At 38.0% G+C, this 144,179-nt stretch overlaps 3 protein-coding genes across 5 annotated transcripts in view; 2 read left to right on the top strand and 1 right to left on the bottom strand.

The window, feature by feature from the left end:
• Nucleotides 1–17,579, top strand: part of xpo7 (exportin 7) — a 289,702-nt gene extending 272,123 nt beyond the window's left edge. For both annotated transcript variants that reach the window (XM_039769573.1, XM_039769572.1), the window contains exons 25-28: nucleotides 9,708–9,868; nucleotides 10,125–10,223; nucleotides 10,375–10,502; nucleotides 16,436–17,579. In XM_039769573.1, coding sequence (XP_039625507.1) covers nucleotides 9,708–9,868; nucleotides 10,125–10,223; nucleotides 10,375–10,502; nucleotides 16,436–16,529 — 482 coding nt within the window. In that variant the 3' untranslated portion in view covers nucleotides 16,530–17,579. The remainder of the gene's footprint in view (nucleotides 1–9,707; nucleotides 9,869–10,124; nucleotides 10,224–10,374; nucleotides 10,503–16,435) is intronic.
• A 16,007-nt stretch (nucleotides 17,580–33,586) lies between these two features.
• pbdc1 (polysaccharide biosynthesis domain containing 1) lies at nucleotides 33,587–57,043 on the bottom strand. Its single transcript, XM_039769571.1, has 6 exons — nucleotides 56,942–57,043; nucleotides 52,099–52,164; nucleotides 51,861–51,920; nucleotides 47,014–47,154; nucleotides 44,539–44,650; nucleotides 33,587–34,801 (listed from the first exon to the last, which is right to left on the bottom strand). Exons 1-6 carry the CDS (start codon nucleotides 56,969–56,971, stop codon nucleotides 34,683–34,685), a joined length of 528 nt encoding a protein of 175 aa, XP_039625505.1. The 5' UTR covers nucleotides 56,972–57,043; the 3' UTR covers nucleotides 33,587–34,682.
• An 11,698-nt stretch (nucleotides 57,044–68,741) lies between these two features.
• On the top strand, nucleotides 68,742–101,108 carry npm2b (nucleophosmin/nucleoplasmin, 2b). Of its 2 annotated transcripts, XM_039770186.1 has the most exons (9): nucleotides 68,742–68,833; nucleotides 68,920–68,988; nucleotides 70,150–70,232; nucleotides 70,390–70,509; nucleotides 72,555–72,648; nucleotides 92,792–92,922; nucleotides 100,172–100,209; nucleotides 100,294–100,324; nucleotides 100,563–100,987. In XM_039770186.1, the coding sequence occupies exons 2-9, from the start codon at nucleotides 68,937–68,939 to the stop codon at nucleotides 100,599–100,601; spliced, it is 588 nt and encodes a 195-aa protein (XP_039626120.1). In that variant the 5' UTR covers nucleotides 68,742–68,833; nucleotides 68,920–68,936; the 3' UTR covers nucleotides 100,602–100,987. The 2 variants fall into 2 exon arrangements, with proteins under 2 accessions (XP_039626120.1, XP_039626121.1); XM_039770187.1 differs by lacking the exon at nucleotides 100,172–100,209 and having other exon boundaries at nucleotides 100,563–101,108.
• The last annotated feature ends 43,071 nt before the right edge of the window (nucleotides 101,109–144,179 follow it).

Genomic DNA, 144,179 nt, shown 5'->3' with positions numbered 1-144,179 from the left:
ATATTTTATAATGTATTGCTAAACTCATGCAACAGTATTTTCTTTGTGACTACCATGATATCTAAGAAACACTAAAGGAATACAAACATAAAAAAAGCTTATCATTGACTAAGGAGAATAATAATATACACAGAGATTCAAACAGTATAGACAGTAGAGGTGTTTGTTACTAGGAAGTTGTGTTAGACTTTATGACCTTTTAATTGCTCCATATTTACTATATAGAGAGAATCATTTTTAAAATAAACATCGCTTTGGATTTTCAAAGAGTAAACATCTTTTGAACTCTTCAGAACATGTTTTAATAATTTTTGGAAACTTGTATGTTTTATTTTCCATAATAGTGTGTCTTTTTTTTTTTTTGACAGTCAAGTACAAATAGACAGATTCTTATAAAATTTGCTAGTCTTTAAAGCAGGTTAGGTTTTGTGTAAATTCTAGCCGTTTGGCTTAGAGCTTTTAAGGGTCAAGTCTTTCAAATGCAGTAGTCACAACAATTAACCTTAAATTACAAAAAGCTTTTTGAGCTTGGGAAAGGTGCAACAGAGGTTTTTTTATTACATTTTATGGATCTATTATCGTACAGGTTTGCCCTTTAAAGTAGATTAAAATGTGAAAAATAGAGTTCAGTGTTGTTGCATTTTGCATAGATTGAGTAAATACAGTATATATACACTGTACTATATACTTTATTCATGTTGTATGCATGGAGAAAGTCATGTTGGCCACAACAGATTTTACTTCTTTTAAAAACTTGAATTTTGTATTTCTTTATAACAGTGTGATTAAGTTTTGCTTATAGTTAAGATGTTACTAATGAAATATGATAGATTAATAATAATATTACATTACACTTCACAGAGTCTTAGGAAAAAAAGAGGTTCAATATACAAAAATGTCTAAGACAAACATTTAAATTTTTGGTTGCAGAAAGAGTTAAGAATTCCATAATTTTGGTAATCACATGGATAATTCCTGAAGCATAAAGTGTTTTTGTTAAACTAGAATATTTTAGAGTCTCATACATGTTTGAGGGACTTGCCTTTTTCGGCTTGAATGATCATTGTCAAACTTATGCTAGGAAATCTGTAAAGAAATAGCCTCAGCAGAGTTTATTTCATTACAGTGACACACAGTGTCCACATTAGTTATGTCAGATTCTGCCTTCACAAAATTCTAATTTGATAAACAGAAATAAAAAAAAAAATTTATGGACAAGGTGAATTTTAAATGAAACATCTCAGTATGCATTAAGCAATCAATTATTCAAAGTAAGATATTTTAAGTTAACTTTCTCGATCAAATTTATCGTTTAAAGTTGTCCAAAATGTATCCAGGGCAAGATTCACCCTGTGAACATTGCAAAGTAGCTCCAGCCTCACTGGGCCACATGTTTTGGGCATGCACCAAATTAACATCATTTTGGGGAAAAATCTTTGAATGCCACTCAGACAACCTTAGTGTCACAATCACTCCTAGCACTTTAACAGCTGTGTTTGGTGTACGCCCAGATGGGCTCATAGTGGAGAAGGACAAACAAACTGTAATTCCCGTTACCTCACTACTTCCACGTAGACTTATCTTGCTCAGCTGGAAGAATCCCATTCCACTTCTTTTTAGTCAGTGGGTAACTGATTATCTATACTATTTGAAATTGGAAAAAAACAAATTCTCACTTACATAATCTTTTGAAAACTTTTTTTTGAATATGGCAGGAATTATAATCAATAACATTTTAGAATAAGCATCTATATCAGGGAAAATGATGCTTTTTGCTGCTTTTAAAGACTTAAAGGCTTTGGCTGTTGGCTTTCCTCTCTTTCTCTTGGGCGTGGGTTGAATTTTGGTTTGTTAAGTTTGACTTGAGTATATGGAATGTGATTTGCTTCAAATAAAATCAATTAAAAAAAGAAAAAAGAAACATCATACTTATTCAAATAAAAAAAAGTGTTATGTTGGGTCTTGTTCATATTTCAATGTTTTTTCTGATATTCAATGTATTCTGAAATTTACTTATATATATAAAACTCCAAGTTGTAGGTATGTTGTTTTATTTATTACCTTTAAATGTTTAATACATTTTTAAGTTACTTTAATTTCTGGGAAAGTCTGTTTTTTGCTATTTGCTATCTACTTTTCATAATGACATATTTGCCACTTGATTTCTAAACGTATCTGAGGATGTAGCAGAAAGCTTAACTTCACATTATAATTTTTATGGAATATTATAATTTCTTGTTTGTAATTTTCATATTGTTACCCAGTTTCTTAATTATTTTGAGTACATTTTTATTTTGTGAGTTTAATTAAAATATATTTTCATGTTTTTTTCTTACTAGATTCTTTCTAGGACTGCAGTTTAATATGTGAAGGTTGCTTTTTAAATTTTAAATGGCTAGGTATAACCAGTTCTGTGGTATTACTTTTAATGTATTGAACAATTTGAAAGTCATAGCCTAAATCAAGTTAACTTTTTCAAGGAAAAATAAACATCATTTAGAATGCGTAATCTACTTTAATAGGGTTTTTGAAGTATACAGTAGCATGAGTCATATTATTAAAACATGGAATACTTATTACAAACTCACTTTACTCATTGTATTAAATGAAATCCATACTCTATGGGCATTTGTTATTTGTCAGAAATACTACAATCATATACTAAAATGCTTCAAACCATTTTGGTAGTATTTATTTTACCATGAAAAAGGGCAAAAGATTAGAAAATTACAAACAAATAAAAAATTAATTTAAAGACAATACGGCTCAAAAGAATAAGGTTTAAAAATAATTTTTGTTATTAATTTGCAACAGTACTTATTGTTATTTTGAATTAAACAGTGCCTTCAGAAAACATTCAGACCCCTTCAATTTTACACATTTTACTATGTGTTCAGCCTTATGAAAATCTTTTAAATTGATTTTTTCTCTCATCAGGTGACATTCAGTACCATAGAATGACTAAGCAAAAGCAGGGTTTTAGAATTTTTTCAGATGTGTTAAAAATATAAAACTGAAATGTCTCATTAACTCAAGTATTCAGACCTTTTACTAAGTATTTAGTTGAAGCACCTTTGATTGCAATTATGGCCTGGAGTCCTCAGTGGAGTCAAACTTCATGAGTATGATATGACAAGCTTTGTACACTTAGATCTAGGAATTTTCTTCTATTCTTCTCTGCAAAGGTCATTAATTAATAATTAATTTGTTATGCTGTAATTAGTGCTGCAACAGAGGAGAAACACACACAGACCACCACAGCAACTTGGCTCCATGTTTAAGAAGTGCTTCTGTCTACTACAATATCTATCTGTCATTTTGACTATTGCATCATTAAATGGCACATCAGCAAATAGAGTTGAAATAAACATTGTGGTCTATGGATATACTTTTATGTTAAAATGCTGTGATTATATTCTGAGATGCACCTAAATCAGATTTCAAATGCCACAGTAAATGTTTTTTTTACTTTATAGAAAATTTTCAAAAAATTCTAGGTCCTATGTTCTCTTTATCATTCTGGAATATTCAGTAAGGGAAAAGTATAAATTTGAATGACTTTAGCATAAGGCTAACATAAAGCAAATTGTAAAGAAAGTGAAGGGGTCTCAATGATTTCTGTAGACACAGTAATATCACTTCATTCTCAGATGCGCTTAATCCAGTTCAGAGTTGTGGGGTTGTTGGAGACTATACAAGCAGGACTACATATAAAAGGTTAATCCATAAATCCAGCTTCAAGGCACAGGAATTGCTGGCTGGACAAGGTTTAAGTGAGCTATGATTTTGGCACCACCCCAACAAAGTGCCAATTCTTACACACACTCTTCTTAATTTGGAGCAGCTTAACACACAGTGCATCCAGAAAGTATTCACAGCGCATCACTTTTTCCACATTTTGTTATGTTACAGCCTTATTCCAAAATGGATTAAATTTATTTTTTTCCTCAGAATTGTACACACAACACCCCATAATGACAACGTGAAAAAGGTTTACTTGAGGTTTTTGCAAATTTATTAAAAATAAAAAAAACTCAGAAATCACATGTATATAAGTATTCACAGCCTTTGCTCAATACCTTGTCAATCCACCTTTGGCAGCAATTATAGCCTCAAGTCTTTTTGAATATGATGCCACAAGCTTGGCACACCTGTCCTTGGCCAGTTTCGCCCATTCCTCTTTGCAGCACCTCCCAAGCTCCATCAGGTTGAATGGGAAGCGCCGGTGCACAGCCATTTTAAGTTCTCTACAGAGATGTTCAATCGGATTCAAGTCAGGGCTCTGGCTGGGCCACTCAGGGACATTCACAGAGTTGTCCTGAAGCCACTCCTTTGATATCTTGGCTGTGTGCTTAGGGCCGTTGACCTGCTGTAGGATGAACCGTCGCCCCAGTCTGAGGTCAATAGCGCTCTGGAGCAGGTTTTCTTCCAGGATGTTTCTGTACATTGCTCGAGTCATCTTTCCCTTTATCCTGTCTAGTCTCCCAGTTCCTGCCACTGAAAAACATACCCACAGAATGATGCTGCCACCACCATGCTTCACTGTGTGAATGGTATTGGCCTGGTGATGAGCGGTGCCTGGATTCCTCCAAGCGTGATGCCTGGCATTCACACCAAAGAGTTTAGTCTTTGTCTAATCAGACCAGAGAATTTTGCTTCTCATGGTCTGAGAGTCCTTCAGGTGCCTATTGGCAAACTCCAGGCAGGCTGCCATGTGCCTTTTACTAAGGAGTGGCTTCCGTCTGGCCATTCTACCATACAGCCCTGATTGGTGGATATGGTTGTCCTTCTGGAAAGTTCTCCTCTCTCCACAGAGGACCTCTGGAGCACTGACAGAGTGACCATCGGGTTCTTGGTGACCTCCCTGACTAAGGCCCTTCTCCCCTGATCGCTCAGTTTAGATGGCCGACCAGCTCTAGGAAGAGCTTCTTCCACTTACGAATGATGGAGGCCACTGTGCTCATTGGGACCTTCAAAGCAGCAGAAATTTTTCTGTAACCTTCCCCAAATTTGTGCCTCGAGACAATCCTGTCTCGGAGGTCTACAGACAATTCCTTTGACTTCATGCTTGGTTTGTGCTCTGACATGAACTGTCAACTGTGGGACCTTATATAGACAGGTGTGTGCCTTTCCAAATCATGTCCAGTGAACTGAATTTACCACAGTTGGACTCCAATTGAGCTGCAGAAACATCTCAAGGATGATTAGGGGAAAGAGGATGCACCTGAGCTCTATTTTGAGCTTCATGGCAAAGGCTGTGAATACTTATGTACATGTGCTTTCTCAATTTTTTTATTTCTAATAAATTTGCAAAAACCTCAAGTAAACTTTTTCTATGTTGTCATTATGGGGTGTTGTGTGTAGAATTCTGAGGAAAAAAGTGAATTTAATCCATTTTGGAATAAGGCTGTAACATAACAAAATGTGGAAAAAGTGATGTGCTGTGAATACTTTCCGGATGCATTGTAAAGGCTAAGGTATACATTTAATATATAGCTATACCTCTGAGATCACATTAGGACATGGGCTCCCAACCATTTTCACCCTGTTTACCCATAATTTGAGTTTATGCTTAGCAATTGACAAAGTTAAAAAAATATTAATACTGTTGGTTGGGAACCCTTGCATTGGGATGATGTTTATTACATTATGACAGCACAAGTGTAGGAATTACAGTGTTTTCATTTTTTCCTTTTTGGATAACAATGTTTTATCAGAGTGCTTCTGCCATTTTTACAACTTGACTGTAGTTATCATCTTATGCCTCATAGTGAGGTGCATAGTGTAATGGGCTAGAATTCATTGTTTTAAAGAAAATTACATTTCTGTGTGTTGGTTAGTGTAATGGGCTGTAAACTAGTGTTTAGAAGAAAAGGCAAAATTCCTGGAAAATTCTGCTATGGGTTATTGTTGATGATTATCTACAAGACATAAATGTTTACCTGTCTTGCAAAGAGTCACCTGCTTTGAATAATCAGACTGCTTTGATTAGTATCTTATCCACACACAATGTGGTGATACAGAACTGCCTGCTTCCTTTGAAAATTATTGAGTTCTGGGGACATTGATTTCTAATCAGGTACTTCTTGATAGCTGACAACAATACTATTGTTGAACCAAAATAAATGTGTTTATACTATTGTTCTGCAGAGGAAATTGTCATGTACCATTGTTTAACTGATCGTCATGTTGATCTATGCAGAGATTGAGACTTATCTTTACAGTGTTTCTGGGTAAATGAGAATAAAGTGGAACAGAGAAGTATGGTCTGAGACTTGTGACTGCTGCCTGCTTCTTTTATGCTGTTTCACCATTTCGCTGTGGCTACACCCTGTAGCAACAGTTACTTGTACCTAGCCCAGGTTCCCTGAGGCCAGTAACAATAGCATTATTTTTTGAAATCATTTAAATATATATGATGAACATTATTGCTGAGAGCCATTACATGAAATGTATTTGAACAAATGTATTGGTTTAATTTGGCTGAATAACTCTTCTTATGTACAGTGAGACTGTTTTTTGCTAGGTAAAATCTGTCTGAGGCCATCAACATTACATCACCTTCATGTTTTTAAGTGTTTGGCTGTTTGCTATTTTTATGCTAGATATTTTAAATATATATCTGAAATGAAGCTTCATATTCAGATGTCTATCACATATATTTGTATAAAAGCAAGGGCTACTGGCATGGTAATATAAAAATGCAGTCCTAGGACCTGTGTAACAATGGAATGTGTATAAAAAAAAATATGATTTTATAAATTCTTGTAATTCATTTCAGTCATTAACTTATTAAAAGCAATTTTACACATTTATTATGTGTCACTCACATTAACAGCAATAGTTTTATTACGCAGGTAATATGGTCTTTGAGGAATTGCAGTTGTCACTTTGTTACTGAATTCCCTGAACAGAGCAGACAGTTACAGAGAAAATGGAAACAGAAATTTTAGCTTTAACATTAAAGAATGTGAGCAGTCATCCTCTGCCTTGAGAGGAATGGCAGAGAGATTTTAGCAGAACTAAAATCAGAATGAATTCAGACATTTGCATTTAGCTCTGTAATTAGAGCAAACACTTCTTGTCTGAGTTTGGACAACAAGCTTGTATTTACTACAGCAATTCACATTTTCAATTAGAAAAACAAAAAATAATTTTTCTTGTTAACTTGCCCTCTTTGTTAACTTAAAAGCTAAATATTTCTATTTTACATGTAGATTAACTTCTGAAGCATGCTAGCCTTGTATCTTTTTGGTAAACATAAACATTTTGTTAGAATTGTGGCTTGTAATAATGACAAAAATTTGTACTTTCTTTTATGTCGTGTTTTATAGATAGATATATTTGTATATATTTTATTAGTTTAAAAAAGTATGTTTTATGGGATTTTAATTTTTTTTATTGTCACTAGTCACATAAGTCTACAGAATTTCATGTTGTTTAAAAAATGAACAAGTGTCCAGTTTCATTGTAAAAATACCACTTTAAGATGGAACACAAGGCTTCTACATGGGTAATTTATGCAGGAGCTTAGGCAAAAATAAAATTAAAATAAAACAAATCAGCATTAGTATTGCAATAGGTTAATTCTGGTAAAACAAAATCAGCGATTGGTGTTGGCTGTAATAAATCCTGATCTCTATTTATTTCCACCACAAACATACCCTCCACCTATAATTGCAGTGAAATATTGGAATCTTCTTCTTCACTCTAGAAGTATTATTCTGATGAACCCAGGCTCTACATATAGCAATGGGCATGGTGTGCTATGGAAAAAAACAGTTTTGAAAAAATGGAGGAATAGACAGTAGGAAAGAGTAAAAAAGAGAAGGAATGGCAGGCAGGAGAACAAAGTTAATTTAGTGTACCTAATTCACAGTTCATGCACAATTATCATTCTCAAGCATGGTAGCTGTTTGATCTCTAACAAGACATAAATGGATTTATAGACAAAAAAATCCTAAAGTGTCACATACAATTGCATAGCACATTTTAGCATAAACACTGACTCAGTTTCATAACAAGGATCACATCAATTATTAAATGTTAAAAACAGGTAAATATACAGACAAATAGAGGAAATCTAAAGTGCCCTATTAGGATAACTGCATTAGATAAAATAGCGAATAATAAAAGAAAATAACAAAATTGCTGATGCAGTCAATTGCACAATCTGTGTTTGATGCCAAATGTCAGACAACAGTGTCTTTCTTTTTTGACAGAGTTAGGATATAAGGTTGGAGGAGAGCTTTAAAATATAGTCATCAGTAGAAGAGCCATAGGTAGTATACTTTTAGTTGTCCTTCAGCCAGTGATAAAGCAACCCCAGGTAAGAAGTTAGGAAAAGTGTAGTTACTATGTTGGTGTGCACAAGGTATGCTATGTCGGTTATGGAACCTTTTTTAAATGAATTAGTTGATATTTTAAAAATGACATTTTTATGAGCAATATATGATGGCTGAGGCTATTTTTTCAATAAATTAACACATAAAAATATACTTTCAGCTGTTGCTCAATATCAAATAAATCTTCACATTTGTTCAATCCAATGTATTGTTGACAGAAAAAAAAAAGATTTATGTTTATTTAAAAAAATTCTTTTAAATTTTAAAAAGTGTGAATGGCTCATTAATACTTATTGTAAGTAAGTTAAAATATTGGAATGGAAATATTTTTATGTAATACTAGGGGGCTTTGCCCGCCCACCCCCTGGTTTGTTTAAACGGATATACAGTTTAAAGAGATTGTTATTTTCATTTCATTCATTTTCATTTATTTTTTATTTCTTGATATTTGCCAGTAATAAAACTGTAGTGAATGAGTTATTCCCCCAAAGCCTGGGGCATGTTACGTGCCAGCCACTTTACATCTCTGCCTCTCACGTTGTGAAGAGGGTGGCTGAACGCACGCTAAGGAGATGCGGTCACTCCATCCAAAACCCCCTCTTTAAACGGTGATACAATTGGAAAATAATAAAAAAAAAAAAATTTTTTTTACCTTCTCTGTGCTCGATCAGCTGGCTTGCTCCTGCTTGTGCCGTGCTGCGTGAGATGCATGTCGCACAGCGCATTGAACATTTAAAAGCCTGTACAGCAGCTGTCCCTTTGTTTCACTTCCTTGTCTCGCGGGACATTAATGTCTCAGAGAAAATCACGTCTGGACCCAAGTTTTTTTTATTATAATAGAGAGGCATAACAGTGAGAAATTCCTGTTGGTATGCAGTGTCGTACGTAAGTTCATTTAACTGTGATGTCATAGTTTTCATAAGATACTGCCAATTTATGGGACTATATCAGTATGTAGCTCTAATTTGTACAGATGTTGACAGAATTAGAAGCATATTTCCTTTTTCCCTATACTACGATAAGTTTAGTAGTATTTCCCAAGACTGTCTTTATTCTCATTTTGTAATGAAATGTGTAGCATTCATTTTTACGGTCTTATGCGGGAACCTTCACCAGAAAAACAAATATGTATGTTTCTAAATTTCTGTATCCTTTCCGTTAACTGTATATCAATGGTATCATGACAGTGTTACTGTGATGACATTCCAATTGGTCTTCTTTGAGTAGTTGAAAAGGTGTGCCAAAAGATAAATGCTTCTGCCACCAGATAATAGAAACTTAGTTGATGTCAGTGCTATAAGCCTCGGTCCCAGTTATATTCAAAATGTTAATATATTGTTCTTTTTTTGTTATTGTTCTTAGATACAATGGTTTGTACCGGCTGCTGCTCTAGTTTGGACCATATAGTTACATATCTCTTCAAGCAGTTATCGCGCAGCACAAAGAAACGTTCCACTCCAATTGCACAGGAGAGCGACAGATTCCTTCACATCATGCAGCAACATCCAGAAATGATCCAGCAGGTAATTGTTCAACAGTATATGCAGTAGCTTGATAGCATTATCACAGTTGCTGATTATCATCCAAAGCAATGTAGAAATCATTTCTTTTGTAAAATTGCACTGCTGTTGATCCAACTGACAACTCTAGTGCTTAATATCTTAATCTACTTTGTAGGTAAAGTTTTATATTAAATTTTAAGATATTACACTAGAAAGCAGTTTCTGCTTTTTGTCTTAACCATAGTTTGGATAACAAAACTGGTTTATCTTCTTTTAGATGTTATCAACTGTTCTCAATATAATAATATTTGAAGATTGCCGAAATCAATGGTCTATGTCTCGACCGCTCCTTGGTTTAATTCTGCTAAATGAGAAGGTAAATTTCATTAACTTGCTTTTTTGATTTAACCTGTATTGTAAGAATTAATTTTAAATTGAAAATTATTCTTTATATACATATATTCTTGTTAAATTATTTATGCCATTTACATCTTGTAATAATGTGATTTTTCTGTTCTGTTGTTCAGTATTTTGCAGATTTACGAAATAGCATTGTAAACAGCCAGCCGCCTGAAAAACAACAAGCCATGCATTTATGTTTTGAAAATCTCATGGAGGGTATTGAACGTAACTTACTAACGAAAAACAGAGACAGGTATAGTAATTTTTTTAAGTTTGATTCAGAAAATTGATTGGTAGTTGTCTGATAGTCACAGTTCTTGCTTAAAAGTAGAGTGAACAGATAACAACAACAACAACAACAACATTTATTTATATAGCACATTTTCATACAAACAGTAGCTCAAAGTGCTTTACGTAATAAAGAATAGAAAAATAAAAGACACAATAAGAAACCAAAATAAATCAACATTTATTAACATCGAATAAGAGTAAGGTTCAATGGCCAGACGGCTGGAGAAAAAATTAAATCTGTAGGGATTCCAGACCATGAGACCGCCCAGTCCCCTCTGATGGATGGATGCAGGAAGAAAATGTTTTTAAAGCTTGAAACTACTGGTAAATTGTATCTTGTGAATAAAATATATATGTGCTTATATAATTGGAAGGGGCAGGGCAGTAGCTTCAGAAATAACATTTCTTTGAAAAATGTATATGTTTTATTGGAATCCTTATTTTGGCATGTAAATATTTGTAGCTGGCAAGTCTTATCATAAATAGGTTTCAAGTTCAAAAATGGAAATTACCAAAATTATCAAATTGTTTTGCCACATACAGTATGCAGTATATGATAGAATTATATGAAATGATGAATAAAAATATTCCACCATATTGAATATTTCAAATAAAATGAGGTGTTAAAAAGTGAAATTATCTTGAACTTAAAAATTAATCAGCTGGTATACCCCATCCCCCATGTATTTTACTTTCAGACAGTTGACTGGGTTAATGTGGCTGGCCTGCCAACTACAGTGGTGTGAAAAACTATTTGCCCCCTTCCTGATTTCTTATTCTTTTGCATGTTTGTCACACAAAATGTTTCTGATCATCAAACACATTTAACCATTAGTCAAATATAACACAAGTAAACACAAAATGCAGTTTTTAAATGATGGCTTTTATTATTTAGGGAGAAAAAAAATCCAAATCTACATGGCCCTGTGTGAAAAAGTAATTGCCCCCTTGTTAAAAAATAACCTAACTGTGGTGTATCACACCTGAGTTCAATTTCCGTAGCCACCCCCAGGCCTGATTACTGCCACACCTGTTTCAATCAAGAAATCACTTAAATAGGAGCTGCCTGACACAGAGAAGTAGACCAAAAGCACCTCAGAAGCTAGACATCATGTCAAGATCCAAAGAAATTCAGGAACAAATGAGGACAGAAGTAATTGAGATCTATCCGTCTGGTAAAGGTTATAAAGCCATTTCTAAAGCTTTGGGACTCCAGCGAACCACAGTGAGAGCCATTATCCACAAATGACAAAAACATGGAACAGTGGTGAACCTTCCCAGGAGTGGCCGGCCGACCAAAATTACCCCAAGAGCGCAGAGGCGACTCATCCGAGAGGTCACAAAAGACCCCAGGACAACGTCTAAAGAACTGCAGGCCTCACTTGCCTCAATTAAGGTCAGTGTTCACGACTCCACCATAAGAAAGAGACTGGGCAAAAACGGCCTGCATGGCAGATTTCCAAGACGCAAAGCACTGTTAAGCAAAAAGAACATTAGGGCTCGTCTCAATTTTGCTAAGAAACATCTCAATGATTGCCAAGACTTTTGGGAAAATACCTTGTGGACTGATGAGACAAAAGATGAACTTTTTGGAAGGCAAATGTCCCGTTACATCTGGCGTAAAAGGAACACAGCATTTCAGAAAAGAACATCATACCAACAGTAAAATATGGTGGTGGTAGTGTGATGGTCTGGGGTTGTTTTGCTGCTTCAGGACCTGGAAGGCTTGCTGTGATAGATGGAACCCTGAATTCTACTGTCTACCAAAAAATCCTGAAGGAGAATGTCCGGCCATCTGTTCGTCAACTCAAGCTGAAGCGATCTTGGGTGCTGCAACAGGACAATGACCCAAAACACACCAGCAAATCCACATCTGAATGGCTGAAGAAAAACAAAATGAAGACCTTGGAGTGGCCTAGTCAAAGTCCTGACCTGAATCCAATTGAGATGCTATGGCATGACCTTAAAAAGGCGGGTCATGCTAGAAAACTCTCAAATAAAGCTGAATTACAACAATTCTGCAAAGATGAGTGGGCCAAAATTCCTCCAGAGCTGTAAAGACTCATTGCAAGTTATCGCAAACGATTGATTGCAGTTATTGCTGCTAAGGGTGGCCCAACCAGTTATTAGGTTCAGGGGGCAATTACTTTTTCACACAGGGCCATGTAGGTTTGGATTTTTTTTTCTCCCTAAATAATAAAAACCATCATTTAAAAACTGCATTTTGTGTTTACTTGTGTTATATTTGACTAATGGTTAAATGTGTTTGATGATCAGAAACATTTTGTGTGACAAACATGCAAAAGAATAAGAAATCAGGAAGGGGGCAAATAATTTTTCACACCACTGTAAGTGTATTTGTATGGTTTTAAACTTACAGTAATGCTCCACTTCAAAATTGTATTTTTTTAATATGTTACTTACCCAATGGGTTTTGTAGTGTAGGCCAAGAAACAAATGTAATCTCTTTTGTTTTTATGGAGAATGGAGCTAGAAAATGTTTATGAAAAAATGGAACTTGTGATGAGTAATACTGAAGTTTAACAAAAAATATCAAAAATGTCCATGAAAAAGAAAATCTCACATTCCTCATGTCACATAATCCACATATCAGTTATCCAGTCGTATTCTCAGAATGTGCAAAATCCATACATCTTTTTTTCTAAATTGCGAATAAATAAATACCTCTTGAAAAGTCAATGCTGGGAATAAATAGATCAAAGATCAGCCCCAGTTCGCACTGGACTGATCTTTGAACTGAATCCAGGACTCTTGGCCAATGAATGTGGAGGAGAGGCAGAAAAAAATATTGCTTTGCCTGCATATACAAAGAATGTTTTTCTTCAGATGGTAAGTATTGAACATTCTGATGTATTCAGCTGGGTGCACTGTCTTCCTTAGAATTAAGCTTTGTTAGAAAAAGTCTGTTCTTGATATTATGAACACATAAAAGTATACATGAACTTAAACATTGCACTACACTCTGAATTGGACTGTGAGTTTCATTTTTTGGATTATTTTTATGCACTTACTTAGCTCATTGATTGAAATAAACATGTAAATCAAGATGATCAGATATTTAGTGCCACAACAAGGATGCAGTTTAAGGTCCATTCATTTGCATAATTATGCAAATAGCTTTTTGGTCAAAGAATGAGAAGTTGCATTTGTATTGTTAAGCAAGTTGAGTAAAGCTGTTACTAATACTGTAGCTCTATACCTTTGCTTTGTTCACAGGTTTTTAGTTTTGACATAATTTTTTATTCATGTTTTACGTATAAAATCAGGTAATCCTAAATTCTGTAATGAATGTGTTCTAGATCACTGATATTTTTTTTTAAATAATATCTGGATTATATGCAGTAATCCCTCCTCGATCGCGGGTGTTGTGTTCCAGACCATCCACACGAAAGGTGAAAATCCGTGAAGTAAAAACTATATGTTCATATGGTTATTTTTATATGTTTTAAGCCCTTATAAACTCTCCCACATTATTATAAACATTTCCCGCACAGTTATACAGCATAAACCCTTTGTATTCTCTTAGATATTAGGTAAGATTCATTGAAATTATGTTGTAAACACACTGTTTATATACAGTAAAACCTAAATATTATTTTAAAGATATCGAGCGTCTCTGATATCACATTATGTTACAGCCATTACAACAGACAGGCCACCAGCAATAAATACGTACAATGCAAGAAAAATTGTATACAGTAAAATGTGTTTACAGTGACACTAAACGTATGTACATGTAATGAGTACTGTACGTAGAAAATTAATTATGGTTACTCACCAACAATGACACGACGACTTGTCTGATAACGATGAGTTTAATTTTACTGCACAACAAAGGAGAGCATTACAGCTCTTCTAAAGAAGCCTCTTCAGGCGATTGTGTAGCACCACCGTTGTTATTCTTCCGGCAGTCTTCAATCCAAATCCCTAAAGCAGATTCCATCCGGACTACCACCTTATTACGTCCACTTACAACTCGTTTTGCGCCCTGGTTACAGGGCACTGCGGCCATAGATCGTATATTCTTTTCCTCCTTTTTAAATAAAAAGAATCGTGGACTCATTGATGCTGTAATCGCGTCCTGCAGCGGTGTAGCTGTTCCCTTCCTTCAACATGTCCAAAGCTTTTACCTTTTCGGCAATCGTTACTGTCTTCCATTAACGCTTGGGCATGGCCCCTGAAGCAGTAGCAGGAGCAGATAATTTTGGAGCCATAACAAAGGGCTTGACTATGCACAAAGATAAACACAAAAGAGCACAAAAGTTAACTCTTTACACAGCGAAACACGTTGATGCTGAATGAGCGAGACAAAACTTCCTGGTTAATGCAGCCGAATCGAATTCGGCACTCTGTCGCTGAGCCAATCAGCACACAGGAACTTAACTGCATGCTCTGATTGGGTAGCTTCTCAGCCATCCGCCAATAGCGTCCCTTGTATGAAATCAACTGGGCAAACCAACTGAGGAAGCATGTACCAGAAGTAAAAAGACCCATTGTCCGCAGAAACCCACGAAGCAGCAAAAAATCCACGTTATATATTTAGATATGCTTACATATAAAATCTGCGATAGAGTGAAGCTGCGAAAGTCGAAGTGCGATATAGTGAGGGATTACTGTATACCCTTTATTAGCATTGATATGTAGTCTCCCGCTTTCAGTTGGTTAGATGAAACATTTAAATAACAAAAAGAATTTCCAAAATACTTAATGTTTCTCTTTATAGTACATAAAGATAGAATATTTTATGAGTTACAAGATTACAGGGTCATTATTGTAACAACAGTCAGGTTTTGAGTAAGAGTATACATTTGTGTATTTATCATATTCATTGAATCAACACTTGCACAAGAGTAATTAGTGTAGAAAGCACATTTTTTGTCTAAGCCATTGACATGCTCAGTTTTATGAGGAAAAAGGTGTAATATTAAAAGTACATACAAATTTTAAATGGCAATTTTATAATTCACTGTTAAAACAGGATTGTACATAATGTGTTTTGTGTCTTTTTGTTTTTTTATTAAGAAAAAGTTTCTTTATACCTTGATCGTGAAAATCAATTCATCCATAAAGTGGTTTTAGGTTTATTAATTAGAAAATCACTTTGTAAAATACAGCATTTTATCTTTTAACAACATACATAGAAAATGGAAAGTGTTGAGGATAGGATTGAGAAAAAAAAAATCAGTTTATATCAAATAAGGAATCTAATAGTAAAGGTAAAATTTATTTTCAGTTCACTTCACTTTAGTTTTTGCACCGCGCTCTTAGTTGACAAGTTTTATTTCAGGTAAGCTGATTTGTGTTTTTTATTAAATAAAATGTTTTGTCATTTTGCCATTATACCAGAGAGTTTTGAAGTGTTGCTTAATGATTGGACATGTAAGTAAGAAATTCACTATGACAATACTGCTATTACTTCCAATGTATCTTACAGTTAATGTAAAATTGCTAATTATTTTATTCATTCAACGTTAGTGAGAACAAATACATTGCCGTGATCATCTTTGGGCAACACTGGATTTGCAAAGGTTGATAACCATGCATTCTAATGGATTTTGTTAAAACAAACTTAACCCAATAACTAAAAGAAACACAATTTAAAAAAAAAACAACTAGCTATAAAAACCAACACCGAACCCCACCCCCCACCCCCCCAAATGTGCAGACTCCACAGTGTCCAGAGTACTCCAGAATCTTTTAATTATTAAGAGGTTATTTACTTGTCATCTACAATGCAATGTATTTCAAAAAGCAATAGGATTACACCTAGTTTCTTCAAAAATAACTTTCCAAAATATTTGGTTACATTTCCACCCTTTATATTTACTTTGAAAGTAACTGTGTACATTTGTTTCCTTCATTTCCATACTCCAGGTTTACACAGAACCTCTCAGTATTTAGAAGAGAGGTGAACGACTCAATGAAGAACTCCACGTATGGCATGAACAGCAATGATATGATGAGCTGACATTCCTGAAGTTCCATCTGTACAGAGCAGCCTGGGTTTGGCCAGACCACCAGGGGACAACCATCTTTCCAGAGAGTGCATTTCTGATCTCCTTTCCTCTCTGCTTCTGTACGCTGAAGTGTGTAGATCAGGGTTAAGGCTGTACTTCAGCACTCATTGGCCAGGGAGGGAGGGAGGGAGGGAGCAAGGGAGAGTCACATTGAAAATGAAAAGACAGAAGCAGGGCACTGTTGTTCTTTGGGGACGAGGCAGTAAGGAATTCTTAACTTCATTTCCTGGTCCTTATCAGAATCCCAGTGCTCTGCTTTTTGCTTGCCTTGTAAAATTGTGTACATTTTTTCATAACATTTTGAACAATGTTTATATAATTCAATTTAAAAAAATTCAAAAGAAATGAAAGTGTGATGGAAATTTTTACAGATTTAGTAGTAAAACAATGCTGAAGTGAAGAATTGTGTATGTATGCAATGCAGGTGTTAAAGGACTGATGTTGGATTAGAGTGAATGAAAAATAGAACTATTTGGGAGGGTGCGGACATTAATAATAATAATAAATTTCTTAATATTGACCTGTTGTATAATTTCATCTTCCCTAATGATCATCATAAGTGCAGCTGAATTTTGTTAACCAGCGGTTTAACTCAGGAGCTCGACACATTGTCTATGTCCATCCCCTTTGCGTAAATTTCTTTGGTGAGGGTTTATTGGCATGTTTTCTGATCATTTTGTCAAATCCCTAGTCCCCTGGCAAATATCGGTGGTTTTTACTACAGGATCAATATGGCAGCTTTTTACTTTACTTAAGTTTTTGCTGCTAAACACTAGTGAGGACTAGTTCATTACTAAGTATTTCCTTACTCATGAAGGTTGTGTGTGTGTTTTTTTTTTTTTCCCTGTTTTTTATTTTATTTTAATTCCCTGATATGAATGTGTCTCGTGATTGTGTGTTGGATCTACTGAATGGTCAGATATCTGGTTGGCTTGTATGGATGAATGCACTACATACAGTGTAAGCATTGTGACTGCAAATAAAACATTAGTGATTTGTAACATATTGTCCTTTCTGAGTTCAAATATACAGTAACCTGAGTATTTTTTTTTTTTTGGGGAGGAGGGGGGAGATATTGCTTTACAGGAAAAAAGTGCTCATCAGTTTAGAGACTTCTTTCTTTTAATTGTTGCTGTTTATTAATTATACAGACAAAAAAATTAGCACACACAATCCATGTGTTAATACTTTTTTACATTTTTTTATTTTGAAAAAGCATTTTTGTTTTTATCTACTTAATGTAAAAAAACTGCTTGAAGATGTATTAATAGAGTGAAAAAAACACAACCTATTTAAATCTATTTCAAATTTATTTAAATCAAAAATACATACATAAATATTCAATTGTTTTCCCAAAGCTAGTTGTCCCAAAGTAAAAAGACAATATGAAGTATATAAATGTACTGTTTATCATATTTTATCTGCAGTACAAGATTAAACCACAGACGGTAGAACTGGAAACCGTCTTGTATACATCTGTTTATGTCATAGATTTGCACCTTCTCTTGTCATTTTTTTACAACTAAGCCTCAAATTAGTAGATGAGGGAGTGCTGGTTTATTAATAAGCAGCAACTGAAGTCAGTGCTACACTTCTGTAAAATTCTCTATATAAGATGGATGGATGTAAAGACACAACAGCTGACTAGAGTTTATTGGCAAAATGTGAAGTAAACACAATTTATTATTATTTTACTGTTCAATGGTAAATGACATTTTCCAAAAGTTTTATGTGTAGACTTAAAGGAATACTCCACCCAAAAGTGATATATTTTTTATATGTTACTTACCCCATGTGGTTTATACTGATAGTCAAGAAAGATTTCCAAACTCTGGAGAATGGACATAACACTTCTGGCAGAATGGGAGCCTGTGATGAGCAACGCTGGACAGTAGCAAAAAGTATCAAAAATGTCCATGAGAAAATATCACGTGTCACATAATCTACATGTCAAGTCATCCAGTCATGTGCTCACAACATGCAAAATGCATGCACTTTTTGCCAGTATATTGTTTGTTAAATACCTCAGGAAAATGAAAATAATCCAGACAGGAAACCCATTCACACAGGGTTCAACTTTTGAATTGAAGAGCTGCCTCTCCCAGTCACTTACTGGTAAAGAGTTCTGTCCCATTACACTTGCAAGGAGATGTCAAATTTCTAATTGTCTTCATAACATACTCAAATGACAATGGCATATAACGTGCACATATAATTCAAAAGCTGAGAATTGTGAGTTTTGTTGAAATTTGAGGTTATTCTCTATATTTTAAATGTGACTGTATCAAAGCTTGTGTTGGATACCAGAAGATCCTAAATCAATCCAGTCTTGTTTGATGTGTTCATTTAAAATAATTAGAAAAAATACTGAGAGATTCAGCCCATGAATATTCACTAGTCTTGACAGCTAGTAAGGTCAGGTCAGGTTGTGGGAGCATGCACTGGTATTGTGTGTTGTTGCAGCCACCACGCAACAAAATGGCTTGGGATTCTGATTGGCAACTCTGCAGGCAGACACACAGTCCTGTCCCCCCCACCCCACAAATGACCATCTATCTGCTTCAGCCAGGTGTTACATGGTCATCCCCTTAGCCTAGTCTTGCTAATCAGGCCCTCAAAAATGAAGATCCTGCGGGCCAGATCACCTTTGAGGAATTGCACCACATCACATGGCTGTAGTGCAATAACTGACGTTCCGTCACAATGCAGGTAATGTTCCTCATTCGGGACTCCGTGAGCAACTACTCATTCAACACAAAATCAAACCAGCAGTACCCAAGGATTCTCTGAAGAGACATATTACCGAAGGAGTCCAGTCTTCGTCTCAAGTCACTGGATAGCGTCCATGTATCACAACGCTATAGCAAAACAGGAAGCACTGGAACTCTAAAGACTTGGACCTTTGTCCTTCTGCATAGATATCGGGAGTGCCACACACCCCTTCCCAGTGATCTGATGACCCCATGCTCTTCCAATTTGTCTACTGACTTCATAGGAAGAGTCACCAGAGAAATGAATGTCACAGCCAAGGTAAGTAAACCTCTCGATAAGATCGACATTCACACCACAAACAGACACGCTGCTGATGGATGTGCTCAAGAGGTCATTACAGGCCTGGATCTTGGTTTTATCCAGGACGCTTGCAAGCCCAAACACCCAGACTCATTGCTCAATATCTTGAAAGCCCCGATCAGAGCCTTCATAGATGCTGCAAAGATCACAGCATCATTAGCAAAGTCGAGATCTGTGAATCTTTCTTCACCAACAGATGCCCCACAGCCGCTGGACCCCATGACCCTGCCCAACACCCAGTCCATGCAAACAAACAAGAGTAGGAGTAAGAACACACCCCTGATGAATCCCAGAATCAACTGGGAAAAACACAGTTTCTGCCTGCACTCAGCACAGCACTCGCAGTACCAGTGTATAGGCCAGTCATGATATCCAGCAACTTCAGTGGGGATCCTTCGAGTCCAAAAGGGCAGCTCAATCAACTCGGTCAAATGCTTTATGAAATGTGACAAAGGCTTCAAAGAAACTACCAATATTTCACTCCATGAGAATCTTCGGTGCCAAGATGCGGTCGATGGTAGACTTCTTAGGTGTAAAACCAGACTGCTGTGGTTGCTGGTAGGTTAACAAGTGATCACGGATCCTATTGAGGATGAAGATAGGAAGGACCTTACCCAAGAGCAGTGTTATCACTCTGTAGTTGCCACAATTCAGACAATCATCCTTTCCTTTCCAAATAGGGACAAGAAGTCTGATTTTCCAGTCATTTGGGATGATGCCCGTCTCCAAATAGAAGCAAAGATTGATTGCAATGCAAGGAGGACAGCCTTACCACCAGTCTGGAGAAGTTCACCACAGATCCTTGACTAATAAGTTGTATGTTATTTGACTTTACAACAACAACAACATTTATTTATATAGCACATTTTCATACAAACAGTAGCTCAAAGTGCTTTACATATTAAAGAATAGAAAAATGAAAGACATAATTATAAAAAATAAATCAACATTAACATCGAATAAGAGTAAGGTTCAATGGCCAGGGGGGACAGAAAAAACAAAAAAACTCCAGACGGCTGGAGAAAAAATAAAATCTGTAGGGATTCCAGATCATGATACCGCCCAGTCCCCTCTGGGCATTCTACCTAACATAAATGAAACAGTCCTCTTTGGATTTAGGGTTCTCACGGAAGGGCTTGATGATGATGATGGTCACGTAGACTTCTTCCTTTTAATCCGTCCATCATTGTTGGAGCATCATGAAGCTTTGAGTAGGTGGAGGTGGCGCAGGCCACCACCACAAAGAAACCGGAAAAAGAAACAGAAAAGAGAGTAGGGGTCAGTACCGATTTTAGAGCCACCATGAATAGTTGTTATGATGAATTGAACATACAGAGTATCAGGATTAAGTTAAATTACGATTAAAATGAAGTTATAAAAAGGCCATGTTAAAGTAATGTGTTTTCAGCAGTGTTTTAAATTGCTCTACTGTATTTGCCTGGCGAATTCCTATTGGCAGGCTATTCCAGATTTTAGGTGCATAACAGCAGAAGGCCGCCTCACCACTTCTTTTAAGTTTTGTTCTTGGAATTCTAAGGAGACACTCATTTGAGGATCTGAGGTTACGATTTGGAATATAAGGTGTCAGACATTCCGATATATAAGATGGGGCTTAGATTATTTAAGGCTTTATAAACCATAAGCAGAATTTTAAAGTCAATCCTGAATGACACAGGTAACCAGTGTAGTGACATTAAAACTGGAGAAATGTGTTCTGATTTTCTTTTCCTAGTTAGGATTCTAGCAGCTGCATTCTGCACTAGTTGCAAACGATTTATGTCTTTCTTGGGTAGTCTTGAGAGGAGTGCGTTACAGTAATCTAGTCGACTAAAAACAAACGCGTGAACTAATTTCTCAGCATCTTTCAGTGATATAAGCGGTCTAACTTTACTTATGTTTCTTAAGTGAAAAATGCTGTCCTAATGATCTGATTAATATGTGATTTAAAATTCAGATTACAGTCAACAATCACCCCTAAGCTTTTTACCTCCGCCTTGACTTTTAATCCTAATGTATCCAGTTTATTTCTAATAGCCTCATTGTATCCATTATTGCTGATCACTAAAATTTCAGTTTTCTCTTTATTTAACTTGAGAAAATTACTATTCATCCATTCTGAGATACTAGTCAGACATTCTGTTAGTGAATCAATAGAATCAGGGTCATCAGGTGCTATTGATAAGTACAGCTGTGTGTCATCAGCATAGCTGTGGTAGCTCACGTTGTGCCCTGAGATAATCTGACCTAACGGAAGCATGTAGATTGAGAATAACAGCGGACCCAGGATAGAGCCTTGTGGAACACCATATTGGATATCATGTGTCTTCGAGTTGCAATTCCCACAACTAACAAAATATTTTCTCCCTGTCAGGTAGGATTCAAACCAATTTAAGACACTGCCAGAGAGGCCCACCCATTGACTAAGGCGATTTCTAAGAATGTTGTGATCAATGGTGTCAAATGCAGCACTCAGATCTAAGAGGATGAGAACAGATAAATGGCCTCTGTCTGCATTTACCCGCAAGTCATTTACTACTTTAACAAGTGCAGTTTCTGTGCTGTGATTTGTTCTAAAACCTGACTGAAATTTATCAAGAATAGCATGTTTATTGAGGTGGTCATTTAACTGCATAATGACTGCCTTCTCTAGAACTTTACTTAAGAAGGGCAAGTTAGAGATGGGTCTAAAATTTTCAAGAGCCGAGGGGTCAAGATTATGTTTCTTAAGTAGGGGTTTAACTACAGCAGTCTTAAGACAGTCTGGGAAGACCCCAGTATCTAGTGACGAATTAACTATGTATTTACCAACTATGATGGTATGGGTTGGCTCCACGGTCCCTGGCAACACTTCAAAACCGTCGATATCATGAGTGAGATGACAATGTTAAACTGAGGACGCAGGAATAAATAATAGGTGGCACAAGTGCTTTAATTACACTCCAGGGTTCGTCACCTGTATAAAACTTTCCAGTGCAGGTTCTTCACTAAATAAATATTCATGAAAGTTAAAAGTCAATTAATAATTTCATGGATAAAAACCAGACTAAAACCATGCAAATACTGGGCTCCTCTTTTCCCCTCTCTCTCTTTCCCCAAGTCCAGTGCATCTTTCACTCTCCGTATCTCCCCAGCTCACCTCAAGTATTCTCAGCAGGAGACCCCAGCAGCTGCAATGCCACCTTCTGGCTCTAGTCCTGACTCCCTCTTTCTGCATCTGTAGGCACTCCGTCTTCCACCATTCTCTCCTAGCGTCTATCAGATTCCTAGTAATGTATTCCTGAATCATACTGCTACCTCTGAATCGATTAAAATCCCCCAGTATCCCATTACCATCATATTTCAGTGATACAGCAAGGTAGGACAAGCTAATATTCAAAATCAATTACAATCCATACAGTCCAGCGTTTCTCAACGTATGAAAAAATTGGGGCTTGAAATAAAGCAACTGCAATACTTTAGATTTAAGCAAGAGAACGCGGGTCAGCAAAATAATATGCAATTTTGAAGACACAGAGAAAGATAAACCAGTCCCCTTTTTGGAAAAATCTTGGCCAATATGGCATCATAGCAAGTGGCAGAAAGGGTTCATAGAATTTTTTAATCCGGGTGGTCTCTGCAGAACCCAGCATTCGTGGTGTCAGGTTTCTTAGGATGCACTACTAGAACGCCTGTCGGGTCCTTTCTCATCAAGTGGCTGACACAAGAAATAGTGGGGGTGGCTTTTACTGACTGTGCTTGCTTACTTCAGTGTGTGCTACTTGAAGTGTGAGAAAGCCAGTTGTGTGCAGTGTTGGTCTGCTTTGTATAATGACTCTTTTCCTCAAACTGGTTATGCTAGTCATCATAACCCTTGCTGCTATTTTGTTTATTGTGTATGTTTATCATTTTAATATTCAGTGGAGTCATTTGTTACTATGCTGGTCTCCAGGTTGGCCTTAACGTTTTGTTAAGTTTAGAGTTTTTTTAAAAACCCTCTTACAGAAGGCTGGGCGGAGAGATTGCATTGTGGATGTTCCTGGTATCACTTAGTTTCTTTTTACCCTTTTATGCTCCAAAGTCTTGTATTTTCATTCCAGATGTAATAGTGGTGGACCAGTCACCATAGCACAAATAACTCCAAGGAAATCAATAAAAATGTTATTCAGCTGTTAATTATTTTCTAATTTGCCCAATTCATCCCCTCTTTCTAATCTCTTTGAATTTGTCCTGCCTGAAAGAGGAGAAAAGCTTTGCATTTGGACGACTTATTACAATGAAAATACTAAAGGAAGTCCTGTCTGTCATGAATAAGGCGAAGACCCCTGGTGTCAGTGGTATTCCACACAGGCTTATGGGAACATATCAGAAGCAACTTTGTCCTTGTTTCTTTTAAATGGTGAGTATGATAAATATTGATTCACACCAATATGATGTTTAGCAAATTCTTTCTGTAGCACGGTGATGACTCCACTCTCAGAATTGTAGACCATTGTCCCTTAGGTTCAGATGCATAAGTGCTGGATAAACGCTCAGCTATCATAAACTATTGGTCTACCTAGTTCAGACTGGATTAATTCATTTCTGTCTAGCCTCAGATAATGTATGACTGCTCCTAATCGGCACTGATGCAGCCCTGCTCAGCTGAGAAGGTGTTTAGTTTGCCTAACTGTGTTGCTTTCACAGGTCCTCGTCTGAATGGGTTTCAGAGCACAGTTCAATAGAAAGATGGTAAAACATTATTTTCCATTCCCTTGACAGTGCTGTGTATTTTCACCTCTCCTCTCTAAATCTTAGACCTGAGTTACAGGTAGAAGCTATCTAAACTATAGAATTACTGAACCCTATGTCGATTTCACCAAACTTCCTACGTCTATATCTTCTAATGCAGGGGTTCTCAGACTCAGTCCTGGGGGGGCCCCACTGTGGCTGCAGGTTTTTGTTCCAACCAGCCTCTGTTTTTAATTGGACTCCTGGGCTAATTAAATGAACTGCTGTTTCCCAGATTCCCTGTTTTGGGAACAATATACAAATTAGAAAACTAAGTTTGGTAAAAAAAAAAAAAACGTATTAAAATGTACTAAGCAGTTACATGCATTTGTTTCTTTTTAACAGTATTTTCATCTTGTCATTCTTATTTTCTAGGTGTTCTAATTGTTTAATTAATCCGTTATTTACTACTTTGTGGAGCTGACGCTAAAGTAGTTGCAGCATTTCACAACTGAGTGTTTGCTTGGGTTTCTGCTCTGCTTGTTTTTAATTGTAATTATTAAGATTCAATGAAGGGAGCAAACTGCACCGAGAAAGGGAGAAATATAATAAAAAGAGTTAAGCATTTAAATCCACAGCAAAAACAGAAATATTTCTAAGTTTCTTATGAATGTAAAAATCATGCTGCTGTGCTTTTCTGAATGTAGAATGAAAGATAAATAATACCAGCTAATTAAATGAGATCAGTGCTATCAGGTATTGTCACTGATTAGGAATCTGGTTGGAACAAAAACCTGCAGCCACAGTGGGCCCCCAGGACCGAGTTTGAGAACCCCTGATCTAATGGAATTCCTCCTTTTAGTAATTGGTGGCTCCATCTTTAATATCTACTATTATTTTAAAAAATTTTAAGAGCTAGCATCTAAATACAGTTCTAATCAGCAGGACACATTAGGAGTGATGCAAGCAGAGTTGTATCACTGGCTGTATGTGCCATGTCATCTGGGAAAGTGAGCCCTTGTGCTTGTTCTGCCTGGTTTGCCGTTCACTGTTCAAATGCCCTCCCCTGCAAATCAAACTGTTTACGCGAACCTGAAAGTCAAGATGCCAAGAATCAAATATTGCATATGTTTGTACAAAACTAGAAAGCAGTAAGGTCTTCCATCCTAACTGCATGTGCAATTGACCCTAATTAACAACTGTGCTGCATACATTGGTGGGCACCCCATTAGTACTGACAGACATATTTCCAAAAAATTTCAGTCTCCTTTTAGCATCCCCTCCTTTACGTTTTTTTGCCTGTGGACATCATTGGTGAGCTTTAACTCCTTGGCATTCACCAGAATTCTACATAACTGGGCATATGAGAACATGAGGGCAACCATTGAGAAGGATATTAGGGAAGCTAAAAGGCAGTTAGTTACAGAGGAATATAGCAGATATGGCAAAAGACGAGCCTAAGAGATCCTTTCAGTATTTTAGTTGTAAAAGAACAGTCAAGGAGGAGGTGAAGTGCCTAAGAACAGTAAAGGGGAATTAAAAAATACAGACAGTGAAACAGCAGAAGCTATAAACTTAAATTTTTCTGAGGTCCTCACATGTGAGAAAGTCAATAACCTGCCAACAATAAGAGGAACTACTAAGAGTGAATTGGAAATTATAGAGGGAGAAGTAGTGCTGAGAGTAAATAGGCTGAAATCAAATAAATCTCCAGGACCAGATAATATTTATCTTCAAGTTCTTAAGGAGGCTAGCAAGTACAAATGTAAAAAGTATCACCGGTCAGATCCAAGCAGCTATAGGCCAGTAAGCTTAACAAGCATCACATGAAAATTAATGGAAGGAATTATTAATGATAAGATTGAGCAACATTTCAGTTGTTCAGTTATTCTGAACAGTCAGCATGGGTTCAGAAGAGGGAGGTTGTGTTTTACTAACATGTTGGAATTCTATGAGGAGGCAACAAAAGGATACGATCAAAGTGGAGCTTCTGATATTATTTATCTGGACTTTCAGGAAGCATTTGATAAGGTGCCACATGAGAGGTTGGGCATCAAGTTAAAAGAAGTGGGAGTTCAGGGTGATGTTTTTAGATGGGTGCAGAATTGGCTCAGACACAGGAAGCAGAGGGTGATGGTGCGAGGAACCTCATCAGAACTGGCCGATGTTAAGAGTGGTGTTCCACAGGGGTCAGTGCTAGGGCCGCTGCTATTTTTAATATATATAAATGATTTAGATAGGAATATAAGTAACAAGCTCGTTAAGTTTGCAGATGATCTGGAATCCATTAAACCATTACAGAAGGACTTGGACAGGATACAGCAGGGGTCCTCACTCACAGTCCTGGAGGGCTGCAGTGCCTGCAGGTTTCTGTTCTAACCCGGTTGCTTAATTAGAAAGCAATTCTTGCCAATAATTTAATTTCATGGCTTGTTAGTGCTTTAACTCTGCTATGTCAGGTAATTCTCATATCCTAAATTTTCTTCGCCTTTCTAAGGATAACCATCCATTATCCAACCTGCTATATCCTAACTACAGGGTCACGGGGGTCTGCTGAAGCCAATCCCAGCCAACACAGTACACAAGGCAGGAAACAAACCATAGGCAGTGCGCCAGCCCACCACAGCCTTTCTAAGGATATCATCCAAATAATTTGAAGGCTAAAATGGACGAGTAATTCTCAGTCCTTCACTTTCCTTCCAAGTATTTATTTAAACCCAATAGTGCATGATAAATACACACAGGTGTAAATGTGTAACAAGCTAAATGGAGAAATGCTGGTTTCTTTTGTCGTTTGCATGGTATTGCTAATTAGGAGCAATTAAAAGCAGTTAAGACTAAAATAAGCAATAAGGGTTTAAAATCTTAATAAGCGAGACAACTAAAGTGAAGCAGAAGTGTTACCTGAGCAATAAGTGCTTCTTATTAAGCAATTGGGTTGGAGCAAAAACCTGCAGCCACTGCGGCCCTCCAGGACTGTGATTGAGGACCCCTGGTATACAGGCTTGGGTGGACTTGTGGCAGATAAAATTGAATGTAAGTAATTGTAAAGTATTACAGATGGGAAGTAAAAATGTGAGATCCCAACACAGGGAGCAAGGCAGGAACAAATCCTGGGCAGGGTGCCAGCCCACCACAGGACTTGATGTTATTTCTTGGGCTGAATGGCCAGTTTTGATCTATCGTCTATCATTTCATTTCTATTTATGGTTAAGTCAGAATTGGGGTGACGTGTAATGATCTGTTATACAGTGGTAAGCAGAAATTACTCTTGGGACAGTATTCTGCCGCCATCTAGGGGATAAAATTACATTATGCTGTAAAAATCATGAATATTTTATGCATTTTGCCACTCTAAGGTAACATTTCAATATTAATGAGTTGGGTGGAGCCATCAACTAAAACACAATTGAGTGTAAACAAGAAGTTAGGAACCCAGCTAAAGCTGAACCATTAGTTGAATCAAGCGATAGTGATGACAATGCGAATTGACCATCAGATGTTGAGAGTGAAACTGACATATAAAAATGTGCTATAAAAGTAAAAATTGTTGTTGTTGATGCATATGACATTGTATGACCAAACCAGTGAGATATGCCTGGTGTATTTGGTTGCCTGAAGAATTATTGTGGTGCAGGTAGATGTGTGGCGTAAAAGCAAAATAATCGTGAACAAGTAAGAAGAACAACAACAAGACGTTAGCCCGTTAAGCACTGTTCACAATGAAGTGTGAAGGGAAATGTGGAAGTCACTAAGCCTTGCACTGTGGTAGCCTACAATAAAAAAGGGGTGGACTGTGCAGATTAGGCACTGACATTCTACCCTCTAATCCTCTAGCAACAGAAAATGTAAGAAAAATTTGCAACGAAACACATTTCTACTGCCCCATTGAAACATTGGGCTATGCGCTGGTGCCTGTTTCAAAAAATATCACACAAAGGACATACACTAAATTTTCATGAGTACAGCAGTGGACACTAGACATACGCATCTTTCATTCTGTGTTTTGATATTTACATGTAATATTTTTTTCTTGTTGAAAAAAAACCCACCATTTTTAACTCCTTTTTCCTGTTAAACATAATGCTATAGGGGTTAAAAACACATAACTTCAAAGCTAACTATCAATCTTTTTTTTTTTCAAACAAAATCAACACTAATGAGCCCAAACATTATGGGCACTTCTATATAAAGTAAATAACGTCAACTATCTCAAAACAATGGTTTAAATCAAAGACAGGGATATACAGTGCATCTGGAAAGTATTCACAGCGCATCACTTTTTCCACATTTTGTTATGTTACAGCCTTATTCCAAAATGGATTAAATTCATTTTTTTCCTCAGAATTCTACACACAACACCCCATAATTACAACGTGAAAAAAGTTTACTTGAGGTTTTTGCAAATTTATTAAAAATAAAAAAACATAAGTACATACATATTCACAGCCTTTGCTCAATACTTTGTCGATGCACCTTTGGCAGCAATTACAGCCTCAAGTCTTTTTGAATATGATGCCACAAGCTTGGCACACCTATCCTTGGCCAGTTTCACCCATTCCTCTTTGCAGCACCTCTCAAGCTCCATCAGGTTGAATGGGAAGCGTCAGTGCACAGCCATTTTAAGATCTCTCCAGAGATGCTCAATCGGATTCAAGTCTGGGCTCTGGCTGGGCCACTCAAGGACATTCACAGAGTTTTCCTGAAGCCACTCCTTTGATATCTTGGCTGTGTGCTTAGGGTCGTTGTCCTGCTGAAAGATGAACCGTCGTCCCAGTCTGAGGTCAAGAGCGCTCTGGAGCAGGTTTTCATCCAGGATGTCTGTACATTGCTGCAGTCATCTTTCCCTTTATCCTGACTGGTCTCCCAGTTCCTGCCACTGAAAAACATCCCCCCACAGCATGATGCTACCACCACCATACTTCACTGTAGGGATGGTTTTGGCCTGGTGATGTGTGGTTCCTGGTTTCCTCCAAATGTAACGCCTGGCATTCACACCAAAGAGTTCAATCTTTGTCTCATCAGACCAGAGAATTTTGTTTCTCATGGTCTGAGAGTCCTTCAGGTGCCTTTTGGCAAACTTCAGGCGGGCTGTCATGTGCCTTTTACTAAGGAGTGGCTTCCATCTGGCCACTCTACCATACAGGCCTGATTGGTGGATTGCTGCAGAGATGGTTGTCCTTCTGGAAGGTTCTCCTCTCTCCACAGAGGACCTCTGGAGCTCTGACAGAGTGACCATCGGGTTCTTGGTCACCTCCCTGACTAAGGCCCTTCTCCCCTGATCGCTCAGTTTAGATGGCCGGCCAGCTCTAGGAAGAGTCCTGGTGGTTTCGAACTTCTTCCACTGATGGATGATGGAGGCCACTATGCTCATTGGGACCTTGAAAGCAGCAGAAATTTTTCACTAACCTTCCCCAGATTTGTGCCTCGAGACAATCCTGTCTCGGAGGTCTACAGACAATTCCTTTGACTTCATGCTTGGTTTGTGCTCTGACATGAACTGTCAACTGTGGGACCTTATATAGACAGGTGTGTGCCTTTCCAAATCATGTCCAATCAACTGAATTTACCACAGGTGGACTCCAATTAAGCTGCAGAAACATGTCAAGGATGATCAGGGGAAACAGGATGCACCTGAGCTCAATTTTGAGCTTCATGGCAAAGGCTGTGAATACTTATGTACATGTGCTTTCTCTATTTTTTTATTTTCAATAATTTTGCAAAAGCCTCAATTAAACGTTTTTCATGTTGTCATCATGGGGTGTTGTATGTAGAATTCTGAGGAAAAAAATGAATTTTATCCATTTTGGAATAAGGCTGTAACATAACAAAATGTGGAAAAAGTGATGTGCTGTAAATACTTTCTGGATGCACTGTACAATGAATTTAGAAAGTGTTCAGATCTCTTCATTGTACAAATCATTTTAAATGGATAAATCTACCATTTTTGCCCACCAATTTACATTCAGTAGCCCATAATGACAAAGAGGAAAAAATGTTTTCAGAAAGACTCAAAAATGTATAAAAAGTCAAAACCTGAAAACTCTTAATTCATGTAAGTATCCAGACCCTTTGTTGTGGCCCTTCAAATTGTGGTCAGATGCATCCTGTTTGTTTTAACGATGCTTCAGTTGTGTCTAGAGCTGGATGGGAGTCCACCTGTGGAAACCTGAATTGACTGGACATTATTTGGAAAGACCCCCTCACAATTCACACTGCATGTCAGGACAAAAGTCAAGCCATTAAGTTCAAGGAACTCTCTATAAATTGCAACAATCAAATTGTGGTGAGGCATAGATGACGGCCAATGAATAAAATCATTTCTAAAGCTTTGAGTGTTCCCTCAATAATCATGAAATGAACAATTTGGAACCACCAGGACCCTTCTTAAACTTGGATGTCTAGTCAAACTACGTAAATGGGCAAGAAGTGCTTTGGTGAGAAAGGTGACTAAGAAGCCAAGGGCAACTCGAACAGAGCATCACGTCCTTTGTATGAATTGGGAGAATTTGGCTTCTAAAAAGTACCAAATTAAGGGCCTGAATAAATGAGAGATTTCAGTTTTTAATTTTTACTAAATTTGAAAACCTTTTTTGCAAATGTATTTCCACTTTGTCATTATGGGTTATTAAGAGCAGGTTGATAGGCAAAAATGTCAAATGCATCAATTAAAACTAAATCTACAGCACAGTACAGTGTGCAGAATGTGAAGGGGCCTGAATACTTTCTTAATCAACTGTATTTGATGATAATCTGACATTCAAAGTGGATGTGTTGAATGCAGAAGATATGGGCTGGGGGAAATACTTGAGCTGCTTTGATGAGCAAATTGTTATGACCAGATGAGTTCATTTCTGACACAGTGATGCCTACCAACAGTGGTCCAATGAAGGAAATAAAATGTGAATCACAATGCAAGAGATCAACACAGGTTACACCATCTAGTACAAGCCAACAGATAGTCTACTGTGGTACAAATTGCAGATAACTTTAATAATGGTTGTGGGAGTAATGTGTCACAACACACAGTGCAACAAATCCTGCTACATATGGAAACAAGTTGGTGCTGGCCAGTCTGAGCGTTGCAGCTGGGCTTTGGATCAATAGGAGAAGGTGGCCTGGCCTGATGAATACACTTTTTCTGTTGCATCATCATGAATGGCTGGGTAAGTGTTGGTTGTTTGCCATCGGCAGAGTTGGCACCAGAAAGAAGACAAGCTGTTGAAGGGAGAGTGATGCTTTTAACAATGTTCTGCTAGGAAACCCTGAATCTAGGCATTCATATGCACATTAATTTGACATATGCTATGTGCCTAAACATTGTTATGGACCAGGCACTTCATAGCAACTGTATAGTCTTGTAGAATTAGTATTTTTCTGCAGGATAATATGCCCTATCACACTGTACAAATGTCTGGGATGGGTTTGAGGAACAGGATGAAGAGTTCATGGCATTGTCCAGGCATATAAATTCCCAAAATTTCAATCCGGTTGAGCAGATGTAGGATGTGTTGAGAGCAGGTGGCTCCACCTTACAACTTATGGGAGTTAGAGGATCTCCTACTGATGTCCTGTTGTTACACACCTACAGATGTCTTATACAGTTCATGCCTTAGTAGGTTGGAGATGTTTTGGTGGCACACTGAGGGTCAACAGCATATTAGGTAGGTGGTCATAAGATACTGGTTCAGCAGAGTATTTCTACTCATTATTTGTTGGGTAACACCTTTCATAATCATCCTTCTCCATTCCTGCACTACTGTCTTGACCAACATTAATCATTCCTGTATCATCAGCAGACCCAGTTTAAATATGTACATGGGCTCCACCTTACTCTTCATAAATTTTACACAAGTCTTCACTTTCTTGATGTCATTACACCCATATTTTGGTGTTCAGACCTTTAATTTCCTTACACACCTCCTATACTACTATCAGGTTCAACTTTCCTCTTGCATAAAATTCTAATTCTCATTGCCTTCCCCACTGTCTTCATCTCCATCATCAAATGACTACTCAACCATTATCTTATTTTTCCGTGGAAGATAACTCCAGTTTTTTACCCTTCCTTTTATAATCATGGTCATGTCTGCATCACATACTAACAACGTGTCCAGTGAGTCAGCGTAATACTGGGATTCTGTCAAAACTCCAACTAATACAAACACAGAGATGAAATAACACCATCATCACCTCCAGGGTAATAAACCAGGCTCTCTGCTGTCAAACAAACTTCATTTTTACATTCCATACACCTGAAAAAGTAAAGCTGCCTAACTTTTATCCATCCATTATCTATATTTCTTAATCCAGATAAGCCTGGTTGGTGCACTAGTCCATCACAGTGGTGCCAGTTCAGAATCACTACTCATCCTGCACTAACAGGAAAACCTACAACCATGGGGAGAACTCCAGACAGACGGTCCTCTTGCTGGGCTGGTGTTCAAACTAAGAAGGCTTGAGAGTTTCAAAGCAACAGGAGCACTAACCACTGCTGCACACTGCTGCACTCCTTAGGTCTTTCTGTGACCATTATATCACCAAATGGCACCTAGCAGAAACATGTAAAAGACAACTGCTTTAATTAATACTGTGTGCTCCTTCCTAGTTCCATATGCTTATTCAGGAATCCTCATGGTACACAATTTATTTTAGTACCTAACTTTTTTCATATGTTGGGGGGAAAAAGGGAAAAGTCACTTAAAATTACAACGGGAAGGATCATTTTTAAAGTTTAAATTTATCACACAATTCCTTAATGAATTCCACTACAATGGTAAATTTGTAGGCCATGTGCTTTTGGTGAATCTGTCCATCCATCTTCTAATTCCACTTATCCAGAGCAGTGTGACGAGGCAGCTGTAGCCTTTAGCAGCAAGCACAGGGCACAAGGCAGGAACAGTCAGTCAATCACAAAGTGAACACAATTCTATGGAGAAGTCACATTTTTCTCAGCAGTGGTTCCCTCAAGCTGATTAAAAAAGAGCAGTGCACTAACACAAGCAAACAAATAATTGCTAAACAGGAGCACTTACTTCAGCATCACATCATTCTAAGGTTAATAACAAGTACGCCTAAGCATAATAACCATAAGAAGTAAATAAATACAGTAAATGAATACCTTTGAGATTAAATTCAAGGAAAATCAACAAGAAAGGACAGTAAAAGTAAATCATCCCAAGTATAATGCATACAAAAGCATATTGCTGTTCTTTAAGATCTTTTAGAAGAGCACAAGAAAAACAGAAGCTGGGAAATAAAAATATCTTTAATTCAGATGAGACGTCAGTTTGAAGTAGGAATTGGTGGCAGCCACAGGAGTCAACCAAGCCCATGTTTAAGACCTATTACCCTGAAAAATGCGTTATAAAATTAAGACATGCAGGTTACTTCCTGCACAGCAAACTTCAAATAAGAAATAGATTAGTATGAGAAGGAAGAGAGCAATAAACTCAGGTTTCAAGTTGGTAAATAAATGATGTCATCTTGTCAAATTACCCCATTGTCATATGACCTGTGTTGTCCTGTATATGACAGCAGTTAATTAATGACACTAAAATATACTTGATAAGTAATATTATTTTTGCAATGTTACATTTTTCATGTTTAACTTACAAAAATAAAACTTCTACATTTAGGAATTTTCAATATATGACAAGGAATTTACTACCTGATGATTTGTAATTCCTAAAAAATCATGGAACATTGATGGCACTTTCTAGAAGTTTATCATTCACTGTTAGATGGTAAAAAGTTAACAGTGTAGATAGAGAATAGCTGCATGTTCAGCACTGAGCACACAAGTTAAATGCCGAGTTGACATGACAAGAAGCAACACAGTATTCCAAAATGAGTTGAATGAATAAACTGCAAAGGTAAACAGTCCCCTGGAGGTATAAAATGACCTGGTGTTCTATTTGGGCCAGTCACTGACCTAATAGTATACAACATTTGTGTATGGTCCGATTCAGAAACTGTAGTATTTATATACCAGGTCACAAACTCGGTGAAATTAACAGAATGAAATGGCACCAAAAATGAGAATTAGAATTAAAAAAGAAAAAGAAGTAAACTGTCCCAGTACCACATGTTCATTTTCTCCTTGTAGAATGTATGCAAACTCTTGATTTCCTTCATTCTTCTTTAAACCATGCATGTATTTTATAACATGAGAAACAAGTCACCAATCTCTTCAAAATAAAGTTGGCATAGTTGGGGGGGATCCTTTCTTTGGAATACATGAAATTTTTCAAAACTTCTTATTGGGATTTTAAACAGGCTCTTTTCAGAAAAAAAGTCAATGAAACCAATGGGAGAGGGAAAAACATTTCCAATAAGGCTCTGCATCAGCTGTCACCCTCTGGTTTGCTGTTTATCTTAACTTTAGATGATCTCTGGAAAACTGTGTTGTTGTATCCCTCACGATTCCTGGCAATTTCTATGGCATAAAACTGGATCCTTGTGGCTAAAAGACAAAAAGGTCAGAAAATAAATCATGGTTTTCATATTTAATAATGTTCAGAATAGCTCAGTAAATGTTTTTCAAACTTCTGAACCTTCACATAAATTGGACATAATGTTTTTGCAAGAACCTATTCCATTCTTGAAATATTTCAATTATTGTTTCTTTTAACATAGTTTCACTATATATATTATACAGTATCTACCAAGTAATACAGAGTACATGACACGTGTTTCGCCATTATTGGGGTTCGTCAGGTGTACTCACTTCTTAGGTCATTACATTCTTAAGTGTGAGGTGCAATCTGATTATTTCTGTGGTTGTCTATGAGGTAACGCTTGTAGTTGGTTGCTCAGTCAGCAAACAATGCAATACTTCAATCTTCACCCTGTCAAATAAGTGGACCAGGTACTGTGGTGCAACGTCAGAGGTTCCGGGAATGCAAAAGTGTGTACACTTAACAAGCCCCAATAAGGGCAAAATACATTCTGTATGCTCTGTATTATTTGGCAGATACTGTATAACATATCTTTGAGCTGCTTCTTACAACTGAGAGGATGTGGCAAATGTTTGCCGATTGGCTGACCAACCACAAGCGTTAGCTGGTAGGTAATGACACAAATAATCAGATTGCGATTCAGACCCAAGAACACCACATGTCAAAATAATTGGGCTACAAAGCAGATAATCTTGAAACCAGCCTTTGATTCAGCCCCCCTTGCAACCATTTAATGGTCACCATTCTTCAGAGTATCACAAAAGAAATGTGCTTTATGAAAAAACAACTTTTAGCAGTACTTATGAATTGCATTTTAAGTATTAAATATTGTTCTTTAAATCTGATTGTTACTCTTAACAACACTTAACCCTAAACACAAAACAATATTGATGGGTACATCCATTTATATACTAGTTTTTAGAACGGTTATACAATCATAGCCAAAATTATCAGCACCCCTGGAATTTTCCCAGAAAATGCACCATTTCTCCCAGAAAATTGTTGCAGTTACAAATGTTTTGGTATGCACGTTTATTTATTTTATGTGCATTGTAACAACTGAACAAAAGCCAAATCTGACATCATGTCACAAAGAACTCCAAAAATGGGCCAGACAAAATTATTGGCACCTTTTCAAAATTGTGGGTAAATCATTTTATTTCAAGCATATGATGCTCATTTGAACTCACCTGTGGCAAGAAACATGTGCTGGCAATATAGCAATCACACCTGAAGCCAGTTAAAATGGAGAACAGTTGACTCAACCTTTCTGTTGTGTGTCTGAGTGTGCCACACTAAGCATGGAGAACAGAAAGAAGAGCAGGGAATTGTCTGAGGACTTGAGATGAAAAATTGTGGAAAAATAATCTCAAGGCTACAAGTCCATCTCCAGAGATCTTCATGTTCCTTTGTCCACTGTACGCAACATAATCAAGAAGTTCACAACACATGGCACTGTAACTAATCTCCCTGGACATGGACGGAAGAGAAAAATTGATAAAAGACTGCAACGAAGGATAGTTCGAATGGTGGATAAACAGCCCCAATGAACTTCAAAACATATTCAAGCTGTTCTACAGAGTCAGGGTGCAACAGTGTCATCTCAAACTATCTGTCGACATCTGAACAAAATGAAACGCTATAACAGGAGAGCCAGGTGGACCCCACTGCTGACACAGAAACATAAAAAAGCCAGACTGGAGTTTGCCAAAATGTACTTGAGGAAGCCAAAATCCTTCTGGGCGAACATCTTGTAGACAGATGAGACCAAGATAGAGCTTTTTAGTAAAGCTCATCATTCTACTGTTTACAGAAAATGGAATGATGCCTACGAAGAAAAGAACACAGTACCTACAGTCAAACATGGTGGAGGTTCTAAGATGTTTTGGGGATGTTTGGATACTCAATATAATTATATTCCTTTATTGACTGTGTGCAAGGCATCATGAAATCTGAAGACTACCAAAAGATATTGGGGTGCAATGTTAAGCCCAGTGTCAGAAAGCTGGGTCTGCGTCAGAGGTCATGGGTGTTCCAGCAGGACAATGACCCCAAACATACCTCTAAAAGCACCCAGAAATGGTTGAAAACAAAGCACTGAAGAGTTCTGAAGTAGCCAGCAATGAGTCCGGATCTAAATCCGATTAAACACTTATGGAGAGATCTCAAAATTGCTGTTGGAAGAAGGCAGCCTTCAAATCTGAGAGACATTGAGCAGTTCGCAAAGGAAGAGTGGTCGGAAATTCCAATTGAGAGGTGTAAAAATCTTGTTGATGGCTATGGGAAGTGCTTGATTTCAGTTATTTTTTCCCAAAGGGTGTGCAACCAAATATTAAGTTGAGGGTGCCAATAATTTTGTCCAGCCCAGTTTTTGAGTTTTGTGTGAAATTATGTCAGATTTGGCTTTTTTTTCTCTCTGTTTTTGTGTTGTTCCAATGCATATAAAGGAAATAAACGTGTATACCAAAATATTTGTAATTGCAACAATTTTCTGGGATAAATGGTGCATTTTCTGGGAAAATTCCAGGGTTGCTGATAATTTCAGCCATACCTGTAACTGTTAACACCTTAATTTTCCTTAACTTCAAGTTGCTGCTAATACTCAATATAATTATATTCCTTTACTAATTTAAAGCAACATTACTGAGAGGACTTCTGTTTTAATAATGTATACACTGAACAGCCACTTCATTAGCTACAGTGCATCCGGAAAGTATTCACAGCGCATAACTTTTTCCACATTTTGTTATGTTACAGCCTTATTTCAAAATTGATTAAATTCGTTTTTTTCCTCAGAATTCTACACACAACACCCCATAATGACAACGTGAAAAAAGTTTACTTGAGGTTTTTGCAAATTTATTAAAAATAAAAAAACATAAGTACATACGTATTCACAGCCTTTGCTCAATACTTTGTTGATGCACCTTTGGCAGCAATTACAGCCTCAAGTCTTTTTGAATATGATGCCACAAGCTTGGCACACCTATCCTTGGCCAGTTTCGCCCATTCCTCTTGGCAGCACCTCTCAAGCTCCATCAGGTTGGATGGGAAGCGTCGGTGCACAGCCATTTTAAGATCTCTCCAGAGATGTTCAATTGGATTCAAGTCTGGGCTCTGGCTGGGCCACTGAAGGACATTCACAGAGTTGTCCTGAAGCCACTCCTTTGATATCTTAGCTGTGTGCTTAGGGTCGTTGTCCTGCTGAAAGATGAACTGTCGCCCCAGTCTGAGGTCAAGAGTGCTCTGGAGCAGGTTTTCATCCAGGATGTCTGTACATTGCTGCAGTCATCTTTCCCTTTATCTTGACTAGTCTCCCAGTTCCTGCCACCGAAAAACATCCCCACAGCATGATGCTGCCACCATGCTTAACTGTAGGGATGGTTTTGGCCTGGTGATGAGCGGTGCCTGGTTTCCTCCAAACGTGACGCCTAGCATTCACACCAAAGAGTTCAATCTTTGTCTCATCAGACCAGAGAACTTTGTTTCTCGTGGTCTGAGAGTCCTTCAGGTGTCTTTTGGCAAACTCCAGGCGGGCTACCATGTGCCTTTTACTAATGAGTGGCTTCCGTCTGGCCACTCTACCATACAGGCATGATTGATGGATTGCTGCAGAGATGGTTGTCCTTCTGGAAGGTTCTGCTCTCTCCACAGAGGACCTCTGGAGCTCTGACAGAGTGATAACCATCGGGTTCTTGGTCACCTCCCTGACTAAGGCCCTTCTCCCCCAATCGCTCAGTTTAGATGGCCGGCCAGCTCTAGAAAGAGTCCTGGTGGTTTCAAACTTCTTCCACTTACGGATGATGGAGGCCACTGCGCTTATTGGGACCTTCAAAGCAGAAGAAATTTTTCACTAACCTTCCCCAGATTTGTGCCTCGAGACAATTCCTCTGACTTCATGCTTGGTTTGTGCTCTAACATGAACTGTCAACTGTGGGACCTTATATAGACAGGTGTGTGCCTTTCCAAATCATGTCCAATCAACTGAATTTGCCACAGGTGGACTCCAATTAAGCTGCAGAAACATCTCAAGGATGATCAGGGGAAACAGGATGCACCTGAGCTCAATTTTGAGCTTCATGGCAAAGGCTGTGAATACTTATGTATATGTGCTTTCAATTTTTTTTATCTATACTAATAAAAGGCAAAGCCCTCACTCACTCGTCACTAATTCTCCAACTTCCCGTGTGGGTAGAAGGCTGTAATTTGGCAGGCTCATTCCTTACAGCTTACTTACAAAAGTTGGACAGGTTTAATTTCGAAATTCTATGCGTAATGGTCATAACTGGAACGTATTTTTCTCCATATACTGTAATGGACGTTAGCCCGATGGCCGTGGGGGGGTGGAGCTGCGTGTGACATCATCACGCCTCCCGTAATCCGTGAACTGACTATGACCGCAGTACATAGAAAAGAAGGAAGAGCCCCCAAAGAGCGCTGAAGAAAAACGCCGAATAATTTATTCGCGAGATACAAGTTTAATGAGAAGACACGAGGTATAAACGAGACTTTGGATCACTTTGTAACGGAGTTAAAATTGCTGTAGCGAGAAACTTTTAAGTGCCTAACATTAAAAAACGCCATGGACATCGCGAGATTGCACGAGATAGCACAGGCACAGCTCAGAAGCTTCGATGCATGTACTCCAAGCGACTCACGTGAACTGACTATGAACGCAGTACGCAGAGAAAGCAAGACCTCTAAAGAGCGCGGAAAGTTTTGCTTACGTGAACGTGTCTCCAAAAAGTGTCGTTTCCTGCACTGCAAAAATACTACAAAAGTCGGGCAGCCAGCGCGTGTGTAGCTGTGCCGGCCTTAGAGACGCTGACTGTGCTTCTGCCTTAAGTGAAAGTAAACATTTTTAATTGTTTTCCCCCTTCCCATGAGCTATAGCCCAGAAAACTGTAAACACAGGATCCCATTTCTAGACCGCGGCAAACTAATATTAAGGCGCTTCGCACTTTCTTTTACACGTATACGGTTATGAGGTCGTCAGGTCAGATTATAAAGACACGCACAGGAGTGGAGGACCGACAGTGCCATCCAGGACAGTTAATGGAAGGGCCGTCTCTCCAGTCTACACGAGACCCACCGTGACGCTCATATCGTCAGCGAAGACCACTCTCTACACTATATATGTTATGTTATATCAGCTTTAAAATGTAGTTTACCCGAAAAAACTCCACTGGTGCTCAGTATATCTTTACTTCTTAAAACGTTAATGTTTTACTGTTTAATAGCTTATAGACTACATTTTATTTTTTTCACTTGCACTCAGTGAGCGAGGCCAATGGGTGATCTCTCTGTCTATCTATATCTATATATATATATCTATATATATATATATATATATCTATATATATATCTATATATATATATATATATATATATCTATCTATCTATATATATATCTATATCTATATATATATATATATATATATATATATATATATATATATATATATATATATATATATATATATATATATATATATGAGAATGACCTCCAAAGAGCGCGGAGACTTTTGATCACGCGAACGTGTCTGCAAAATGTGGTGTCTCCTGCCCTGCAAAACTCGAGCAGCCGGCGCGCGCGTACATAGCTGTGCCGGCCTTTGAGACACTGACCGCGCTTCTGCCTTAAGTCAAAGTGAGCACTTTTAATTTTTTTCCTCCTCCCCCTGAGCTATAGCCCAGACAAATGCAAACACGGGATCCCTTTTCTACACCGTGGCAAACTAATATTAAGTATAAACTTCGCACTTTCTTTTGCACGTATACAATTATGAGGTCGTCAGCTCGGATTATGAAGACACGCACAGGAGTGGAGGACCAACAGTGCCATCACAGCTGATTAATGGCAGGGACGGCTCACCAGTCTACACAAGGCCCACCGCGACTGTCCCGAAAAGGCGCTCATATCGTCAGCGAAGACATCTCTCTATACTATATAAAGAAAAGGCAACTTTCCTTTCTTTACACCTTTTTTCCTTTTATCCCAAACCAAAGTCTTTCTCTCTTAACACTGCAGAGGACACAAAACAAATTTTCTTTAATTGCTGGTAATGCCGGTAAGGCACATTACCAGAGGCACAAATTTGGACGTTCACATAGAAAATGTAATTTCTATACCACAGCCGTCGTGTAGCGCCTTTCAAAAGGGATCTACTACCGAGAGATGATCCATATACATTTTAGCTGCTGTTAGTACTACTTACCTGTTGTGTTACAATGTCTTTATAATGTAGTTTACCCAAAACCACTCCAGTAATGCTCAATGTAGCGTTACTTCTTAAAACGTTAATGTTTTACTGTTTAATAGCTTATAGACTACATTTTATTATTTTTCCCTTGCACTCAGTGACCAAAGCTATACACACACACACATACACACACACACACATACACACACACCTATCTACATCATATATATACACACACACATATATATCATTTGTGTGTATGTATGTATGTGTGTGTATATGTAGGTAGATATATATATGTAGACTCAAACCGATTATAACAGCAGCAATCCAAGCTGTGAGAAAACACTAAAAAGGAGGCGTTTCAGACATCGTGGTGCATTTTCTGATGCAGCTAGACGAAAACAACTTTGTGACGCTGCGGCCAAATACACAAAACAATTACTTTGAAAATTATGTTACGTTATTTTCAAAATGTTTCCTTTTTCTTTTTCTTTACTTCTTTAACACACTACTTCTCCGCTGTGAAGCGCGGGTATTTTGCTAGACTATAATAAAAGGCAAAGCCCTCACTGACTGACTCACTCATTCACTCACTAATTCTCCAACTTCCCGTGTAGGTAGAAGGCTGAAATTTGGCAGGCTCATTCCTTACAGCTTACTTAAAGTTAAGCAGGTTTCATTTCGAAATTCTACGTGTAACGGTCATAACTGGAACCTACTTACGTACATATATTGCTCAAAAGAATTAAAGGAACACTTTTTAATCAGAGTATAGCATAAAGTCAATGAAACTTATGGGATATTAATCTGGTCAGTTAAGTAGCAGAGGGGGTTGTTAATCAGTTTCAGCTGCTGTGGTGTTAATGAAATTAACAACAGGTGCACTAGAGGGGCAACAATGAGATGACCCCCAAAACAGGAATGGTTTAACAGGTGGAGGCCACTGACATTTTTCCCTCCTCATCTTTTCTGACTGTTTCTTCACTAGTTTTGCAATTGGCTACAGTCAGTGTCACTACTGGCAGCATGAGGCGATACCTGGACCCTACAGAGGTTGCACAGGTAGTCCAACTTCTCCAGGATGGCACATCAATACGTGTCATTACCAGAAGGTTTGCTGTGTCTCCCTGCACAGTCTCAAGGGCATGGAGGAGATTCTAGGAGACAAGCAGTTACTCTAGGAGAGCTGGAGTGGGCCATAGAAGGTCCATAACCCATCAGCAGGACCAGTATCTGCTCCTTTGGGCAAGGAGGAACAGGATGAGCACTGCCAGAGCCCTACAAAATGACCTCCAGCAGGCCACTGGTGTGAATGTCTCTGACCAAACAACCAGAAAGACTTCATGAGGGTGACCCAAGGGCCCCATGTCCTCTAATGGGCCCTGAGCTGACTGCCCAGCAGCATGCAGCTCGATTGGCATTTGCCATAGAATACCAGAATTGGCAGATGCACCACTGGTGCCCTGTGCTTTTTACAGATGAGAGCAGGTTCACCCTGAGCACGTGACAGAAGTGAAAGGGTCTGGAGAAGCCATGGAGAACATTATGCTGCCTGTAACATCATTCAGCATGAGCAGTTTGGTGGTGGGTTAATGAATGTCTGGGGAGGCATATCCATGGAGGGTCACACAGACCGCTACAGGCTTGACAAAGGCACCTTGGCTGCCATTAGGTATCAGGATGAAATCTTTGGACCCATTGTCAGACCCTATGCTGGTACAGTGGCTCCTGGTGCACGACAATTCCTGACCTCATGTGGTGAGAGTATGTAGGCAGTTCCTGGAGGATGAAGGAATTGATACCATTGACTGGCCACCACACTTTCCTGACCTAAATCCAATAGAACACCTCTGGGACATTATGTTTTGGTCCATCCAATGCCACCAGGTTGCACCTCAGACTGTCCAGGAGCTCAGTGATGCCCTGATCCAGATCTGGGAGGAGATCCCCCACAACACCATCTGTTATCTCATTAGAAGCATGCACCGATGTTGTCAGGCATGTATACAAGAACACAGGGGCCATACAAAGTGCTGCGTACAATTTTGAGTTGCTGCAAATAAATTTTGGTAAAATGGACTAGCCTGCCACATAATGTTTTCACTCTGATTTTTGGGGCGTCTTTGAATTCAGGGCTCTGTAGGTTGATCATTTTCATTTCCATCAAACGATGTGGCATCCTTTCGTTCCTAACACATTACCCAGTCTATATCAGTATAGATATCCAAGAGGATTTCTTTTTCCCATTGAGATCTGATGCGTTTTCAAAGTGTTCCTTTAATTTTTTTGAGCAGTTTATATATATGGCCATAGCCTGCAGCTCGGTCACCATGTGAGGCAGAGTTGCATCCCACATCATAACGCCTCCCACGTAATTGAGTGCCTGCTCATATAAGGCTGTCCGTCAGCAGCAATCCAATAGACACACTGCTGCTAAATATTCGCGGGTAAAGGACTGTGCTTATGCAAATGAAGATGAGATGGTCAGAGATAGACTACTGTTTGGCACAAACTCAGCAAAAGTGCGAGAGAAACTTTTATGTGACGGGTCTGAGCTAACATTAAATAAAGCCGTGGACATCACAAGATCGCAACAGATAGCACAAGCACAGCTGAGAACCTTCGATGCATGTACTCCGAGCAGCTCACGTGAACTGACTGTGAACGCAGTAATCAGAGAACAAGCACGAGCTCCAAAGAACGCTGAACAAAAAACGCATTACACAATTGAGAAGGCAGCAAAAGAATATGAAGCGAGTGACACATACAAGCATATTCATAAGTGCAGCTATTGCAGAAACAAAGCACACGGTGGAAAAAATGTGGTAAATTGCACCACTTTGCTAAAGTTTGCAGGACTGGGAAAGGTAAACCCGTGCATGCAGTGTGTGATGTCTCAGATAAAGAGGAAGATGAGCTGTTTATTGATGCAGTAAGAAAGGGACAACCCTCTGACGCTGAACAAGCCTTTGTAGACATATCAATAGGAAAACAAGGTGTAAAGCTTAAGTTTAAATTAAGTTAATAAAAACGCTGCTGCTAAATATTCACAGGCAAATCCACAACTTAATACCGGGAATGCCTGTTAAACATCTTAGATTCACGAGTATCGATTTGGGCAGTGATCACTTCGATGAATGAAATTTGTTATCTTTACAACGGTTGACAATGAAAATGAGATGGTCAGGGATATTACTTTTTTTTTTAAATGTTTCCTTTTCTTTTTCATAACTTCTTTACAACACTACTTCTCCGCTGCGACATGCGGGTATTTTGCTAGTTTTTAATAAATTTGCAAAAACCTCAAGTAAACTTTTTTCACGTTGTCATTATGGGGTGTTGTGTGTAGAATTCTGAGGAAAAAAATGAATTTAATCCATTTTGGAATAAGACTGTAACATAACAAAATGTGGAAAAAGTGATGCGCTGTGAATACTTTCCGGATGCACTGTACATCTACCAAAGAGTAATTTTCCCCTGAAAACAGCATGGATTTGCTGGAGCTCTAGCTCAACAACATATGTAAGACTACTTGCCAAAAATAGTGTTTTCTTCCGTGTAATCCTTTTCACTGTTCAGTCTCAGCAGTGTACCATAGTTGTAATCTTCAACAGTTCCATCAAACTGCATACAGAAAGGCCTCCACTCCTTTAAAAACACAGCACAATTATCTTTTTTAAATGAGTTATCAATATACATTTAACTTAAATGCTATTTTTAAAGCTCCAAAAATATTTTACCTTAATTTTCCAAATGCACACTTTCATGTTTAGCTTGTATTTCTGATATTTTTTTCATCACACAACATGCATGACATTCTAATATTTAATGTAATAGTACGAATTAAAAAGGGAAATTCAAAAAAATGACATATCATACTCTAAAAACAAAGTAATGTGGCAAAGGAAAATAAAACTATATATTATATAGTTATAGTTCCAGTTTTATACTCTTTTGTCTCGTTCACACTCTTTTGACATCATAAGGTATTGTGATGCTTACTATTTTAAAGAAAGAAAGAACTTTGTCCCTAGTGGAATACAGTAATCCCTCGCTATATCGCGCTTTGACTTTCGCGGTCTCGGATTTTATATGAAAGCATAACTAAATTTATAACGCAGATTTTTCGCTGCTTCGCGGGTTCTGCGGACAATGTGTCTTTTTACTTCCTGTACATGCTTCCTCAGTTGGTTTGCCCAGTTGATTTCATACATAAGTTCTCCTGACTGAAAAGCTAACCAATCAGAGCACGCAGTTAAGTTCCTGTGTGCTGAATGCAGTGTTAACCAGGAAGTCTCGTCTCGCTCATTCAGCATCAACGTGTTTCGCTGTGTAAAGAGTTGTGCTCTTTTGTGTTTATCTTTGTGCATAGTCAAGCCCTTCATTATGGCTCCAAAACGATCTGCTACTGCTTCAGGGGCCGTGCCCAAGCGCAAACAGAAGATGTTAACGACTGCCGAAAAGGTAAATGTTTTGGATTTGTTGAAGGCTACGATTCTTTTTATTTAAAAAGTAGGAAAGGAATAAAAGATCTACGGGCGCAGTGTCCTTTTAACCAGGGTGCAAAACAAGTTGTAAGTGGATGTAATAAGGCAGTAGTCTGGATGGAATCTGCTTTAGGGATTTGGATTGAAGACTGCCAGAAGAAGAACAACGGCAGTGCTACACAATCGCCTGAAGTGGCTCCTTTAAGGGCTGTAACGCTCTCCTTTGTTGTGCAGTAAAATAAAACTCATTGTTATCGGACAAGTCATCGTGTCATTGTTGGTGAGTAACCATAATTAATTTTCTACTTACAGTACTTAGTACATGTATGCGACGTTTAGTGTCACTGTACACACATTTACTGTATACTATTTTTCTTGCATTGTACGTATTTATTGCTGGCGGCCTGTCTATCGTAATGGCTGTAACATATGTGATATCGGAGACACTCAATATCTTTAAAATAATATTTAGGTTTTACTGTATATAAACAGTGTGTTTATATACATAATTTTTAATGAATCTTACCTAATATCTAAGAGAATACAAAGGGATTATGCTGTATAACTCTGCGGGGAATATTTATAAACAGTGTGGGAGAGTTTATAAGGGCTTAAAATATATAAAAATAACCATAGAAACATATGGTTTCTACTTCGCGGATTTTCACCTATCACGGGGGGGTCTGGAACGCAACCCCCGCGATCAAGGAGGGATTACTGTAATTGGCCTTTTACAGAAGCTCTAAGTAATAAATAGGTAAATAAATTAAAAATCATCCATTTTTGTTCGGCATAAAAAAATATTGATCTTCACATTTATAAAAGTTGAAATGAATAACAAAATGTTCAAATTACAGTATTTCTAAACAAAGGTTGTGCTGCAAACAGTATATAAAGTCTACTTATCAGAGTTAAACCATGTGTATAAAGTAGGAACACTGAAAAATACATAGTAGGGAAATAATCTGGACACAATACACAAATTCCAAAATTAATCATGGCATGAATGATAAAGTATGTGCAAAATTAGTATTAATGTTTCACTACTCACAGATGTAGTAAGTTATAAGCAAATATGACATGAGGTTATCATGCCTACTGCATTAAGTCTCTCACCATAGTAGCTTGCTTCCAAACTTCTACAGTATGAATTCATACCTCAATATTAATTTAAAGTGTTAAATAAAAAAACAGCTATTGCACTGTGAAAATTGCCTTTTTTACAGTCTGGTCAACTTTCGTAAGCAACCAGATGTTAAAATGTAAATGCTTACTCTGTTTCTCCGTGAAATCTGAAGCTATTACATTAAAAGTACTTTTGTTTGCCAGTTTCTCACTGTAATAAATGCATTTTTGCCTATTGTATATAAGATTATTAAACAGGTTTATCAAAGCAAAGTGAGGTGGTAAAATCAGGCATGCAATCGCATCCACTGCTTGTTGTCCACATTCATTGGAAGAAATAACATGTAATAGACAATAACATCACCATATAAAATTCAGTTTTGTTTTGGATCACAATACCTCTTTGGCTTGCTCTGATTTAAGCTCTTCTGGATCCAGAATATGAATATTTAAATTGGGAAACTTCTCCCTAAATTCCTTATAAATGTTGTCATCTGCTTTTGTCAGCCTTAAGAATTTTGGATCTACAGAAGAGATGAGCTACAAAACAAATTGGAAACATTATTAAGTGAAAATTGACACTCACTTTTCTACACAGTCATCTTCGTTTGTGATACAATTTTAGTACCATTGTACCAACTTTTTAATGCCTAATTACTACTCCTCCTGCCTTCACCATTTACAAAGAAAATAGAAAAGTGCAGAAACTTATTTTTTTTATATGGGGTTAGTTTATTTTATCATTTAATAATTTATGTATCACAAATATCATAATGAATTTAGTAAGTGTAGCATCAATTAAACATTAAAACAAACATCTCTAATATTTCAGCATGGCTTATAGAGATAAATTATAAAATCTCAAATAAAAACAAAATGATACGTAGATGCAATAGGTACAAACTAAACATTCGTTAAGTGGTAGGCAAATAACAGAAATGCTTATTAAAAAAATGTCACATATCTCCAGAAAATTGTATACAAAATTTAAATTTAATGAGATACTGTATCCATTAAAATATTTATAGAAGGGTTATATGTAAAATAACCAGAAATAAATAAGTACTTACAGTACATATACCGAGTTTTTAACTGAGCATGAGGAGAACATTACAATGGGTAAAATCAAATCAAAAATACAAACAGCACTTCCAAAAATAGAATAAAAATGCATTAATTTACAGTCAGCCCTTGGAGCTACGTAAGCTAATATGTCTCCTCCTTTTTCTTTCCAGGTTTTGTGTATTTGCCCAAATTCTGTAAAGGCTTTGCACTGTTCCCTCCAAAAAAACAATCTTTTCTAGTTTTGCTATAATACACAGCTTTCTTAATGAGGCAGGATTCTTCCAATTAAGCAAAGCAAAGTTGATGTACAAGTAATGTACTGTAGGAAATTACAGTGAATTTATTTTTGCACTAGCAAAATACCCGCACTTCGCAGCGGAGAAGTAGTGTGTTAAAGAAGTAATGAGAAAGAAAAGGAAACATTTTAATAATAACGTAACATGATTGACAATGTAATTGTTTTGTCATAGTTATGAGTGTTGCTGGCGTATATATATATATATATATATATATATATATATATATATATATATATATATATATATCGCAAAATACCCATGCTTCATACACACACATATATATACACACACACAAACTATATATATGTGTATATATATGTATGTGTCTATATGTGTGTGTATAGCTGTGGTGACTGAGTGCAAGTGAAAAAAAAATGTAGTCTATAATTTATTAAACAGTAAAACATTAACGTTTTAAGAAGTAAAGATACATTGAGCACTACTGGAGTGGTTTCGGGCAAACTTCATTTTAAAGATGGTATAATACAACAGGTAAGTAGTACCAACAGCAGCTAAAATGTATTTGGATCATCTCTCGGTAGTAGATCCCTTTTGAAAGGCGCAACACGACGGCTGTGGTATAGAAATTACATTTTCTATGTGAACGTCCAAATTTCTGCCTCTGGTAATGTGCCTTACCAGCATCACCAGCAATTAAAGAAAATTAGTTTTTTGTCCTCTGCAGTGTTAAGAGTATAAGTGCAACGCAGGCTGCTTGACTTTAATAGTATTTTTGCAGGTCAGGAGACGCCACTTTTTGCAGACACGCTGACGTGATCACAAGTCTCCGCGCTCTTTGGAGGTCATTCATATATATAACTGATCACCCATTGGCCTCGCTCACTGAGTGCAAGAGAAAAAAATAAAATGTAGTCTAGAAGTTATTAAAAGTTAAACATTAACGTTTCGTTCAGTTTCTTGCTACAGCAATTTTAACTCCGTTTCAAAGTGATCCAAAGTCTCGTTTATACCTCGTTGTCTTCTCAGTAAACTTGTATCTCGCGAATACCGTCATTCGTGGTAGGCATGACAAACGGCAGCGGGAGTGTGTCTATAAACTTAATGTAAAGTTACGGTTCACGCCGTGCTTTGTTTCCGCAGTATCATGCATTGAGAGAACTTCCCCTTTGCTTGGAATGCAAAGTGTGATTAAATGCGTTATTTTTAACGCGTTATGGAGCACATGCATAGAAGCTTCTCAGCTGTGCTTGTGCCAAGAAAAGGAAACATTTTAAAAATAACGTAACATGATTATCAATGTAACCTTTTGTAAGTAGTGCCTGGAGAATTCAGAGTGTGGAAAAACTCTAGAGACAGCGTGTGTATTAACTTGTGGATTTTTCTGTGAGTACTGGTGCACAGCCCCTCACCAGCAATTTTAACTTTGTTACAAAGTGATCAAAACTCTCGTTTATACCCTGCGTCCTCTCATTAAACTTGTATCCCACATTAGTCATGGGCATGACAAACGCCAGCGGCCGCCTGTCTATGAACTTAATTTAAACTTTAGGTTTACACCGTGCTTTTGTTTCCGAAGTAGGTGCAGTCATGAATATGCTTGTACGCCTCACTGTGCATGAGAAACGGCAGAGGGAACATGTCTATAAACTTAATTTAAACTTACGGTTTACACCGTGCTTTGTTTCCGCAATAGCTGCACTCATGAATATGCTTCACTCGCTCGCTTCTTGTTTCGCTGCCTTCTCAATTGTATAATGCATGTTTTCTTCAGCGCTTTTTGGAGCTCTTCCTTATTTTCTACGTCCTGCGCTCACAGTCAGTTCACGTGATTATGTGGGAGGCGTGATGATGTCACACGATACTCCGTCCCTCATGGCCATCCAGCTGAACTCCATTACAGTATATGCAGAAAAGTAGGTTCCAGTTATGACCATTACACGTAGAATTTCAAAATGAAACCTGGCCAACTTTTGTAAGTAAGCTGTAAGGAATGAGCCTGCCAAATTTCAGCCTTCTACCTACACGGGAAGTTGGAGAATTAGTGATGAGTCAGTGAGTGAGTGAGTGAGTGAGTGAGTGAGTCAGTCAGGGCTTTGCCTTTTATTAGTATAGATAATCTTACCCATCTGGTGTCACTCAAAACAATGCTGATAAAGGATTAAGAATAATTGTAAATATGACAGCAACTGACACATGGGGAATTTTTTTTTTTCTCCATAATGGTCTTAACACTCCCAAAACATATGGCCTAGCAATGCCAGTGTTTGGAGACATAATTCAGGGTCCAAACACTGATATACTTTGAATAATTTTAATATTTATAGATGTATACTTTTTATAATTTTAACATAAATTACACCATGATTTGCATTTTCATTTTTGCCCAAGACCATTATGAAATAATTTAATGAAGTCTAGACAGGACATAGTACTAATATTCTCAACATTAATGGCTAGAATACAGTTAAATTCTGATACTGAAGGATGATTAAGAAAGCTCCTTTTGACAAAGTTTTACATGGAAAATCAGTGCATTATGGGAATTCTTTATTTGAGATGTAGTTGATCAAAGGTTATGCTCACACCAGTATAGAGGTTTGGGAAGGTATGGATACCTCATGACATCCATAACTCAAACACAGTATAGTATATACAGGGCTTCACTATATAAGTATGTGCCGAAGCAACAGAGAATTGCAATTTCCTCTGGATTTTAAGAATGTGAGGATAGGTGATGCTAATAGTGAGGTGCAAATCAAAGCGTAATCAGTACTTAGAAATTTCAGGAAGAATTCCTTTTCTGAGGATAACCAAGCAGATTGCCTTAAATTAATGAACACACACAACCCAGTAATAAAACTGGAAGTTATGTAATGTCATGTAATGTCTGCTTTAGTTCTCTGTAGTGTCATCCTTTTAATAAAAGGCCTTTTTTGCATTCCAAGTGGACAAAATTACAATTTAATGTAACTTTTTAAAATGTCATTTATTAAAATATAAAATAATGGGGCTACCTTAATGCACACAGGGATACTCCAAAAAGAAATATAAACCTTGGAAAGATATTCATAAAAATATTAATTCTGCCATGCCACCTAAAGAGTGATGAACAGAAATGCTCTTCAGCATTTTGCAAATATTAAAGTTGAAGAAAAACTCCATCCAGATGTGATTTTTTTTTTAAATATAAAACTTACACGATATAGTTTGTAGTGGTGGTTGAGAAAAAAAATTTAATCTGTTGTTTTCATGCAGAACGAGAACAGTTTATGACGGAATGGAACATAATGGTGATGATAATAGGAAAGACGTCATTTCCATAGTACTGTATGTTTGAAATGAAGATCTGCTTTCCCCACTTATTCGTTTGTAATAAGTCCTGTTTGTCTTCAGTTCAAACAAAAAGTCCTATGAGAAGGACATTTTAAAAATATAAAATTTCTGTGTGGAGTATTCCTTTCAATAAATCTTTGAGCTTTCTTGTGATTATAACTCCAACATATATCAACTGTTCTGAAAGAATTAATAAGAAGTAAAGCAAAATAACACCTTTTATAGTAAGTGTCAAAATTTAGGGTACAAGACAGTTCATTGGTAAAAGTATGTAATTAGTCAAGTTATGTTGAACCCAGAAAGCTTACAAAATTCCTTCATTGAATTCAGTACAGTATGCACTGATAGGTTTAGCTCAGTGATTAAAAGAACTGTCAATGGTTCAACAGCGACTGCAATTATAGGTAGCCCTGTCTTGTCCCACATTCTAGTATGAAATAATGAAATGTATATTGTACAGTTTGGAGAGTAACTGAGTAAAGTCTAAATAAAAACAGTTTCTAGGCCAGAATTTGAACTCAACACTTTGGAACTGTGTTGTCCTAAACAATAATAAAACTACTGAAAAATATTACTGACTATACTTACATTAAAATATATTTCTGCATGTTGAAAGGCTTTCATTGCCCACATCATTTCTAGTTGTGGCTATTAAAAAAAAAAAACAGTATTAACAAGAAGTTCAAAATGAATGGTAATCAAGCAGTCTGCTTCTTTAAATAAGCTGGTTCAAACCAAACAGACTCTGAATACCTCTGCTCAAATTCATGCATCATTATTAAATGTGGTCTCTTCAAACAAAAAATAAGTAGAAAAAAAGGCTTACATCATTTCCATAGGCCTCTGCTGGCAATGACAGAGCATGGGCTGCTGACATTGCCCCTTCAGCCCCCTGAAAAAAATTAACAAAGAAAAAAAAAATTTATCACAGCAAATCACAGTATATCTCAAAAGTATCAAACTGAATAAAACTAGAAACTAAACATGTACAGAAAAAACAATTTATTACAGGAAACACTCAGTCATACCTTGCCAACATAGAAATAATTTTTAAATGTGGGATAAACCTGAAAAAATGTACACAGACAAGAGAAGACTGTAAACACTTCACCCAGAAGGTGAGCTAGATAGATAGATAGATAAATACATACATACAGTTTTAAATACCCCTACCAATGTAATTCCCAAAACTAAACAAACCATAAAGCATGAGTTAATTAAATTTTAAATGCTCTTGCAAATAGCTTGACATTCAAGATTTTTATGTAACGGAAAATATGTATTATTGTATTGTCTACAAATCATTGATACCCAACTGTAAACAATCTAACCTTTCTAACTGGGGCTTATTTTCTATCCATAAATGCCCCTTTTATCCAGGTACAAATCAACACTTAACAAGCCCTGCTTCTTATGCATTGAAATGTTATTTGCACCAAGAACTCCAGCTAAGGTGTTATGGCAACCTGGAATCAAGGCAAGCTTTGATGAATTTCTTTTCCTAACAATTATTCTGGTTGCTTCAACGAAAGTTTTTTCAAAGTCTTTCATATATGATACTCTGGATGCTTTTTATTTTCAAACATTTTACATTTTTCTTTTGCCTTGTGCATGTTATACCTGCATTTTTATCACTCTTTAATATTGTTTTTTATCAGTATGCTGCTGCTGGAGTATGTGAATTTCCCCTTGGGATTAATAAAGTATCTATCTATCTAAAGTTTGTTATTTAGTAATAAAAAAACAAAACAAAAACAACTGAGTTATAAACTCACACTTCTTCAATAGAGTGCAATCATAGCTTGTTACAAGGTACAGCAGTGGAATTACTACTGGAACTTCATTCGTAATATTAATTTGCAGTCTTAATTTCGAGGAGTTGTAACATTTTACCTTATTTTATGCATCATACTTTTGTCAAGTTTCAATTAATGAACTGACTAATTGTGTCAGTTAGGCCTCATTAGTTAGTGTGTTTTCACTTATTTGAATTTTAGAAATGAAATTTGTCTATTTTTCTTTTAACTTTGTTAGTTAATTTCTGTAAACTTCCTTGGATGATTATATATATATATATATATATATATATATATATACACACACACACACACGCAAATACATATACACTGTACATAGTGATTTTCTCATAAAGCATTTTAAAATACATTTTCCTAGTTAGTTATTTCATTATCATGTGTATCCTAGACACTGAAACTTTAAGTCCACACCATTACTTGTGTGATAATTCTTCTTTTTGTTTATTATAGGGTTATAGTACTGTGGTTATTTACAAATTATGACAACTTTCCCCCCAAAGAATAACTAAAATACAATATATTTATATAGTCCCTTTCTCGTGGTCAAAGTACTTCACAGAAATTAAAAAAAAAGGCATAAGCAATATTGGATGCAAATAATATTTCATTAAAGCACTAAATAAAATAAATACAGGATATACAAAGCTTTGAGACAAAATACAATACAATAAACCAGAATAAAATACAAAAACCCTGAACAAATAACAATTTGTGATACAAACACAAATTGTTCTGAGCATCTGGAGAAAGATGTTAAACTGAAAGAGGGATTAGAATGTCAGGAAAGTTACAGTAAATACCTTCTTGAACAAATGACTTTTAAGTTGATTTTTAAAAGAATGAATTGAGTCAGCTGATCTCATTAAATCAGGGAGGTTGTTCCAAAGTGTAGGCGCTATACAGCTGAAGGCTCTGTCGTCCATTGTGCGTAGTTTAGTGTGACGCACAATAAGATTGCCAGAATCAGTGGATCCTAGTAGAACTACATAGTATAATGATGGACAAAGTTACTGATGTAGTCTGGCGCAAAGCCATTTATAATTTATTATTGGAATTTGGTATTCAAATTTGTAAGGTAAGGGGAGCCACTGAGGGCGAAGTAGGATGGGTATTACCTGCTCGCTGTTGCGGGTCTGTGTCAGGAACCAACTGGAGCTGCGATAAGTGATTACAAGGGGTATCCTCAAGTTGGGACTTACAATAATCGATGCAAGATGTAATGAAATCATGGACAAGTTTCTCAGCATCAGAAAAGGATAGGAATGAGCAAACATGGGATATATTATGGTGGTGAAAATAAGAAAGTTTCTTAGTGTAATTTATATGGGTAGTACAAGAGAGGGAGCAACCAAAGACGACACCAGGATTCCTAGCAGAAGAAGGAGGTCTGAAGACATCATCTCCAACGGTGACTGAAAAGAAGCTCATTTTCTTAAGGTGAGATTTAGTGCCAATTAGCATGACTTTGGTTTTGTTAAAGTTTAGTTTAATGTTAAAGAGTAATGTTCCTTTCTGGTTTTAATTTCACAGAGGCAAGTTGTGAGCTGAGAAAGCTCTGATGAACTTTTACTTTTAACACTGCAATGAGTTTGAGTATTATCTGCATAAAAAAAATGTATAACCCAGTTCAAAGCTTTCGAATAATATGGCCAAGGGGAAGCATACAGATACAGATGAGCAGAGGGCAAAGGAAAGAACCTTGTGGGATTTGTTATGTGACTGGGGCGAGCTGGACCTGCTGCTGCCAAGACGAATAAACTCTTGCCTATCAGACAAACAGGACTTAAACCACTGGAAGAGGGCAGTGCCAGATACCCCCAGAATGTTCTCAGTTCATGCTTGACAGTATCAAAATACTGCTAGATTGCCAGAGTCTGCTGGAATAAGTAAATCATTAGTTATATGAAGCACATCATTTTCACAGAATGTGAAAAAAAACATGTGTTTAGATTTTATAGACATACAGTATATTTTTCTGTTTAATTGATGCCTGTACTAATTATTTTCTGGTAGTACATCAAATAAAACCTTAATTATTCATTTATGAATCTAATGATTTCAAAGAAAACAGTAATTTATCTTGCCTGTGAAAACAAAATTTTTTCATGTATTTTACACATTATTTTTTAAATGGAAACAGTTCGCACTACACAAAACACCTTCCAACCTCTACTCCTTAGGGACAAGCTGACAGAGATGGGAGTAGATTCATACCTGGTAGCATGGATCGTGTACTCTTAAAGACAGACCTCAGTATGTGCATCTCGAGAACTACAGGTCTGACACAGTGGTCAGCAGCACAGGAGAGCCGCAGGGGACTATACTTTCTCCAGTCCTGTTCAGCCTATATACATCAGACTTCCAATACAACTCGGAGTCCTGCCACGTGCAAAAGTTTGCTGATGACACTGCTATCGTGGGTTGCATCAGGAGAGGGCAAAAAGAGGTGTATAGGAACCTAATCAAGGACTTTGTTAGATGGTGCGACTCAAACCACCTACAACTGAACACCAGCAAAACCAAGGAGCTGGTGGTGGATTTTAGTAGGACCAGGCCCCTCATAGACCCTGTGATCATCAGAGGTGACTGTGTGCAGACCTATAAATACCTGGGAGTGCAGCTGGATAATAAATTGGACTGGACTACCAATACTGATGCTCTGTGCAAGAAAGGTCAGAGCCGACTATACTTCCTTAGAAGGCTGGCGTCCTTCAACATCTGCAATAAGATGCTGCAGATGTTTTATCAGACGAGCGCCCTCTTCTATGTGGTGGTGTACTGGAGAGGCAGCATAAAGAAGAGGGATGCCTCACGCCTGGACAAACTGGTGAGGAAGGCAGGCTCTATTGTAGGCACGGAGCTAAGAGGTTTGACATTCGTGGCAGAGTGACGGGCACTGAGTAGGCTCCTGTCAATAATGGAGAATCCACTGCATCCACTGAACAGTATCATCTCCAGACAGAGAAGCAGCTTCAGCGACAGACTGCTGTCACTGTCCTGCTCCACTGACAGACTGAGGAGATTGTTCCTTCCCCACAAAATGCGACTCTTCAGTTCCACCCGGGGGTGTAAACGTTAACATTATACAAAGTTATTGTCTGTCTGTTATACCTTCATTGCCATCAGTCTTTAATTTATTATTGTTCTTTATCAGTATGCTGCTGCTGGAGTATGTGAATTTCCCCTTGGGATTAATAAAAGCATCTATGTATGTATACGATTATAGGGCAGCATAATGGCACAGTCTGGTAGCGCTGCTGTCTGGGTTCGCGTCCGGGGTCCTCGTTGCGCGGTATGTGCATGTTCTCCCCGTATCTGCTCAGGTTTCCACACACTGTCCAATGCCGCGTAGGGTAAATTAGGTGAACTGGAAATACTTAATCGGACCGTGTGTGTGACTGTGTAGGCCCTTCGCATCCCCGTGATCCTGTTCAGGAATAAGCGGGTTAGAAAATGACTGCCTATACGATTACATTTCCTTTATTGTGTAATCCTGCCTAAATTAGCCGAATATAAAATTCGACTTTAATCATTCCAAGACTCTTAGATATGGAGAACAATAACGACACGTAATTTAGTTCGCCTTTCTGCGTGATTCCGAAGAAAAGACATCTGCACAATCATTTTTTTCCGACAAATGTTTGCATTTTGTAAGTCAATGTAAAACCGATGGGCAAAAATAAGAAAGAGCATACATCAATAAATATAATTTACTAAAATGAGATTACACGTGTTTTTTTTTTTGCTTTTTAGCTTAAATACATTCATACTAAAAGGAAATAAAACCGTGTTTCACTGAAACTCTTCAAAAATTATTATAAAATAATAATAAAACAATTTTATCCATCTTACCAAAGAGCCCAAACCTCCATTTGACGCCATGCTTGTTCCCTTGCCCTCTGAACTCTCACCCCTGGACGCTGCATTATTAGCCCCGCCTTCAAAGACGTTTTTTCTGATAGCGCGACCGCGGCATATAGCGCAATATCTAAGGGCGTTCTCGGTACGTTTTCCCTTATATTAAAAAAAAAAGAAAAAATCCTTATTTGAACTGATTTAATTGTTGTGTGCTTTAATTCGAGAAGAGTCTTTTCTTTACATTTCCAAACTAGCTTTCCATCATTTTATACCGCTACTTTAATCTCAGTGTAATTCCAGATGAAAGTTTACGTCATCGTCTAATTAAATGTATTATTTACTATCAGAGAGCAATTCAAACGTATATTACACCCTTTAATGTTTGTACGAAATGCGGCAAATCTGTGTACAGCACGGCAAGTTTACTTGACACTGCGTTGACTTTCCAGAAGCTAAATAAAGAATGTAACCTTTGAGCTCGAAATACTAAGGCGGTAACAAATCATGTCTTTCTGGGGAAAGGTGTTTGTTTTACTTAAGTTACTTAGAAGATTTGAAGTTTAGAACATCTGTAACAGTGGAAACCAAATGCTGATGAGAGTAAGTTTTCATCATACATTGGATGCTTTCATGCTTTTTTTTAGATAATAAATATTTTATCCTAATTTAATGATCAATGTGTTAAATTAATGAAATGTGTGTAAACTAATACAGTCAGGTGAAAAAATAAGTACACCTCGTGGAAACCGTTAACTTTTTCAACATATTTGAACAGCTACAACATTAGATCTTGATACAAACGGAGCCTGCACATTAAAGTGATATACTTGAACAAAGTGGCATTAAAAAGTGTTAATTCTCCTCAATGAAGAGAAATTCAGATTTGTCATATGGAAAAAGTAAGTACACCCCTACATTTATCACCACATTAAATCTACAAAAGTCTGCCCTAATTCATGGTGTTCATAACAAACGTAATGATTTACTTCATGAGGCATAATAAGTAAGAATAATTGTGTCACATAATTTGAAATGTTAACATGTGCTCTTCAATGTAATGTTTAAAGTGTAAATATTCTAAGTTGTAACAGAAATATGTCATTTTTTGCCCTCTGAGAAAGGTCCATTGAATGCTAGATCCATAGTAAAGGATGAAAAATCAAAAATAACACCAAATTTGTAATCATTGACATTGAAGCAATCTAAAACATTACCCCATATTATGGTTGAAAATTGTAATTTTTAACCTTCTGGGAGTGGCTCTCAGAAGCTACAGCCACAAGTTAAAAATTCAAATATCACAAATACTATAATATTCATAATCAGCAAATTCAAACTAGCATAAAACAGCATTCCACATGCCTATATTACCAACCCCATGTTTTCAGATGTTAGTGGAAAGGAGTAACTTTGGTCCCTTTCATCTCAATAGCAGGTGAACCATTCGTTTTGGCTGATATGGCATGCACAGCTTCAATTCATTGATTATTTTTGGTCAAGACACCTATTGTTTTACTCTATCATAAGGGTGTAATTGCTTGCACAAAATATGGTCTAAAAATTTGTTTTTTTGTGGTCTAGAATGCCAAAAATGATGGGAACCCCAAAAAGTTTTACATCTTGCATAACTAGTGTGGGAAACAGCCCAGACACAGAGAGGCAGACACCAAAAGTTTGCACCCAAACACACGTTTATTCATTATTTACAACACACAACCCAGTACTAATCACCAAACATCCACAAGTCCAGGCCTTTTCCAATTCCAATTCCAATTCAATTCAATTCAATTCAATTCCTCTCCTCTCCTCTCCTCTCCTCTCCTCTCCTCTCCTCTCCTCTCCTCTCCTCTCCTCTTCCACCTGATTCCAGCCATCTAATGGAGGGAGGCGGCCCCTTTTATATCCACCCGGACATGCTCCAGGTGCCTCCCGATAACCTTCTGCCGGCCCTCCCAGGTGTGGCGGAAGTGCCGGCTGTGCACCCGAAAGCACTCCAGATGTCCCTGGTCTTCTTCCCCCCAGCAATTCCGGGTGTGGCAGAAATGCTGAGGGTCAGGACTGCTCAGGCATCTGGGCGCCCCCTGGCGGTGACTACAGGCCCCTATACGATTGAACTTCTAAGCTCTGTTCCCGTGGTCCCCAAAGCCACCAGGGCGGTCGCCCCTTCAAGGTCTGGAGGAGACATAATCCCTACTCCAGTCCTTCTAGGTGTTCCGGCTGGTTACCACCCACAGCTGCTTGCCACACTAGATATTATAATGTGGGGATTTTCTCATACCAGTGAGGGATGCACTGAATAAAAAATAAACTGAAGTGATTTCAAAGGACTCTTAAGTAATTTTTTATAAGTACAAGAATTTGAAATTGGTGTTCCAGATGAGGTGGCAGTAATTAGAACCTCCTTAGAGAGTATGCAAATGGAAGCTGTCTTATATAAACTACAGATATCTAGGGTCTAGTGTTTTCTTTGCTATTGATGTGTATGGTGTCATCATGCCAAGATCAAAAGGGCTCTCTGAGGCCCTCAAAAGGAAGGTTGTGGATGCCAATGAGTCTTGTAAAGGATTGATAAAGATTATGAAATTATTTAAACTCAATCAATCCACTCTAAGGAAAATTATCTACAAGAGGCATACATTTCAAATGAATACTAATTTGTCCAGAACTGGCCAGCCCATAATATTTATTTATTTTTTTTTATTTTTATTAATTTTATTGCAATCCATACAAATTAATCAAGTTTTTACAAAAACAAAAATTGAGTTAAGAACAAATCGATCCCCACCCCTGAGAGAGAGAGAGCAAGCCAAATGGCATGAAATTTAAGACCTGTAAACATACCTAAATTAATAAATTCTCTGTGCTTTATGAGATTATTTTAAAATATTACTGATTAGATCCTGCCATGTTTTGAAAAAAGTCTGTACGGATCCTCTAACTGAGTATTTGATTTTTTCCAATTTCAAATAATATAACACATCAGTTTCCCACTGACTTAAAAGAGGAGAGTTTGGGTTCTTCCAGTTTATCAGAATAAGTCTGCGTGCCAAAAGTGTAGTGAATGCAATCACAATTTGTTTGTCCTTCTCCACTTTAAACCCTCTGGAAGAACCCCAAACACAGCTGTTAATGGGTTAGGAGGGATTGTGAGTCCAAGGCTGTCTGAAGGTAATTAAAAATTTTCGTCCAGAATGATGTTAATTTGGTGCAGGCCCAGAACACGTGACCCAGTGAGGCTGGAACTAGTTTGCAGCGTTGGCAGGTTGGATCATGCCCTGGAAACATTTTGGAGAGTTTTAGTCGAGACAGATGTGCTCGATATATAATTTTGAGTTGTATAATTGTATGCTTTGCGCATATGGAGCTCGAGTGAATTCTCTGCATTGCTACTTTCCACTCCTTTTCTGATATATTAATTGAGAGATCTTTTTCCCAGTGTCCTCTTGGATCTTTGAAAGGGAGGGATTGTAAAATGATTTTATATATTGTAGAGATGGTGTCTAAGTCCTTGAGATTGAGCAATATTTTTCCAGCATGGATGTGGGTGCAAGATGAGGAAAATCTGGAAGGTTCTGTTTAACAAAGTTCCTGATTTGAAGATAGTGAAAGAAATGTGAGTTGGAATGTTAAATTTGGAATGTAATTGTTCATAGGATGCAAAGACGTTGTCTATATAAAGATCTCTAAGCAAGTTAATTCCAAATTTTTCCAGATATTAAAACTGCATATGTTTGTGAAGGTTGAAAGAGGTGGTTCTCTTGCAGAGGTGCCACAGATAGAAGCTTCTCCGTCTTAAAATGCTTTCTACATTGGTTCCAGATTCTAAGTGAGTGGAGCACAATTGGGTTATTAGTGTATTGCCGATAACATGTGTTTATTGGAGCACAGAGCAAGGAATACAAAGAAGTACTGCAGGATTTTACTTCTATTGCGGTCCAAGCCTGTGTATGTTCTTCTATTTGTGTCCAGGTTCTTATGTCTGTATATTTGCTGCCCAGTAATAAAACTGGAAGTTAGGTAGAGCCATGCGCCTTCTGCCTTTTGTCTTTGTACGGTCGCTCTTTGGATGCGTGGATGTTTTGAATTCCAAATAAATGAGGTTATTGTTGAATCTAATTGCCTAAAGAATGATTTATTAATGTATATTGGAATGTTTTGAAATAAAAAAGGAGCTTAGGAAGAATATTCATCTTAACAGTGTTAATTCTTCCAGCTAGTGTGAGATGAAGGGTTGACCATCTATGCAAGTCTTGTTTAATTTTTTCCATGCAGACGGCGAAATTTTGTTGATAAAGAGCTTTATGTTTACTTGTGATGTTTACCCCGAGGTATTTAAACTGTTCTGCAATGATAAAAGGTAGGGTATCTAATCTAATATTATATGCTTGAGAATTCACTGGAAAGAGTACACTTTTATTCAGATTAATTCTGAGACCAGAGATCTTTTGAAATTCTGTGAGTGCTGTTAAGACTGCAGACACAGAATTTTCTGGGTCCAATATATATAGTACCATATCATCTGCATATAATGAAATTTTCTGTTCCAGTCCTTCTCTGCTAATCCCCTTTATCTGATCAGTATTTCGACAATGTATTGCCAGTGGTTCAATGGCAATTGCAAACAGCAGCGGTGACAAGGGGCATCCTTATCTAGCACCACGTTCTAGTTTAAAGTAGTCTGAGCAAATGTTGTTGATAATATTTAGCTAAATAGCTGATCATTTGATCCCGAAAGAAGTCTCCTAGAACCCCAAAGTCCATCATGGAATCTGCAGGCAACTTTTGCAACAGTTGGTTTCATAGTGCTCACAAAAGGCTAGCAAAATTTGAAATTAGTTGCCTGCTAGTTGTTTAAGGGAAACCACATTGGCTTAGGTATTTAAATCCGAATTGAAAATCTATTACTGCATACTAGATAAATGCTATATTATGCTGATTTTAATATGTTAGTTGTAGTTTTCTTGAGTAAATCTGTGGCAGTCATCAATAGCTGCTATCTTTCTCTTTCCAATAGTGTGTGTGTATGTAGCATTTATCAAACTGCAACTCTTTTCCATCTAAGGAATTGTATATGGGAGGGATAGTGAGAGACAGAGAGCCTGCTGCCCTGCAATACAATTTCTCGCAAGTTATAGTTAGAAGGTCAGAGGCTTGCGTATTCACTGGAATGTAAAGAATTCTCCTATTGTTCAACTGAATGAGCACCAGCTTACTGACTTAGATGCCCCAGGTTTGCAACCACCCTTCCCAGGTGAGGATGTGAAAGAGAGAGGGCTAGGACCCTGAACAAATTCTTGTCAGTGACATTTGAGGGCTCATTGGGGAATTCTTTAGGGAAGGAGTTAGGATAACAAGATATAGAAGTGGATTAAGGCTGAGTGAGAGCCTGCCATGGGGTAATATCTTACCCTCCAGATGCAGTGTAGAAAATTCAGAGGTTCTCTTGCTCAGCCAAGCAGGTGGAGTTCCCTTTAGAAAAGTTGGACTAGTATCTTCTTTTGAATCAGAGACCCTTTCTTCACGGCCAGTCTGTCTATGTAAGGATGTGAAATAAATAGGCGTAGGACTGTTAGCAAGTTCTTGCTGGTGACATTTGGGGGTTTGTCAAGGATCCCTCAATGTAGGGGTGAGTATAGGCAGGGGGTAGCAAGGCTGAGAGAGAAGAAGCCTGCTGCAGTATAGTATTATACCCAGTTGCAGTTAGAAAGTCAGAGGCTTGCTTACTGTATAGGGTGGCCAGAGTTTTCCTATTGGTCAAATAGATAAGCTCCAGCTTACTGACTTGAAGGACGTGGGTTCACAGCCATCCTCTCCATGTGAGGACGTGAAACGGAGAGGGACGAGACCCTGAGCAATTTCTTGGCAGTAACATGTGCGTTGACTGTGCTTAGTCCACAGAATCAATGAGTTCAAAGAGATTTATTTTTTTCAGGATTGCCTGAACAACTATGAAAGGTGCGGATGTGTTAATGACTTAGCTGTTTTTTTACAATTTCACTGTTTTTTGATTTGTTCAGATAAGTATGTATAATAACAAAAGTCATATATTCACTTAGGATATTATAACATTTGTAAAACTTTATGCTTAACTCATGGAAAAAGTTCTTGTAAAGTTTGAAACAGCTTGTGTACTAGGAGAGGCTAAAAATTGTTCTTCCATTGTATTTGCCTTATTATAAGTAGATAAGCAAGTCATCCAAGAAGAGTGATAAAGTGTAGATTCCCCTACACAAAATGGGCTATTTTTGACTCTTACTGTTCCAGGAAAAAATGAATTTGGTGAGCAGCAATTTGTAAGATATTTTCTAGGCATTTTCGTACCATTTTGGCCTGTTTTTGACTTTGGCATATTCCTAATTAGTATAAAGTACCCCTTATTTTTAAATTTCATAGTTCATTCATACAAAGAAATTCATATTTTTCTACTAGAGGTTTGCAAAGTGACTCAGTTTTGCCAAGTAACCTTAAGTGACTGAAAAAAGTTGAAGGCTGTATGTTAAATTACTTTTTTTTTAATTGATAGGATTTTGGACTGCACTTTAAGGGGTTTTGAGTTAGTTTGTCTCTAATAATTTAGCATTCCTGCAATTCAGCAGGATAAAATGAACAAGAGTGCTTCCTTCCCATCTCCCAGCAGACAGTGAGTACTGTTATAAAAAAATAAATAGGTAGTCAACTCACCTGAATAACTTATAGTATTTTAATAAAATGTTTAAAGTAAAGATAATGTTGTCATCATAATCTATTTCTTTTCCATTACATGCTCAATGTTCTTTCTTATTTAAAAAAAATATTTATTTTTGAAGGATATGAATTTTTTTGTGTCTAATGCCACTAACTTCTTTCCAGGTTGCTTGAGCAGGCCCTTTGACCCTGCAGTAATCTCGGCATTATTTTGCTCATATCCAACCTGAACTTTCCAGTCCCTCCTTGAAGCTTTTAACCTAGTGCCATTTAAGCAACCTATGATCTAATTTATAGGATGCATGCACTTGCATATTTCACTATTTTGGAGTAGATATCATCTTTACCACATGATTCAAGTTTATTGCTTAAGTAAAATATTATGTTGTATTTTGCAAATGGAAAAAAATGGAATGTGCTAAACATTAAACTGTGTTGATGCTTTCAGTATTGAGTATTTTATGATGTTGAGCTATCTTTTAATATTGTCATTTAGTGGTTGCACTTTATGACAAAGTAATATGTTGACAGACCTTTGTTTTTGTGATTTTGTATGGTATTATTCAGCCCTGTCACTGGTGCTAGGTGCCTAATACACTGTGAAACACAGTATCTCACTCTCGCTTCCTTACTGGAAGTTTACAAGAAGCATCACCCTCCTTAGCCATCCTGCAATGCCACTATTTCCCCTCTGAACTTCCTATGGCTCTTCCAGTGCAGCTCCAATGATCTTTTCTCTGCTGTGCCTATCTCACTTGCTGTCAGAGGCAACACAGTCTTCACTCATTTTTTCCAAACTCCGTGAGCTAATTCAACCCATCCATTCTGAGTTTTACTAGCTAATGGATGTAAGCAGATTGGTCTTGTAATTGTTGGTCTTTAAATACTTAATCATCTTTTTCACTCTCTTGTCATACACACACAATTTATAACTTCTTAGGACTGAACCATCCATTCTAGCAATGCCTCTCTCCCAGGTCTGTATGGCCCCACCAGAATATTTACTTCAAAAATGCCACAGATTTTTAATAGCTGAAGTGTGGTCATCAGTTTCAAGATTGCAACTGCAACGGGATCATAATCAATTTTCCTAAGTACACTATTGAAATGCAGGTGATGCACACAACACATTCCTGTTACTTGTGATTAGACACTGCAAGGAAGTAGTAAAAAACAAATGACATGTTCAAGTGCATGTACTCTTGTACTTCTTTAAACCCCTTACCATGATAAAAAAACTCAATTTGTGAGCATGTTAAAGTACTTAGTATAGCTGAACTGATATCAGGTATGTAATGTATTAAAAAGACATATTTAAGTAGATAAAGTTGTTTTGTGACCAATGTTGCCAAATGGTCCTGTGACCCTAAATTCAATTAAACTAATAAGTATGATACCAGTTTTAATATAAGGGTAAATTCGCATATCTCAGATGCAAAATTACGGTATATTTTTATGTCTAAAACTCATTTTTGAGAAAACATTTATGCTGTTAAATTATTCTGGTTGCTATAAGGGATTTAATCTTGTTAGTAAGGTAAACACTGCAGTTTTACATGGAGCAGTAAAACTGTCTTGACTCACACCTCCTTAAGAGCCATTCACCGTTAGGATGGGCAGATCGATAACTCAGTATTTGATGTGTCGATGCTCAAACTGTACTAATTTTGCCTCGAGTTACAAGAAAAAAATACAGATTTAATTTTTTTCTGTAAGATACAGTAGCAAGATTCTTGCTAAGACACAGAATTGACTGTCGCCCCTTCCGCTTACGCATATTGGAATGAACTGACGCACTGTGACTAAAGAGTCCCTTAATGCCCCCCAAGACGCGGAAGATGCACGACAATGGCTGACCAAAATTTTTCACAAATTGAAAAAAATGTAGTCCAATGCAATTTTTGCAGCAAGAAGGTTCAACACTGTGGCAATACAAGTAATGTATTTAAACTTTTAAAAAGAACACATTCTGATCAACACAATGAAGTGGGAAAACATCAGAAAGATGTAAATCTGAAACACTGCACTCAGTGCCAGACAAGGGATGCTGCAACGGAGTTTTCAGAGAAGTCCAAGACAATATTCGAGTAGCTCTGCTGCTAGCAGGGTTTTTTTTAAGGCTGGGGTTTCCTGGAAATTGTTTGTTGATTTTAACGTTTTGCCATTTACTACTGATAATGGCAATGATAATTATCAAACGTATAGCCCGTTGTTAGGATAATGGAATAGTATAAAAATCTCTGTCAGAGCCTTTTATCAAAAGCTTTGAACATGCTTTTTTCTTTTTCTTATAATTAAAATGAACTACTACCAATATATATATATATAAACACATTAAATAGACCAACACTATGCAAAATATTGGTTAACTCTCTTTGAAACTATTTTTTCTTTCTGAAAAATAAGTGCCAAAGTAAATATAAACACAATTAATATTATTTTGCAAGATTAATAACAGCAATAACAAGTGATAGTGTATTACAATACCCTTTTTATACTAAATTTTGTATTGCTAAAATTGTATTATGAGTGGCAAGGTAGCACAGAGGTAGCACTGCTGTCTCACTTTAAGGTTCACATCTTGGGCTCTCCCTGTGTGGAGTTTGCATGTTCTCCCCATCTCTGTGTAGGCTTCCTCCATGTGTTCTGGTGTCCTCCCACAGTCCAGCTTTGCGCCCACTACTTGCTGGGATAGGCTCCAGATTCCTTGTGACCTTACCCTGGATAAGTGGGTTTGAAAAATAGATAGATTGAAAATTGTACTGTTTTGTAAAGTGGAATAGAATAAAATGAAGTCTACATAATCAAACTAGTAAACCCAATTTAGCCTATCCCAAAAAGCCTAGGGCATAAGATAAGAATAATCTCTGGAAAGGCTGTCAGTTCAGTGCTAGGTCAACACATAACCAATAGGGCCATCACCAGTCCACCTAACTAGCATGTCTTTGTACTGTGGGATGAAACTGGAGCCATGTTGAGGAAACCCATGCAGACACAGGGAGCATGCACACTCTATGCGCAAAAGACCCAGTTTGTGAACTCTAGTCTCCTTATTACCATGCAGCAGTGCCACCATGCCACTGAAAGAATTAAATGGCTATTACAATTCATAATCTTCCCTTCCATATTTGAAGGCATTCAATTCAGTTGATTCTCCAAAAACTTGATACATGGAGCCTAGCTGAGATGATTGCCATCAATTTGCAAACTGTTTCAGTTGTGGAGGATGATGATTTCTGTCAGTTGTTAAAAGTGGCTGATGCTCGGTACAAAATTCCAATAAAAATCTATGATGTCTGCTGAAATTCCAAGCCTGTATGAGCAAGTCAAAGTAAAACTGAAAACATGTCTAGAATCTGCCAGCAATGTTGTTATTCCCTCTGTTATGTGGACATTAAGAACAACAGAGGCTTACTTGCTTATGCTGTGATTACAGAGAATGGAGCCAATATGGTGTCTGCTGTTTGGAAAACCAATTGGAAACACATTCCCTGTTTTTCACATGTGCTGCATCTTGTTGTCAAGGATTTCATTAAGGCTGACATCAGCACCATTGTTAGGTTCTTTCACCATAGCATCTGACAAGCTAAAAGAAGTAAAAGGCAGTTGAAATACTATGGAACTCAGTATTTTATATGCTAGAAAGACTGTCAGAGCAACAGCAAACAGTTACAAAGCACTTTGTCTTCTTGGGAAAAACACACTTTGCTTAAGTGTGGAGGAATGGTGTCAGATCTGCCTGGCCGTCGATGCCCTGAGACCATTTGAAGAAGCAGCAAAGGAAATGTCTGTAGAACAGTATGTATCAATTTCAAATATCATACCCGGTCTGTCTACTGCAAAAAGTAAACACATCTCCTGCACTCAATGGCAACACACTAGCTTCCCAACTTGCAGTGTAATGTAGGTGTCATTTTAGGAATATTGAGGAAAATTTTCCTTTTGCAGAAAGCACTCTTTTGGACATGCAGTTCAAAAACTTTGTCTTTTCTGACAGTGGCAATGTGGAAATCTTAAAATCACATCTTAATAATGAGATGCAGACCCTAATATTGAGCTCTTGCCATAGGCAGGCCTCTGCAACAATCCTTGAACCTATGTCTACTACTTCAACATCTACCTCATTACTACCTAACTTTTTTCCACAGCAACAGCTCATTCAATGGCTTCAGCAATAGTGCACAGGTCAGTTGATGAAAGTACTGAAAGGGATAGTGCAGTAGTTTCTACATCCAAAGAATGACTATAGTAGGAATTTGCTAACTGTGTGATTCCCATGAAAGCAATTACACAGGTATCAAAGATGCAAATGTTGAAATGTGCAGGTTAATGGAAAAAAAAATATTCCAAGAACTGAAGAGCCTTTGCTTTGGTGGAAAAGATATGAGGATAAATTTCCAATACTCAGCAAAATAAAAAGGAAACACCTGGGAACTGTTGCCACCTCTGTTAGTGCAGAAACAATATTTTTCAAAGGGAGGAGAGATACTCAGCCAGAGGTAAAAATAGAATTAAGCCTGACAATGTCAGTTACTTTTTCTAAATAAAAATATGAAACAAGTACGTGTGAAGCTAATACGACAAGATCTCTTTTGATAAAACAAAAGTGCACAATATAACAGTGCAAATGTGGAAATGTTATTTGTTTTTTTGAAATTGTTAGTGTTGTAATGAGATCAGTTCAAGTACTTTCATAATATGGTTATCTTTTTATATTTATTAAACAAATCACCAACTTTTTAAGAAAATACGAAAGTTCATATTATCTTTCATTGTGTTTGTATGTTTTATTTTGTTCTATTAAATGTATTTTGTAATAACTGTGTTATGGAGACCTGGTATTTTGATATTCGGTTAATTTAAACATAGATTGACTTATACCAATTAATGATAGATATTATTAAAAAAATAGCCGGAATCGGAAATAATGATTTATAAAATACTTGTATCGGTTTTCGATTTCAAAAATAGCAGTATTACCCATCCGTACTTATTCTCTTTTGCTTTAAGTAGAGCGTTCTTGGTATCGTGTTGTGATTGGAGTATTCAAATTCGCGCCTTGTTTGAGAACAGTTGTGATTGGAGTGCGCAACCACGTGGTAGAAAGGTGACGGCGTCTTTAAGTAGCCCAGGTCGAGGTTTTTCGCGCCTGTTATGTTTTCTCTTTACGGGTCTGTCGTCAAGTCGAGTTGAGTTTCACAGGTAGTGTATAAATATGCACTATAAACGATAAATGTTTGTTTTTGAGTTGGGTAGGAGTTTGACTTCACACTCTCTCTTCCCACTAGGAGCTAAAGGAGAAGTCATGGCTTCGGCAGACACTAGCAAAACCGAAAAACCTTTGTCTCTGATTTGGGGTATCGCATTTTTATTCATTAATATATTTACTCGCAGTCTGCTAAATCGTTTGTATGTGGGTTTTGTAGCTGTTTTTGCCTTTGTTAGAAGCCACCGACACAGGCCGTCACATACTATGTCGTCAGCTCGACTGTAGCTTGACAAAGTTTGCACAAAGTGTCAGAATTAGCTGGCTGGAATTGAATATGGAGCTGCGAATAAGTAGCCGTCTTCATTCTCGTTGAAAAATCATGTTCTGTTTAAACAAGTATAAATTCATGCGTCAGTTTGTTGGAATATACGCCCTTTTCTTACTTTACTCGGGTGCCATGTTGCTTTTACACCAAGAGAGTTATCCTTTGGGTGTGTGTGGGGTGGGCCGGTTAAATATATATATATATTTTTTAAACAATTTTAAGCGCATCCACTTCTTACGACTCTCTCTAAATAAAAGTGCCGTGAATAGTAGTTTATCGTGCGTTAAAGGTGGCCGTTGTAATAGTAGGTGCTTCTGCTTTGTCATTTTAGTTCTTTGGTGGTTGTAATATGTATATTAAGCTCATTGCTATGGTGCATTATTTTAGAAGTTCAATTTAAGACGCATCAGAGTTGTCCTTAAAATTTTACTGTTCTCGCTGTATGGGTGTGTGTTTCTAAACCTGTTAGCGGAGAAACCACGTACGCTATTCTCTTTCACGGCGTTATCCTCCACTGCTACTAACAATTTAAGTAATATTGCATCGAAGAGCGCCATTAAGTTGTTCATTGTGTTAGTTTATTAACGGGTGGTGGTGTCCGCACATAATTTGAAGCGGATACTGGATGACTGGAAACGTTGGAAAATTCCATTTAACGCGAAGTGCGCCAGTGCCGAACAGGATTCGTCTCTGACTTTGTAAAGCAGGTGGCACGTCAGTAGAATTGCAACGAAGTTTTGTATGTAAATCAGTTCGTACGTTTGAGGACATTCCTTTTGGGAGCGTTCCTGGGGAAATTTTCTTTTGTCAAGAAGACGTATCTTGGTTAGTAGCTTTGATTCTTTTGATAGTCGCTATACCACAGGTTTCCGTTTGGAGTAGAAGTTTGTTCGTATTTAGAGCAAATGCTCCTTGCTTAGACTTTAAATGTACTGTAGTACTCTTAATACCGAGACTACCTCCTCTCATTTTGTTTAATTTTAGGATGTGAACTTAGTGATAAGAAAACGAGCTACACTTTCGCGTCAGATGATACTAAATATCAGCACCAGCTGGCTTTGAGAACGGTGAGATGATTATTAATGTAATCTTTTAACTACGTCTTCACTTGCTATAGTAGCAAGCTTAAGGAATGGATCAGTATGCATGTACCGATCAATTAATGCTATTCTGAATGCATTATGCGGGTGGTGGTGTCTGATTGTGATTTTCCTTTAATTCCAGGTGTGCTTGGGGGCAGATGCAAAAGATGAATTCAATGTTGTTGAAATAATTGCTAAAGAGGAAAGTGGAGATGAGAGCCCTGTTCCGTTTGTAACTTTAAAACCTTCGGTAATGCCCACGGTAAGTTTTTTTTTTTGTGTGAAGGTTACTCCTTGCATTTCCTTGCTGCTTTAGTTTAATGTTTTAGGCTTAATGCATTTCTAGTAAACTTAGGCCTACAAGAAAGGTGTGTTAACGTTTTAGACTTTAATTTCACATTTATCTCTACTAGTGAGCTCCCATGGCAAGCCCAATTAACAGATCTTGATCAGAATAACATACTGAGATCTTGGTTATACTGACCATAAATTTATGGGCAGCTTGATCTAAATAACTTTTTGTAAACTTCCCTATAATAGTACTTCATCGTTCCTAGGGTATCTGAAATGGATTTCCAGTTCTCAAAATAGTGTGGTTGTTGAACTTCAAAGATCAATGGTGCTTGTTAACCTGATCTGATAGTTTGTGCTGTCTACAGCAGTGTGTAAATGTGTTGCGTGTACAGAGCATATTGCATATGTTAAAAATGAGCAACCAGTTTCAAGGGAAACCTTTCTGTTAAATCTGATTACAGTCCCATTAGACCTCAGTGCACTAGTGAAGGTTTTGTGTATGCGCTGTTTAGTTGCATCAGCACATACACTATTTGTTTTTGGCTTGGAAAAAATGCATATTCTGACATTCATATTTCACAAACATGCTGCATTTGAAGGAAGTGATCTGTTGCGTTTAGTCAAAAGCATTCCAATTAAGAGAGCTTATGATGAACTACAGATTTCTGTATTCAAAACGTCTGACAATTCAAATCTGCATAATTATACCAGTAGAAGCATGCATGAGGCTGCAGTGCAGCCACGTTCTAACTGTAAGTCAGAACCCGTAACTAAAGTGAACATTATGGGCATCAGGGTTCTTCTCCTTTTAAGATTAAATACTGAGTTAAAGTGTAGGATGCTGCATTGAAATTCAAGCCCTGGTCAGTTTCATTATGTGGTTATGCTGAATTATTTAGAGACTTGACTTCATGTGTTTGACACAGAGGTACCAAATCCAACTCTAAAGAATGTGTTTACTTTTGTAAAGCTGCAAATTGAACTTCTCTCCAAGAGTGGCCATAGCTGCAGAAGCAACTCCAGGGTGTGATGCAGAATCAAGTCCAGCTGTAACTACTAAAAGTGCTCAACCATTTGATGTGGAAAAATTAAGAACTTCAGAATTTCTTTAAAAAAATAGTCCAATAGGAGGAAACGAAGTGGCTGGTCCAGCTTCTCCCGTACTTTGCTGTAGAGATTCCATCCCTTGGACTTTGCTATTTGTCAAAGAAACACAAGTTCTATTCCTGAAAGCCCACCTACCTTCTTGGAAATAACGCAATCTGCAGCATGCAAAGCTGTACATTTTCATTTGCTAGCAAGAGGGGGAAAAATGCATTGCCAAATGGGTTGGAAAATACTGTTATAAAGAGCAGCTATAATTGCATTTTGCTTCAGAAAAGTTGCCAACAGTACTAGTGAAGTAGTTCTGCTATATGGCATGAAACTAGCTCTTGAACATGCTTGTTTTGTTCCATGGCTAATTCAGGATGATCCCATGGGTGTAATCTGTAGCTAATTTAATTATGTGAGCAAGCTTTAATAGGTAAGTTAATCGCAGCTTTGCATGAGGAGTAAAAGTAAAAGGTGGAGAAAATGGTAGTTTAACATTGAAATTTTACAAATGGTGGAATTAACATATTGATACGAACACCTTTCACAACAGAATTGCAATACATTTGTTAATTTCTAATATGAAATTTATTTTTAGTACATCTTAAGGTTTAGCATCAAGCTGTAATTTTTCTTCAGTTAGTAAATGGAATGTCAGTTATGTACATGTAAAATTGAGTTGACATTTAACTGTAGTTACTTTGAAGGGAAGTTTAACCTTCTACCTATGAAGTTAATGCTCAGAAAATGCACTAGGATTGTGCTCATGTTACTGGTTTAACTGCATACTTCTGCAAGTTGTCTTTAATAGTATGAATAGTCTTTCCAGACTCTTGCTGCAGTGCATCTTAAAATATGGGTAAAATTTTACCAAATACTTTGTAATTTACTTAATGTATGATAAGTGTCCTTAATTTGCAGGTGACTCTGTCTGGAATTGAACTACCACCACCTGTGTGTTTTAGGCTTAAATCTGGTTCGGGTCCAGTCTATATTAGTGGACAGCATGTTGCATGTGAGTAATTTTTAACTTAATGCTCCACTAAAATAGACCTGTTTTATAATGCCACTTATGGATAAAATCTATAAACCAAAACCTCTGAAAGTAATTTTTCTGACAGTCTCAAAACATCTCTTCCTAGTTACATTCATTGTTTATGCTAGTAAAATGAATTCTAGTGTTAGAGAATGCTCAACTTTTTTATATCCAGTGCTAATCATTTTTTTTTTATTAAATTTGCAGCACTGCATTAAAGTGGGGTTCCAAAGAAAGGAGGTTTTGTGAAATTTGATTTCTCCTGAAACTTTACAATTAAAAGCTTACCCAGGTTTTAGGACTGAATATTATGAATTTGACTATAAATAGTGCAAGTGTAACAGCATGTTGCATGCTGATTGGCACACACAAACAAGTTTTGCTGTAGTTAGGTTCATTATCGTGTACTATTTTCTCAGAACAGGCAAATCTTTTTTGGTCTGGGTTGACAGTAGAGCTGAACAATGACTGCTGGACCATTTATTACCAGTACACTGTAGTATAGGTCTAGGCACCTGATATTTGCAATATTTGAGTTTAATTTACTTTGATACATTTCTTTAACAGTTGATGGTTAAAATAAGGTAAGCATGGCACCTTGCATATTGCTAAATTGGAAGAGCATGTGTGTAACAAGTGTAGACTGTGGAAAGAATGTTTGATTTGTGCAACCACACATTTGGTAAGTAGTGACTATTTGCTGTCGGTGGGCAGTAGAATGTCCATGTGGCACTGTTTTTACAGTATATATTTTTTTTATTACAATCCATACAAAGCAATCAAGTTTTTACAAAAAGAAAAATTGAGTTAAGAACAGATCGATCCCCACCCCTGAGAGAGAGAGCAAGCCAAACGGCGTTAACTTTAAGGCTTGTAAACATACCTAAATTAATAAATTCTGTGTTATGAACTTATTTTTAAAAATTACTGATTAGATCCTGCCATGTTTTGAAAAAAGTCTGTACGGATCCTCTGAGTATTTGATTTTTTCCAATTTCAAATAACGCCGGTTTCCCACTGAGTTAAGAGGAGAGTTTGGGTTCTTCCAGCTTATCAGAATAGGTCTGCGTGCCAAAAGTGTAGTGAATGCAATCACAATTTGTTTCTTTCTCCACTTTAAGCCCCTCTGGAAGAACCCCAAACACAGCTGTTAATGGGTTAGGAGGGATTGTGAGTCCAAGGCTGTCTGAAAGGTAATTAAATATTTTTGTCCAGAATAATTTTGTTGCAGGCCCAGAACATGTGACCCAGTGAGGCTGGGACTTGGTTGCAACGTTCACAGGTTGGATCATGCCCTGGAAACATTTTGGAGAGTTTGTCGAGACAGATGTGCTCGATATATAATTTTAAGTTGTGTAATTGTATGCTTTGCACATATGGAGCTTGAGTGAATTCTCTGCATTGCTACTTTTCACTCCTTTTCTGATATATTAATTGAGAGCTTTTTCCCAGTGTCCTCTTGGATCTTTGAAAGGGAGGCATTGTAAAATGACTTTATATATTGTAGAGATGGAGTCTAAATCCTTAAGATTGAGCAATATTTTTTCCAGCATGGATGAGGGTGCAAGATGAGGAAAATCTGGATGGTTCTGTTTAAGAAAGTTCCTGATTTGAAGATAGTGAAAGAAATGTGTAGCTGGAATGTTAAATTTGGAATGTAATTGTTCATAGGATGTAAAGACTATCTATATAAAGATCTCTAAGCAAGTTATTCCAAATTTTTTCCAGATATTAAAAACTGCATATGTTTGTGAAAGGTTGAGAGAGGTGGTTCTCTTCGTCTTAAAATGCTTTCTACATTGGTTCCAGATTCTAAGTGCGTGGAGCACAATTGGGTTATTTGTATATTGCCAATAGCATGTGTTTGTTGGAGCACAGAGCAAGGAATACAAAGTAGTACTGCAGGATTTTACTTCTATTGCGGTCCAAGCCTGAGTATGTTCTATTTGTGTCCAGGTTCTTATCGCCTGTATATTTGCTGCCCAGTAATAAAACTGGAAGTTAGGTAGAGCCATGCTGCCTTCTGCATTTTTTCTTTGTAGGGTCGCTCTTTTGATGCATGGATGTTTTGAATTCTAAATAAGATGAATATTCTTCCTAAGCTCCTTTATTTCAAAATATCCCAAAATACATTAATAAATCATTCTTTAGGCAATTAGATTCAACAATAACCTCATTTAAGTGTTAATTCTTCTAGCTAGTGTGAGATGAAGGGTTGACCATCTATGCAAGTCTTGTTTAATTTTTCCCATGCAGACGGCAATTTTTTTATAGAGCTTTGTTTACATGTAATGTTTACCCCTAGGTATTTACACTGTTCTGCAATGATAAAAAGGTAGGGTAACTAATCTAATATTATATGCTTGAGAATTCACTGGAAAGAGTACACTTTTATTCAGATTAATTCTGAGACCAGAGATCTTTTGAAATTCTGTGAGTGCTGCTAAGACTGCAGGCACAGAATTTTCTGGGTCCGAAATATACAGTACCATGTCATCTGCATATAATGAGATTTTCTGTTCCAGTCCTTCTCTGCTAATCCCCTTTATCTGATCAGTATTTCGACAATGTATTGCCAGTGGTTCAATGGCAATCGCAAACAGCAGCGTGACAAGGGGCATCCTTGTCTAGTGCCATGTTCTAGTTAAGTAGTCTGAGCAAATGTTGATGCAAACTGAAGCTTCCGAGTTAGTATACAGTAATTTAAACCATGCACACATGTTCAGGCCAAACCCAAACTTCTCCAATGTAGTAAAAAGGTATTTCCATTCAATCATGTCAAATGCTTTTTCTGCATCCAATGATATTATTTCTGGGGTGTTTGAATTTAGTTGGCGAGTATATTACATTAAACAGGTGTCGAAGATTTGAAGATAAGTGCCGGCCCCCTAATAAATCCTGTTTGGTCTTGTGATATTACCGAGGGGAGCACTTTCTCCATCCTTCTGGCTATGATTTTAGAGAGTATTTTAACGTCGTTATTCAGAAGTGAAATTGGTCTGTATGATGCACATTGTAATAAGTCCTTATTTTGTTTTGGAAAGACCGTGATTAGTGCTTGGCGAAAGATTTGTGGAAGAGATTGGTTATCTGGCTTCTGTAAATGTTGCTAATAGGAGGGGAGCTAGCTGAGCGGAGAATTTCTTGTAAAATTCTGCAGGGTAGCCATCAGGGCCTGCTGCTTTCCTGCCTTGGAGTGACTTTATAGCATCTAGTAATTCTGATAACACCAGAGGTTTATCAAGTTCCTCCACACTAAAACCGTCTATTTGTGGTATCTGTAATGTATCCAGAAATGCATTAGATTGTGTATAGTCTTCCTTAAACTCGGTAGTATATAGGGATTTATAGTAGTCTCAAAGTGTGCATTATATTTTTGTGTTCGATTTTTCTCTGTTCGTGTTGGTGATTACCGAGATTACGTTGCGCAGTTCTTGCTTGTGAATTTGTTGAGCTAAAAGCTTATTAGCTTTCTCTCCATGTTCATAGTAATGATGTCTCAATTTGTAGATTAGTTCAGTTTCTTTAGTTGTCAAGAGGTTTAATTCCGAATGTAGAGCCTGCCTTCTATGTAGCGTCTTGCTTGGTAGTCTGGCGTGTTCATCTATTTTAATTTTGCTTTTTATCTCTGCTACTTTCTTGGCTTCGGATTTATTTCTGTGGTAAAGATGAGAATCTGTCCTCTTAAGGCCTTAAGAGTTTCCTGGAGTATTCCTGCAGAGATCTTGGGTGATGTATTTGTCTCTGTTTTTACAGTATTGACCAGTCGAATGCCTTGTGATGAAGAAATTTATCTGGGGCAGCCATCCTTTGCCATCAGTATCTGAGCCTACAGGTTCCAATTGATGATCATCAAAATATTCATCTTGAAACAAATCGTTTCTAAGCCTTGGCAGCTTTATACCTCTGAGACATTAACTGTCTGTTTATAGCACAATTTTTCACAAGTTGTTGCCACCATAAATTTGACAATCCGCTAGATGTTGGCACTATAGGAACTGATGTGGCAACAAAGCTTGCCAGCAACTTCTCTCATTGTGTTTTTGACAGGATGAGGTGACTTGTACCTTTTTAAATTCAAATTGTTAATTATGGAAAGAGGGCTCTTACAAACAGTTAAGTATACCCTGCACCTTTTTTAAAATCTCCTTAAAATGCTCCTTGTGAATTGTTTTTGGTATTGTTTGGTCAAATGGGCTTTTCTCTTACTGGGCTTTCAGTGACACATGATCGCTGCAACAGATATGAACAAATGCAGAGACTACTTTATGTACCCACAATCCTCATCTTCATTCTCAACTAAATTCTGAATTTCTAAAATTGATCTCTTATCTGGAGGTAGAGTATCAAATGTCCTTAATCGGTATCAACAGTAGAATTACCAGAGCCTATGAAAAAACTTGTAGATCCGTCCCACCTTAAATCGTTTCATAAAACCATTCTCCTCTGTCCGCCAGCGTCGTTTGTTCATCTAAATGTGCTGATAAACGCAAGCAGCTGGCTATTCCATCCCCCCCAACGACTTAGAACGTCAATCGAATGCCTTGATTATCTGGGAGTGAAGTGGAGTTTTAGAGTGGAAATAACAGATCGTTATTTGGAACGCACTCATTTCATGCGTGTTCCGTTTTCTACAGTAATCTGTGTAAACACATTGTTAAAACAAACTTTATTTTAGTAGTGTTACAAATTGTAGGCATAAACTTTAAAATGTGTGAAGCCTGAAGGCCGAATATCAAAAACACTTTCACAAAAGGTTCATAAATGTGTCAACAGCTTCTGTGGCGTACCGGTAAGGTTTCGTCACTTGGAGCGCAGCAGACTTGCCGTAACTGAGACCCGAGTTCGATTCTCCGCTGGAGAGAAATTTTGTTTTATTTTTTAACCTTCGCCATTCTGCCTGCCTTAACTCCCTAGTAATAACAGTAACTTTATTATATAGCAGCTTCCCTGTCTGCCTTTCATATAATGCCTTTCCTTCCTATCTATCCCCTTCATTTTCAGAATATATAAAGTCAGAGTTAGAATATAAATTTCCGTGCTTTTCATTTCACTCGTACTAGTGAAAGGTAAACTTCGACAGAAGCCACTCAGTCGATCGGGCTTGAGGTTTGTCCAAAAATGTGCCCATACAAAAAATGAATAAATAGTGTTCAAAATGCCAGGCACATACGTCATTTTGAATGAATTAACAGTGGGTTTTTTAATTTTTCTGAAGATGTTTTTGTTAACTTAGTTCTTTACGTTGTAGGAACTTATTGTTTACTAAAAATGTGCCCAAGTCGTTTCTATCAATATATAATCTGACGTTAAATTTATATATTCAGTAATGAAGTGGTGTGTTCCGATGCTGACACTATATAATCAGGCTTTGACTTTACATATTCAGGAGTGACTTTGTATATTCAGGAATGACTATATACAGTAATCCCTCGCTATATCGCGCTTCGACTTTCGCGGCTTCACTATCGCAGATTTTAAATGTAAGCATATCTAAATATATATCACGGGTTCTTCGCTGTTTTGCGGATTTCTGCGGACAATGGGTCTTAATTTATGGTACATGCTTCCTCAGTTTGTTTGCCCAGTTGAATTCATACAAGGGACGCTATTGGCGGATGGCTTATTACATATTAACTAAAACTCCTCAATGATCTAAGATATGCTTCCCGCGCGGTGATTCATTGTTTGCTTTTCTCTGTCTCTCACCCTCTCTGACATTCTCGGCGCCTGACGGAGGGGGTGTGAGCAGAGGGGCTGTTTGCATAGAGGATGCGAACGCTCCTCTACAAAATGCCGCTTTATCGCGGTGCTTCGGCATACTTAAAATCGCGTATTGATTTTTTTGATTGCTTGCTTTTATCTCTCTTTTCTCCTGACGACACTCCTTTGAAGTGAAGATATGTTTGCATTCTTTTAATTGTGAGAAAGAACTGTCATCTCTGTCTTGTCATGGAGCACAGTTTAAACTTTTGACTAAAGGGTGTTATTTCATGTCTAGGGGGCTCTAATAGTGTGGGAGAGTTCATAAAGGCTTAAAATATATGAAAATAACCATACAAACATATGGTTTCTACTTCGCGGATTTTCGTCTATCGCGGGGGTTTCTGGAACACAACCCCCATGATCGAGGAGGGATTACTGCATTCTGAAAATCATTGTAATTGCCTGTTTGGCACCCCATAGGGCACTGTATAATAGAGATATAAAAAAAAAACAGCTAAGGGGATAGATAGGAAGGAAAGGCACTATATAATAGGCACATGGGGGGGAAACTATTACTGTTGTTGCTATATAGATATTACTTCCTACAGCATAAAGTCACGAGTACCGAACTTCCCATGTACATATACAAAGTACAGTGATGGCAAAAGTGCATTCTTGATCCAATGTAGAACCGTCACTCAAAGGAAAATAACAGATCTGGCTTTTATGCAAGTAACAAATGTTAATGTTTTGGGTGTGTATGTAAGAGCCAGGTCTGTGTTTACCTTTATTTACTTCCTACAGCATAAAGTCATATACATATATACAAAGTACAGCGATGGCAAAAGTGCATTCTTGATCCGATGTAGAACATTCATCCATGATTTGAGTTTGCCTGTGTTTATAGCGCGTCTGAGAAAACGGCAGTGTCAAATGTGGCGTATTGAGTTGGGATCGTGAACGCGACTGAGAGAACAGGATTTAAAAAAAAAAAAACCTAACCTCTACGAGTATCGTTCAATTACACCAGTTGTTAGACTGGAATCAAATGTGTGTTTTTATTTTAAAATAAGAGTACATGCAGCTCACCTTTCAAAACACTCATCTGGAATTGAACCCGTAAAGTTCAGACTACCAGTCAAGAGCTGATACCGTTGTGCCACCACAGCGCTCTTAGCAAATGCATGTCAATATCTCATTCTAACGTGGGTTGTTTTTCTGTAGTTCTATTTTTGAATAAACGCACACTTGTTCTATTTCTACCTTTTGTGAAAGTGTTTCTTTGATATTTGGACTTCAGGCTTCACACATCATAAACTTCATGTCTACATTTTGTCAGTTATGACTAAAACATGGAAAAGTTTCTTTAATGTGTGTACATAAATCTATGTCAATACGGAACACACATGAAATGCAAGTGTTCCAGATAACGATATAGTATTTATAAAAGGTGTCATTTTGCTTGACTTCTCACTCTATGCAACTCCAAGTAACTGACATGCAGGTAAACAGACTTGAGCTGAGAAAACTGTGCCAGTGAGGGATGTGATAGTAGGCGGTTTGCTGCTTAGCCACAAATTTAGAAGACAACAGATGTTAGAGGTGGGAAGCGTTTTAAGGTGGGACGAATCTATGAGTTTTTTCATAGGCTCTGGTAATTCTAGTGTTAAGCTGACATTTCTTTGTTAGACCAAGTGGTGTTGGACTGAACATAGACTCCACCATGTGATCAGTGTGATAAGTTGGCTGCCAAGAAAGGCTTTACATAGAATGTGGAAATGTAGTCTTTTCCTTTAGCTGGAGAGTAGCTTTATGATAAACATGCTACTCTTCTACCTGACTCTGGGGCAAGAAATGCTTAAAAGATCATAAATGGCTTATTTCACTTGAATCCAAGGGTTTTTTTTCTTTAACCCCCCCCCATTTAAAATCCCCACACACACCAACTTCTGTTGTGGGGTCCCAAGATTATTTCCAGGGCGCCTCCTAGCTGGTCATGCCCATGAAATCTCCACAGGGAGTTGTCCGTAAGGACATCCATATCTGATGCCTAAACGGCCCAAGTTGGCTCCCCTCAATGTGGTGGGTCAGCAGCTTCACTGAGAGCCTCTCCAAGATGCCTGCTGTTTACCTACCTCTAAGGGAGAGCCCAGCCACCCTGCAGAGAAAGCGAATTTTCACTGCTTGTACCCCTGACATTTATTACCCAAAGCTTATGACCATAATTGAGGATGGAAATTGACTGGTAAATCGAGAGCTTCACTTTCTGATTCTGCTCCTTCAACACTACAGCCTAGCATTCCAACAGCATAACTGTGCTAGTCATCCCTGTCTGATCTCGCCATCCCTAACCCCTTGTTAATGAACAAGACAGACAGGTGTTTAACAACCTCTAATCAAGTCAGTAACTCTCCTCCAAATTGGAAAGGAAACTCCACCTTTCTTACTGAGGATCATGGCCTCTGATTTTTAGAGGTAGCAATCCTCATCCCTGTCTCTTCACACTCTGTTGCAAATTGTCCCAGTGAAGTTCACTGCCTGATGAAGCCAACAGGACCACATCTGCAAAAAGCTGTGATTCAGTTCTAAGGCCACTGAACTGGACCACCGGGGGTTGCACCTTGATATTCCTGTCCATGAAAATCAGACTGGAGAAGAGTCAAAACATAGCCAAGGCAGTCCCAAACCCACTGGAAACTGCACTGATGTTGTTAAGAGTATGTAGACACATCTCTTGCAGATTATACATTGACAAAATAGCTCCTATAAGGGTGCCTTGAAATCCCATACTCAGTCTGCACCTGCTACAGAATACATAGAGGATCATGGTCAGATGCCTTCTCTATACATATATGAAACTCATGTAGACTGGTTGGGGTTTACTCTCATGCACCCTCTAGAATCCTCATGAGATTAAAAGGCTGATCCATGGCCTGGATGGAATCTACTGTACATTGGTCCTCCCAGATGTGAGGTTCAGTGAAAGGACAGAATTTCCTTTCTAGTACTCTGGCATAAGCTTTTTCAAGGGAGGCTGAGGGGTGGGGTCTTCTGATAGATGGAGCACACCCTTCTCTGTCCCTTTTTTTAAAAAGGGGTCCTTTACACCAGAGACACAGCTCCTGATGGCCATGCAGTATTGGGCTGTCATGGTTGACATGCCTTTTCCAGTGTTCTCTCTAGCGTCTTTTAGCTGGGCGCTCTGCCCGGCTAATTTAGTTCAGCGCCCGGCTGTCATCTTGCATGACATTGTGAGATGACAGCCACAGATCTGCAGGCACAGGGAGATCTAATCTGCAGAGATGGCAAGGGATGAGCGGGCGGGTGGGCAGGCAAATACTCCTAAAGCTAATTGTGGGTGTCGAGGCAGAGCAGAGTTCACAAGCAGAGAGTATAGGGAGGTGGGGTTTCGAGAGCGGGCTGTACATGGTAATAGCGGTGGTGTAGCAACTTAATACAGTTCCAAGGAGTATGGAGAGGGTGGGCGAGAGGGGGCTGTACATGCTAATAGCAGGAGCGAAGTGGCAGTTCACAAGCAAAGGATGTGGAGGTGGGTGGGTGATTAAGAGGAGGTCTGATTTAAAATAGTCTAGTGAAACCAGCCTGTCGGCTATCAGAAAAAAGGTGTCAGGAAGTGATATCTCTGTTCTCGACGTTGGCGCAGTCTGTATAGTGTGGCTGAGCGTACAGCAGCTCTCCTTGTAAAGTACATAGCAAACCCATATATACACATACAGTTTAAGCATTAATTGTGTTCTGTGTGCAAAAACCTTGTAGCCCTCACTGTGCTTCCTGTTTAAAGTGACCCCATCTGCCGTTCTATTTGCTCATATTTGGACTTGCGTCCATATTGGAAAAAGTGTGAAGAAACCCTTACAGCACACAGTGTCCTGAGCAAAAGTTTTGTCACTGAATTGCTGAGGGTTTTGTACGGAAGTGTATTAGGGCCACGGTGAAGGGAAAAAAAAAATACGGACAAAGTTAAGAAAAAACTGTCGAAATAAAGTTAAGTGACTTTATTCTTGTCATAAGCATCAAGATTAAAGTGGAAATGTCGAGAATAAAGTCAACATGTTGCTACATAATTTGACTCTGGTTTGAGAAAATCTAGTAAATTAAACATTAATTTTACGATGACGTTTAGTTTATGATCTACTTTAATGACAAACTACGAGAGTAAAAATGTCGAATTTAATCTCGAGATAAACGGCGAGAATAATGTTGAATGCATGTAATGTTGGTAAAAATGCACATTACACCTCAAAGAATAATGCAAGAGCTGCTGGATGTCTTAGCATCAGAAATAAAATCTAACATACTGAAAAATATACACACTGAAAAGTTTTTCAGTATTCTGTGTGATGAAACCACATATCTCGGATGTAAAACAATTTACATTAAATGTTTGGCAGGTCACTAAAGAGGTCAGTTTTGTATCAACCCGCAATATGATTGACTACATAGCGGAGACTATAACCAACACACTGAGTGAGACTATGGACACTCTAGGCTTTAAAAACTGCTAATCTGTTTGGACTAGGGTCAGATTGAGCAGCTGTTATGATTGGGGAAACAAAGGTGTGGCAAAACTGCTTAGAGATGGAGCATCTGGACTCTTGGTCAACTGCCTCTGTGTAAAAACACCGATTGGCCCTTGCAAGTGCCCAAGCAGCAGCAGCTGCTGTACCTTAACACTGAACATCTTAAGGCAGCTGTTCTGTTTCTTCCAAAATTCTTCAAATAGGATGGCTGGTTTAACGGCAATTCAGAATATTCTGAACATTCCCCAGATTAAGCTGAAAATGGGCAGTGATACTAGATGGCTGACTTTGCAGTACAGTCACTGACAGTGTACGAGTGATCTCCTTGGAGGGCCCAGATTCTGGGAACTTTTATGGGAAAGCTTCAGACGACTGGGCCTCATGAAAGAAAAGAATAATTAACTGAAGGTGCCTTCTGCATATGCAAGTTGGCTTTGAAGAATATTTTTAAATTTTTCTTCATGAGGTTTCCTATACTTTTTTCAATGTTTATTTTTCTTCCCGACAGCGACAATGCTTGTGCCTGTTGGTTTATGTTTTAACAATTGTTACTTAAAATTTGTTAGGGTTGCAGGATCCTGAATTGGATGATACTTAAATTTAATAAAAATATTTTTTCAGAAGTGTCAAACCTTAGTCATATTGAGCTTTGGAAAATAATAATTAACTAATAAAAAAAAATGCACATTTAACATTTCCACACCACCAAATTTCCCCGTCCCGCCCCACCCGGCTACTTTTTCTTGACACCCGTCTGGAAAAGATTTCTGGGGAGAACACTGCTTAATTTCCAGAGCTTTCAGCATGTCTGGGCGGATCTCCTCTACCCCTGGAGCTTTGCCACAGCGGAGCTGCTTAACTACTTTGGCATCCTCCAGTTGCGAAATGGGTATTACTACCCCATCAGTTTCTTCACCTTCCTCCTTGGAGTTTCCTTTGGGTTCAGGGGCTTCAAGTGTTCCATCCACTGCTAGGATGCATCATTTGTCTGGGTCAGAACTTCTACACCTTTGCTGAGAACAGCTTTTATGAAGTCCTGTTTTACCTTTGAGTCACCTGATGGCTTGCCAGGACTACTTTGAGCCCAATCCATGGTTTCTTGGAACACCTCCCACACCTGCGTTTTTTACTTCCATAACCCCCAAGGCCACAGTCCTTTTGCCCTGTCCATACCTCTTCTGCTTCAGGAGTCTCCTGTGTTAACCATTCAGGGAAGGCCTCCATTTTCAGTTTCATGGCATCTCTCCCTCGCCTCCACCTCAAAAGGTACCTCTGGCCTTCAGGCTGCATCTCTTCGTAGCCACTTCCACAATGAAGTGTTTGAAGAAGGCACATTATAACTCTGTCCCTAGCTGCCCCCAGGATATAGGAAGTTATTTTGGACATTGAAGTTGAGTCTTCTGGACAAGGGACCTTGCCCAGACATGTCCAGTCCACCCTCACTACTTGCTTGGGCTTTCCACGTCTGACAAGGCTCCTCTCCCACCATGTGTCCCAACTCACTACCAGGTAGTGATCAGTTGACACCTATGCACCTCTTCTAATCGGTGTGCAGAACATATGGTTACAAATCAAATGAGACAATGAAATGATTAATAAGAAACCCACTACTGCCCAGTGCCTTCTCCCTGGGCAAGTCCTGCCTTTTTCAAGGGATTGGGTTCTATATCTAGTTGGTAGTGCTGTGCCTACTCCAACTCTGAGTCTTCAACCACCAATAGAGGCAACCTTCAACATCCCAAGAGTCAGAATGCGTGTCTGTTGCAGTCTGCTTTAGACTGACGCCTAAGTCACTTTGCCACCAGCCCCTGTTCCTCCTGCATGTGGTGGGCACAAGTGCAAACCTATACAACTATTTATTTCTGAAAATATACAGCTTAGTGTTTCAGTGTGAGAGTCAAAAGTGAGACTTTTTGAAAATGCATACTCTAGTCCAGTTATTTTTAGTGCTGTATGTTTTTTGGGAAAACATCTAATTGTGTTTTTGATTTGAGATGCAAGATCTGGCTTCAGTTTAGTATTCAGTGTAAAACAATTTAAAACCTGATTGAGCATTACTACACAAGAAGGTCAAAATATTAACAGCTTTATATTCTACTGCAAGGGTGACTTACATTTTTTGATTGGCATAGAATGATCTAACTAATTTTCACCAAAGTTGTGGCTTAGGAGCCGCATCTAAATATTGCATAGTCTGTGACTAGAATATTTACTGATCTGCCATTTAGCTTAAACTGACAAACCATTTGAGAAATGTGATTAATTTATAATGTAAATGTTACACTATCTAAATATTGCACATGCAAATAAAACCTTTATTTGCAGATGAAAAGAATTCCCAACGGCTGCTACTAAAGGATATAGTGCAAAACAACTAATCTTAAAATGACTCAATGAAGCCTTAAGTAATACCTGCTTTTCTGACATCTCTAATTTAAAAAAAAATAAATGAAGATCATTGCATTTGTGTGTGCTGTCAAGTGATCAAAAAGTTTACTTGCATGACTTTGTAATTTTTTTTATGTTGAAATTTTACCAAAAAGATTTAAGTGCATTTGGACCATATTAAGAATTAACACAATATAATGGCATATACATGTACTTCAGGTAACTGGAACAAGAGGAAATAAAGACAAAACTTCAACTGTGAGGGGGCTTTTTTTTTGTCATATTCTAGTTCTGTGCAATGCTGAACATAGAAAACAATTAGGCTTATATTGTAAAACAGATGACATTTAAGTCATGTAGTGTCATACTGCAATCCATATATTTCTCAATATTTAATAAATCTCACTTAAAAACCGTACAAAAACTCCAGAAACAGGATTTTATAAACAGAATACAATTCAAAATTGTTAATGTAGTTAGCCAAGTTAATTTCTCAGCAGAAACAGGAGGTTGGCCTTTTGGGTTATTATGAATAATACACTATTTCTATTTTATTAAACCAAGCCAGTTGCTTAAACATACTAGTTTGGTCAGATTTCCAGAGGGCAAGGCAGCTTGCTTTTCTGCACAATATGCCCGGAGAGAAAACAACCTCTCTACACTGATGTGGCAGGTGTTGCGAAGTACTTGTGAGTAAGGCAAGCCAGCTCTTTGTATGCCAGAGCATGTGTGGACCACCACTTTAGGGGGCAAGCCTCCATACTGATGACAGGATCTGCTTTATAGCACTCCAGACATTTTTGAATAGTCCTCCTCATCAGATTCTGACTCTGAAGCCACTGAGAGATGCTTTCTTCTTTGGGGGTTAATAATAATAATTTTATATAGTCTGATGTTGCAGCTTGCACTGGTTGCTGTGTATCTTCTTTGAGGATGTCAGTGATCAAAGACCACACCTCGGCTCTGTGTAAGCACTTAAGGTCCTTTAGACCTGGGGTCAAGTGTTGTGGAAATCTTTAGCCATGTATTGGTTTTTCCCCTTTGTTTCTCCATGTTCATGGTGAAGGTTTGGTTAAATTTTATTATATAGGCTAGGTCATCTCCTGAACTCCCCATCACCCGAGACAGATGATAGTGTGCAGCACCACTGAACATGAAACAAACTTCTCTCCTCCAAGGAGTTCAGTGAAGTATCTGCCAAAACCAATTCAATATCAATTAAATTGGGGGCTTTGTATGCATTTGTATTCACTCATACATTAATAAACAATACCAAAACAGCTGTAAGACTTGGGGATTACATAGAGGAAGTCATACTTGACTATAGCTGGACTTTGTCTTCACAGTGTGACAGCTTTTTTATTAAATTTGCAATTAAAAACATTCATTGTGGATGTAATGTAATATCACAACATTCACAGGAGAGAATAGGCAACGAGTAGAGGATGGTAAGTGCCCCTCCCAGTCCAATTTAAACTACTACTACTTTTGCGTCATGCGTGGCGGTGGCCCCTGCCACTAAAGGTCTCATTATCTGACACACAAACATACCAGTTTAACGCACAGTGGCCAAAAGATTTCTCAGTCTCTTTTTATGATTGATCCAAAATTTTGCAGATACTGATAAGCATCGGGAGAAATGTTGGCAGGCACAATGCCGTACACTGGAAACCTGATTTTAAAACTGAATAACAAGTGCCGCTTTTCAGAAAACGAAATAAAAACAAAAAAAAAAAACACCTCCAGATTCTGAAGTTTCTCCAGCTCAGCATTTGTTGGCATGACCACATTAGTTTTATGTATGGCTAGTGCATCTTCGTGGTGGTTTGTTTCTTAGCACATGCTGCACCATCTCCAGAGTGGAGTTCCATCTAGTCCGTATGTCTTGTACAAGTGTCTGTCTTTAGGCCATGTGCGACCTTCTGTTAAGTTCTGCAGTATTTGATGGGCTGTGCTTGCAGTGCCCCACCACCTTTCAGCATTTGGAAAGTGCACCATCAAATGCACTATTCTGCAGAGACACTGACAGAATGTTGAATGCAGTGTGTGATGCATGGCAACTGTTCAAAAGGCAGCAGTCTCTCCGCTGAAATTTAAATTTCGTGCACTATCTGCACTGAGCATGCTTTATTCTCAACGTTTCACTGCTTTGCTACATCCATAAAATGTTCGATGCATGATGTCTGTTCATGACCGTCCAAGCACGTGAATGCAATTTATACTGTTCGCCGATATAATGGGTTGTAACCCCGAGGTAGTTGATTTCTAAATGATGTCCTGTAGTCACCAGTAAGGGCAACTATCTCCATGATCTCCAACTCCTTACCTAGTTTTGCCCTCTCTGAATTGTACAGCTTTCATCTTCCACTATGTAAATCGGTCTGCATGCTGTGGCTATCCATTTAGCAATTGCTACCGTTTGGCAGAAACTAATGGACGCGTCAACTTCCAGCAAACACTGTCAAGCATGGTCTGTCACATATTACCCAGGCTAATACTGTTTGTGTAAAATGGGTGCTTAGTTATCAGAGTACAAGCAGCCTACAATATCGCATGCAAACCAAACTTGGTTTGACAGTAACTACACACAACCTTAGTTTTATCGAGTGAGCCCTCAGGCAAAGTTTTGAAACTGAACTTCCCATTTAATGGACCTTTTCCATCATTTAACAATTAGGAATATGGAGTGACTTCTATGAGAAATAACTTGAAGGCTAGAGTGGCACACATTCACCTTGCAGGTTCAGTTTGAACTACGGGAATTTTGTAGGGTCAAACAAACCTGCGTTAACGGCATTAAATTTTAAAGTGCGTTTAACGTGTTTGACAGGCGTGTGTGTGTGTAAAGTGTATATACCCTTTAACAACTCCACCCACTCAGTTCCAGTGATACTTAGGCAACAGTAAACGCAATCAACATCCTATGCATCTGCACCCTATAAAAGGGGAGCATCAGCACCTTGTTTTAGGTCTACTACCAATGGCTGACTCCAATGGAGTTTAAAATGCCCGGTCTATTTCGTGTGAAAGCGCAGTCTTATCCCTCGCCTAAGCATGTGTGCGTTTGTACGAAATTGGGTTGCTTTTGGTGACTGCTTTTATGGCTCACGGTCCTGACAAGGATCAAGACCAGTAATGGCTAGTCAGTTAGTGAGAATAGTGAACGAAGTAAAACAGCAGGCATAATGAAGGTAGACTTGTTTGATTTTGGCAGAGGCCGGGTACATTTAAATATCCTGTCTTTCAGAAAAAAAGATGTCACCTTTTGCATTCGCTGGGAAATCGTCGAGGTCATACAATCGGTACGTTTTTCAGTCTCTTCAGATGCAAAATAGATGTAAAATAAGTTTATAACACAAGAAGCATTTAGATTAACAACTTTTAAAGTGAGTCCTATTGCACTTAAAGCACTGATTACAGAATTGACAGCAGAATTGCTAATGTGCTAATCAATTGCTACTTTGAGAAAATGCTTTGTAACAAGAGGTTGTGTCACTTTGACCAAGAGATGAGCTCCCATCAGCAGCACACCTCTCACTCCAACACCGCTCAACAGTTAACCAAAGAAAAGCCTTGAGCTGATGCCTCAAATAGTCCATAAATACAGTGGTGTGAAAAACTATTTGCCCCCTTCCTGATTTTTTATTCTTTTACATGTTTGTGTCAATGTTTCTGATCATCAAACAAATTTAACCATTAGTCAAATATAACACAAGTAAACACAAAATGCAGTTTTTAAATGATGGTTATTTAGGGAGAAAAATCCAAACCTACATGGCCCTGTGTGCAAAAGTAATTGCCCCCTTGTTAAAAAATAACCTAACTGTGGTGTATCACACCTGAGTTCAATTTCCGTAGCCACCCCCAGGCCTGATTACTGCCACACCTGTTTCAATCAAGAAATCACTTAAATAGGAGCTGCCTGACACAGAAGTAGACCAAAAGCACCTCAAAAGCTAGACATCATGCCAAGATACAAAGAAATTCAGGAACAAATGAGAACAGAAGTAATTGAGATCTATCAGTCTGGTAAAGGTTATAAAGCCATTTCTAAAGCTTTGGGACTCCAGTGAACCACAGTGGGAGCCATTATCCACAAATGGCAAAAACATGGAACAGTGGTGAACCTTCCCAGGAGTGGCCGGCCGACCAAAATTACCCCAAGAGCGCAGAGACGACTCATCCGATTGGTCACAAAAGACCCCAGGACAACGTCTAAAGAACTGCAGGCCTCACTTACCTCAATTAAGGTCAGTGTTCACGACTCCACCATAAGAAAGACTGGGCAAAAACGGCCTGCATGGCAGATTTCCAAGACGCAAACCACTGTTAAGCAAAAAACATTAGGGCTCGTCTCAATTTTGCTAAGAAACATCTCGATGATTGCCAAGACTTTTGGGAAAATACCTTGTGGACTGATGAGACAAAAGTTGAACTTTTTGGAAGGCAAATGTGCCGTTGCATCTGGCGTAAAAGGAACAACATTTCAGAAAAAGAACATCATACCAACAGTAAAATATGGTGGTGGTCTGGGGTTGTTTTGCTGCTTCAGGACCTGGAAGGCTTGCTGTGATAGATGGAACCATGAATTCTACTGTCTACCAAAATATCCTGAAGGAGAATGTCCGGCCATCTGTTCGTCAACTCAAGCTGAAGCGATCTTGGGTGCTGCAACAGGACAGTGACCCAAAACACACCAGCAAATCCACCTCTGAATGGCTGAAGAAAAACAAAATGAAGACTTTGGAGTGGCCTAGTCAAAGTCCTGACCTGAATCCAATTGAGATGCTATGGCATGACCTTAAAATGGCGGTTCATGCTAGAAAACCCTCAAATAAAGCTGAATTACAACAATTCTGCAAAGATGAGTGGGCCAAAATTCCTCCAGAGCGCTGTAAAAGACTCATTGCAAGTTATCGCAAACGCTTGATTGCAGTTATTGCTGCTAAGGGTGGCCCAACCAGTTATTAGGTTCAGGGGGCAATTACTTTTCACACAGGGCCATGTAGGTTTGGATTTTTTTCTCCCTAAATAATAAAAAAACATTTAAAAACTGCATTTTGTGTTTACTTGTTATATTTGACTAATGGTTAAATGAGTTTGATCAGAAACATTTTGTGTGACAAACATGCAAAAGAATAAGAAATCGGGAAGGGGGCAAATAGTTTTTCACACCACTGTACATTGTAGGCTTTAGAATATTAATTGAATGCTACAGTCTAACACACTGCGCCTACACACAGCTAAGCACAGAGAGATCAAAGTTAACACATTACCTCTATGGAGCTCCATCGATACAACTTGGTTAGGATTGTCCACATCCTGATCTACAGTGATCAAACTTGCAATTGTTCTGTCTGACTTTGGTGCATTTGCTCATATTGTTTCATCACTGAATTATTGCCAGTATGAGGATCTTCTGGTGAAATGTTAGGTAGTCGTGAAAGGAGTGGGGGGCAATGTTTGGCATTTTGCAGTATATGATGTAATTTTCTGAAATTAATGCACAATGCTTTGTAATAATCCACATTGATGTCTTTGGAAGTGCATGCATCCTACTGCTGAAGGAAATGTACAGTTACTCTTCGTGCTGATTTAATCAAGTGTGGAAGTAATATGTGGTCATTTGCCAGAACAGCACTTATTGGACATCAACTATTTGGTTCTTTGTATATACAATGTATACATTTTATACAATTTTCATTAAAAAAAAAATGTATGGCCATACTGGCATGTTTTGATAGCACAAAGCCCTGAGGCCTATCTGCAGCAACATGTCTGACTTGTGGATCAGAGCACAGCAGTGGGACTGGAGGAAGGGTCTTGCTGTAAGTTTTACTAATGAAGAAAACTAACCATTAAAAATTATGAAAACTCCAATTGTGGAAGTGAAGTGCCAAAATGATCTGTGAAGTAATAGATTTGTGTAGTGTTTGGAGTTACACAATGCTAAAATTAGTGTGGGTAAAATTGAAACTGTTTTACAATTAAATGTCAGCCTGCCTTTGTTTGTTGTTGGGGGGTTTGTTTTTTTTAGTAAATTTCCTAACATTCAAATAGCCTTATTCGTCAATTTGCATAATGTATCCTAAATTGCAGCCTTTGATTTGCTAAATGCATTGTTTCGTATCACAATTTTGATTTGAAATCAGTCGTTCAGCTGTAATTACGTAGCCCTTTAATTTGTATCCTGCTCGTTAATTTTCTGCTTTTTTGCTCTTATGCTAGTGTATTATACTCTATCTCCTCGGTACAAACATTGGTTTTGTTTTTCTTTTTTTTGCCAATGCTATTTTCAGCATGTAAACACAAGCTGTAAGTGAATGTCTAGTGTGGAAGACGCTTATTTTACCTGTTTCCACAAATTCAAATATGCCCATAGTATGTCTCTGGCTGTATTGTGCATCATTTTAGTGTAGGCAAACTGCCACTTCGTGTGAAACCTTTGCTTGCTTGTCTGCTAGCACTGCTTGTGGTGGTGCTTTGCATCCTGCAGTCCAAGTGTGTGATTCTGGATGCATGCAAAATGGATACTCTGACAGATCTGTAGACATTACTTCAGAGAGAGAATGTAAAGCCTCGGTTTATCAGGACACTAAGTTATCTTGGCATCTACAAGTTTAAATAATTATAGCTTGTTTCTCCATAATGGGATGTGTATATAATGAACAGATTGGAGCCGGTACCTGTTGTGAGAACTTACGTTTTTTCCAGCCTGTTTTGGGTATATTGTGTGTGAGTGTGTGTGGGGTTTTTTCTCCTCCTTGAAATTAAGTTTGCCTGCCCAGGTGTAGAGAGAGCGCTGAACTATGCATTCTGCTTTACATCCGCTTATAGAAGTTTTTCCTAACTTGTTTTAACTGTAAATCGTACATGTTCAAAGGCTTGAATGGATTATACTGAATGGAAGTTTTGGTAGAAAACCGGAGTATTGCTGGCAACTTTTTGTTTATGTATGTTCTTATAGAGAAAATGGTGGTGCAGTAGGTGGTGTTTTTTTGTTTTGGCCATTTAATTGAAATATGGGGTACAATAATGTAACTAAAGATTAAGTGCAGTCCTGACCATATGAGATACAAGAATTGTACAATCAACAATTGTATGATCAACCATTTGTACGTTGCTAGTGCTGGAACTGAACTATATTTTTGCAGTTTTTATAGCCTTACAAGGTTTTTGGAGGGCCCATGGGTGTATGACCAAACCTGTCTACATGGGATTTTATCGACTAGGAAAAGCCTTATGGCAGTATCCTCAGATGTACACTGGAGTGTAATTGGAAGCCAGTAGGGTTTAATGTTCTTACACTTGTAACTAACACATTTTACAGTAATGCGTAATATGCCTACATAGTTTGAAGGTAGGTTAATGAATGTGGGAGATTTCTGCTTGAAAAATTGTTGTAATCAGGTTTGTAATTAACTATTTTTAAAAAATTTTGTAAGTCCTTTGGCTGTTTTTTTACATTTTGCTCATTTTAAATGTAGTGGAAGAGGATTTGTCTTTTGATGAGGAAATAGAAGAGGAGGAAGAGGAGGAAGAAGTAGAGGAGGAAATGGAGTCTCCACCAAAACCAGTTAAAAGATCTGCTCCCAATAAGAAAGTAGGACAAACCAAGGTAAATTTATTATTTTTTTTTGCTTCCAACACCCCACAAAGAATTTTCTAATTTTGATACTTGAGGTTTAAATGCAGAATATTTAAACTCTGCTTTAGTCTGGGAGTGCTGGTTGAAGCATATGCACATTTCTACTGTAATGTGTTAACTCCATTTGTAAGACTTGGTATTTTCACTTGGTAAAACAAGGTGGATTTAATAATTTAGCTGACTAGGTCTAATTGACTTGTATGGTAGAACAGAAGTGTGAATTTAGGGTTAATTCACCCTGGCAATTTTTTCTGTGCCCAAGCATGTTTGTCATCCTGTAAACACCACAAATTGTAGTTTGACTAGTGTGATTGCTCTGTGCAGTGTCTACTGTACCATGCTCTGGCCAGCTTGAAAGTGGTGGGCCCAAGCATGGTTCAGTAGCATTTGGGAACATTGTGATCACTAAATGAGCTTGAGAATTGAAAACTAACCAGACCTCGATGTAAAACGTCGGTGCAATTCTCACTTCATTCAATACCATTTGATTTTAAAAACTAGGTTTTTATTCTCTACCTTGCACATGAATATGAATTAAGGTTGGTGAGAAAAGCTGTAAATTCCTTCCTTATTTGTCACTGTAAAAATCTCAGATGTGCAGCCTAATTGAGTGTGCACTACAGCGTTTTGTCATTAGAGCCCCTGAAGCCTTCAAATATTCGTAATGGTGGGCCACCTTAAATTCCCTTGCACCTCCTCATCGGCACCTTTTTTGTTTTGCAAATGTATCATTTGGTGTAAGCAGCCTTCTAGCCTATCCTTCACAGAGGCAGCTGAAGTCAAGTCAGTTGCAAAATTCTCAGAGCTGAAGTCTCTTTACCTGGGGAGTTGGGTGTCTGTAGTTTTATAGGATAAATCTTTGTTTGGAATACATACGTTTCAAGTGTGTTCAGTGTCTACAATCTGTAAATGTAGGGTGGTGGGAAATGCAAGAAGAGAAATGTTGAACACAAACTTTGATATTTGGACTTCAGGTCAACATTGTCATTACTATAACACTTTCACAAAAGGTACAACTAAAGTGTTATTAAAGAATATAACCTATGGAAAAAAATGTTTAATTTACATGTTGCTGTATGTGTAAAAACTGATGCCCAAATAACAATCAAAATGAAGTACACATCTACTTGGCTGTTGAGGTACGAACTGGTGGTTTACAGTTAAACATTTCAATACCTAACATTTCCAAAAACACACATTGTCTATTGCAGGGTAAGCCTCTTTGCTAAACAAAAAAATCCATTAAATTCTAGCATCTACGTCTTGAACACTGTTTTTATTTTAATGATTTTTGCACTGCTTATTCAGCTAAACAGGTTAACTAGTTCAGAACAAACTAAACAATCTAGAAAAGCCTTGCATATAATCAGGAGTACAGATGGTAGGGAAAAGGGTTTACAATTTCAAGCCGCATCCAGGGGTGTAGTCATTAGGCTAGTTTTGTTCCATACTGTACCCAAGTAGGATGGTTCCCCATCCCTTGCCTACTCTCCCCCACTGGCCTGCACTTAACATTCTGGGCCTAGGTATTCTTTCGCCCTGACAGTGCAACTTTGTGTAAAGCCAAAACAAAATCTGTACAGAGTGACAGCATGCATGTCAAAATGATTTTACTTATTTTGTGGTTTTGGAGTTTAGTAGGCTTCAGGAATTCTAGTGTAAATCTAATACTGGGCCAAATCTGCTGCAATCCAAATTACAGCAACTTTTTTTTGGGGGATGGAAGGGTGTCTACATAATGACAATGTGTATGTATGCATGGAATGACCTTTTTTAATAAAAACAAAAAAAAAAACCTTGATTTACTGAACAGTTTGGCCCTATCCATATGGTCATCTGAGGTGGGGTTTTTTTTTCTGCTGTCTAACGTCCGATGTGGATGGGTTGAACACTGTTCTGATCATTGCAGCAAATCAGTCAGTGCTGTCTTACACTTGCATTTGGTTTGGATGGCATCAAAAAACATTGCATGCAGCTTTTTCTTGGCCTCAATTTCTGCAAAATCTTGATGAAGGCGCAGAAGAAAATCTGTATTGCGATTGCATTTATATATTCTGGAGGACCAGATATATACACACACACAACAGTCATTGGACATATGTACATAATATACACACACATTTACACACAAAAAAATGGAAAATTCAAAACCGTTGATAGGTTTGTGCTAATGAAGCAACTTTAGCTAGCAATGGATTATTAATGCCTTAGGTGAGTGCATGTGAGTACAGCTTGTATACTGATCTCAAGGTGATAGTCTCTCTATAGGTGTAACACTGACTGTTCACTGGCATTTAATATGATGGTGTACTAGCTGCAGCGAGCAAACTCGAAACTGACATCTGACAGTTTGTAGAAATTGTGCAGAAACGGTTGCATTTATTCATAGATTACACACACTCTGCTGTCCAGTGGGTGATCCCAGTAGCAGCGGTGATGTGTTCTCTGCCTCTGTCACTGTATTAGGATTAGCACAAGGAGGTCAATGTTCAGATCTAATAGTCAACTGATCCATATGTCATGAATCCATTGAAGGATGAACTTCATATTACAAAAGTTAAGCACTCTGAACTGCTTGATAGTTGCCCCACAGGTAAGCGCACAAACTCAATCTGGAGTGCAGGTTGGCATTCACCAGAGGCGCACGAATGAAATACAATACAATATATAAACATTGCTGTGGAGTCGGAGACAATTTTGGGTACCTGGAGTTGGCAAAAAGTTAACCGACTCCTACTAAATTTTAAATGGGAATTAAAAAAGTAAGTTAATGTCCCAATTCACAAACAGTCCTAATGAACTACTTCTCTGCTGTAAGAATAAAGCCCAATGCTTGCAGTGCATAATGTTGCCACAAAACGAACATGTCAAGTAACCATGAAGCATGCTTTTCATTGACTGTATGCGTCACTATATGGGATGTAATGCACAGGTAAGGTGCAGCACCGCTTTCCATTGTGTCGTGTTCCACTGTTACAGGGAACTGTGAACCTAGCCTAAAGCCCCCCATACATTTACAGTTGCACTGCCGATTCAACGAATCATCACGCGTCAAACGCTTGAAAAAGCATCTGGTGTGTTCTCAGCTCCGTTGGCTCCCCTTCGCTATGCGCTAGTGAAGGGGGCCGAAGGAAACGAGAACACAGATCTCCCTACCTCTCTCCAGCAGAGGCTCGTTCTGCTGATCAGCTGGCCGGTGAGTGACACAATGCACTAAACTTCCGGCTGGCTGACAGAGGAGACAGAGGCGCATCACATTACTTTGGATGGGGGCGGTGGTCAAGATTTTCGGCAAGCTGGATCTGCCCGTCCATGTGGACACCCGCAATCTGCGGCCGCTAATCAATTGTTTGTCTTTAATCTGGCATTATAGTAGAGTGTTGGCTTCCTAGCCAGTAGTTCTGTGGTGAAATGACATGTATGTTGCCTGCCTTTCCTTCAATGGATGTAGAAAATACATTGGCATAGTATATACATACAGAGGAGTCGGAAGATTTAGAAACTGAGGAGACGGAGCATTTATCTGCCGACTCCACAGCCCTGTATATAAATATTGGTTAAATGTGCTCTGAGTGACCTAGGCATTTAAATTGAGTGCCCATGTGGATAAGGCCTTAACATCAGTATTTGGAAGATGAAAGAAATCCTTTTTTAAATTCACAACACTGCACTCGTTCAATATTTTACCATAATTTATGTATTGCCACATCAGAGTCCACATTTTCTTTAATTCAGTTTTAATGGCTTCTACTTTATAAAATGAATTGAATGCATTGCTTCTTAAATGTTAATAAATTACCTATTCATGTGTTATGAATATCTGTGGACACCCTTCAACTAAACAGTCAAATTTATTCCCCAGTTGGACATTAAAATTTCAGATAATTCAAAATTTTCAAAGATAAAATGGGAAGACTGGTATTTCTACAGTTACACACCTTCGATTGCTCACGGGTAGCAGTCCTGCTAAACAGTCTCAAATGTGTCCTCACAGTTCTTGCTCAGACATAGTTTTAAAATGATCTTATGCTGATGCTTGACAGTGGCGATGGATGAATGGAACTGGCCATCCTGACTGTCAACTCCTCTGGTATGATCTATGCGGCATAGTTTATGAAGATGCTTCATGCTGTCTGCTTTGTGTGCACTTTGGCATCGCAGGCTGCAGTGAAATTTCCAACAATTGCTTGCTTGGCCAGGTGAGGCATGTTGTAAACTTTTCCACTGTAGTACAGTTGGCCAAATGCTTATTGGACTTGCCAACGCACAAACTCATGATTGAGTGGTGGAGGATGCACCATTTTGTGCTTTCCCACATGTATCTGGACCCTTATTCTATGAAGTGCTTTTTCCTTAACCCTTAATGGGTGCATTAGTGACCTCTACTGGCTCGGATGCCAAAAAAACAGTATTTGAGCAGCATAGAGATTCACAAGGTGTGTGGGTTTTTGTTTTTTTTTTTTTAAGAAAAAATATTGAATCATTTAAGCGAAAAAGTTAATTGGAAAATCTATTTTTATCCAGGCCTAGTGCCTTTCATTACTAACTATAAGAGGAGGCAGAGTGTCTTTGACCAAACCTGTGAAAGGAGAGTAATCTCGTGAGTGTTGGAACTACAGTACATGATGTGCATGTGGTATTTGAAATGTTTTACATGTGTGTCTCGATGATCTGTTGTCTCAAATTCAGGCCTTTGTTCATTCTGGGACAAGTGTAACCAGCCTCTTCTTGAAATTCAGTTTGGAATAAACACCCACCACGCCACATATTCTAAAAGTATGACAGTCCTTTGTGTAGTCCTCTTGCTGGTTGTCTAGCACAAAGTATAAACCAGCCTTTACAGAAAGGCAATTTGCATAACTCCAAGGGGAAATCGCAACACAGTACCAACATATGTTATGAGCACATCTGCTCAACAATAAAACATGGCCTTTTGCATCTGTTACCATTATTAATTTCAATAATTTCATTTGCCACTGGCAAACTAAGTAGAAATAGTACTCTAAGCCTGTTTTTGGTTGCATTTGCAGCAATTTTAGTCAGTCTAGAGTACTATAATGGGATTCCTGTACCACCGCCACAAGGTTTCAGAATTGTTGAGTTTTGTTTGACTCATCAGAAATTTTTTTAATGAACTGTACACTAAACTCTAGTTGCCAATGGTCCTGATCTATACCATCAAGGCCTAAACAATCCCCATTAATCATAAGTCACATATTCCAAAAAGAAATGTGCTCGGTTTACTGTATCTTCAGTAGTTGCTGTTTTCTCAAGGTCCCATGAATCTGGAGTCTATAAACCCCACCCAAGTTGGAGTAGAAAGTGTTAATATTCAATATAAGCACATAAATTTCATTCTTACAACTCGTCAAACCTTCCATTTTGAAATGTTTGCCCAGTAAAATATATGAAAACCTTAACTTCCTTTTAAATTGTGTAATTGGCATAACTCACACTTTCATTCCTCCCAATCATTTTCCAAACTCCTTATTTCAGAGCTTGGTTGAGGGGAAGCTATAGCCTATTCCAGTAAGAATTGGCAGGGTACCAATCCATTGCAAGGTGAATACACATGCACGCATCCAAGGCCAGTTTAGCATCACCACTCTTCTTAACTTGCATGTGTTTGAACTGTAGGAGAAAACCGGAGTAGCCAGAGGAAACCTAAATAGACAATGGTAAAACCAGCAGACACCACATATGGGGCACCTGGGACACGGGTTCTCTTCAACTTGTAACTAAAAGTTCTTTACAAGTATACAATTTTGTTGTATATAAACAGTTGTATCCATAATGAGCATTTTCAAAATTGCAGAATTGCCATAATTTTCACTTAAATTATGGGCATGTGCATTATGGTTCTATTCCTGTTGCAGTGTAATCCTGGAAATGGTTTCAGCCAGTCTGTGTAGTGGTGAAGGTGTCCAGTCCACTTGACATTTATTTCCAAACGTTAAGAAATGAGTATAGAAATATTTTATAGGAGTTGCATTAAATATGTATGCATATTGTCTAGACCTTGGTCTGCACTGATCATATTCAGAATTGGCTAAACATTTTAAGTGTTACACTGGCACTCCTGTTGAAACAGAGTATTGGCTGGCACTCCTGTTGAAACAGAGTATTGGCATGTAAGAATGTTAAACCAAAAAGATGCATGCATTTGCCAGGTGTGTTTTCTTTTTTGCATAATACCTGGTATCAATGAAATAAGGAAATCTTCCGTTCTTTACATTTTCGCATTAACTTGGAGACAAATGGCACAGGGATCTGCAGTACTTATGCTACCGGGCCGCCTTGAAGACTAATTTAAATTTGGGGCAAGTTTTGGGTTATCCGGGTGCATGAGTCATGTGTAAAGTATACAAAGTTGTTCGATTTCTCTATAAATCTATTTAGACACTTCCCAGCATTATATAAAGACTTTAGTAAAATTGTTTGGTCAGACATGTTATATTTAAGTCTGTCGGTGCATTTGTGTTAAAACCTAGGGTCACTTGGAGTCAGTTTGACAGCAACATTAGCAATCAGTTGGAAATTGTATTGGAGCACCATTAGCATGTTTACAAATTGAATCCTTTACATTTCTGTAAATTACAGTAATTTAAATAAGAACATTTTTCAAATTGTAACTTCAAAGAAATTGTACATTACTCAAACCTATAGTTAAGGCTACAATGCCAGTGTTTAACTGGAATAATGAAGAGATTTAATCGCAGCTGTAGTCTGCCATGTCTCCTAGTGTTAAAAGGTAGGAGAAAAAGGAGTACAGTACCAAAATGAGGCAGAGATTCCTTGTTTTGGAAAATACTAGTAATGTATCAAAGTAGATTCCATGTCTGTTCGTTATTCATGAGCCTTTTGGTACACTATCTTCAAAATCTGTTACCTTCTGCTAGGATTATTGCAGTACTTGATAGGTAGTAAGAAATACTACAAATATTTAGATAAAAATTGATCTACAGTCTCTAAACTGAAACAATTTCTACAGAAGAGTGGTGCCTACTGTTAGAGCAGTAAGACTTCAAACCATAATCAGCTTGTATTGGATTAATTTTTCCTTTCAAGTTTACTGTTGATTGCATTACATGTAATGTGACACTTGATTGATTGAATGAATAATTGACTTGCTGTACAACTTTCACTTTTTTCTGATAACTGTCTAAGCTAGCAGGTGTTTTTACGAGTGGTAAACTTTTTTTCCTGCTGTACTTTTCAGAGAAAGCGAACTGACAAAAAGGAGGAAGATGATGAAGAGTAAGTCTGTTCTGAGCTAAAGATTAGCTTTGGAAAGTAAACTAAAGAGTTGTAAATGTGTTTTTTCTCTTTTTTTTTAAATAGATGCGAGTCAGAAGAAAATAGTCCACCAAAGGTAAGGATGCCCCTCCCTGGCTTTGAATTTTAGCAGTAGTATGTTTAACATTGTTTTGAATCTGATATTTGTGGAAATCAAAGGATTAGGATTGTGCTTTTTGTAACTTGAATTTACATGTGAGTAGTGTAGTACTGTTTCTCATTACATTCTGTATGTTTGTTTGCAGGCTTAATTACTTGATCTTGGCTTTTTAACTTTTTTTTTCTTTTTTTTTTATATATATATATATAAACAGGCTAAAGGAAGAGGAAGAAAACCAGCAGGGAAAAAATAGTCCAATTTTTGACATACAATGGCTTACTGTTCAAGCAGTGCTTTAAGTATTTGAGCAAGTAATTTTGAAGTATGCACTTTAAAAAACATTTTGTTCATGCATTCAACTGATGGGTTTAATGTCTAGCTGGAGTAGGGTTTCTGGAAAATTTTCTTTACATGGAAATGCAACTTTTGAGCAATTAACATAGCTGGTTTTTCAAATGATTAAAGTTACAGTGCAGTTGTCTTGAACACAGGTTGTCACCAATATCGATTGCAGTAACTAGTGTGTACTACTCTTGTATCCTTGTATCTGACTAGTGGGTGTTCTGGTCCAGCTATGCAGAATTGTGCTGTTCTCTAATCCTCTTGGTTTTTTCTTTGCACACTATTTTTGTACAAAGATAGGGGAACGTGATTTTTGTAAATGTTGCTTGAAAGATTTTTTTTACTTCTACCTTGAAGTTTAAAATGCCATTTTCAAATTGTGCTAAACTGTATTTGTAAATAAATTTGCTGTTCTACAGACTTGTTTCAGATATGCTTTAATTAGCCCACATTCCAATTTGTGATATTGCTAGTGTGTAAAAAACTTAATGTTGCTCGGTGTAATACAGTTCTTACTCTGTAGAGGGTGCTACTGCTTTTGTTTTGAAAGCTTAGTGTATGCAATTTTTAAAGTTCATGACTTTTTTGGTAATTTAGAAAATACAAACCCCCTCCATTAACGGCAGCCATATTTGTGTGTGTTGAATATATAAAACCACTGCATAAACCACTTAATGTGCATTCCTGATAAGATTCTACCTCATCCTGTTTGTTTACAAGACCAAAATTTGTTCCAATAAGTGGAAAGTGTCTGTTTTCATAACATCAGCTTAAACAATGGTAATTTCTTTCTGGAATTCCCCCAGTATTATACCTGTCCTATACTGTGATCTTCAACAGTGGGTCGCCTCTTCAACCTCAGTGATTTTTCTGGTGGAATAATGCTGATATCCATTTGATTTCTACTTTGGGTGATTTTGATATGAATTTATGGCAGCAGTTAGTGTCTTTCCATTGTGCTTTCCAGACTGACTTAATTGGCACAGTTTCTGGCTCAAGCAATTGAATAATGGGATATTTAGACCTGTGGTCATATGATAGTAGTGCCTCACATTCATGGGAATTGCGTGTTTTTTTTTTTTTAAAAGGATGCAGCACCTGTAATGTATAACCTTGGGTATACTGTGCAAACCAGTGTTCACTTTTGCTTTGCATCATCACCTTGTTTTTTTAACAACTTTTCAAGATGAGCCAAATAACTTGGTGAGCCAGGAACGTAACATCTAGCTAACTTTTTTTACAACCTAAACATTTCAAGTATGGTACAGTTATGGTCACTTGTTGCTACTTGTTTCTGTAGCAAAGGGAATTTTATGATTTGTTTAGGTTACAGGTTAGAGTGGGCACAATAGGTTTGTTTTGATACAATAATTCGTGTGGCATTTAAGGACACTTACATTTTTAGCTTCACCTTTTGTTATGAATTTGGTCTGATTTTGTTCTTTAAATATAAAAATGATCCCTCCCTAACCTGAATTTTATACTTTGCACCATCAATCAATAAAATATGCAACTCATGGTAGCTAAAATGCTTTGAATGCTACAGTGTTTGTCTAGTTTTGACACTGTTGCATGTGGATAATCAGTTTGTATTGATCATTGCCACACTATCTTTCTAAAATGCAGTTGAGCTGAAAATGAGTTCTTTGAGCTTTAGCTTACCTCTTCAAGTATTAAAAATATTAAATCACTAACTGATTTCATTTTTCTTTGCCTTATAGGCAGCCTACTATTAATATTGACTGGTTTGCTGTAGTAGCAGCAGCAAACCAGGTAGCATGAGACAGAGTACCCTTGTTTTTACTGGATCATTAAAAAACCTCCCCCATTGTGATTACCACTTCAATAACTTTTTACATTTCCTTTTAAGAAAGGACCCTACAGTTTACCCTTGGACCAGGATTGTCAGACTTTGATCTTGGTGAGCCATAAAGAGGCATTTCCCCAAGCCCCAGTAAATAGTTCAGCAACCAATTACTTCTGATTATAGCAAATGTTTGCCTTAATGCTAGTTGACTTTATTTAAAATTCATGAATGTTATACAGTAAGCCAATAGGTCACTAACTTATTTGATCATATTATAACTTTATACAGTTTCAATAAAATATTGGATAAATTGGAAATATTCTGGCAGATGTGGTACTAAGAGGAAAAATGGTTTTTAACTGATTTTCGGTTTCTAATCATTTGAGTTGAAATAGTCTTAAACATGGCTTCTGACAGACTACGGAGGTAGCTGATCAGATGTGGGGTTAATTTTGTTCACTTAAAGGAAAATTATTAAAGTAGTAATTTGACTAACACTCTTTGCATTAAGCTAAATAAAGCAGCTCAAATGGAAACCTACAGGCATTGTTAGCCTACTGTGATCCATTGTTTTGAAACTCCCAACTTTTAGTTTGTACCAACTCATTTGAATTAATGAGAAGGTAATGCTCAACATGGGAAGAAGGAAATTGGGATATAATTGATCAGATGAGAAATATTGAGATTGAACCATTTGGCTTTTAGTCAAGCAGATACCCACTACCAATTACACTTAGACAGAATTCAAGTCACTGTGATATCTCTCAAGGGGTATCAATAATACCTCAGATTTAACTATTGACTACTTTAGTGGGATGGAAAAGAGCATTTGGCCTCTTCATTCAAATTTGACATGATCCAGTTGTCAAATAGTATGGGTGAAGAATGCAAATTTGCCAAACCTGAACATCAGTTACAATTTACACAAGATATTTAGGTGTTCTAATCAGTTGCTGCCTTTTCACACTTTCATAAAACTAGCTTTTCTTGGGCCAGCATTTTAAAGTGGTTAGTAAATCGCAACATCATCAATGTGCATCAGTCAGAATCTAGTCGTGTATTGCTTTTGTATACAGGCAACAATAGAAGGTTCTGACACAATTGAACACCAAAGAGCAAATGTATTGGAAAGCTACAGTAGTGCCTTAAGAAATGGAATTAAGTTTAGTGCTGCTTATAAAATCCCCTTCACCTGTTTCAGTTTTTCTGAATTGCTAAAACATTTCCTGAAATCCTGTTGTTTTTCTTAAAAAAAAAGTAAATGCAAAACCCCAAATTTGAGCTTCATAAAACCTTTGACTTAACATGCAAAAATCCAACTAGACACTGCTATTGAATGATGCACAAAGCCAGATAATGCATAAACACTACAGAGGGCAAACTACATGAAAATGCAAAACACTTGCACAACTTCAGAAGAAAAATAGGAAGCCTATAGCAGAAAACTTCAGTAATTGTTTACAGTATACCTGGAAATCATTCTGTCTTGGCTTCTTGTGTCTGTGCTGCCACAGGGCTTACTTAGATACTTTATTAATCCCAAGGGGAAGTTCACATAATCCAGCAGCAGTATACTGATGTAAAAAAAAAATTAGAGTAATAAAAAAACCAACAATAACTTTGAATAATGTTAGCATTTTCTCCCCCAGGTGGAATTGTTAGTCGCATAGTGTGGGGGAGGAGTGATCTCAGTCTGTCAGTGGAGCTAGTCCTCTGCCTGGAGATGACAGTTAAGTGGATGCAGTGGATTCTTCATGAGTGACAGGAGTTTGCTTAGTGCCATTCACTCTACTACAGATGTTATACTGTCCAGCTTTATTCCTACAATAGAGCCTGCCTTCTTAACAAGTTTGTCCAGGCATGAGACCGTCCTTTATGCTGCCTCCCCAGCACACCACCGCGTAGAAGAGGGCACTCACCACAACCATCTGTTAGAACATCTGCAGCATCTTATTGCAGATGTTGAAGGATGCCAACCTTCTAGGGTAGTATAGTTGGCTCTGACCTTTCTTACACAGAGCATCAGTATTGGCAGACTAGTCCAATTTGTCATCCTGCTGCACTACCAGGTATTTATAGGTCTGTCATCGCTGATCACGGGGTCCATGAGGGGCCTGGGCCTCCTAAAATCCACCACCAGTTCCTTGGTCTTGCTGGTGTTCAGGTGTAAGTGGTTTGAGTCGCACCATTTAACAAAGTCTTTGATTAGCTTCCTGTACTCCTCCTCCTGCCCACTCCTGATGCAGCCTATGATAGCAGTGTCATCAGTGAACTTTTGCACTTGGCAGGACTCTGAGTCATATTGGAAGTCTGTATATAGGATGAACAGGACATACTTTCAATGGCCTTGCTCAGAAAAATATGACCTTTTAGGAAATGAAGAATAGTGGAAGGCAAATTATTTATGATGCTACTTGATAAAACCGTCACATTCGTGGCCCATGATGAATAACCTATATTGGATGCTCTGCCTGCTCACGATCCTCCTGCTTATGTCCAAGCAAAACATTTGGTATACAATTTAAAGATTTCAGGTGATTTTTAGTGTTTGTATGGCTGTAATGTGGTAATTGAAAAACATGGTTGCAGGTAAGGTCACATTGCCACCGGGCTGGCCACAGACAGGTATATACCTAAATTTGGAATTAATGGGAAATGAAAAATAAAAGGGTGGGTTAATAGTTGAAGAAGCTGCAAAAACAGATTTATATGGCATACAAAACTAAACTCCAAAGTAGGGCATATAAGTACATGTTTGCAGCCACTTAAAGGTATTGCGGAGGCTAAAAGACAGTTGGAGAGGAATATAGCAGATAAGGCTATGACCCTATGAGATTCAGTAGTAAAAACAGTTAAGGTGAAGTGCATTAGAAATAGTAAAGGGGGAATTAACTGATACAGTGAAAAAGCAGAAGCTCTGAACTTGATTTTTCTGAGGTCTTCACAAGTGAGGACGTGAATAACCTGGCAGTACACAGGACCACTAAGGAGGTACTGAAGGATTTGGAAATTGTAGATCTGCTGCTCAGATTAAATAGGCTGAAATCAAATCACCAGCCCCAAATATTTACCCCGAGTTCTTAACACTAGAATCCCTGAATCCTAAAAAATATTCTTAAGGCTGGGCCATTCCATTGCACCTAATCATCAGTGGCATTGTTTTACAAATGTGACAGTCCGGTCTGGCAGCAGGCATCCTGCTCACTTATCCCCCACCAAGTCAACTGAAGTCAAGGTGGATGCAAAATACTCAAGAGCTAAAGTTTTATTTATGTGGGAGTGAGGTGTCTGGATTTGTATTGGGTAAATACATTATTTGAAATACATTCCATGTGTACAACAATCTGTGTAAATGTAGGATGACAGGAAATGCAAGGCAATAAATGTTGAACACAACACAAACTTTTTTCATTTTAGAGTAATAATTCATACAATATTGACATGGAGTCCAAATATCAAGCACTTTCACAAAAGGTGCAACAAAACAAGTATGCTTTTATTCAAGAGTATTACTAAAGAAATGGTTCAATTTATATGTTGTCGGTGTGTAAAAATTGAAGCCCAAATATCAATCGATACAAAGTAGACACATCCGCTTGGCTTGTGTATAGGTAAGAACTGCTGCTTCATAATCGAGAGGTTGTGGGTTTCCTCCTTGCAGTTACTATTTTGAGTAGTGAGCTGCTGCTATTGTTACTGTTATAAAAGCATGCATTTGATTTAAGTCTAACAGCTTTTGTAAATTTATGGTACTTGTAAAAGTTAGCATTTAAGGGATAAAAGCAAACACACAAACGCAACTCAATCATTTCCTCTTGGTATCTTGATGAGCAAACGGACATCGCAGTGTCTGTGGTGGATGTTACTTTTCCTCACATACGGACATTCACATCAGCATGTCATTTGAACGATTGTTTTATTCAAGAATAAAACTGAATTAAAAATTCATTCAGATTGTGTTTTTTATTTTTTCAAGAATCCAATAATAAAATGGAAAAAAAAAATTGTACAAGTAACAAATTTACAAAGGATATTACAGACTCACATCAAATGCAAGGTTTTGTTATATGATCGTAATAATAATAGCAGCTTACTCCTCAACATGTTAAACACAGAGAAAATGCAGGATTTGAACTTTCTATTGCTAAACCATAGCAGTCTGCATTCTGCTAATCCACACATTTGCAGGCTATTAGTGCAGTGCTAAGGAGTTACAAGCTTCTTGGAAATTTAAGGAGACCAGGGCCAATAACAAAAATCATAAGCTTATGGGGTTCTAGTGCTAAGGAGGCTAGCAAGTACTTATATAAACCCTTAACACATTTTTAGGGAGTCGCTGCACACGGGAGATTCCGAAGGAGTGGAAAATGGCAAGTATTATCCCATTATATAAAAAGAGTAACCAGGAAGTTCAGAACAACTAGGCCAGTAAGCTGAACGTGCATCAGTGGAAAATTAATGGAAGGAATTAAGGATAAGATTGAGCAGCACATGGCAAGTACAAAAGTTTTTTTCTGAACAACATCATTTATTTATATAGCACATTTTCATACAAACAGTAGCTCAAAGTGCTTTACATAATAAAGAATAGAAAAATAAAAGACACAATAAGAAAACAAAATAAATCAACATTAATTAACATTGAATAAGAGTAAGGTTCAGTGGCCAGGGGGGACAGAAAAAACAAAAAAAAAAACATATACACATACATACAGCCACATATATATATATATATACATATATACATACACACAAATTACATATATATATATATATATATATATATATATATATATATATATATATACACACACACATATAAACATATACATACATATATACACATATATATATATATATATATATACACATATTTACAGTCTTTGGGGTGCGAGCAACTGTTGCTGGGGGTGGCAGAATCCATGAAGGAAGAAAAATGAAAAACATTATTTGTACAAAATCTTTATCCATTCCTAAATAATTAAATGGGCAGGCTATTTCGTATCAGTTCAATTTGCTGCTTGTTAAAACGGATGACTCCCGCTCTTACGTGCAAGTCTGCGTGGATATTATGAAGTATCGTTTCTGTTCAAGTTCTATTTAAATTTTAAATAGAAGGAATTTTTATTTAGTCGACAGAATATTATTCCGGAATAAATCAACTCAAACCTTAAATAACTTATATTTTGCTCTCCATAAAAATATATCCTGTCTAAATTATACAAGTTAGAAATAAAGTAAACGTTAAAAGAACAAACATTCAAATTTCTTTACTCTTATGTAATTTTATATAAAAAATAAACTTAAATTTTAAATATCCCAAAAGATTTTGCTCTCTATAAAAATATATCCTATCAAAATTATACAAATTCAAATATGAACATGGTGCATAACAAAACCTGGAAATATAAATAAAATTTGTTCTTTTCAGCAATATCAAATCATTCAGTTGTCTTTGCTCTTATGTCATTTTATCAGAGCTGGGTGTCTGGCATCTTTTTTTGGCAACAAGTTCGTTTATGTTTGGTGTGAGTTTCTGTGTTGTGGAGATTCTCAGGATGGACTGCAGGTGCTCATCAGTGAGGCGACTCCTGTGTGCTGTTTTGTTAGTCTTCATGACTGAGAAGAGCTTCTCACACAGATATGTGCTACCAAACATACACAAGGTTCGAGCCGCATGTAGATGGAGCTGGAGCATTTGTGCGTGAATGGAGTGAATAAACTGTGCGGGCCGTGCAGTATCGTACTTTGCCTTCAGTGTGCCATTACACTGCAGCTCAATGACCTCCATCTGAATCTGCACAGGTGCAGTTTCCATATTGACGGCAAATGGGTTGCAAAACAACTCAAAATTCTTTTTTTGTTCTTCAAAGTCACCAAAGCGCCGTGCGAACTCAGTGCGCTCATTTTATCAGCAAAGTGCATATTTGGGAACACCGTTGTGCCGACTTGGTTCAACATTGCTTGGCAACAGGGAAAGTGGGGCAAGTTGCGCTGGTACATTTGTGTCTCCCATAAAAGTAGATTCACTTGAAATCACTTTGTGATTTTGTACGGGTTAAAACGTCTGCTGAAGTGTCAGATTCTTCTTTAACTCTTCTGCTTTCTGTATCTTATACGTTGCATTCAGGTTTTCTTGATGTTTTGTCTCATAGTGCCGTCTTAGATTAAATTCTGTAATTACAGCCACATTAGCTCCACAAATGAGACACACGGGTTTACCGGCAATGTCAGTAAACATATAATAAGCCTCCCATCGGTTTTTAAAGGCTTTATGTTGAGAATCGCCTTTTCTCTTTGGCATCGTGTGGGCTAGCTTCGCAATAACTTTCAGCATCATAAGCTAGACTTGATTAACGCAGTAAGTGTTCGGCAAGGCAGCTGAAGCGCTGCATTATGGGATCTGTAGTATATTGTGTTACCAGCGCTTCATATCCCCGGGCCATTAATAACAATAATACAGTATATAAAATGATTTCGCGGGCCGTAATATAATTACACGCCATACCGGATGTGGCCCGTGGGCCTTGAGTTTGACACATATGGACTAAATAGAACTTGAAATATTTTTTTGAATGTGATTGCGCAGTTCAGATCAAGTTGACGCGCACTACAGTACATTAAGTCTGCGTGCTATTGTGGTTTTGCCTGTGTGTCTCAATAAGTTACCCTCCCCTCGCTCTTACTTTTTTACCGTTCATCTAATGAATACACTGAGTATGGCTTTATCAAAGCAATCATTGATTGCGAATAAAGTATCCATTATTCATGAAGCTTCAATTGGTGATCTGTCTTTCTGCGTTAACCGCATATTTTTTCATACGTCTCAAACCAAGGGGATGCGAAGGTAAAATGAATCGAGAAGCGCGCGTACATACTTAGTGCATCCCCTCTCGGGATTCGAACCTCGGCGCTAGAGGCGAAGGCTCTACTATTGCGCCACGGCGTGTGGTTTGTCTATTTGAGCGTAGCAGTGTAATTCGGTTTTTGTTCAGCACTATTTGGAACTGTTGGTTTTTGTCTGCGCACTGCCTTAGTTCACGTGAGCTGCTGAATATGGTTTTATATGTCACTCGCTCGCTTCTAATTGGTTTCGCTGCCTTCTTAATTATATAATGCATGTTTTCTTCATCGCTTTTTGTAGCTCTTCCTGGTTTTCTACGTAATGCGTGATTACGTGAGAGGCTTGATGATGTCACACGAAACTCAGCCCCACACGGCTTTCGAGCTCAACTCCATTACAGTAAATGGGGAAAAATAGCTTCTAGTTATGACCATTATGCGTAGAATTTCGAAATGAAACCTGCCCAACTTTTGTAAGGAAGCTGTAAGGAATGAGCCTGCCAAATTGCAGCCTTCTACCTACACGGGAAGTTAGAGAATTAGTGACGAGTCAGTCAGTCAGTGAGGGCTTTGCCTTTTATTAGTATAGATAAATCTAACATGATTTCATTTCTTTTCCATTTCAAGGCACATCCCTCCAAAATACCACACTCATACACCAACTTAGATATGACTGTCAGATGTGAAGACAAGTAGATGCTTAATTGTAAACTGTCCAGTCGGGTGCAAGCAACATAAAAAGGCAACAGGCGAGTTTACCTGTCTTCAACCAAAATGGAAGCTAACATTGCAGTGAGAGGAAGGGGGAAGAGGTGGAAGTCGACGTTGACAGAGAAGATGAGGACCACATTTATCAGAGACAATTAGAGCAGCTTTAGTTTTCCATGTGGTAAACCATAGTTTGTTTGACTTTGAGAGAGGCTGAAAAGAAACTTGGGCCTAATCTCAGCAGATACAGTATACTGCTGTATCAGTAATTCAGATGTTTTGGTGGGAGTAGCGGGGCAAAACCAACTTTTCTCTACAATGTCAACTACATTAGCTGTACTACATCAGTACTTTGTGGCAACTGGTTCTTCATAGGATTGAGGATCGAGTACATCAAGGAGGAGCAATAATAATAATGACTCAGGCACTGCTGCAAGTGGCAGCCTTTCCAGCAGCTCCATGTATCTATCTATCTAATGAATGTGCTTTTGGCCAGTAATGCTCAGAGAAACTGAAGCACCCATCCTCAATGACAACACAGTTTTCAGCAACTTTCATCATGTCTCATTATCAGCACTGGGGAGAATCCTTTAAAATCAGTTACAGGTGTAACTGTTATACAAAGTGCAATTTGAAAGGAATTCTGAGAGGCTAAAAGACCTGTGGCAAGAGTATGTGGTGGTAAGTACTGTAGACTTACAGTACATACTATGCGCTACACACACACACACAACCTTTTACAGTAACGTGTATAGTATGGATGTACTGAACTGCACAATTTTGTCTTTATTTAGAGAATAATACAAATGGATCCCAATGTAATACAACATAAATTTATATTCATAAATGATGCAAGGTTCAGTCTCACAAAATAAAGGATTGTGGGAAACATCATTGGCCACAGAGCTATTGTGAACATTCTGGGCCAGCGTGGTGGTAACCTCCCGATGTGTGCTGCTACCACTAAGAATGGAGTCCTTCACTTCAATATACTGCACATTCAAGCCATGGAGGAAGCTTGTGACTACATTGATACCTGATTGTGGAGAAAAATATTTATCAGTATGCACTATGGCCTTGTGTGCTGTCATCAATATATTAATGTATTTAGCCGTAACAATATTTCTAAAAAAAAGTCAAGCCCAAAATATCATTATGATAGTAGAAATATTCAAAGTGTTTTAGATTGATCATTGCAGTGTGTAACTGGTTCCAACAAAGTAGGTTTTTATGAATTGTATGTGTGTCTTACGGTTGCAAAATTGAGTTTATGAGTTTTTGAATGAAGTGTTTAATTTTAGAAACGATCTCTGGTGTTTTGCTACTCTTTTGTGTGTGGTTGTATGAATTGTGTGTAGACCTGAAAAATGAATCCTGTTTTCAAAATTGTGCTTAAACAATAATAATAAAAACAAAAATAATAAAAAATAAAAATAGAAATCTCTACTTCTACTCCTGGTCTTTGTGTTCGTTCTCTTCGTCATCCTATTCCACCACTTCTGACATGCATTCCTTTCACTCCATGCACTCCATTCTTGAAATCACAATTCAACTCATACATGTCACTTGTATTTCAACTGGCTTATATCCTGTTTACTGATTGGACATTTGCGTGCACAGTTTTGAGTGGTGGTGTGTTAACAAAGACAATAGTGTATTAGTTGTGTTTAATCTTCTGGCTTGTGCGTACCATTCTGTGTCAAAGTACGAGGTGCGGCAGAAAAGTAATGAGACTGACAACGCTGCGCTGTTGTCCTTGATAGAGCACGTGTATCAGTACCCTCCCATAGCTCAGTGCGAGTTTCAACTCCTTCCGTTAACTACGTGATTTTTGTGACTGCTATTAGCGAAGTTGTGTTTTTGGTTGTGCGTCACGCAAAATAGAACAGCGGAATTTGGAGCAACGTTGTACCATTAAACGGCAAGTGTGATGTTTGAAAAGTTAAAACAGGCCTATGGGGAACATTCTTTATCCCGAGCTCAAGTTTTTTGCTGGCACAAATCATTTTTGGAAGGCAGAAAACACGTTGAAGATGAACACCGTTCAGGGAGGACTTCAACTTCGAAAACCAAGGAAAACATCGAACGTGTGAACACTCTTGTGAGATCAGACCGTCGTTGAGTGAACAATTAAATTTGAACAGATTTACCGTTTATCAAATTTTGACTGAACATTTGCACATGTGAAAGGTTTGTGCCAAAATGGTGCCGAAAAACTGCCCTCTCCATAACAGACTTTTTGACCACAAAAGGCATTCCTGTGGTTCCCCAGCCCCCTTATTCACCTGACCTCAGTCCGTGTGACTTTTTCCTAAACTGAAAAATGTCCTCAAAGCACGTCATTTCGGGACTTTAGAAAACATCCAGAAGAGTGTAACGGACATGCTGAAGACCATACCGGTTGAAGACTTCCGGCGCTGCTACCAACAGTGGGAACAACGTCAAACGATGTTTGAAAAAAATGAAAACTTTGGTAAATAAAAAATCAGTCTCGTTACTTTTCTGCCACACCTCGTACATCACACTGCAAAATGTGGTTTGTGAATGAGAATGTGTTTATTCAGAAACAAAGTGAATCAGATCTGCAAATTATCTCAATGTAAACTTTGAAGTTTTGACAACAGAGTGCTTCATTCAGTAATTGAGTTGTGGCAATTGACAGTTTTGCTGCGAGAATAGGGTTTAGTGTTTTAGAAAGTCAGCAAAACTAATGTATATACCTAGAGTTCTCTTTTATCAAGATGCAGGCTGGATTAAAATCTACATGTATATTTGTAAATACAACAAATTTAGTAGGCAGATCTTTTATCTAGATGTCTGTTTTATCTTGGTAGAGTAATATATATATATATATATATATATTGCTGTACTTTTTCCCTATTGTATTATTAATATGTAGCCTTAGAATGCCTAATCTCACAGACGTACCACTGTATATAACTTATCCCCACCTTTCCTTCTACAGTATATCTACGAGTAACCTCAGGCAATTAGATGTAGTAAAAAGACAAGCAGGAGTCAAGTTGCACAATAAATAATGTATTACTGATAATATTCATAAATAATAACAAAATGCAAACTACATTTGAATATTGGCAACCATACAACCTGATAAAATGGTGATGTGTAATTCAGGTGGCACACAGACTTGCAGTTACTTAAAATGTCTCTAGTTAGTTAAAGCATCATTGGTGCTCAGCTTTCAGCCACATGCCTGTTCAATATGGCTGCTGAGCTGTGCTCTTCATTGTGTGGTCTTCATCCTCACAGGTTAGCAAGAGAGATGCTTCTTCATCATATATGGGTCAGAGAGAGAGAATGTGGTTGAGCACACAAATTTCTAGGTTTTCTGTCCAACCCCTACGGCCAATAGGACTTCAGGGTACTTGAAGGCCTCTGAGACAAGCCAATTCCAAACAGCCATACCTCAGACCAATGGGTGAAATAGAACATCTTATCTCCTGCCCCACCAAGACCATATATTACGCTAACCTGGCTTTGTGTGGCAGATGGGAGAAAAGAAATACTCATCAAACTGGTTTAAGACACATCCCCCAAATCCTGTCGTAAAATTACAAAGAAAAGTCGTAAACGGGGGGGCAAACAAGAATGCCTTTCACCAAAGTATAACTAAATTTCATTGCTTCGCCTTGATTACAAATAAAGACATACAAAACATTTATCAAGTTATATGCAAAATCTCACATCACAACACTCTCACAAATCCTAGAATTATCTGCCCACCAAAATTAAAAAGGGCCCACATACCCAGATGCATGCATTATACACTGCTCACAAAAATTAAAGGAACACTTTAAAGAAACGCATTAGATACATCAGATCTCAATATGAAGTTGGATATCTATACAAATAACGACAGGGTAATGTCTTAGGAACAAAAGGATGCCAAGTCTTTTAATGGAAATAAAAGTTTTCTGCCTACAGAGGGCTCAATGTGTAGACACCCTAAAATCAGAGTGAAATGAAGATGTGGCAGGCTAGTCAATTTTTTCAAAAACTTAATTTCTGCTACTCAAAATGCTTTTCAGTATCTTGTGTGGCCCCCACGAGCTTGTATGCATGCTTGACAACGTCGGGGCATGCTCCTAATGAGACGATGGATGGTCTCTTGTGGCATTTCCTCCCAGATCTGTATGAGGGCATCCCTGAGCTGTTGTACAGTCTGAGTAGCAACCTGGCGGCGCCTAATGGACCGAAACATAATGTCCCACAGATGTTCTATTGGGTTTAAGTCAGGGAATCGTGAAGGCCATTCAATTGTTTCAATTCCTTCATCCTCCAGGTACGGCCTGCATACTCTTGCCACATGAGGCCGGGCATTGTCGTGCATTAGGAGGAAACCAGGACCTACTGCACCAGTGTAGGGTCTGACAATGGGTCCAAGGATTTCATCCTGATACCTAATGGCAGTCAAGATGCCGTTGTCTAGCCTGTAGAGGTCTGTGAGTCGCTCCATGGATATGCCTCCAAGATCATCACTGATCACCACCAAACTGGTCATGCTAAACGATGTTACAGGCAGCATAATATTCTCCACGGCTTCTCCTGACCCTTTCACGTCTTTCACATATACTCAGGGTGAACCTGCTCTCATCTGTGAAAAGCACAGAACGCCAGTGGTGGACCTGCCAATTCTGGTATTCTATGGCAAATGCCAATTGAGCTCCCCGGTGCTGTGCAGTGAGCACAGGGCACAGTAGACATTTGGGCCCTCAGGCAACCTTCATGAAGTCTGTTTCTGATTGTTTGGTCAGAGACATTCACACCAGTGGCCTGCTGGAGGTCATTTTGTAGGGCTCTGGCAGTGCTCATCCTGTTCCTCCTTGCCCAAAGGAGCAGATACTGGTCCTGCTGATGGGTTATGGACCTTCTATGGCCCTCTCCAGCTCTCCTAGAGTAACTGCTTGTCTCCTAGAATCTCCTCCATGCCCTTGAGACTGAGCAGGGAGACACAGCAAACCTTCTGGCAATGACGCGTATTGATGTGCCATCCTGGAGAAGTTGGACTACCTGTGCAACCTCTGTAGGGTCCAGGTATCGCCTCATGCTACAAGTAGTGACACTGACTGTAGCCAAATGCAAAACTAGTGAAGAAACAGTCAGAAAAGATGAGGAGGGAAAAATGTCAGTGGCCTCCACCTGTTAAACCATTCCTGTTTTGGGGGTCATCTCATTGTTGCCCCTCTAGTGCATCTGTTGTTAATTTCATTAACACCACAGCAGCTGAAACTGATTAACAACCCCCTCTGCTACTTAACTGACCAGATTAATATCCCATAAGTTTCGTTGACTTTATGCTATACTCTGATTAAAAAGTGTTCCTTTAATTCTTTTGAGCATATAGATTAAAGGATATTTAAAGCTGCCCTGAGTTTAGGTGTGGGCTTTGTGATGAACCAGTGAAAAGCCTTCTCCATGCACCTAGTCCTAATAGCTTAACACTATTAGTACTTCATTTATTAGTCTTTTTTTCTCTTTATATTGTATTAGTTTATATAGTTGGCTTGGCATGCCTTCTTTTGGAAATTTTATTAGTACTCACAAACGCCTTGGAATGGGTATCTAGAATAACACCTTTGAGTAAGCTTGTCACAGGTGACATTGTAGGCATTGCTGACTGCAGTTACACCATGCTGAATTCATTTCAATTAGATGATGCTTCTGCAGTTATACAGTAGACCAAGTGAGCCAGCTAGTGTTGTATATAGAATCCAAATTTCAAATATAGTCCAAACCTTCTTCATTCGCCTGATCCTGTTAGGGGTTGCCATAGTGGATCATCTTCCATATCTTTCTGTCCTCTGCATCTTGTTCTGTCACACTCATCACCTGCTTGTCCTCTCTCACCACATCCATAAACCTCCTCTTAGGACTTCCTCTTTTCCTCTTGCCTGGCAGCTCTATCCTTAATATCCTTCTCCCAATGTACTCAGCATCTCTCCTCTGCATATGTCCAAACCAACACAATCTTGCCTCTCTGACTTTGTCTCCCAACCATCCAACCTGAACTGACCCTCTAACGTACTCATTTCTGTCCATCCTCATCACACCCAATACAAATCTTAGCATCTTTAACTCTGCCACCTCCAGCTCTGTCTCCTGCTTTCTGGTCAGTGCCACCGTCTCCAACCCATATAACATAGTTGGTCTCACTACCGTCCTTTAGACCTTCCCTTTCACGTTTGCTGATACCCTGACACTCTTCTCCACCCTGCCTGCACTCTTTTTTTTTTTTTTTTTTTAATTTTATTGCACTCCATACAAAGCAATCAAGTTTTTACAAAAAGAAAAATAGAGTTAAGAACAGATCGATCCCCACCCTTGAGAGAGAGAGCAAGCCAAACAACATAAAATTTAAGGCTTTAAACATACCTAAATTAATAAATTCTCTGTGCTTTATGAACTTATTTTAAAATATTACTGATTAGATCCTGCCATGTTTTGAAAAAGTCTGTACAGATCCTCTAACTGAGTATTTGATTTTTCCAATTTCAAATAATATAACACATCAGTTTCCCACTGACTTAAAAGAGGAGAGTTTGGGTTCTTCCAGTTTATCAGAATAAGTCTGCGTGCCAACAGTGTAGTGAATGCAATCACAATTTGTTTGTCTTTCTCCACTTTAAGACCCTCTGGAAGAACCCCAAACACAGCTGTTAATGGGTTAGGAGGGATTGTGAGTCCAAGGCTGTCTGAGAGGTAATTAAAAATTTTTGTCCAGAATAATGTTAATTTGGTGCAGGCCCAGAACATGTGACCTAGTGAGGCTGGGACTTGGTTGCAGCGTTCGCAGGTTGGATCATGCCCTGGAAACATTTTGGAGAGTTTTAGTCGAGACAGATGTGCTCGATATATAATTTTGAGTTGTATAATTGTATGCTTTGCATATGGAGCTCGAGTGAATTCTCTGCATTGCTACTTTCCACTCCTTTTCTGATATATTAATTGAGAGGTCTTTTTCCCAGTGTCCTCTTGGATCTTTGAAAGGAAGGGATTGTAAAATGATTTTATATATTGTAGAGATGGAGTCTAAGTCCTTGAGATTGAGCAATATTTTTCCAGCATGGATGAGGGTGCAAGATGAGGAAAATCTGGAAGGTTCTGTTTAACAAAGTTCCTGATTTGAAGATAGTGAAAGAAATGTGTAGCTGGAATGTTAAATTTGGAATGTAATTGTTCATAGGATGCAAAGACGTTGTCTATATAAAGATCTCTAAGCAAGTTAATTCCAAATTTTTCCAGATATTAAAACTGCATATGTTTGTGAAGGTTGAAAGAGGTGGTTCTCTTGCAGAGGTGCCACAGATAGAAGCTTCTCCGTCTTAAAATGCTTTCTACATTGGTTCCAGATTCTAAGTGAGTGGAGCACAATTGGGTTATTAGTGTATTGCCGATAACGTGTGTTTATTGGTGCACAAAGCAAGGAATACAAAGAAGTACTGCAGGATTTTACTTCTATTGTGGACCATGCCTGTGTATGTTCTTCTATATGTGTCCAGGTTCTTATTGTCTCTGCCCAGTAATAAAACTGGTAGTTAGGTAGAGCCATGCCGCCTTCTGCCTTTTGTCTTTGTAGGGTCGCTCTTTTGATGCGTGGATGTTTAGAATTCCAAATAAATGAGGTTATTGTTGAATCTAATTGCTTAAAGAATGATTTATTAATGTATATTGGGATGTTTTGAAATAAAAAGGAGCTTAGGAAGAATATTCATCTTAACAGTGTTAATTCTTCCAGCTAGTGTGAGATGAAGGGTTGACCATCTATGCAAGTCTTGTTTAATTTTTTCCATGCAGACGCGAAATTTTGTTGATAAAGAGCTTTATGTTTACTTGTGATGTTTACCCCAAGGTATTTAAACTGTTCTGCAATGATAAAAGGTAGGGTGTCTAATCTAATATTATATGCTTGAGAATTCACTGGAAAGAGTACACTTTTATTCAGATTAATTCTGAGACCAGAGATCTTTTGAAATTCTGTGAGTGCTGCTAAGACTGCAGGCACAGAATTTTCTGGGTCCGATATATACAGTACCATGTCATCTGCATATAATGAGATTTTCTGTTCCAGTCCTTCTCTGCTAATCCCCTTTATCTGATCAGTATTTCGACAATGTATTGCCAGTGGTTCAATGGCAATCGCAAACAGAAGCAGTGACAAGGGGCATCCTTGTCTAGTGCCACGTTCTAGTTTAAAGTAGTCTGAGCAAATGTTATTGATGCAAACTGAAGCTTCTGGGTTAGTATACAGTAATTTAATCCATGCACAAATGTTGGGCCAAACCCAAACTTCTCCAATGTAGTAAAAGGTATTTCCATTCAATCATGTCGAATGCTTTTCTGCATCCAATGATAATAATATTTCTGGGGTGTTTGATTTAGTTGGTGAGTATATTACATTAAACAGGCTCGAAGATTTGAAGATAAGTGCGGCCCCTAATAAATCCAGTTTGGTCTTGTGATATTACGAGGGAGCACTTTCTCCATCCTTCTAGCTATGATTTTAGAGAGTATTTTAACGTCGTTATTCAGAAGTGAAATTGGTCTGTATGATGCACATTGTAATAAGTCCTTATTTTGTTTTGGAAAGACAGTGATTAGTGCTTGGCGAAAGGTTTGTGGAAGAGATTGGTTATCTCTGGCTTCTGTAAATGTTGCTAATAGGAGGGAGCTAGCTGAGCGGAGAATTTCTTGTAAAACTCTGCAGGGTAGCCATCAGGGCCTGCTGCTTTCCACCTTGGAGTGACTTTATAGCATCTAGTAATTCTGATAATGCCAGAGGTTTATCAGTTCCTCCACACTAAAAGCGTCTATTTGTGGTATCTGTAATGTATCCAGAAATGCATTAGATTGTATTGTCTTCTTTAAACTCAGTAGTATATAGGGATTTATAGTAGTCTCTGAAAGTGTGCATTATATTTTTGTGTTCGATGATTTTATCTCCGTTAGTGTTAGTGATTACGAGATTGCGTTGCGCACTTCTTGCTTGTGAATTTGTTGCGCTAAAAGCTTATTAGCTTTCTCTCCATGTTCATAATAATGATGTCTGGATTTGTAAATTAGTTGTTCAGTTTCTTTAGTTGTCAAGAGGTTTAATTCTGAATGTAGAGCCTGCCTCCTCCTATGTAGAGTCTCGCTTGGTAGTCTGGCATGTTCTTCATCTATTTTAGTAATTTCGCTTTTTATCTCTGCTACTTTCTTGGCTTCGGATTTATTTCTGTGGGAAAGATATGAGATAATCTGTCCTCTTAAGAAGGCCTTAAGAGTTTCCCAGAGTATTCCTGCAGAGATCTCAGGGGATGTATTTGTCTCTAGAAAGAATTTGATTTGTTTGGATATAAATTCAGTACAATTCTCGTCAGCTAATAGAAGCGGTTTGAGGCCATCTGGGGTGAGTGTATGGGGCTTAGTAATTTCAGCTCCAAGATCATAGGTGCATGGTCAGAAATAACAATAGCATCGTATTTACAAGATTTAATCTTAGGCAAGAAGTTATTGTCTATAAAGAAGTAATCAATCCTTGAGTAGCAATGATGTACTGGTGAGTAGAAAGAATATGTTCTTGAATTTGGGTTTAAAAACTTCCAGGGATCTGATAAGTTGTGATCAGTTATAAACTTTGTAATTATCTTTGCGGTGTTAGATGCGTTCCCCTGTGGAGGAAGTCCTATCTAAAAGTGGATTTAGAACACAATTAAAGTCCCCAGCCATTATAACTTTATGAGTGTTCAGATTGGGAATGGATGCAAATAAATTTTGTATAAATTCCTTATCATCAACATTAGGTGCATAAACATTTATCAAAATCATTTTACAGTTAGATAAGTCTCCCATGACCATCACATATCTCCCTTCAGGATCCAATACTACATCTGATGCTACAAATGGTACTGTTCTATGTATGAGAATTCCCACCCTCTAGTTTTCTTTGTAAAACTAGAATGGAACATTTGGCCAGTCCAGTCTTTTGCAGCGGAACTGATCCTTGCTTAGTAAGTGGGTTTCCTGTAAAAATACTATTTTAGCATTTAGACCTGTTAGGTGAGAAGTACTTTCTTTCTCTTTAATTCGTGATTCAGGCCTTTAACATTCCAGCTTACGAAGTTAACTGTCCCATCATGGAGACACTGATTCTGAGTTTTTGATGTCATTTTATAGTCTTGACTGGAAGTGAGACAGTTTAGGTCTTAATTTCCTATTCCCCTAGAGTTGTTGCCATGCAGCTTATTATTACGTTGGTAGTTATAATTATAAAGATTAATATAGATTAGGTATAGATCAAGCCTGCTCTCTTTCTCTCCCCCCCTTAAACCCCCCACCCTCCCTTTTTGCCTTTCCCAAGTGAGGCTAAAACCCACTTCACACAGTCCCAGTCCTCTGACATACCCAGAGACAGAGCACGTCCAAAGCATAACAAGCCCCAATGCAGCAGCGCTTTAGGGTTAAAAGATAGAGATATCTGTTACCAATATAGTCTTTAAAAAGAAAAAAAAGAATTTTGCACTTAAAATATATATATATATAGTCTTCAGCAATTTTAGTGCATTAAGATGATACACCCAGATAATAAACCCGGGTGATGGTGTTAAAGATGTGTCCAAAATAAGCATAACAAGTCTTAATGCAGTAATAGCAATAACAATAAACCAAGGGTATGATATTGAACAGTCTCGTTTAGGGTAGAGATGAAGTAATTAGAAGAAAAAGTAATTAAGCACAATAAAACATAAACAGGTAGCACCCTAGTAATACTAAGTAATAATGAGAATATATGAGAATATATGCTGATATAAACCCGTATTTTAAAACGAATAGATCAGACAGTAGATTATTAATCCTTGCTTTATCATTAGCCGCCATGACTCACTATTATGTGTCAGAATTGTCCCGGGATCAGCTTTCTTAATTCCTTTTCTGTTTCTTCCTTGCTAGCGAAGACATAGAATTGACCCTGCCATTCCACTTTAAGTTTTGCCGGACACAAGAGGCTATATTTGACGCTGGCTTGCCGTAACCGCTGTTTGATGTTGTTAGAGCTGTCCATGCTCGGAAGCCATCAAACCTGAATGAGCTAGAGATGTTTTGTAAAGAGGAATGGTCCAAAATACCTTCAACCACAATCCAAACTCTCATTGGAACCTACAGGAAGCGTTTAGAGGCTGTAATTTCTGCAAAAGGCGGATCTACTAAATATTGATTTCATTTCTTTTTTGTGGTGCCCAAATTTATGCACTTGCCTGATTTTGTTTGAACAATTATTGCACACTTTCTGTAAATCCAATAAACTTTTTATTTCACTTCTCAAATATCACTGTGTGTGTCTCCTATATGATATATTTAACTGACATTTCTTATTGTAACAGCCAACAATTTATACAGGAAAATAATGACTATTAACAAGGTTGCCCAAACTTTTGCATCCCACTGTATAGAATGTTATTACCTCAGACTTCCAAGATGTGCAAAGTATAGAAGTTTAATGCAAAGCAGTATTTATTAAAATAGAGTAATAGCAGCAAGATATAAATCTATAATGGAAAAGTTTAGATATTAAAGCTCTTATAAACATACACCCTGGTTTTGAAACCAAAAAGTGTCACACAGGTCAAATTAAAAGAATTACACTTTCAATAAGGATATTAATGCTAATGAGTAGTGTGAGAGGGTGTCTTCAAGACGTTTATTTTAATTCAGAATTTAGGTTGCTGCATTAATGATGTTTTCACCATTTGTCTAATTAAAATATATATTTTCATACATTAATTCAATTAGTTGATATTGGCAGTTAAACACTGCTTAAATGTAAATGTACATGCACTTATTGATATTTTTTTTTACTTTTAAAATACAGTATACATTTACTAGATTTATACAGGTTGTGTTTTTTCTTATGGTATACCACCTAAACATTCCTAATTCTTGAGGTATACTGTAACTATAAATATGGATTACAATTTTAATTATGCAGTACTTATTTCTTACTAGGACTGAGTTGATGATGGATGATATTATCCATGGCTGACTGGCTGGACACAGCATTGATTGGCTCCAAATATTTGCAGAAATTTCCTCATAGTGCCAAAATTTACTATTTTCATTAAACTCTGTTAGCCACTCATATTTGCAACAGTAGGCATGTGAAATTCCTGTGCTTAGCTAGTTAGCAAGAGTGAGTTGTAGTCGAGGAAAGGCAGCCTGATCAGTGTGTCACTCGCAGAGTTTAACTTGGAAGAGTGCAGATATATTTGTAGCACTGCTCCACCGTGGTGCTCACAGACTCTTGAGTGCTCGAAGTGATGCTTGAAACTTAAAAACCACTGCCTACAAGTAAATAGTATAGTATCTCGGGTATCAAGTGGCACATCTATAAGCTTAAGCGATTGACTCAGCATTGTTTTTGGCACCAACCAGTATGAAGGTTAACATCTATGGACTTAAGCCTGTGCAAACTAAAATCGCCGAAAGAAACTTAGGGCTGAGCTCCCAGCAACCAATGACTTTTAAAGAAGAGAGTGTCCCATTTTTGTTTTTTTTTATGTAAAGAGACAGGAAAATTAAAAACAGGAGGTGGAGCAGACTGCAGGATATGGAAGAGGTCAGCAGGCATTGATTGGGACAGAAAGGGGCAAAAGTCGGCAAGTCACAATAGAGTGACAAGTGTGCTTTGGAGCCAAATGAAACACCTGAGCAAAAGTCAAGGATATTATAGTTATAATTTATTTTATTTTTTTATTCTAACATCGCTTAAAAACACTATTCCCTTTTTAAAATCTTTATTGTAACCTTAAAGAAGAATACATCTTTGTTTTTAATATCTCTGCAACCCACATTGTCCTCCTTTCATATCTTTCCACATTAAGTATCATTACAATAGGAAGCCTGTGCCATCATTCTGCATGCACATCACACATTGCAAGCTCGCAGTATCAATCTGCACTCAGCTTTATTTTTTTTGTGTATGTTGCTTGCATGTATGATAATAAAAGGCAAAATATGTGCTAAATCCATGCCACAAAGTTGTTTTTTTGTTCATAAGATGGTGGAGCTGAGAACACTATGCTTGAGTGGGTCAAAGTTATTAGTAATTTCTAGTTTGCTAAAAAAAGGTTTCTTGTTGGTACACATTTATTCAAATCCATGTTTTAATAAAGTAAATTCAATTTTAGAGTTTTGTGCTGATGTGGCATCATAATTTGCAGCAATTGCAAATTAACCTGGAATGAATCACCTATAAAATCATCATAATAACATTACCAAATAATGTTAAGTTGCAGCAATCTGTGAAACAAAACTAATGTGTCCTGAGCTAAAATGTCTTGCACATTTAATTAAAATACTGTAAAGCAGGGACTAAGAAAATCGCTTTTTGTGATCGATCAATTTACCAATCCTGGATGGAGTCTTTTGTATTGGGTGGCGGCCGATGGACTGAAGCATCACTAGTGGCAACTGCGCATATCACAGCCATGCCATCTCGAGCAATACAGCAGTTGGGAGGGAGAGGTGACCTTCTTAGCGATCCATCAGCAAAACCCGCACTTGCGGCCACAATATAATCTCTGGCATAAATATTGAAAGAGATAGGCAGCTGCCTGCTAATTCCCAGCATCCTAATAATGCCTCACAGCTCTGCCGTCTTTGGGAGTAAATGTGTTGCGTGGTGGAGGTGACAATCTTAAGCCATCATTATACTACGTAACTTTTGCAAAGATTTCTAGTCACAGACTTCATTTACTTAGTCTTAGTGAGTCGGAATCAGTCGTGGCGTGCTTCCATTACTATCAGACATTCACTGTAGTTTGACATCCCTTGCAACTGAGCATTTTACTTACGCTGAAAAAATCAGTCAAGTTTGATTTTATCTTAAGTTGCAGTGGTGGCCTTTTGTGCGTGTGAGAGTAAACAATCAATGAGCACACAGGCTGAAGTACATTACATGCAATCCAGCTGCAAGTAAACAGGGAAAGTGAGTGTTCTTGCCTACACAACCAGGATAGTGGTGGGTTTGTCTAATATGTTGGTTTTCACACCGTGAGAATTGCAAAAAATTAACACAAAAAAACTGAGATTGAGACTGAACCTATTATAATTTAAAAACCTTTTGATAATCACTAGAGCTGTCAGGCATGCTCGATATTGGCTTTCAGAATGTGGCAATTTTGGGATACTTTGTAAGAATGCTGGAAAGTCAGATGGCAGTTGTATGATTTTTCATATCCTGCAATTTCTAATTATGTAATCTAACATTCTCAAGCTCATGAGATCTGTCAACTACATTCATTGCCAGCTGTAGTGATCCCTCAGCAAAGATGGGGCTTCTGTACTGAGGAATCAATCATCAATTAAAGGTGGCCTTTCAAGGCATCATTACGCCTTTTCTAAATCTGAGGTACTTCCATCCAACCCGCTATATTCATGATTATCAAAAACTGCAGGTTGCTTAAGCATAAGGTAAACATACTGCACATACTCATGGTTCATTTTAGTTTAAATGTGGTTTTGTTGTTTAAACTACAGTAATATTGCTTTACTGTTATTTTATTATGTTTGAAATGTTTTTCAGTAAAATTAATAAAGCATTATGTATTTTCAGTTCATATTCTGGCTTACCTACAAAACTGGGTTGTGAAAATCAGCTTGAACAAGACCTGTTCAGAACATGAGGGCTACTTGGATTTCGATCAGCCCTCTGATTAGCTTAAGTCTTATTCAGGGCTGATTACTGTATTCTGCTTAATTCAGATTTGATAGGCAACAGTCTTCTAATATGAATGGGTTTGGAAAGTGAATGTGTGTGTTTTATTTCAAATGTGTTTCCAGACCTGCCTTACTGGGGGTTTTGTTAAACTATCTGGCATAGTAGCAAAGGTTTGCTGTCTCATAGATCCGGCATCCTGAGGTCAAATCCCACAACCAGTCATTATCTTTGAGGAGTTTGCACCTCCACATGTCTTCATGGATTTTTGCCTCATCCTCAAAGAGGTACAGTTAAGGATAATGGTATGTGTACGAGTGGGCCTTTTACTGTACAGGTGCCCTGTCTAGGAACATTTCTTTTTGTACATTCATTGCTGGCAGAATTGGCTTCAGCTCTAGCAATCTGAATTTGGATTAAGCAGATTTGAAAAAAGTCAGGCTTTATGAATGTATCCATGCATTTCTGTACCCCTGGGCAAAAGTCACATTTACGTACTGTACATGCAGGGAAGCTCATGCAGACTTGGTGAGAATAGGCAGGCTTCACACAGATGAAGTATTGAGCAGACCCAGGATTCTGTGAGGTAGAAACCACCATGTCCGTCCATCCATCCATCCATCCATTATCCAACCTGCTATATCCTAGCTACAGGGTCACGGGGGTCTGCTGGAGCCAATCTCAACCAACACAGGGCGCAAGGCAGGAAACAAACCCCAGGCAGGGCGCCAGCCCACCATAGGAAATCACCATGTGACTTTGATATATTATTTTTTCTGAAGCACAGCACGGTGATGTAATGGTTAGCAATGCTATCTCAACACCAAGAAATTCAACCTTTTGTCTGTTTTGTTGTCTGTGTGGAGTTTGCATGTTCTTCTTTTCTCTCTGGCTTTGCTCCTTTTTCTCACTCTTCCTCACACACCTGCAATATGCAGAAATCAGGTTGATTGGTGACTCACAGTGTGACAAAGATTGGCACCACATAATGCACCCAAATATGCTAGGGTAGGCTGTGGTGGGTTTGAGAATATTAATAAAGTATCTATCTATCTATCTATCTATCTATCTATCTATCTATCTATCTATCTATCTATCTATCTATCTATCTATCTTGTTAGATACTGAAGTGTGTGCTTATGTATAGGCAAACACTATAGGTGTGTTGACAAAGAACTGTTGTGAATATTCATACTTTGGGAATATTCTAATTTGAATATTGGAAATTTATTTAATTGGATAAGGATACAACATGCATTGATATATACGTTTTATATTAGATTGGCCAACCCGCGGCGTACCATATGCTGCATAGTCAGGCCAGTTTTTTAATGATTTTTCAGCACAGGGAGAAAATTAACATTTGAAAAATTGGTAATGTAATAAATCAGCAAGAAAAGCAACATTGTAACAATGCACGGAATGAACCAACACACAATCGTCCCTGATTGAAAACTGGCGGACCGCCATCACTCATGTGCCCACTTCCAACTCGTCACTTGAGTCGTTGTCGTCTTTGCACAGTCCAGATGCACCTGTGACTCACGTAGACTTTCCGTGTTCCTGCAGGAGCATCTAAGAAGACGCATGTTTGTCGCGGATGCGAATTGCTGTATGTAGTGTGTAAAACAGTTTGCTATGGTGCACGCGGTCGTGCGTCGTAACCGAAAACTCGTTTTTTAAAGACTGCTTAGTTCATTGTGTTTTGAGCTCAGTTGTAAAGGATTGTTTTAAGGATCCCATGGGATACCCCTCGCAAACCGTTTTACACACAGCATATGGAGATTCACCTCCGGCGTGGCTCCTTCCTGCGTGCGCCATAGGTGTCTTACTTGTCGGCGGCTTAGTGAATCCACTCCCCTTCCGGCGTGCTTTCCATGGCTGTCTTGCCTTAGTGAATTATATATATATAGATTCTTTGTAAAGTCTTTCTCTGAGGCTTGTGCAAAATATTGAATATGCTGCAATACAAACTTTGAAAAATTATTTCTAAATGGTGATTGCCTAGTTACTAAGCATTTTTTCGTTTGTAGATTTGTTTTTCCTGAAGCAGGATCATGAAGTCAATGTAAGTCCCAGCTAACCTTGGACAGGATGCCATTCTATCCCTAACCTGTAAAATCAGCTAGTGGTATTAAAACTTTTAAGGTTTACATAATAGTCTTAGTTTTCATCTGTATTAATAAGAAAAATACCTGTTCTGTTCCACAAATGAAGTGTTTAGAAATGTCTTCTTTTGTAATATCGACCATGTAGCCTGATATTTTAAAGTTGCAAGTTGTTTTAATTCTCACAAGTAAACGTTTTTAAACGTTTCCTGAATACGTTCACTACTGTATCAATGTAAATGACTTGAAGTGCTTAGCCCAGTTTAGCTGACTGCCAGGTGTTACAGAGCAAGCTGGACAGACTTCCTATAAACTGAGTGTGCGGTCTCATTCAGATGCTTTTTAATTTTCATCTTTATAGGCTTTTGCCTTTGTACATTGCTGACTGAGTGTGCCTGATGCTAGTTGGAGGAAATTACTTTGCTTTGTTATTTTTTGTGAAGGCTGACAGTGTTTCTTGGCCCTTATTCATCACGAGAGGGCTCGTCACGCTCAGTTTGAAAGCAGCGACAAATTAAGCTCCTGATTTGGACCTACATTGTAGCACCTGAATGGCCTGCAAAGCCTTTCATTGTCTGCTACTTTATGCCCCCTGGCTACTCTCTGCTACACAACAGCCCAGTTACCCCACATGGGCTGATCTTGTGTTAAATAGCAGTCAGCAATTAGCCCTCCGTCAAAGCCATGCTGGCAGCCGCTAATTGTTTGTTAGCCCTTTATGAAGTCAGTGTTATTCCCCATGGAGCTATGTGCTCCTTCTCTAGGATGAACAGATTGTGGGTGGTGGTAGGCAGGGATTTGTTCCTCTCTACTGAGAGGATCTCTGGTGAGTTCTCATTTTACCTTACCTCCTTCTCACCTGTTTTTATCCGTTTATATTTTACTTTCCTTAATGTTGTTCAGGCATACTGTATAATAGAAGTGAACTGACAGCTTATATTATGAGGGGGTGAAGTGGTGGAAGTTTTGAGGTGGATCTTGAAGGCCTTGAATGCATTTAGGAAATACACATCATGATGACAATGTCTCAGATTTGCTATTCACAGTCAAAAGTTGCTAATACACTGTTGAGCTCCAGTTGCAAATATCATTTGAGGTCCATCCATTTGTCTACAGAGATGGAACATGCTCACTATCCCCCATACATTACAATGGCGTGGAGCCATATTGCTTTTCTATTATCTAGACAAATTATTTTTTTTCTGCCGATATTCCATCTCTGACAAAAGAAAAGTAAACTGAAATGTTAAATATTGCTGAAGATTTTGGTTGCATTAGCAGTTTTGTTTTACCATTTACTGTTTTTGTTCTGTCATAATTCCTCATAAGACTATTCCTCTTGTAGTCTGCACATTTTGTACCTCCTGGTGCAGGACAATGCCTGGCCTCATGTGAATGTAAGATTGTATTGTCAATCTTATATACATAAAGTTCAGAAATAAGAAAGATTAGGAGGGGCGGCTTAGTGGCAAAATACATACAATATCGTGGAGAACTGTGCTGTTCCCTTCAAGATAAGACTACTATGTAGTGCTTCGCTCTCATTTGCAAAGTAGAAACCGTTAATCGTCGGTACAATCTACTAGCCCCCTTCAAAACCTATATACAACACAAGCCAGCAATGATAGCATATCTTGGGCAGGTTAAATACTTACACAATGCACTAAAGGTGTCCCCCACAGACAGAACTTAGAGGAAATGCATATTCTCCATAGTTCATGAGAATTTCCTTTCACCTGTTTTTTTCTGCATAATGCTTAAAACTTTGATTTCATTCCATGGGGCACATAAATACACAGCCTGTAAATGTTAAAGCTTTAAATAAATAACTAAAGGAGACCACAATTCAGTATATATTGCTTTTGATCCAAATCCTCTGACTTTGTAATGGTTCAAGATTAGAGATTCAAAGTGTTCCTTTCAAATATGTGTTATATGTACCAATTTTACAGGGTCTGCTACAGGGTGAGATTATATTTATACCCACCCCAGTATTCCAATTATTCCTACTCATTACCATAGGAAAAGCAAAATTTGATCAATGACAGGACGGTTTTATGTAGCATGTTCAAGAGCAAGGAGCGCCAGTGAACTAATAATATTAGCCCTGGGAACAAAATACAAGTACTCAGTTCCTTACATAGTGCTTCTGATACATCTGATTAAACCTTATTGTACTGTATATCAGGGCATAATTCAACCGCTTTAATTTGAAATGTGCTCTCAACAAAATCTTAAAGTGAAATGCTTTGTGGAGAGCAGATCATGAGTGAAAAATGTTTGAACTGAATTCTCAGGTATTAGCCTTTTGTTGTCACTTTGGACAGTACTGAGAAATCCTTCTTGAAAAATAAAATTGTTCTTTGATGCTCCGATAAATTAAATAGAATGTGCATACCTGGACAGAATGCTGTTATGCTTTGGATTGGTAATTTGACAATGAAGCAATAAGTACCTTGCATAGTTACGGAGCCAGCAGTATGTCTGCTGAGCAACAGGTGAAGTTTATTGTGAAACTGACAAAAGTGCTGAGTCTGCAAACTGATGAAAAGCTAAACCTGTTAATGTGTTTTTATTTGTATTCTTACTTATTTATTTATTTTTCTATTTACATTCATACCTGAAAATGCCCGATATTGTGAAAATTATTTGGTGTATGAATAATGTTAAAACATTTTTCAGTTTCTCTTCCTTCTCCTCTTTCTTTCACTATCTCTCAAAATAGATTGTTGAAGGATCTTAAACTCTATGTTCTTAACATTTGATATTCCATACCTTGCTGTTCCGGTGTTATGTTCTGTTCAACAGAAGTGAAGCACAAGCAGCAGCAGAAGCAAAGCACAGCATTGTCTGACATATACATGGAGTGTTTTACAGCATTAAGTAAAAAGAAAAAAAAAATTCAATCTGTTAGTAAAGAAACATTGCAACTGGAGTAAAAGCTGACATTTGATGAGAAGAAGAAACCCAACAGCACGAAGCTGATCATAAGCAGTTGGTGAAAGCCTGAAAGTGAGGGTCTCCCAGTGAACTAGCTGAACTCAGAAAGCACCAAAGGTTCTCCATACATAATGATAAACATGAACTCAATACTTAAGTTGAATATGTTCTCTGCCTGTCAATGGCACATTTATATGTTTTGTGTCCTGCAGTATATATAGGTTAGTGTTTCTGTCCAAAATTAAACAGCTCTTCACATGCCAAAAATGTGTAGTTTACTTAAAGTTGGTCAGGAAAATATGTGCCTTGGAGGAATGTGTTGGGAACCTGATAGGGATTAGGCAAACTAAAATTGGATTGACTCGGTTTGTTATGACAATTTGTTTATGTTTATTCAGATTGAGTCTCTTCATGGCCCACTATAGTTCGTATGCGGATAAAATCAGCAGCATCAATTCAGCCACAGAGCGAGTGTATAACAATAAGACGGGGGTCTAAGAAGTCAAAATTTAGTCCCTCAGCATCCAGGTCACCAATTTGGAATCAGAACAGATTCTCAGTGCTCAGCAGCAAATGCCAAGGCCAAGAACAACGAATTGCTCTTAATTTGCAACTCCTTATTTTGGAATGTTAGAATTCCAAACTATGTTAATCCAGTTAAAGTTAAATACCTCACGGGGGTGCAGGTATACAACATTGAGGCTAAATTGACTTCCTGGTTGACAATGAAGTGTCTGCTTTATTGTTGGCCCAAACAATAACTGTTTGCAGTGACCTGATTTAATAAAGAGAAACTTCATATCTTTATGCAGCAAAGCTAAAACAAAATGTCGGAATTTAATGGGTGACTGACCCCATACCAAGATTATATAGCGGGGATGTAATTTAGAGCAGATCGCATTCCCTTCACTACTAGTTAGAAACCAGTTATGCAAATAAAAGGATACCCTTTTCAAACCATTGGGATATTTTCTGGGGAAGCCCTGAATTTTTCAAGAGATGGTCTTCATTCTAACTGGAGGAGATTTTTTTGTGTTATCTCAAAATATGGCAGCAAAACTGTCTGACGGACTGATTAGAGCATAATCCAAGCTGCAGCCTTGGGAAACCTAAATTTCAGACTTTCTATCCCACCTGTTACTGTTCTGTAGCTGTTACTCAGAATCCCTGTGTTGGGGCATCTTATAAATGTAGTATTGAAGCAAAACCTAAATCGCTTGGTAATTAAAAGACAAAGAGCATAGGTGAAGAGTTTAAATCAGATCCTCGACTAAGGGTAACTATATTAGTAATTTAATTCAAATTAAAGAATAAATACAGCACCAGTTTAGAAACATTCTTGCAGTTTAAAATACTGCTTACTAAATATTTGCTCTTGGGAAAAACAGCTGCTTTGGTAAATTATATTAAGTACAAAATCTGATTTGTGTTCTCTCACTGAAACCTGGCTTAGTAAACCCGACACTATTGCCTCATTAAAAGCATAACCAGGTTATTCATTACTTCATAAATCAAGAGATGCTAAAGGTGAGGTATTCTTGGGATAATTCTTTGTGATAAACTGCAAATTGCCTTGAACTATTATTGGGGAATTTACATCCTTTAATGAGGAGAATTTTATAAATTTGGGAGTATTTGAGGATAGGGTTTATAAAGATGACATCATCATGGGCAGCCTTATTTATCTGACAATGTGCACATTCCCGATTTATTCTATACATTTTCCCTCCAGTAACTGAAAAGCAAAATTGGCTTCAAAACCAATTGTCAAAATAAAAATTCAAACTTTATAATATCTGTACTGTTAAACTAGTGAATTCCAAGATAATTCAGAAAATAAACTCAAAGTACTTTACTTTTCAAAACCTATACTTTTTTTTTTATTTGTCCAAACTTTGTAAATTCAGACTGAGTAGTTTTACATTAATCCATTGTATCTGATTTTCCATAAACACAATTGTTGTGTTGTTTTCAATGTATCTTATATAACTGATAAAACTTTGATATTATTTAGGCTGTGTACAAATCCAGAATTAGAATATTAATTGGACTTGCAGTTTAACTGGTAGACTGCATTACATTCACCAACGCGCCATTGAAATGTGTGACAAATGTACTTTCAATACATTCATTAAATTTAATACGTTATACTAATGAGCATTAGTTTGGCTTCAAAAACCAAGTGAATGACACATTTATTATTTGCTATTTGTATTTAGCTATGTTGTTTTTCCCACCCTGCTAACTGGTATAATTGCAGTGCGTTGTGCTTTGCAGCTGTAATTTTTTATTTTTTATTTTGGTATTAACAAATTGAGCAGCTCATTTTATTGTGAGGGTCCACCACAACCCTGAACTGGATAAATCAGTTCGAAAATGGATGGAGAGGGGTGGGGGTTGATTTGTTTCAAACCTATTTTTTGTAAAACTTTAGTTATTTGCATGAAATGCTATTTGATTATAATAAAATCAATAAAATAAAAAAATGGATGCTTAAATTTAAATCTGTAGACCTGCTTGTGTCATTTAGATGATGAATGCAAAGGCTTTTAGGTACTATGTAGAGCACAGTATTAAAAAGTAATTAATTTCATTATCATTTTGTCTCCTTTTACAACTTTGTGAAACTACAAGTCCAATGACTGCAACTCACATCTGATCGATTACATCCTAGCACTGTCAAACTACACACAAATCTATTTCTGAAGTAACACTTTAATGGGGTAAATGTGTCAATAATTAAAGCCTGGGTATGGGTGTAGATATTTGTTTTAGCTTTTTTTTTTGCTTTTTTTGTTTAAATAAGCATGATCCCTGCAATTGCATTGAAATACTCCTGCCTCAAACACCAGATATTTGTAAGCAATGCTTTATCAGCAGCACTATCACTTTGAGTCACCTTTGCATATAAGCAGCTAGCCGAATAAGTAACTAACTTCAGCCTTGTGTTTTTACTCAGTTTTTTCTCACTTATTATTGTGCCTCTTGGAATAATTTGTATACTTACATTTATGCATGAGTGCAGTACCAACTTTTACTCCAGATACTGTAAAACAAAAATAAGCTAGTACTGTTCTTGTGACAACCCTACGTATATATATATATATATATATATATATATATATATATATATATATATATATATTATTTTTTTATATGTATGTTATATTATATGTGTATATATATATATTTTATGTGTATATATATATATTATATGTGTATATATATATTATATGTATATATATAGGGTGGTCCAGATTTAATTATGCAACTTTAAATGCAATGCAGGGAATACAATGCAAGACAAAAGAATTGTTCGAAATATCTTGTAATAGAAGGGCGGCACGGTGGCGCAGTGGTAGCGCTGCTGCCTCGCAGTTAGGAGACCCGGGTTCGCTTCCCGGGTCCTCCCTGCGTGGAGTTTGCATGTTCTCCCGTGTCTGCGTGGGTTTCCTCCGGGCGCTCCGGTTTCCTCCCACAATCCAAAGACATGCAGGTTAGGTGGATTGGCGATTCTAAATTCATGCTTGGTGTGTGGGTGTGTTTGTGTGTGTCCTGCGGTGGGTTGGCACCCTGCCCAGGATTGGTTCCTGCCTTGTGCCCTGTGTTGGCTGGGATTGGCTCCAGCAGACCCCCGTGACCCTGTATTCGGATTCAGCGGGTTAGAAAATGGATGGATGGATGGATCTTGTAATCGACAAAAATGGACTTACATTGAATTAATTCACTGATTTTCCATGTAATGTCCCACTTGTCCTCCATTCAGTTGTGAATTCTCTATGTAATAAACTTAATAAGTTATAGTGTAATGAAAATTGCATAATTAGATCTGGACCACCCTATATATAGAGATAGATATATATATATATATATAGATAGAGATATTATATGTTATACATTATATATAATGCTCCACTCCTTAAGAATTCTGTCCTGTATGCTGTGATTTCTAAAAACACATATTAGAGGTATATACTATATGTCAGGTTTTCATTTAAACCCTTTTCTTAATTAGTAACCTGTTTTCTGCTAATTAACTTCTTAAGAATTAATTTTAATTGTCCTTTTTTTTTTAATATTTGTTTCCCTGAATTTCTTTAGCGCTCCTCTGAATTGCTTCATTTCTTTCCTTAAATGGCACCCAAATAGAAATGAAATGTGAAATAAGTGAGCCAACTGAAGTCCAACTAAGTCAGGGCCTCAAACTCCCACCAATAAACTCCAGCCAGTTGCTTAATTAGGCACCGAGTCTTGTCGTTAATTAAACCGGAGGCTTGAGGCTGCTCTCATTGTGCAGTAGCATACATTTCTAAAATTGTTGATTTTCTCTTTTCTAAGAGCACTGATAAAATGTTTTTGGGACCTGAGCAGATCAGCATTCTTGAAATCTTCATTTTCTTTATTTTCAGATAGTGTATGATTGGCACATTTTGCTGGTCATGTTTTGGCTCATGTTTTATCTCATTATTGTTTGGCAGCTAATTAAGGAAAATGAAACAATTAAGGGGTCTGATTCTTCAAGAGAAAGTTAATTAAAATTAATTCAAAAGAAGTTAATTAGCAACAAGAACAGGTCACTAATTAAGAAAAGGGTTAGAATGAAAACCTGCAGCAACTGTGGTCCTCCAGGACCAGAATTGGGGACCCCTGCTATATATTATCAAAAGTTTCACTATAATATCTAATTATTAGTATATACTCTATACTGTATAAACAAAAGTGTAACTAAACACTCTTGAATAAATGTTGTCAAGTCTTAGCAGGTTATTTTGATTTCAGTTCTAATCACTCTTCCAAACACACTTCAGCATTCCTCCTAATTGTAAAATCATTAATTCAACATATTCATCTATATGTTACTGAAATCTTCATGAGTAAAATTTCAGAAAAATGTTTATTAAAAGTATTTACACTTTTTCTGTATCTCCCATTTCACCCTTGTTCTTAATACACTTCACTTTCTTCTAATTTAAAAAAAACAATTTTTAGATTTGACATCAGTAAAATGATTTGCTCCTGGTGCTTTTTATCATTTCTAATTTCATGTTTAATTGTTGCTCTTGTGCTTATGGTCAGGAGTAGGCAAATGAAGATGTGTTTTCTTTTATTATTTATATATTATTTCTGACACTGTTTCAGGAATGTAAGTTTGTCACCATTTTGCGTAATTGTGTCACTGCTATTCTATGTACTGTATTTCTTTGTATAAGTGCAGTTTAAGGGGCACTGCTATAGTGTGTCTTGTCACTAAAATACTGCATGTTTATTAAGCATGTAATATAAGTTCCCAACCTGTGACATCATGGTGGCCTTATAAAAGATGGCCGCTCTCATTAAGCACAGTCCAAACTTTATTGCAAAATATTGAAAAGACTAAGGAAGTAGTAGGTTGGCCACAAGTCTGGCATTGTCAGAGGGACTAAGTTTAGCAATCTTGGTTTAAACCTGATGATGAGTATACTGGCCTTTAGCACTTCACCTCTGGCTATATCATACTCCCCTTCTGTAAAATTCCTAATAATTTCTGCCACTTGATTTAAAAATTCACTTCGCCAGATCAGCTTCCCTGGAACCATCTCCCGCAAAACTTACATTTATCTCCGTGCCGTATGAGCGGTTGCTCCATCCTATGGAAACCAGGCATCCACCACATCCATTTTTTTCAGTTGGGGCCACAAAAGGTTCTCTAGCATTTCAGTGTAACATTCTGAAGTAACAATGACCATTGCTCCCCCCCTTATCAAAAAAGTAAGGGTCTATAATGCAAGATTGTGCAACAGTGCACCAAACTGTAACATGCTCACTGTGCAGGAGTTGGTCTTTGATGAAGTTCACGAGGGTTGGTTTCAGCCAAATAGCGAAAGTTTTGCTTATTTACGCAACCATTCAAATGGAAATATGCCTCACTGTTGAACATGACTATGGCATCTCAATGAACGATTTGCAGAATGTTTGCGCACAACTCTCTACAGCCCTTCCAGTCTCTCTCCGTGAGTTCCTACACTACCATCACTTTGTATGGATGGAAATTAAGGTCCTCATGCAAAATCCGCCTCAAAGATGTGTTGGAAATGCCTAAGGCAGAAGTATGTTTGAGCGCTGAGTGTCTAGGAGACTGCAGAATTAATGCTGTTACAGCTTGAATGTTTTCAGGAGTTTGTTCAGTCAGAGGACGGCCTAGTGATTTTCTGTTCAATGTTGTACCCGTCTTTCTAAGTTTAACCAGCCACTGAAGAATTGTTTTCTGATTTGGCATGTTACCTTTAGGAGGAATGCTGAAGTGCATTTGGAAGGCACGTTGTGTAGTGATGATAGATTCGTTGTTTTGAAGGGCGCTTCAAAAGCGAAAGCACGGTGCGCACCGGACCAAGGCATGTTGCTGACTGAAAACTACAAGAGATTGCCTATTAAAGAACCCCCAACTCAACCCACTTGGCTACCTCTACCTCACATAATGACCTTGAGAAGTGTGGAAAAATTTTGTTCCACCCTGTACATATACTGTGACACAGTGAGACTCCAGACATGGTAAAGGTTTGGGGCAGCCACCTGTATAATATGTTCCTGGCTGCAAAATTAAAGAATTGGAAGACAAAAGTAGTTTACAAGACTGAGTCCAAAACAGAACTGAAATCCAGAAAAGGGGAGTGAGGCTTTATAGGGAGTCTGGGGGAAGTGACGTCGTCCATGGAGCCGGGACCAGAAGTGATGTCGTCCTCGGGGCCAGGACCGGAAGTGACGTGCTCTAAACTGAGGCACCGGCACCTGGCAGGATTTCACGGGAAAGGTCTGCACGAGACTTAGAAAGAGAGTCAGTGCACCCTGCCACACCCTTGGCGGATCTGTAAACATTAGTCTCTAAGCCCTTCAGCTGCCTCCTATTTGCACGTATGTGACAATACGTATACTGTATATATATATATATATATATATATAGCTTATAATCTCGGAGGCTGTTTCTGTGGTTTATGTGGTGTCAGGGATGCCAGGGGCAATGACCTGGCCGGGACGCCGTGAGGGACCGGATGTGGGTCTGCGCCCACCCTGGATCACGTGGGGGCGCCTTCCTGGTTGCTTTGGGGGCCATGGATTAAGGGCATGGAAGCCCCACCCTTCAGGGGCCCGTGGTCACCGCCAGGAGGCGCCCCAATGCCTTGGGGACCTGTTCCCTCAGCACTTCCGCCACACCAGAAAGTGCTGGGGGGAAGATTAGGAAGGACACCCGGAGAGCTGCCGGGAGAACAGCCGGCACTTCCGCCACGCTGGGGTGTGGCCAATGAGGGAATGCCGGGAGCTACCTGGAGCTCATCCGGGAGACTATAAAAGGGGCCATCTCCCTTCATTCAAGGCTAGAGTCAGGTGGAAGAGGACGAGGCAAGAGAGGAGAGTGGAGGCGGCCCGAGAAGAAGGCATTGCGTGGCCATGACTGTGTTTGGGATTTGTGCACTAACTGAACTGGGTCTGAGTGACCATTTAATTGTAAATAATTGTGTAAATAAACGTGGTGATATTTAACAACATGTCCGCCTGTCTGTGTGCCGGCTCCACAGTGGCTAATATCCATACACCTATTTCACTCTTTCTTTGACTCGCAAGGACTACTTGCTATTCTTATGTACATTTAGTAGGGCTCTATGGAATCCATTTTATTTTTGATTTTCGGTTTTCACTGTTTTATTTTTTCTTGATTCAGATTTTTATTTTTTTACATTTTGTTTTTTGTTTAACTGTAAGTAGCAACAGCTACACCAAAACAAAAAATAATGAAATTACACTTTACATTCCTTTTAATGAAACAGCACACTAGCACAAGTGAAACTTATTTTGCAGTTCCATTCATCAGGTAGGAGCCCAGATATTCCATGATGCTGTATCCTGAGACTGCAGTAGGATATTGAGTGCCCTCCAAAATATTAAGGGCTGTTACTAGTTTGATGCATCCTTCTGAGGTGAAGGTTAACTTCACTTTTAGGGTCTAGGATATTTGTTACATCCTAAGCTGATGTGTTCTCTGCCAGAAATAACTTTTTGTAGAAGTGAATATGTTCAGAGAGGTACTGTGCTGATTTGAACCAGTATGATTCATTGTCTGTAACCATTTCTAAAATGTCATTAAGATTCATCTGGTTGTTGTGAAGGGACTGGAGTGCTGCCTGTGAAAAGGTGCTCTCCATAAAGATAGCATCTGTCAAAAAATACTGGACTTCAGTACCTGTAATTGTAATTATGTAAATTATTTCTAATGATTCTTAAACCTTAAATGTTTACGGATTGAAAATGTGCATCATTACATCTGTAGCTTCATCTACTATATATCCTAAATTAATTAATTACAAAGCAAAAGCAAACTAATCTGCAAGATGCTAAATCCAGGAATTAAACAGAAAAAAAGAAAGAGTGACCCACTTTTAAGTGCTTGTTGCATCTGAGGAGAAGCCTGCTATTCTGCCCAGGTGTGTAGGTGCTGAGTTTACAATGGAAGAACCAAATGTGGACCTTGTGTGCCTTGTCACCGGGCAAAACATTTATTAAATCCAGAAGCATCGTTGTTAATTTTTTAAACGGAACCCGTTAACAACCAATGCTGTTCACTATTAACATTTTTATATGGGAAAGACTTGTTAATGCCAGTTAAATATAATTTCATGTACATTTAGAACTGCCTACATAAAAGAATACCATACAGCCAAATGTTTACTCACCTATCACTATCTCGAGAACTATGTGGTCTCAGCTATCAGTGGTTTCATCAACTACAACATAAATTTTATTGCCACAAATCTTTTGAAGAACAGCCTCCATATGTTGTTCAAAGACACGGGGCAAATGAGTTTGATGAAGACTGCTCTCATTTTCTGGCAGCGCACCTTTTTTATTACAATGCCTAATAATTTTTGAGTGGTATGTCTGACTTGCATGGCCACAAAGTCCTCCAAAAACTAGCGTCTTGCATCTGATGATTTTGTTGTTTCTTCTTTCAGGTAACACTTTTTTGATCTTAATTTCTCCTTGTTCTTGAGATGGATTTTAGATTTGATGTGATCATTGCCAGTATCTTTTCATGTACAATCAATGGTATGCTGACAAAACTTGCGGAAAAGAATCTCCATTTGAGGTGTGTGAAAGAAAAGGACTGGTGGATTATTTAATTTACCACTCCAATCTGCATCCACGAGAGCAGGTATACCAAGTTAACCTGCTAAAACCATAGGTATACTGTGACACCTTCGAATCAGTGGCTCCTCCCACTGTTTCCATGTTTACAGGTGCCGAACAAATCAATTATGGTGATAAGCTCAGCCCCCGGCAAAGACAGGAGTTAGGTGCTCTAACAGCCTCAGTGAAAGGAGTAATCAGTACCCGGCCGGGCTGCACATCGTTGATTACCCACAATATCGTCACAGAGCCAGATGTGGTCCTACTTGAGCGACCCTACTGACTTCCGGAGGTCAAGAGAGCAGAGGTGGATTTGAAGATACATCTGATGCTGGAGCTGGGCATGATAGAGGCTAGTTTACAGTCCCTGGTCCATCCCTATCGTGTTAATCCCTAAACCAGACGGGAAATTGGTACTTTTGCAGCAACTTCCGCTGGTTTAACCAGATATCTCTTTTCGATGCCCATGCCATGCCTAGGGTGGATGTCCTCCTGGAGCCTGCTTCCTGTCATTCCCTGACATGAAAAAAGGCTACTGGCAGATTCCCTTGTCAGAAGCAGCAAAAGAGAAAAACACATTTAGTAACCCTATTGGCCACTGGCAGTACCGAGTCCTTCCTTTTGGGCTGCATGGGCCTCTGGCGACCTTCCAGCGTCTGGTGGACCAACAGCTCAAGTCCCATAATGCCTATAGTGCTGCCTACTTCGACATTGTCATTGCCTATTCCAGCAGCTGGGAAGAATACATTTGAGACATCTTCCAGGCCATCCACAAAGCCGGCCCCTGGATCTACTTGCTCGGACACAAATTCATGCTGATCATGGACCACAGACCTCTGCAGTGGCTCTCCTCTCGTCAGTACTCAGATCTGAGGGCCACACGGTGGTTCCTAAGTCTCCAGCTGTATACATTTGAAATAGTACACTGGAAAGGATCACTTCACGCCAATGCAGATGTCTTCTCCAACCTTCACAACCTCACAGTGAGATCCGCTTGCCCCTTCTGGCTCAAGCTAAGAGTAGTGTTGAGTCATGTGTGGGCATTGGTGGACTCCTCTGAGGGCTTGGTAAAGGTATGTAATAACCCACAGAGATGAGAGGGGGGGCTACTGCTGACTGTCCTGTTTCTCTTCTTCCTTCACAGCTCAGAGAGACCGCCCTTTAAAGGCACCTAGCCCCATCCTTTCTGGAGTTTTGCCATAATGGACAGGTAGCCTAAAGAGAGGCATCCTTTTTTTTTTTTTGGAAATCTAGAGCAAGCCACAGAGCAGAGCACCAGACTGACTCCCAAGTAGGAGGAACCTGGAACCACTGAGCAGCGCATTTCTGCATTTTTCGTTTCTTTTTCTTTGTTGTTCACTTCGTTAGCATCCCAAAATTTGGACTGATTCCAGTGTGTCCTTTCGCCGCCTGACCACACTGCGTATCTTAGTAATTTTTAACCATCCATCCATTTTAATTACTGCTCAGTGCAGTTTAAAGTTACAAGGGCCAGAGGCTATTCCAGCATTTCTTGCACAAAGCATGTGCCATCTTAACTGCATTACTAATATAGAATCACATATTAGTCTAACCAACATGTCTTTGGAATGTCTGGGGAAATCACAGATAAAAACTAACATGGAGAGAACACTTATATTTCACTCATACAGTAGCTAGGTTGAAGTTTAAATCCAGATTCTTGGAGCTATAAGGTAGCAATGCAGGTTATTGTTCAATTTTACCTCCAACTATGGCATTATCTCTCTATTATAAAAAAAAATCCTGGAAAGGAAAAGCAGGGCGACGAGACATGATCTTCTCGGAAGACACTTAAAAGACCTGCAAGACGCAAACAATATCAAATAAGAGTATGGCCAGCAAAACACTCAGCGTGTAAAAGGCACATAGCACACACAGATCCTGTGCTCTCAGCACATATAAAGCGTACAAGAACAATACGTTCTAGGTGAAACATCAACGACTAAGCAGAGAAGAAAGAGCAGCGCGGAGAAAAGAGACCCAAAAGCGCTGGAGAGAAAAAAAAGGCAGATAAGAGATTATGAAAGCAGTGGAATTCGAAAGGCTCAAACAAACAATGGAGCGATACACATGCAGAGAAAGGTACAGTATATGAAAGCAGTAAAATTCGAAAGTATTGTAGTGTCCCAGCCAGGTTGAAGCCTTTTTTGTTTTAAGTGACTGTTCGGTCCGATTGAGTACAGCATAGAAGACTGATAGTGGGGTATTGATTGATGCGGTAAAGGGGAGGGGGTGAGACCTGGGGGATGAGGGGTTGCAGAGGGTGCTAGAAAGTTGTGTTTGGCGTTACAAAGTCGGCAATTGTGACGCTTTATTACGTCAGTCGCTACAGTATCAAAAAAAGATAGTAAAGATCACATTGGCGCAAACAAAAGGAAATTAATCATCAGGGCCAGGTGTAATTGAAAAAATAGCAGGACAATGCGAGGTAAGAAATAAAAGACAATGAGCAGAAAACAAAGTCTTTTTGCCTTCGCATCATTCAATGCACAAAACGTAGATTTACACAATAATGGACCATACGCTATGAGAATCTGTGGTCCCACAACAGTTAAAGCAACAACACGTTTAATTTCAAAGAATACATAATTCGGTCAGGTGTATATTTATAATCACGGAGAAGCGATGCAAATTTTAACAAGAAAGGTAATGTATATATTCCGCGAATAACATTAGACACCAAAGGAGATCTTGATATGCCATTCGTATTAAAATGTTTACAGTTTCCCGTGAGAATTACTTTTGCTATGACAATTAACAAATCACAGGGACAAACATTAGAAAAAGTCAGATTATTTAGTAGAGAAACAGAAACAATATTCACTCACGAGCAGTTATACATTGCGTTGTCACAATATGTCTCCAAAAACGGAATCAAAATTTAATGCGATCTTGAAGAAAAGGTAATTCCAAATATTGTTTTCAATGAAGCTTTAAAGTAAAAGTACAAATAAAGAAATTGAAATAATTCCAAAGAAAAAAAAAAGCTTTTAAAATTGTATATCCGATTAACCAAACACAGGTGTTGGCAAGCCTAGTTATTTATAAAATGTATGGCTCAACATAACTAATAGTACCTTTGATATTTACATTTAAATATTTTGCGTCACTGTCCATTTTCTGAGGCTGCTTATCCAGTCCAGGCCTGTGGACTTTGGCTTGATAAAATTATTATTTTTTATTGTCTTTTGAGAAAAAAAAATTAGACATTTTTTTTTCTTTGAAAATGACATACAGGAGCATACTGCACTCTTATCTTTTTTGGGTTTTAATGTAAAGAGTACATCAGGGAAAGAACCGAGCGTTACACTGCAGCCCTAATCTCTTCTCACTTCTACCTGCAGCCAAGGAGACCTAGACCAACCAGACCAACTGTGACATCATCTGAGACCCTCTTCCGGGACCCCCTTTTCTGTTTCTGTCAATACCTACAGACGAGCCCTGTCGTCAACATGAATACAGTATATCCAATGTCCCTGCATATTACTTAAGCAGAGTCATCAACTCTGCATATTCTGTTGTTAAATAGAGTAGCCATTGGCACCCCAAGTCATTTTGATGTCTCTGTTGCTTTATTTTTCAAATAAGACATGTTAGCTTGATTGTTAGCCCAGCATGTGTAAGTATGAGTATGGCGTCACATCATCGATTAGTATTTACCTTACATCCTGTTGTTTTATGTCCTCACCTCTGTCAGTTTAAACTGGATAAGAGGTTTGAAAATAGATGGATGAATGAACTTTACACTGGGGGGGGCACTATAATCTTTTTTAATTACTTGTTTTTGACCCTCAATTTTAATAAAATGTATAAAGAAATTTTAAGTAAAACAATTTTATTTATTTTAGTTATAAATGCACTAAAAATCGTGGCGTGCACATATATTAATTTTATAAAAATGAATTTGTCTATGTGAGTATGTTGCCTTCAGTCATGGCCTGAACTGATATCTCATCCAGGGATATTACTTCCTTTGTCTCAAACCCGCTGAGATAAGATTTTACTACAAGTAAGCCTAAAATTGGATTGAATATGTTCAGTAAATGGGTGAATATAATTAGATGCATTTGTTGTGTGATTATCAAAATTTGCAAAGGAAGAACAGAGTAGGCTGTTAAAGTTGTAAACGGTGACAGTTTCAGTAGACCAACTGAATCATATATGTAACTCTAGGATTAGCGTGATCACGCATGAGGGCATCAAAATAAAGAGTTGAGTTGTAGGTACAGTATCTTGCTCTCTGGTTGTTATTTTATTTTCATGTTTGTTTAGTGTCTTATGACTGATATTAAATAGGAAAGGGAATATGGTTTGGAGGGGTGGCGCAGTGGGTAGCGCAGTTGCCTCGCAGTAAGGAGTCCTGGGTTTTCTTCCCTGGTCCTCCCTGTGTGGAGTTTGCATGTTCTCCCCGTGTCTGCATGAGTTTCCTCCGGGTGCTCTGGGTTTCCTCCCACAGTCCAAAGACATGCAGGTTAGGTGCATTGGCGATCCTAAATTGTCCCTAGTGTGTGCTTGGTGTGTGTGCCCTGTGGTGGGCTGGCACCCTGCCCGGTGTTTGTTTCCTGCCTTGCCTTACGTGACCCTGTAGTTAGAATATAGTGGGTTGGATAATGGATGGATGGATATTGCTTGGTAGATTCTGTGTAGTATGTATGTTAGGGAGTGCAGCAGTGGCTGCATTTGTTTGTTCCCTTTGTTATCTTAGTTAAGAGACAGTTATTGCTGCCACTGCAACATACTTTGTTGCTCAAATTTTAAACTACCTACCTTTTAAGAATAAACATTTTTAATTATCTTTAAATCATTACCTGCTACACAGGTAATCTGTTCCTATATACTTTGTTACACAATGTCAATTATGATAAAGTATCTGTAATGAGAAGAGCGAAGGACTAGGAAATATTGATCAAAACATATGGACAGTGTTCTCATAAAAAAAATCAAAAATATCTGAAATGTAGCAAATTAACACTAATAAGCCAACGGAGTTTAACAATGTGTTCATTAACAGAAAGAGTATTGAACCTACTGTATACAGTATATGAAAGTGGAACTGGACATGCTTTCTCCCTGGTCTAACTGTTCATACGGATTGTAAATAAAACATATCTGGTTCATTTTTGAATTTTGGGTAACATAAGGGCCACAAGCAAGGACTTGGGACTCCCTGTGAGTAGCAATTTACAGAGATCA

The sequence above is a fragment of the Polypterus senegalus genome, chromosome 11 (assembly GCF_016835505.1).
Source record: "Polypterus senegalus isolate Bchr_013 chromosome 11, ASM1683550v1, whole genome shotgun sequence".
Taxonomy (NCBI): domain Eukaryota; kingdom Metazoa; phylum Chordata; class Cladistia; order Polypteriformes; family Polypteridae; genus Polypterus; species Polypterus senegalus.
The sequence above is the reverse complement of the archived record's forward strand: the minus strand, read 5'-3'. Positions and strand labels throughout refer to the sequence as shown.

Bases quoted from the DNA above. Each gene is read 5' to 3' on its own strand.
- pbdc1 (XM_039769571.1), bottom strand. From the start codon at position 56,971: ATGGCGTCAAATGGAGGTTTGGGCTCTTTG. The intron at 52,165-56,941 runs GTAAGATGGATA...AATTTTTTTCAG, and splicing joins ATGGAGGTTTGGGCTCTTTG to GGGGCTGAAGGGGCAATGTC. The intron at 34,802-44,538 runs GCAAGTAGTCTT...TTTGTCTTTTAG, and splicing joins GGAAGAAAACACTATTTTTG to CCACAAGGATCCAGTTTTAT.
- npm2b (XM_039770186.1), top strand. From the start codon at position 68,937: ATGGCTTCGGCAGACACTAGCAAAACCGAAAAACCTTTGTCTCTGATT. The intron at 70,233-70,389 runs GTGAGATGATTA...CTTTAATTCCAG, and splicing joins ACCAGCTGGCTTTGAGAACG to GTGTGCTTGGGGGCAGATGC. The intron at 72,649-92,791 runs GTGAGTAATTTT...TTTTAAATGTAG, and splicing joins TAGTGGACAGCATGTTGCAT to TGGAAGAGGATTTGTCTTTT.